Here is a 125,292-nt window from a genome sequence, read left to right as displayed (position 1 = left end):
CGGGACAGGACAGGACAGCACGGACAGCAGACACAGAGTTAGCCATGTTACCCAGCACCACTCCTGATTCATTCTCCTTTACTAGTCCATCTTTAATGCAACATTTAATGTACTCTAGACACTGAAACCACTCTAAACCGTCTCTAAATCCCTTGTATTATGGACACTGTTAAATTGTGCTGTGAGAGACAGGAATGTATTATCAATTTTGGCTGCTAGAGCACTAGATGGTTATCACTCTCTGGCGGTTTGTAGCAGTGTTTTTTGTCCTGCACCTGCACAGGTGTTTGGGTGTGTGTGTGTGTGTGTGTGTGTGTGTGTGTGTGTGTGTATGTGTGTGTCTGTGTGTCTGTGTCTGTGTGTGTGTGTTCATGTGCGCATGCGTACGTCATATGTATGTGTGTGTGCGTCTGTGTATGTGTGTATGTGCACGCGTACATCGTGTGTGTGTGTGTGTGTGTGCGCGCGCGCGTGTGTACTCTTGTGTCTCTTGGCAACTGTGCAGGTGCTGGGAAGCCTTTCAATAATGCACAGTAAGGCTGCTTTGAAGCTTGTTGCTCCTGGTGCAAAATATTCCTCTTGTCCCTCTGGAGTGCTCTTTCTGTTTCTCTGCCTGGGGCCAAGCTTCTCTCACGTCTGTGTGCCAACGTCTCCCAAAACAAGACAGCTCAAAGGCTAAATTAAACACATCAACCCTTGATTGATATTTACTTTCAATGCAGCACAAAGCACAATAGTTGTAACACTTAAGCTTTTCACTCACACAAGTGAAATAGGAATGTTTTTACCTGAAGATAACGTAGCTAATATAAAAACATTTACATGATACTGTATGGAGTACTGTTTCAGCCACTCAAAAGTAATAATATCACAGGCTGGAACATGTCAACTATGGTTTTGTGTTTACTTTCTAACTGTTTTTGCAGTTACCTGACACAAAAGTTGACACAGTCTCCTCTTGAAAAACAAACATTCTTTTTTAAATTGTCAAGGCGCTAACTAGGTGTGGTTGGTAGTGGCGGAGGCGGAGGGGTGGGGGGGTGGAGATGCTCAGGACAGGAGGTTGAGGTGGATGTGCCTAGTAGAGCCCCCCTGTGTAAACAGAAGGCTGTATCAGGGGCAGGCCAACTGTGTCGTCTAGGAGAAGAGGGTTGTCTGACACAACGCAACCTTCCTGCCAAACAAACTGAACGGGAGGAGCAACACAGACGGCAGAATGAGTCATACACCCACGCGCTCTCTTTCTCTCTCTCTCACACACACACACACACACACACACCCTTACTCAAGTGCTTTCACCATCAATTAAAACCTGCCTTGTCTTCAAGAAGCTGCCTGCAATAATCAACAGTCATAGCTTTCAACATCAGAGACACCCGAGTTTAAAGGAAAAGATAATTATAGCCTTTTTTCTAAGACATGGCAGGAATGAAAAATGAAATGTGCTTTCCTGTTTATATTCTGAAAAATGAAGCTAGCTTGTCAGTAATGCTGTTTTGTTGTTGTTGTTGTTGTTTTTTAAACAGCAAGCAGGGAATTGACTCAACGTCGACACGGTAGTACACACACAAGACACTTGAGTCAGCCTCTTGTCTCTGTGTGTCTTGTCTGAGTGCCTGTAGCCTTGTTTCACCAAAGGGGGTTCTGTTAAAACAATAGAGGAAGATAAGCCAGGAGCGTAGAAGTATCGCATGAAAGCGAAACAGCCTTGGGGACCAGGAACACAGGAAACTTTATCCCAGCACTGACACTCTCCCACTGGGTGTTAGGGCTGATGGTCCCCCTTTCTGTCCTTTTGTTGTCACTGTCTGGGTCTTTACTTTTGTGACACTTCAACGTTTGCTCCACTAACACAGGGTATTTCAGCTCCTCCTCTGGTGGATTCAAAACTATAACTCGACACGCAGAAGAATTTAAGCCCTCAAGGTGAGATAGATGTTTATTGATCCTTGGTTATACATTCACCACCACTGGCTCTCAGAAGCACGGGTCTAACTATATCACATAATTAGTACACTTCAACCAATTTCAGTGCTTCGTTAAACAACATATATTTATTCATGCCTCTCTTTTCATGGCTATGCTGTGTGTGATCTAATAATTCCAAACTTAATTTCCCAATGGTTCTCTGTTAAGTTCGTCTGGCCTGAGGCATGTGAGAAATGAGAGAGGCGAACTCAGAGAGAGATATACGGGGCTAGTGCTCCCCTGTGGACTTGGGTGGGGGGATAGCTCTATTTGTGGAACTCTTCCTCCTCCATATGTCACAGTCCTCATTGTGGTTGACACCACCAGACCCTGTCCAAAACGAATGCGACAGAGGCAGTAATTAGGGCACTAAGAGAAGAGGAGGAGGGAAAAACAAAGTGAATGAACAAAGAAGGACAGTGGGCAGGACAGTCCACCTTCAGGGAGGGGTAAAGTTAGTCAATGAGTGTGTAATTTGAGAATTTTAGTAAAATGGAGAGAGAGAGAGAGAGAGAGAGAGAGAGAGAAAGAGACAGGGACAGAGAGAGAACAATTTCAGGAAGATGATGTTATTTATGTTGTGGCGTTCTCTTTGCACAATGAGGGCGTCATAATTACCCAGACAGTTTGGGTTAGATCTCAGGTGGCTCCTGAGGGCCGTGTGTGTGTGTGTGTGTGTGTGTCTGCTTCTGTGTGTGTGTGTGTGTGTCTGTTTCTGTGTATGTGTGTGTGTGTGTGTGTGTGTGTGTGTCTGTTTCTGAGTGTATGTGTGAGTGTGAGTGTGATGGGGAAGGGCAGATTTTATCTTATTCTCTCATTCTAAATCTTCTCTTCGTTCTGATGTAGTCCATCCTGGTTGACTGTTCACCGCTGATGTTAGTAGAACAGGAGGAAGATGTAACACAGTGAATTTGTAAACTGGCGTAGGAGGCAGAGTGCAAAGTTCACGCAACAACAAGTATACATGACGCAGGGAGAAGGAGTCCCAAAACACAGAGCAGCTTTGATCTTAGCCTTTCAGTTCTATCTCTCTCCTCCTCAAGTGCAGCCTTTTGTTTAGAGGGAGGAAGAGGTCTCTGGAATATTCATGAGACACACAGAGCCCCTTATATTGGTTTTGATAAGAGCTTCACTGACGTACTGAAAACACATCACACACATCAGGAACGTAGACTCTTCATCTTATCACTCGCTCTTTTCTAACACTAGAGGAGATCTTTGTGCTTAGAGGAGAGGGGCGTCTTTTTTCTCTATCAAGAACATGACTGTGGAGGCAAAAACACATCAGCGTTACTCACAGAGTCACACAGAGTCACTCAGCAGGGGCGAAGTTATTAGAAACTTGAGCGTTAGTGACACAGACAGCATCCCACTGTGAAACAGTGGCTCCTCCTGTGAGGTCAGCACACACCAGATGAATGTGTTTTCTTTTCTTTTTTTTCTTTTTCTTTTTTTTTTTAAGAGCCTGTAACTTAAGGCATAAGAAAATGTCTTAAAAGAAAGCTATGCTAGTGAGTCAGAAATGAGACGAGCTCATTGGAGGGCATCAGTATGCTCTCATAAACCTAGTCATGTAGTCATGTGACCTGAGGGCGGCGGGAAGCATTAAGTGAGAGGTCTCTGTGTGTGTACACACCCCTCTGGCGAGCCTTGATAAATGCTTTTTTCCATGGTGAGACTGGATGCAGCTGAGAGTCTCCCAGTGTAATGTGGAGGTAATCACCCGTTGACCCAGGAGGTTTCTGGGCTGTTTTGGTGTTGCGTCACATTTCCTAAAAAACAACTGGCTCTGACAGGAAGTGGAAAGACATAGAGAGAGAATGTGTGCCACTCTTCTGTAATCTTCATCATGACTTGACAACACTGTCTGAACTTACTGACCTTGCGGGAACCTAGAACTGATAACTGGTCCATCAGGGAAACTTTACCCAGACGCCTGAAGCACACATGGGCGTTTTCATGAAAAAGGAGTGACCTTACAGGTCAGCCAAGCCTCAGATTACAGGTTGTGTTTTGTTACATTCTGAGGCATACCCTGCGTCAAAGGTTAGGTCAAACACACACTGTGAAAATAGCCTTTGCTCACTGCCCTTCAGGCACTAACTGGGGTAAATGAACAAGCTTGCGCCTTGAGGACAGCACTTGTAGCAGTTGAAGTGATTTACCAAAGCTGACGTCCAGAATGACTTGTTCTTTAAAAGCTCTCTGGGATGAAGGAGGACACTCCATCACAGCCTTGTCTGATTAAAGGTCCACTCAAGGTAGTTCAGCAAAGCTGTCGTTTGTATCCAAAACACAGGCGGGTTTGAAGTGTGCAAATAGTCAACCTGCCAGAGGGGGAGAGTGAAAGAGAGAGAGACAGACAGATGGTAGGAGAGAGAGAGACAGACAGACAGAGAGAGAGAGAGAGAGAGAGAGAGAGAGAGATACAAAGAGGGATGTGAATTTGATTCCGTGAAAGACACCAGTGTGAATCTTTAACTGTCCACAATACCACTGCACATACCTCTTTAGTATTTCAAAGATTAATACACTATTTAATAATTTTATAAAGTCTTTTAAACAACCAAAAATTAAAACAGTTAAAGATTCGGATAAGGTGTCACCTGTTTTCTTTTTTTTAAATCATTTTTACGAGCTTCTTCTGGCAGACAAGAGCTTTTTTTCACAGACGTAGCTTTGTGGAGGCCTCATATTTATCTTAGATGTGCCAGAACTTGCACCTTGTAATTTGACCTTTCACCGTGACTTACACGGGTCACAAGACTGCAGGCGATCGCCCCGTAGCTCTAAATGGGATTCTTTCTCAGAAGTGCCATGTGCATTTCATTCAGTTTCCCAGGGCATGGACATATTAGTAAAACCAATTTGTTGTTATTTAATTATGTACATTAACAAAACGCGAGATGAATCAGTCCCTCAGATGACAGTACAGGTTTTATCTTCACACTATCAGACAGTTATAAGACATTTCCTTAGGAAACAAAATATAGAGATAAGAAACATAAGTCGACTCACCAAAATTTTGCAAAAGCTTTCCACCATCTATGGTATTTCATAACTACAATCACATGGCTCAAAATTTCTAGAGTCTATCCTAGAATCTATTGTAGCGGCATAAACCGTATTAAATTGATTTTCATCTTCTAGGCATACGTGGTTATTAATCATCTTGTCAGATCATTGAAGGCTTTAAAATGGATCGGCATGGATGGATATCAATGTTGGATTTTATGTCTATGTCTTCACAGCAGTTCCCCGAAGATCTATTTGAAAGGAAAGTAACATTCCCATAGCATCTCCTGTCATGTGAGATTTTACTGGGGACAGAAAAAAAGAGATTTGTTTTTGTATGGCTATTGTGTTGTATTGTGGTTGTGCTTATGGTTGAAGCATTCACATTACAAAGGCTTCAACCTCACTCCCCTTCCTCATAATACACACACACACACACACATAAACACACACAAAAAATATACACACTCTTGGCATGGACCCACTGACCTCAGGAAACTCTGTTCCCCTCTCCACTCGGCTAGTCACCATTTCTTCCAAAGCAATGCAGGCTATTCAGCCCCTTAGCAGGCTTCATCCATGGCCTTAGGCACTGCAGCGAACCCACTGACCCTGCAGAGACCAGCCCCTACAATTAGGCTAAAGCAACTACCCCCACCACTCAATAGAGTATCGGCTGACAGAGTCAGAGGGTTCAGGGCACTTCTGCTATGATTTCACACACTTCTACCCTCCCTCCACTGCACATGCCTAAAGACAGACGAATAAACCTGTCTTTTTTTTTTTTTTTCGAAAGCTTTGTTCACAGTTGTCTCCAAAATTCTTCTGTGTGGTTATTTGTTGTCGGCCTGAAGCCAGCCTGTAAAATGTAGATTGCACAAACAACTCTGAACAGTGATAACTCAGCATTATTTCTGTGTGTTAAAAGAGAACTGAGATAGAGAGATAAACTGTGTGAGTGAGTGAGTGATAGAGAGAGAGAGAGAGAGAGAGAGAGAGAGAGAGAGAGAGAGAGAGAGAGAGATCATTTAGGGTGAAATAGTACATTTCATACTAAACTCCCATAGTTCTTCAGTCAAGGAGAATCACACTTTCCAGATTAAATACACAAATGAACAGACCACAGAAGGGCGGGAATGTCCCAGGATCCAAGTGAACGCCAAACCCTGTCATCATCCTCTCCACTGAGCTAAAACCCTCAATATGTCACAGAGACGGACAGGGAAACGTATACAGACTTAAGTAGAATACCAGACAGATTCCTATATTTCGAGGCTGTTTTTCTTGTTTTTTGTCTTTTGTTTTTTTTGTAAAAAGGCTAGCTTGGTTAAAGATTAAAAGGCTTTGTGATTTAGTAGAACGTACCTCAGATGGCATAAATGCCTTAAATGTTCTGGTAGAGTGAGGTTGGTGGTGGTGGGGGGTGGGGGTTCTAATTGGCTGTCTTTAACCAGCCGCTAAACTTCAGTGAACAACTGTGGAATGCAGCACTCTGGAGAAGGTTAATAAGAAAGTGGGGGTAGGGTGGAGTTTTTTTTTTTTTTTGGCTTTGGAGTAGGGTGTGTGTGTGTGTTGGGAGAGGGGGGTTAAATTTGGAAGAAACAGTTCCAATTCCACCTTGGACTTTCTGCTCAGGAGTCCAAAAAACCCCAGACAGCTGCATTCTCCACCCCTCCCCCCATATGTCCTTACACTTTATTGGCAAAGCCGTTTGTGCTTGACCTAGTTAGATAGTGTTTTGGGGAAGAGAAGAGTGGTAAACACGAGAGGGTGCCCTCCCATTCCCTCCCCTCCCCCACCCTCTTAACAGGATCTGGAATTTTCCACAGATAACAGAGCCATTCATGGCTTCTGTTCTGGCTATAGAATTGTGAGTAATTGTACAGTTTGGATTCCACCTCAACCAAAACATAGGAGGTCAACCCAGAAATGCACAAGACAAGAATTTTCCCATCCATACTGATTATGTTCTAAATGGATAGTTTGGGCTCCAAAGTAATATGGAAGAGTAACGAAAGCATCTTTTACAACCTACTGTGTATAAGAGAACTGTTGCTTGGGAGACAGTGAAAATTGCAGGTACTTTTATTTCTTGTATAGAGTCCTCAGCAAATGAGTCAAAACTAAGGAGTCCAAGAAAAGTTTTAGTGATGGAACAAATTAGGAAAGCTCATGAGAGACATCAAGGCAGCTGCATTTAGATGGACATTTTCACATTTTACAAGATCTGTAATAGTAAGGCGGCCGTCATTGCAGCGTATAGGACATATGGAACATATCATCAGAACAAAATAAAAAAAAACCCTCTAAGCTGTAAAACCATAACATTCCCAGTCTTCAGTCATGCTTCATATCCAGTAAAGGGTGGAGCATCTCTGTGTGGGCGTGTGTGTGGGTTTGTGCATGTGAAAATGTGCATGTACATGCATGTGTAGAAGTGCATATGTGCATGTGTGTGTCTGTGTATGTCAAAGCAGGGACTTAGAGGAAGAGACAGAGACAGAACAAGAGTGTGAGAGTGAGAGTGCGAGAGAGAGAGAGAGAGAGAGAGAGAGGGAGAGAGAGTCAGTCACGTGTATGCTGGAAGAAGCACAGAGCCCCAGCAGGGCAGAGTCTCTGGACAGCAGCAGCAGCAGCGGCAACAGCAGACCCTCACGTCCCCCGGGTCCCTCATGTTCCCTCCACATGCACCCCAGTCTCACACTGCTCTGGCACCTGTTTCTCTCTCCCTCTCTGTCTCTCTCTCTCTCTCTCTCTCTCACACACACACACACACACACACACTCTTTCTCTCTGTTTCTTATCTAACCAGCTCCCCTAGGCTCCACTTTCACATATCGCAGCACTCTCTCTCTCTCTCTCTCTCTCTCTCAGGTCCACCATGTATCTGACTTCCCTATAGCTCACATATAAGCCATGCAAAGCAAGCCTAAAATAATATACTGCAGTTCCACGTCCCGCAGGGTATTTCTATAAATGTTGTAAAAAGCCCTGAGTGCGCAGCTCTGTAATGTGCTGGCTGTTTGAATGCTTCAGGCTATTGATAGGAACATAAAACACGGTAGGTATGTGCAGCAAGGCCAGTCAAGGTCTGCTTAATCCTGAAGGCATCTTAAATGGTGTGGACCTCTTGTCCTTTTAAGAGGTGTCTGAACTATTCCATTTCAAAAAAAAAAAAAAACCTGGTGCAGGAACGATGAAAACTCGGGTTTGGCTCTGTCTTTGCCGAGTCTCAAGGCTAACCCACAGAAACAGAGCTGGCACTCTGCCAGGTGCTTTTTAACTTCTGAAGACTGGGATGAGTTCCAAACAAAAGAATTATGGCCCTAATGTAGGCCTCTCTAAGTTATGCAAGTGTATGAGTGTAACAGCCCAATAAAAAGAAGAGAAAGAAAAAAAAACTTATGTAAAGGCCACGTTTTTACTCGTTTGCCCAGTGGGGAGGAGACTAAAAAGTCTCACACCTGGAGCAGAGTGGGAGGCTGTGCTTTACCCACTGTGACCTCTCCTTACTTCTTCAGCATCGTCTCCCAGGCCAGGACATATGTCTCTTCCCTGCGGTTCATAATTTTATGGAGCCTTGGAAAGTTCTGGAGGAGTATACATATGCTCTCTCTTTCTCTCTCTCTCTCTCTCTCTCTCTCTCTCTCTCTCTCACTCTCTCTCTTTTCTTCCCACTGCTAAAAAAATTCAAAAAAGCAGCTTGACTATGGTGTCTAAATGGCTGCTTTGTGTCATGTGTTTGCACTGCTGAGGGAGTGATGTGCCATTTCCGATCAGTACTTGGGGCAGCTCAGTTCCTGTCCACATTTTGTGAACTCTGCCCACTTGGCACAGGAACAAATGTGGCATTTCCCCACTCTGCCCTGTACATCTCAGCTGGTGACAAGGACCCTGTGTTCAACAATAGCCATTAAGGCTGTGTTTTGCCCTGATATCTCAGCGAATCAGAACTCAGTTCTTTTGACTGTTCTGATAACAGGGTTGAACAGGGCAGAACAGGACAAACAAAATTATACATGTGAAGGGTTTTTTTTTTTTTTTTTGTGGGATATCTTACTGGAGGTTGACCAACCAAAACGCCTCTACATTCCTTTCCTGATGTTAAAGACACACACACACACACACACACACACACAGGTTTGTTTGTTTTTTTTTTTTTGCAGGCTCCCATTGTCATAGTCCTCTGTGAATTGTTTTTGTGCAGCATTGTCTCCTTGTCCTCATTTTAAAAGTTCAAGATATGAAATACACAGCTCCTTTGCTACTGTATCCTTTAAAATATTGTGGGAACATACCAGTTATACGTAGATATGTCAATCATAATGTCTATCTCGACCCACAGCTGGGTCAGGGTAATCTTAAGGGTGTGTCATTAGAAGTGGAGCTGTAGGATGGTATCAGACTGATTCAATTAGCGGAGAGAGCGAGGGAATGCGGATGATCTTGCTCTGGGCGTTTGATGTGTTGCGCTGTCAGCAGCTCGCTCATCTTTTCACCATGACTAGACAGGAAGAATCAGGTGGTAGTCAGGGACAAACAGGCTTAATTGAGCCGGCCTCGTTTCGCACGTCGCAGCTCTTTTCACAAAGACATCAATCCAACAACCAGACAGCCCCCCACCCCCTCACCCCTCACCGCACGCACGCTCGCACGCACGCACGCACGCACACACACCTCATTATCACAGGCAGTCAATGAACGCTGAACTCCTTTTCAGACGCTGTCAAGAAAAAAATGACCCAGTGTTGAAAATCTCTTTAAGTTTCTCAGTGTCAGCTCACTTTTATTTGTTCCCACAAAAAGCAACGGCACAATTGACCAAAGAAATACGATTCAGCCTGATGTGTCTAAGAATTTATCGTTCTGTCTTCAGGTGTAATCACTTTGCTTGTGTATACATTTGATCTGTGCTTTTTAAGGTAAAAATATACATTTCCTTTAGAAGTAAGTAACATGTAAAAACATTTTTTTTTCATGTAGTTTGTGTGTTTATAAATGCATTTCCGTGTTTTCTTATCTTCCAGATTAATGATCCAGTTCCACTTTGTTCCTCATTTTAACAATCTATTCACCAAACCCGCAATTTTAATTGAAAGCCTGCCATTTATCTGGCTTTTATCACATGTCATGACAGCAGCAGGTGTGTCTGGTTCCACCATTGTTACCAACGCTACAGTCCCGTCATTCAGTTAATCTGTAGGCTTATCAACGTCTGTACGGATAAAAACTTGTCCTGCTGCCAATTTAAGACCTTTTTTATTATAGTTGTTTGAAGCCAAGTTTTAAATCCACCTTTAACAATAAAGTGACTTTCGTCATTAAGGTCAAAGATCATGACCTCCCTGTTGCCAGTGCTTAAAATGCAAAAGTGTCAACGCAGGGTGAACGGAGAGGGAACACAGGTGCTGTGTGTCATAGATACAGATCAGTCAAGCGCAGCTGATAGCCCAGTGTTGGAATTATTCAATCTATGTTGGATGCGAGTCTCATGGAGAGCTCACAGTACTCTGCATCATGTGTAGCCCTTCTCATCTTAACGCAGAGCACAGGGCTTGAGCAGTTACATAACCCAGTTAAAATATGCCCCCAGTCACATGTAGCATTCAGCCTCTCAGATAGATATCCCACTGGCGCTGGAACTGTGCTGGCAGCCATTCAGATATTTGTGTACACACACACACACACACACACACACACACACACACACACACACACACACTCATATACACAAACATAGAGCCATTAAAGAATCGATTGTGATTCGCTGCCAGACATCCAGCGCCCTGCCTCCATGTGTACTGTCTGTGGAAAAACGAGCCGAGAGCTTTCCCTACTGAAGCACAACACATGTGACTGACTGGAGTCTTCACTGAGAAATGCTGTGAGAAGAGGGAAAAAAAAAAAAAAAAACATGTTGAGAGGAGGAGGAGGGAGAGAAGACATGACGGATGAAGGGGAGGGAGAGGGACAGAAGGACCAGCCCTTTAAAGTCGCAGCAGAGGATTATTGGCAGAGATTTCACTTCTGCTGGGTCTGCATAACCTTACACACACCCACAGTCACACGCCCACACCCACACACACACACACATACACACACACACACACACACACACACACATACACACAGATATATGCCTGCTCAGCACTAAAAAAAAAGAAAAAAAACAGACATGGTTGAAACTCTTCAGACATGGCTGGCACATAAACAGATACTGGCGTGTTTGATTGTTTTTTTCCCCCTCTTACTCCTCTGCCAGCAGTGATAAGTGAGATCAGAGAGTGCCTCTCCAACTGACACCCCAACTGGAGGAGGAACAGCCAGCAGGCTAAATCAGGGAGAAATAATCGTGACTGATCCTCAGGAAGAACCTGGACAGACAAACAGAAGCACATGGAAAGCATCAGGACAATATGATCTAAAGAGAGACAGTAATACCATCTGGGACGAAAACACTGTAAAAAACATAGAGAGAGAGAGAGAGAGAGAGAGAAAGAGGCTGCTTGTTCAATCAAACGTGTTATAACAAACCTCATTTGACCACCTGGCATGGCTCTAGTCAGAGTCGTGAATTATGTAGTTGCTTTACTAATTGATTCAGTGTTGATGAGATGGCCAGAACAGTGGAGGAGAAGGGAGTGTTTCTAATTTTTTTTTCTTTCTTTCTTTTTTTTTTTTTTTTACAGCTGACCAGGGAATGATTATATAATCAATAATAAACAGTGCTGTCTTTTGTTATTTACTGCATGGTTAAGAAAAAGACAGAAAAAAAGGATAATTTAAGAAAAAATGTATTTGCCCTAGTATATTATTATAAGCTTTTATGGTTATACTTATGAAGGTAGACTTGAGGTGTCTTTTTAAGGGTCTTTGCATTTAAGACCAGCAAAGAGAGAAACTAAAGGTTTTTGCTTTTTGTCTTTCAGTTCTCAGTACATTATGTCTACTGAGAGCGCTTCTGCTTTGTGGCCAGATCTCTAGAGAAAATATTAGCCCTTAGCTGACCACAGAATTACCCAAGAGACTGTGGCATTTGTCTGAACACGAACATTTTTCCTACAGATCCGAAGAGGCCACAGAGACATTTTAAGCCGTCTTAATTGCGGTCCTCTCTCCTCTTGTAACCCCTGTATATGAAAGAAAGAGTGTTGATGGGTAATAATGCACTCGAAAGAAGGAACAGGTAGTCCATACGTGACCTATAAGGGCTTCTAGTCTCATCTGCATGTACACAGCATGGACTCACTGACCTCAAAAGACACACATACATATATGCACATACACGCACGCACGCACGCACGCACACACACACACATACACACACACACACACACACAAACACACACACACACAAAACACAAACACAGCATAGAGCAAGTGAGGTCAATAAAGCTGAGTGGACATTCTGTGGTGGACATTCTTAGCAAACAAGCCTGAGCCAGGGAGTACAAACAGACACACACACACACACACACACACACACACACACACACACACACACACACACGCAAACGTTCATATCTTCGTCTGGAAATAAACACAGTATCTTAACAATTTGTTTTCATAATCATACAGTCCTGTCCATCCATATAAATACATATCTGTTTAAAGGTTATGGCCATTATATTCAGGTCCCCTCAAACATGGTCAACGTGAGTCTCACCAGCCAGAGATCTCTCCACACACACCTTTTGGTTCCATCCATCTGATCATGTACCCCCCACACCCCCTATCCCCTTTGCAGACAGTAGGGATATTGGGCCAAAATTGCTTTTCATGAATGAATCCAAAAGGAAGAGACAGCAATCCCCTGTTCATGGTCCACAAAAGGCTGTGAATCATTCTGACTGTCTGACAGTGCTCGTAAATCACTGTGCCAATTTTTGTCAATGACTCACCACACTTCTCATACAAGGACAGAGAGGTGAGGTGAATTCTCTGTCTTTGTGTACGTATATGGGCTGATAAAAAAAAGTGGAACAATAACATGGTAGAATACAATACTAAGAAAAGGCATTTATAATTTGTTCTTTGCACGTGAGCACAGCAGTCCCCTGTGACGTCATTCACGACTGTGATTCACTCTTAAAGAATGCAGCCTGAACAATTGAGATTTCAAACCCCCAATGAAACACGTGTGTGAATATCTGACTTAAGTGAAGCAACGCTGAGCTGAAGTTTGAGGTGATCTGATGTCTGAAAGCATAACTCTAAATAAATAAGTATGATCATTCAAACATATTTACCTAAAACCGTTCACAGAAACTCTCATATGGCAAGATTACATGACTCAGGGTGATGTTATAGAAAACTCTCATTAAATAAGACAAACTTAACTGTTGTCTCAAACTAACACTTAATTAAAATGACTCTAATCTGTCTCCACTGATTTTTTTTGTCTTTTCTAAAAATGTTCAACATGATTTGTCACTTTCTTTGTGCTTTAAACAAAGCCATATCTAGAGTAGATTGTACTTTTATGGGTTTACCAGAGTAGTTATAAATAAAATAAATTTCCTCTCAGTTTAATGAATTGCTCCTTGAGCATTTTTATATGAACAACAATAACATAAAGTTCATTTGGCGTCATGTTTACTTTTATTGTCAGCTCTCCACAGTCAATAGAGCACAGAGATGTTTCTGCTTTGCTCTGTCATGTGATACGTATCCTGACCACGGGGTGCTGGGACAAAACAAATGGGAAATAAGTGGTGCCAAATCCAGAGCCAAACCCACTGCCACTGGAAACTGAAATCAGACCTAAGGAGTTACAGCAGGAAGAAACCCACGGGTGAATAAGACTGACTGCTAAATCGGCCAATGGCAGTGTGTTGATCTCTCCTGAACTGTACCCGATAGATGTGTACCTTTGCCATTTTTAGTCGCACGTTTTGGTGTGCAGAGTATCTTTCTTTTGTGGTGTTAGAGGTGGTGTCAGAGGTGGTGTGGGGAGAGTGGGTGGAGTGGAAGGTGTTGTGGAGAGATATAAACCAATCCTTCTCACTGTTCCATTCTGGAAATAGCACAGCTGTGCCCACGCCTCCCCTCCGATCTGCCTGCGCTGCTCCCATTGACAGGGACACATAAAACAAACGCCGGGGCACATTATGTACCTTGTGATCTCCAGACCACACAATGTCCTTCACATTTTACCTACAGAAGAATCTGACTAGGGCTTAAGACCAGGTCATAGATATCGGATAGATCTTCTCACCTCCCCCTCAAGATAAAAAAGATTGTAAAAGGACATTTCCAACTGATCATCCATGTTTAAAAACACATGGGGTTTTGCACCCAGTTGTTAAAGTGAATTGCAAATGGGTGGTTTTTTTGGTTCAGTCCCACAGGATTCTACCCATTCCCCATTTCCTCCTTTCTCATACTCTCTGAGTAGGGAGAGAGAGAGAGAGATAGAGAGAGAGAGAGAGAGAGAGAGAGAGAGAGAGAGAGACAGAGACAGAGACAGAGACAGAGAGAGAGAGAACAGGAAGCACTGGGGGACATTGGGAAAGAGAAAAGAAAAAAAACCCTTAAGTCCTTGAACCCATTTGAATTAATTATGGTTTTCATTGGAGGGAGGAGAGAGAGAGTGTGGGCGGGTGTCTCCCACATATGATCACGTTTTTCTGTGAAGGGGTTTGTGACTCACTGGCTCTGGGCACAGAATCCTCGCCTGGCTTCTTCCCAGAGAGAGAGAGAGAGAGCGAGAGAGAGAGAGAGAGAGAGAGAGAGAGAGAGAGAGAGAGAGAGAGAGAGAGACGATATGAGTCATCTATTGCGTCCCCCTCACTAAGACTGCCAACATTTACTTCAACTCACCCTCTTTTAAACGTGCCAGGCAGGTACACACACGCATGCACACAAACACACACACACACACACACACACACAAACACACACACACACAAACAAACACAAACAAACACACAAAACCACACAAAGACATCTGGCATGTCTCTTTTTCTCAGAAATATGTTGTATTCAGAGCTCTGAATGTGACACTTGCCTGTAACGGTGAAAAGAGTGAAGCTGGACAACCTGTTGAGCATAATTAAAGCGGGTGCAACATTCCTGACTCAGAAGCTGTGTCCAGCACTAAAATGTGATAGTGTCTGCACTGATGTTTGAGGATATATTTACAGCGAAACGTGAAAGTTTATGTTTTGTATTGCTGCGATGCATCCATGGCAGGGACAGCTCTACAAATTCTTAGTCATTTTAGTACTCAAGTGGGATAAAGACAAACCTTGTAAAGAAGCCTTATCTCATCAAATACCTTCCATTCTTGGAAGAAAAACAAACTTAACGTCTAAAGCACGCTTGTACTGTTGGTTTAAGTACCCCAAATAAACCTTAAAAGTCCTTTTGCTGCGTAATTAGGAACTGTGCGAGGGTGCCTAAGGGTAGGGTGCGTGGGGCAGTCAGCCCTCAGCTACACGAACCATGACTGTGTACAAGCAAGAGTATAAATTTATCACGTGTGCTGCTTAGAGGCAAAATACACATACTGGCGTGTCACGTTCAGCTTCATTCATACATTCTACTTGGTCTACATAGGACCACCTCCGCACATTGCACTGAGCCGGGAGCAGATAAGGATAACGGAGGGGAAGAGGAGCTCACACGTATCCAGAAAAATAGCAAACAGTCCGGGCGATACGCTCACATTGGATTACCTCTGAGATACATGTGTCGTTCGTTTGTGGTTTATGCAAATGTTGCAAATGTCTATTTGCAGTTGAGAAGGAAGAAAAGTTATGCCAATCACAAATCGGCCCTAACACCGGCAAGAAGTTCAAATGCTGTAAAAATGTATTAAACTGTCCATGTTTTGATTTCAAACACTTTCAGCGCGAATATTTTAAGGTACACAAGTTATTTTCTGACAATTATACTACTTGAATCCTCTCCATCTACAGTTTTAATTTGCAAATGAATAGTGATTAGACCAAGCACACAATATATAATAGCCTAAACACAGTACAGCGTAATCCTGGAAAAAGCGAGGGACCAAGTTACTGCATGAACTGAAACCTCTAGAACCAGCCCAATGATTTAATGAGGCAAAAAGTCAGTTACGGTGAACAATAACAGTTCTGAGTTCACATTCTGTCCGGCTGTTGAAATGAAACCGATCCGCGTGTCCACGTGTTTGTGCAATTTCCATCTAATTTGAATATGTAAGCCTGTCTCGCCTATCGGCCGAAGCTGGCTTCAAACGCAAACTCTATTTGTCAGATATGGGTCTGGAAGCACAAATCGGAAAGCCCGGCCTCTTAGCACCCGCCCTCCCAGACACGTTGCCTTGGGAGAAGTAACACGGGGCTCACTGTTGCAGGTCTACATCACTGAAACCACGTATCTCACATCAGCAACTCGCTACCCAAGTGTCCTGGATTTACTGTTGAACAAAGGAAAGTACACGATCAACTCCATCCTGGTAAGGTAAGATCACCTGAGAAATGGCTCCATGACTCGTTTTCATCAGATATAGGAATGTGTGATTTGAGAGAACTCATATTTTCAGCGTTCGTTCCGTTACACTAGAACAGATAGAGTTAGTTGGATTTAGAATGTCTGGATACGGTAAGGTTCGGGTAACCTGAAAAGACGCATCCATTCGCTCGAGAAGAGAAGGTAATTTATTTTCTATGCCAGCATTTGATGCCATCATTGGTACCTTAGGGAATTTCAGGCAAATATTGGGTTGGGTCGTGGGTGTAATTTCTGAAAGATTGGAACTCCTGGGTATTTTAAGAAAGCGCCGGTTTGGTTTTGTTTTCTCGTTACTTTGTTTTAGCCAGTGTAAAACTGAGAAAAGTGCGATTTTGACAGTAGTAAATCTACATGTTCTGTGCTGCGAAGCCTGTACTTTATTTGAATAATCTCGTTATTATTATAAAATGGTGTTATCCATTGTTGCCCCACCCCTCAGTATAACCACAGGTAATAAATGATCGCAAATACGTTCGTGGTTTATTTTTCGCCGTGGAGGCTTTCTGACACGTTAGCCAGGCTATGTCCTGGGTGCTTAAACGAGTCAAAGTTGAGGTGTTTACGCGTGATGAGCCACTGCTACATTTTCAAATGTGTTCGAGGATGCGTTTCTAACTATTTTAAATGTTGTACCTGTCTTTTGGTTATTCCATTTTTGGAGTACAACGGTGCCTCACAGTGTTATCTGTCTGGCATAGAGTATCACACAATTTGAAATTAACCACTGCGTATTCGTTCATTATTAGTAACGAAACTTCTGATAAGTAGTCTGTCGCTTTAGGACGATTTCTCGTGTTACCTGAGGTTGTATGAAAGGACATGAATGAAACGCTGTATGATGTTGTTATCAGTTATATCCGACCTTCACCGCTTAATAACCGCAATAGTCATCTGAACCTTTGACGATATCGCTGCATCAAATGAGCTAATGGACGCAGTTGTGTGCAACATTGGTTAAGGGTTGGCAGTTTATCGGTATCGATAAGCAAATTCACAGTCTCATCAATTTTTCGGTTGGCAGATATTAATCACCATCTTAATGTCGAGATGTTACTCGACATTATTACTGTAATATCTCTTGATTGTGAATTCAGTCATTTTGAATTTCCATCACTCACTACCGGCCTGATAAGATAACATTAGTCTGTCTTTTGATTTCATCAACTTTGTAAATCATATAGGCGTATGCAAAGCGACTTAGAGAAAGATAAACGGTTTAGCTATGTAATATCGAAATAGCAAGTGAGAGGGCAGTGGTGACATTTTTGGTTTAAGTATTGAAAGGTTATACATAAATGCTCTCAAAAAATACACAGACATGTTCATAGTTTATTTTTTATTTATTTTTTTAACATACGCCTGATAAATGAGTTGAAATCTGGACTCTCTGTGGTTTTATTCTAACCACTTGCCGACACAAAGTTAATTAAGCATGCTCTTATGAATATCTAACTAGAAATGAAAAGTGATCAATACTTTTTTGGTATAGGTTAAAGAGACCAAGTAATGGCTTCTGTTTCATAGATAGGTATTTTGTCTCTTACATTTTTATTATGTTCATGTACCATTCTCATGTGTATTCTCCTTGTGTACCCTTGGAAAGGGGGAAAAAAAACCCTCCACCCTCTCCTGTAGCGGAGACAGTCTGTGCCCAGAGACAAAGAACAGGCAGCAGTTCCACTCAGCCTATGCTCTGAAATGGGCCAATAAACAAAGAAACATGGCTGCCCCTTTACTAGTACTGTACACGTGCTCAATTACTGAAAATTGCAAAATAAGGTTTGTGTTAAATTTATCCTTCCACGCCCTGCTGGGAACAAAATGAATGAAACTGATTCTGTTGTGGAAAAAGATCCCTGCTAAAAGCTTAGACTTGTCAGACCGTTTAAAGAAAAAAAAAATTGGTTTTGGATCGATTTTCTGTGGTGCTGTAACTTCAGGACTTTTTTTTTTTTTTCTGTGTGTTGTGCTTTTAAAAGGAGCTTAGCATTCATGTTATGAAAGAGTCACAAAAGTAAGAATCCGGAGACTCTCTCTTTTCTTTCTCTCTTTCTCTCACTTCTTCAGTAGGCTGCTGTAGGGTTGGCACTTTGAGAATGGCCTGTGTCTCGGGCTATTGTTTGCGTCCCATGGTGGTCATGGACGTTGTGTTCTAGTCTCATTGAATAAGCAAGCAGCGTCCTGGAACCATGTTTCAGGCCACCTAGTTAGTGACACACAACTAACCCAATATGACATCATCGTGCACAGTTTTTTGTCATGGTTTGGGGGGGGGGGGGGTGTCTACTCAGTGTGTCCCCCCTTGAGAAAGAAATGTACATGGTATCTTTTTCTTGGAAATACATCCCAAAAAACTGCTGTTAAATCTCGACCTGCGATGAAAACGTATCATTGGTTTTTGAGAGTAGTATAGTTTAATAACAGGGATGCTTAAGTTAAAATCCAACTACTAATCATGAGAAAGCCACCAGACAGATTTCTGTAAAAACATAATTTGAAAATGGTTTCTTAGTGGTCTTGGTTGTTTCCTCTAGTTTTCCTCAGTAGTTAGTCTTCTGTTGTGGGGGTGTGTTTGTCTTCAGTCTGTGGCAAGAATCAGGTGTTTTGACTGGAAACTCTGTCTGGTTCACAGCAGTCTCACTTGAATGGGAATTTACCATGATGGCTTGCCCAGGGTGACATATTTGACCACCAGTGTTGCTGGCTGTGTCTGGGCAATACCGGTCCAAATACCTCACAGTACATGAGCAGCACATTTAAAAAATATACAGAGGCAGAATGTTTTCAACAGCAAGACCATCTTTTTTAGCAGCGTTTGAATATCCGTCGACTAGTTTTGTTTTAGAAGCTGTTTCATGGAAAGCCCTTTTAGAATGACAGTGCTTTGTTCCCGCCCCCTACAGGTCAGTGATGGTTAGGGGCGGCTAGAGCCTGCATCTGAGGATGTCAGCTTCAGATTCGGACTATTCCATTGACTGGCTGGCCAGTGACGATGAGGAAAATGACAGCGAGCTGGAGCCAGACTGTGGCAGGTTAACGGGAGAGACAACAACACTGCCCACGTCCCTGTCGCCGGGAGAGACCCGAGGGTCATGCACCCAACAGCAGCTCTCCAAGAGGAGCGGTGATGACAGCCGCGAGGCAAAGAGAGAGGAGAAGGAGCGTGTGAGCGGAATGTCTGACGGATCCAGCTGCGGTTCCCCCTCCAGTTACACGGGGTCCTGTGACAGCGAAGACCAGCGCTCCTGGGCTTCAGTAGATCCTAAAGGCAAGCAGTGGAAGGGACAGAAGAGGACTCAGAGCACAGCATTTCCAGAGCAAAGGGAAAGTGAGATCACTCTCAATCAAACGGAGAAGGACAAACTGTTTGCCTGCAAGGTGAGGCGTGCCATGCATGATCGTGACGCTCATACAGTACCCAGGCGTAACAAGGGAAGTGTCAGTATACTGAGAAAGTCCTTATCACCTGTATGATCTCAGTGTGCCCGAGCTGAGTTTCAGGCCGTGAGCCAATCTGAACCACTTCCAGGAAGGCCCCCCGCCCCTCCTCCCTCCTATTGGTGAACATTGAATGAGTCATAAGATTCCAGTTAGTCAACACAACACACAGCGTTTTCCCCTATGCTATAAAACACCAGTGACAGAACATGAAAATGTGTGAAAGGTCAGCTTTTCAGAACACTATGAACTTTTAGTGTTAAGGAACTGTGTTCTGTGTTATATTCAAACTTAAGCCTCAGAAGGACTACTGTCACGTTTCTGGGATAAATATGATATATTTGTGGTCTTGATAATTCTGAAATACAAAAGAAATTGTACTTTTATTGCCTGAAAGAGGAGAGGTCATTTATAAACAATATCCATTCTCTGACTGATTATAAGCTGATTAATTAGTGCTTATAATGTACCTGAATGAATCTTCTTTGGGTTTTTCAGTGTGTGGAACTGCAATGCTACATTCAGCCTCTGTCTTTAATATTGAATGGTCTTCGTGCTGGCAGATACCGAGAACGTGAGTAATTCTACTTCCACTATGTCTATTTTTACAGTACTCATAGTATGTGGCCCAACCCAGGCCATTTGGTGCAATTATTTAGAGTTCTATTTGGTCCCATTTTCATTTGGCTGAAACTGCTTTCCTCTAGAGAGAGAGAGAGGGAGAGGGAGAGAATGCCACTGAGAAAAGCTAAGAAAAGAGACAGGATTTGAGAGGGAGATGTCTGTGACATACATCGTTTGATGTAAAGTTATCAAGTAACCACAAGTATTTCCTTTGTGTACGCTGTCTCAGTCCCTTATAATGAAACGTGTCTGGAAAAAAACCAGAGAGACATAGACACAGTGTAGTGTAAACCACACCGTTCCCAGAATGCCCTTGGGCATTCATATACTGTAGGCATAATACAGACAATCTCAGAACTATACAAAGCGGTTGTTTACCACTAAGGTTTTTTGAGATGTGATGGGGGGAAAAGCTTGCACGTTTTCATATGTAGCTCTGAAATCGAGTTGACTCAAATAAGGTCATTTGGTAAACCTGTGGTTAGATTTGTCATAATGAGGCACTCACTAGAGTCAGACCTTACGTGACGGACGTAGTTGTGGAGCTTAGCGAATGTTCAGGGCTAAATTAACTGGACAGATTTCATCTCCACATGGGGTAAGGCAGTGCAATGCGAGGCAAAGCAGGCCTCTGTGTGAGCGTTAAGTCTGGGATCTCTGTCAAAATGAGCGGCCCTGGGCGACCCCCAAACTTCCTGGCCACAGAGACAGCGAGTCTACCCTCCCACACACTTCACAAGAAGCCATCTGTTCCGCAGACGCGCTGCCTGTCAGAGACAATGCACTGGAGCTTGTCATAAAAAAAAAAAAAAAAAACCCTGCCTTTTCCTTTCACAGGCCTCAGCAGTTTCCAGGAGAGTGTGGCCATGGACAGGATCCAGAGGATAATGGGTGTCCTGCAGAACCCCTGCATGGGGTAAGTGTCCTGATCTCTCCTCATCATCCATAGGTGGGGCCCGTGTTTATACACGCTTAGCCTTCATCATTCGTTTCATCCTTCATAACCAATCAGTCACTCTCACTCTGTCTCTCTATCAGCTCTCCAGCATAGGGGTAGTGCAGTGGTAGAGTGTCTGTGTGTGTGTGTGTGGGTCTAGAAACACTTGTTACTGTAGCGTAAAGGAGTGGTTTTCGATCATTGTGAATGAATTTACGTGCATGTGTGTACATGCGTGTGTGCACGCACGTGCGTGCGTACACGCGTGTGTACCCACGTACGTTATTTGTGTGTGCTACGGCTTCCGGTCTCTCCACACTGTTTAACAGAAGGATGTGCAGCAGTTTATCCAATAGCACTGGTGTGTGTCTTTGCTTGTGTCCCTGGGTGTGTCAGTGGCAGTCCGGTACAGCTATTCATGGCACCAAAGCCGAGACGTGACTCAGACCCATGGCTCCCAGCGTGGGCCACCGTCAGGGGGTAGCTGCAGCAACAGTAACTGTACGGCTTAAAGTGGACACGCTAGAATGGACAATTCCATCCTGGGTCGTTAAAAATGTACCGAGCACCCTTCTGGAAATAGCACCGCATCCAATTGATTTACTTCTTTAGGCCAGACGGCATAATGAGGGATGACGTCACATTCTGAAGGAAGGGACCGTTCCCTTTTTTTTTTTATAGTGTAAGAAGATTCTCCTTGACTCAACAACAGATCAGACTTCACAGTCATACTGTGTGCCCACTGGCGTAAGAGCAGAAATAGGCCCAACGGCTCCACGTAGGTGGTCTGGGTACTCTTTGTGTTTCATAGTGAAATTCGCCCTCACCTTGTGTAGGTTTGATTTTTATTATTTTTTTTTTCCCCCGTTTTCCAATCCATCAGTGTAGCTTTGTCGCAATCATACAGACACTCGATACCAGAGAACTGTTACAGTGTGTCTACCCAGCTACCGAAGACAAGGATTCATAGATACAGAGTAGTCCCCCTAAATTTAGGCCATCCAATTCAGGCACAGAGCCAAGGCGCCTCCTCCACTCCTACCAGCTGCTCCTTTACATGTGTGACACAAAGTAGGGGTGTGGCAAGCTTTCTTTCCTCCAGGAGAGTTGGGAGGGGGCACTTTAAGGTCTCTCCTCTAGGCTATTCTGCCGTGCCAGCTGGCAGAGCCCAGAGCCACAGGCACAATGGCTCGGCGAGATAAAGGTGACCCCTGTTTAGTAGTCTCTACCATTCAGGATAATCTATCACATAAATTTAACATACTCAAAATGGGGACACAGCAAGTAGACATTTGTCATGTGATGCTGGCTAATCCCCATTAACCATCTGCCAGGAGCAACTGGGAGATAATGGACACCAAAGAGACTCAACCCTAATGACTCTGTGTGTGTGTGTGTGTGTGTGTGTGTATGTGTTTAAGTCTACGTCACTTTATGTTAGCACTTCTATTTCTCTTTCTGTGTGACGTGAAGGTCTGCAGGCTTGCGTTCCTATTTTTAGAGCCGAATAGTTTAACGCTGTTCCACGTGTGGTTACAAACATGTGAATCGACATTGGAAGTGTTTTTGCTGTAAAACACGTCTGTACATGGTAAAGCGTTGTTGTTTCCCGCATAAGACATGAAGGATCCCACCGGTTTTCTCAGATATTTATGTCACTAGCCCTGGCTGGCACGCTGTGTTCTATTTGATAATACAGGGCAAATAGAGTTAATACACTTCCAATATCCGACCAGTGTAAAACCACCTCTTTTTTTTCTGCTTTGCCACGCAGTGAGAGATATGTCAACATCATCTCTTTTTTTTCTCCTTTGCCACACAGTGAGAGATATGTCAACATCATTCTTAAAATGGAGGAAATGCTGAAGAGCTGGTTCCCTCACGTAAAGCCCCGCGAGCAACCACGCGCCGTAGACCAGACGTTGGGAAGCACCCCCACAAAGAAACAAAAGGTAATTTTACAACAGCGGACTCCTCCGCCACAAAACACGTGGAGAAGGTGACCACATCCACAGACAGAGAGGCAGAGACAAAAATACCTGTTATTCAATAATCACCAGCACGGTGAGGAACTGGGCAAGCGAGAAAGGATTAAAATCTATTTTTGCTGTTGTCGGGTACGCACTTCTCATGCTCAGTAAAGAACAATGACGGAATAGAAAAGGTAATTTGGGGAAAAGAGTCCTAGTGCCATTGAAAGGTCAGCAAGACATCTGAGTGAAGATGAAATCTGCTTTTGGCCACACCTATTTTGAAATTCTGCCCCCACCCCCCTTAAATAGTTTGGTATGTTTATTTGGCAATACACTCTCTGTTGTGACTCAGTGAGCCTCTGCGAGACTTGAGTTCCGCTGAAAAAAAAAAAAAAAGATCTCACTAAGGACAGTGTGTGGATTGGCTTTCCCCTCCTGTGACTGAACCTAGGGAATAATATGTTGTCTCTATCTGCAGTTGTCCACAGCAGCCTCCAGTCCGCCCAACGGCGTGGTGACCCCTTCCACCGTTAGTGCTCCTCTCTTAGGCACCAAAGCCCTGAGGGTCAGTGACCTCACGCCCCCCGGACCCTACTCCGCAACCAACCTAAAATGGCTCCACACGTCTCCTATCTGCTCTCCCAGTGCCGAGCGGGCTCAAGGGACTATCCGGAACCTTCTCACGGCCTCGAGCGATAAGGACGTTACGCAGGACAGTGCGGTGTCCTCAAGCACCGACGACGCGCATCTAAAGACGGACTTGGCACCCAGTCGGCCTCCCCTGGGCAAGATCAGCGCCCCGTGTCTGGAGAGATTGTTGAAATCCACAGAGAGCATTATCACGCGGAAAGGGCCTGGGGACCTGGTGGGCAGCGGCTGGTCCTAGTCCTGAGAGAGAGGCTCTGAGTGCTCAGGGCCAGACCAGCGAGACACTGCCCGCCACAACCTGGAGCTAGTCAGCACACACAACCGACACCACCCCTAGTGTCAGCCTTCAGCGGAAACAAAAAGCAACAGCAGCATCCCAGAGGAAAGAGCGAATTTGTTTGGTACAAAAAAACAAACAAACAAAAAAACATAAAACAAAATACAAAAAAGTGTGTCAGTGAACATGACATGTCTGTCTATCTCTGTCCTCATCTTACAGTACAGGTTCCCAGTGGTTGTGTTTGGTCTGGTTTAACTTCAGCGTGATGGCTTGGGACGGGAGCGCGGATTAGGAAAGCTTTCAGGCAACGATAACCGTCCTCGAAAGCTATGCCTTGATAACAACTTCCCTGTGAGATTATAGGGGAGACCCCCTGTGGTCTTGGAATCCATTACTGTGGCATATTGGTATCTGTGAAAAGCAGCCATTACTTCAGAAAGGGAAGCGAATGAGGGAGTAATGGGTTTTTTGGGAACACTTCAGATATTCCAGTGTGTCAGTGATCTCCATGTAGTTGTGGTGAAACATGTGGGTTGAATGTGAATTTGCTTTTCTTTTCTTTTTTTTTAATCCACTCTAAAGAGTTGATTGATGTGACTGTTACTTAAATAGGTTTAAATTTCTAATTTTTTTTTTTTTTTTTTGGTACAACTGCACTACCTCAATTTGACACCATGGCAAGGGTAGCAGTATAAACGTTAAAATAAAAGAACACACACACACACACACACACACACACACACACAGACACAAACACACACACACACACACACACACACACACAGAAGAGGCAGAAGGAGGAAGCCTCACATGATTATAGAGACAGCCAAATCTTGCCTGTCATGCCGGCATCTTGATCACAGGCTCTTGTGCTTGTGTAAACACGGGAGGGTAGCTCCACGACACAGCTCTAAAGGTGTGACCGGTGCCATTGTAAAGAATGTGAACTGAAGATTTCTTTTTCTCAGTCTCCCAGTTAGAGGGCAAACAGTGCCTGTCAATTCAATGTCAAACTGTGCCTGTATGCTGGTTTGAAGGGAGGGAGAGAGAGAAAGAGAGAGAGAGAGAGAATCATCTAGAATACCTGAACCTCTGAAAGAGTGCACAAATCAGGAATCCTCCAGTCTCCTGCCATTTCCTGTATCAAATAAATTATTGAACTCTTGCCAATTACTTCCTGTGGTCGAGTGGGACAATAACATTTCTGTTTGCCACAGCGCGGGACAATATCAAAGAGGGATAAGGTATTAGTTTTTGTGTAAATATTTGAAGAGGTTGTGAATTTACCCCTGAAAAAAGTGGCCTTTATAGTGTGATATTTTATACTTTCAAAATAAATGTGGTTATATTTGTTTGGCGTACATTTTGTCATTTCAAGTCTTTTTGTTTTAATTGTTCCTCCCACATCCTCTCCTCAGTCCTTTTAATTTCTCAGGTTTTAAAATAACCAGTAATTGTTGTTCTGTTACCAGGGACACAAAAGCCATTCTTGATGTTTTGCAGTACGTTTGGTGAATTCAAGCAAGAATTATTGACACACAGCAGTAACTTTAATGTGATTATTATTCCTTTAATTTGTCGACTTGTACATCAAGAGACAGCAACTACTGTTGGCATCTATATTCCTCCGTTCTCATTCTGAAATTTATAAATGATATTTTTAAATCAAATGTCCTCACTGGGGTCATTATTTCATCACACTCAAGGTGGAAAATAAGTCCACAAAGTAAGACAAGTCAGATGAAATATGGCTGATGTAATATTACAATTTGACCTTAAAACTAAATTTACTCCCTGTCAAATAATATGGTTAGTGTGGCCTCAAATGATTAACTGCTGTTGCATTCTGGGAAGGAGAGGGTCAAATGAGGGAATGCTGAAGAAAAACCACATCCTCTTAGAGGTGGAAGAGAAGAAGTTTTTTTTCTGAGCAGAGAGTAATTTAGAAAGAGGTTCTTCTCATTTTTCTGAGTGGTAGAAAATGAAAGTCTCACTGCCATAATTGGATACACTACAATGGGTTCTCATGTTTCCACTTCTCTTTTTCATTTCTCATGAAGAACATTAATTATAATCTAACGTTCATGTGATCATGCCTGAGTTAGCATTGCATGGTTATGACAACACGTGCTGGGCGGAACTCTTCTGGCACTTCAGTGTAATATCCTTTTTTTGAATGAAAACATGAGTGGAAGCTTCCTGAAACCTTTGATCTGGATGGAATTCTGACAAAATGGATCGAACATAGATGTTGGTTAAAGCGAGAAAAAAAAGGAAAACAAAAAAATGTCAGAGAACATTCATGAGAAGAGCATTTCCGAACTAGAGAAAAACATTTGCCTGATGATTTATGTCAAAGGTTGTTCTTACTGTTGCCACCTACAGGTGAAACGAGAAACAACACCCTTGGCAGATGTGCAGTCGTACCGGCGCACGGTTCCCTCTATGTGCCCTAGCCCGTTAAGTCTATTCCTAGACGACGCCGTGTACGCAATTTAAAGGATCCTTTAACCCGGGTTGGCATTTCGATCGATACTGTCAAATGTTTCATGGTAATTAATTTGTAATGGCCAAATCCCTGCACCAGTGAGAAATAGGTCTTTTTCTTGTTCCTTTTCTTTTCCATGTGACATTTCAAAAATAATTTATTTCAAAATTCATTATCAACACATTGTTAAAGGAATATGTAATCAATACAACTGTGAGAACAAATAGGAGCATTATAGAAAAAAAAATAGCTATCTGGATGGAAAATATAAAAAAGTAAATATCTTTTTTTCCCCCCACTCAAACACATACCTGTAGTAGCCACAAACATCAACCTAAGGGTTCAAATGATCCCATATGTCAGATTAAAGTTGAACTTTTTTTTCATTTACAGGTAAAGCATATGATGAAGGGGAGACACATTAGGATTAGAGAGTCACTGATATAAAACAGCGGCGTCTCTGGGGTTTGGATAGGGCTCGTGGCAATCGATTGCTTCCTGTAACACTATGTGTGAGGGATGGAGTTTCGCCCAGGGATTGAGAACATCGTCTTCCCGCAGAGCATACGTCTGGAACAAAATAAGTCAGCTCAGCCCTACATACCAAAGAACCAGCCACGTCCTCTTTGAAAAGGAACACGGAGGGGCACGGTTTTGACCCTGATGATTGCCCCCTCAATCAACACTACTCCCTGGGAAACCAGAAATTTAAGACACTAACCTGTGCAAATGTGAGGAAGAGTGTGTTTGATTCATATTAAATACTCCTGACCACCATGAGGAGATCCACTGTGTCTCTGAATGAAAAACCACCATGAGGCAGAGGCCAGAGGGGTGCTTCGAAAAGCCACACTGAGCCTCTTGATTGTCTTCATGGCACAAGTAAACATGCTATCAAATTAGGAGAGATGACTGGCGTTATGCCTGGACAGTCCTTATTCCTGTAACAGTTAACTTACGTTATCCAACTGAGTGAGTAACTCATTTGTGAAGACCTGCTCTGGTCTAACATGTTCCACTGTATTTTCTGTCAGTAGGATTGGAGAGTTACCCACTGGTTCTTAGCTATTTTCTGATTATGGACTGTTGAGTAAAGTAGAATGAATGTCGCTGCAATCAGATGTGTAATTGACTAATTTAACAGTGGGTGAGAAACGCCAAACTCTGGCAGGAGAGAATTTTTAGTTAATCTGGCATTGGTCCATTGGAGAAAGCATGAATGAATCAAATACGAACTGATGGGGCTGAATGCCCAGGTAATTCAAATGAATCAGAACTCTAAAAAATCTGTCTGTTTGACTACTAGCCCTCTTAACATCACCCAACAGTCATGCGCTCCTGGGCCCAGATTAACAGGGTTGGAAGTGGGAGGTAGAGAGATTTTGGTCTGGTCCTGACAGAAACCTTTTCTTAAAGGAGGAGATCGGTGATCATACGCAAAATGGCTTTTCCAACATGACATTCTATACCTTTGAAAACAACACAGTTATGTTTGTTTGATGTATTTTTATTCTTTGAGTTTCTTCTTAATTCATCAGCTTTTAGACTGGCAAGAAAATAGAGGTGTGAATGCTTTCTTTTGCTTTTTTTCTAAGCCTCTCTGATATGTGTGAATGTTTGCTGCTAGCAATGGGTTTCATCGGCTCAAATGGGGACAGCAGGAAGTCAATTTGAATGGAGGGCAGAAGTCGTTTTACAGTTTGCATGAGTTGAATGTTGTATGGTGTCAGTGACAGTGAACTAAGTAACAAATGAAGTTAAAAAAAACAAACAATTTCTTGAAAAAAAAAAAAAGATGTTGATTTTTTCAGCAAACAGCATTCATCAGTTTATGAATGGAAAATTAAAAATACCCTAAGCTTAGACATCTCAACCATGCAGAATAAGAACTAAATGAATAAATGAACTCACTTTTGACGTCAAGTAAGCTTTAATGTGTGGCATAAACATGGTCATTATCAGGAAAGATAGGCTGTTGGCATGGTTTACTCGCACGCCCATCATCTTCTCTCATACATACATCCAGCCAAACTACTGCCAGTCAAGACAGAAGTACTCAAAAATAACGACGTATCTCTTCCAAGAAAGTTGTTTTACTTTCAGTGCTCATTCCAGCAAAAGTACAGAAAACATGTCCCTATTTTTACACATACAGCATTAAGAGTTTGTATTTTTTCAAGAACATGGCAAATGTATTTTGAAGAATAAGGCAAATGAGTACCCTCTCCTTGGGCTTTATGAGTGGGCAGGACTACAAAGACACTGATCGTTAATGGAGAGGCCGTGGGTTGGAGTAGGGTTGTTTTTTTGTTTTGTTTTGTTTTGTTTTTTTTGCAGTTTTCAAGTCTTCTTGGTTGAGCCACAGGGAAGATGGTGAGTGCTGACCTCATGCCTTCACTCTAAGATTTCTGAGACGTACACAGGGTTGACCAAGTTGGCACGAAACACCCATTCATCTTGAAAGGCCCTTAATTTGTGCTCCTGCTGGTTCTGAAATGACCAGGCTCTGGAGCTGTGCAACTGATTGAACAGAGAGTGAAGGCCATTTCACTCCACTGTTATAGCCTTAATTGTTCAAGGCTGTGAGAGTGACATCAGTTCCTGGGAGCAACTGCCTGTATGGCAGACCGGTTTTGGCTGGATCTACCCCTGCATTCTCTCTCTGGTATCTACCCCTGCATTCTCTCTCTGGTATAACTGCAAGTGTATTTGAGGTCTTGATCTGAAAGAGGAAGTCACTACACTACATGTGACTTTTTAGCTTTTGGGGAAACAAAGCGATGCCAAACTTCTGTCAGTAAGTGCCAGGAGTTGGAGATCTGAAAAACATATTCAGAATAACAGGAGGACAGTAGAATCACCAAAAGACCAAAAAAAAACAAGCAATGTTTTCATCTAAAAATAGCTCCCAGAACAGGGAGACTGCACAAACTAATCAAAAACTCTAAACTGTCAACACGTGCAGAGGAGAAAAAAAAAGAAAAGACAAAAAGAAAGAGAGAAAATACAGTTCTAAGGCTGACTGGCCACCATTTTGTTCTGCAGTAAACTTTATGACACAGAGCGTTAACCTGGTAAATTGTTGTTTGATAGATTTCAGACCTGAGCAACAAATTTTTCCCCATATAATCACAGCTTTAGTTAGATGATGATGATGGTTAAAGCCTTCTGGCTGGCACACCCGAGCACTTTAACATCCCCATCATTTGAAAAAGCTGCAATTAAACACAATTAAGTACAATGGGTCTTTTTTCTGGTATTGTTGTACGTGCTGCACTGACGCTCCGGCGTGGGTGGACAGCGTTACTCAGTATTATTCGGATTATGGCTGTGGGCTGAAGGGAAACATAACCCGCCAGCACGAAAACGTAAACGGCATGATTCACCCTTACAAAGCGTGCGTTGTTCAATGGACTCTGCTACTAAATCCAAAGCATCTATGGAAGGGGAAAAATGCCGCCCTGCAAGGTTTTCTCCTAATCCCGTCCTGCTCCGATGCTGTTGCTTCAATGAGGCGTAATATATTTGAGACCAGTTAGGGTAATGGGTCTATGTTACCATGACATCAAAATACCAAGTGTATGATGATGTAAAAACAAGGAAAAAGCTTTGGCATGACAAAAATTCATTAGACCAACAGAAAATATATCAAATGTCTCTCGCTTGTCACTCATATCAAGAACACAACCAAAACGGCCTTTTATCATCTCTGCAATAAGGCAAAATTAGGCCCATGCTATGTATCGCTGACACAGAGACCATTGTTCATACATTTGTCACGTCTCACTTTGACTACTGCAATGTTCTGTACTCTGGTCTGCCCACCTCTACTATTAGAAGTCTTCAGCTCGTCCAGAATGTTTCTGCCAGAATCTTGACCAGAACTAGGAGGTTCGACCATATCATTCCCGTCCTGGCCTCCCTTCACTGGCTCCCGATTCACATGGGAGCTGATTTTAAGGTCCTCCTATTAACATTTAAAATTCTCCATGGGCTTGCACTGGCCTATCTGTCTGAATTAATTACACCCTAGCCAACCAACCCCCCCCCCCCCCCCCCCCCCCCCCCCCCAATAAATGTTAGTTTATTAGTTGTTCCAAGAGTGAAAAAGAAGTCTGCTGGCCACTGCGCCTTTGCCTACCACGCACCCTTTCTCTGGAACAGCCTACCTAAATAAATCAAAGAGGCAAACTCTCTTGATACCTTTAAAACCAAACTTTAGACTCATTTGTTCTCTTTATCGTCTTTGCCCAATGGGTCGGCAGCTATTGCACACCTGGCTGGCCAAGAAGGGGTCTCCTCTCTCTGTGGTTCATCTCCTATTTTTCCCTAGCATCTGGATTTTTTCAGGGGTTTTTTCTTGCCCGCTATGAGGATTAAGTCAGGGGGTGCTGCCCTGCTCTGGTTGTTGTAATCCTGTGGGCATGTAAAGGCCTTTGAGACTGTAAACAGTGATATTGGGCTTTAAATAAACTTAAACTTGAAACTTGAAACTTCAAGACATGATTAATTCAGACAGTGATAAAGTGAATTCAGAACACAGAATACCAGCAATATAGATAATTACCTGGCATAAGCTGATACATGATATTCTACATAGTGCAGCACACAGCAGTTTAAAAATAATTTGTCCTAAAGTGAGAACATTGCTAATTTTCCACACAGAGTTAGAAAATTGCTTATTAAGTAATTAGGAGATCAGAAGATTCATTATCACCATGGGGTGATAATAATCCAATTCATTAGACACAGCATCTCTTAGTGAGTGAACATACACTCATTTTATAAACACAAAAATGCCCTGAGCTGAGAGTCTTACCCATTAAAATGATCACACCTTCACCATTTGCAGACCACAAATGGGTCCCATTTAATTTGATCCCTGCTGCTCACTCCTATTCACACACTGAGTTTGATTTTTCAGTTCATTCAGCTGAGCTATTACAGTACAGTAAGACATGAACAGGTGGATGGTTAAGAGCTGGTCTGAATGTATTCAATACAGCTACGCCTATTGGTCATTAATGGATGATGTTTCAGACTGAATTGTTGCTTTTTAAGTATCATTTTCCAATGGTGTCTAAGAGCCTGGTGGGGTATTTCACCATTAATGAAAGTGGCCCCGCCATGAGTTCACCAAACACAGTACACCTCCTCACCACCCTCAGTTTTGTGCATTAATGTGCCAGTCTCTCTCTCTCTCTCTCTCTCTCTCTCTCTCTCTCTCTCTCTTTTCCTTCACATAAAAACTTGAAATGACAATCAAGATGACTGATCTTTGCTTTCAGACCTCAGAGACAGACTCCCATCCATCCAGAACTATTGATATTCTAGAGCCCAATATGTCAGCATTTAGGAACACGTGCTTTAAAAAGCATATCGGTTTTCTAAATGCCGTAGTGTCTGATACATCAAAAGAAATTTTCAATGCCACTGTTTTTCTCTTCCCTCTGCAGTCTAAGCAATACTGGGATCATTACAACGCTTCTCTTTCGGGGAGGATTCAGATGGGGACCATTAGATGCCCGAACATTTGATCTAGACAGGTAACATGATATGTCTGAGTCAACAATGCAGGAAACAAAGCTGAGAGGGCTGTTTACTAACCAGGTGCCTTTGCTGCATTGTCTGAGCATAGTGGCTTAATGTTAAACATTTATGTCGCGATGGCCATGCTTGTGTCTCACTGACGAAGGTGTTTATGTCTCAATTAATCACTTGCTTTATGTTTAGCTCTATGTTTCAATCCAAGCACTTCTCGTTCAAGGGTTTGATGGACGTTTGGGAAGTCCCACATGAACTTTTGATTTACGTCTCTCTGGAGGATGGCATCAGCTGAAAGAGCCGGGGTAAATGTCAAGGGCGAACTCTAAACGAACAACAGAACACGTGAACTAGTTTTCAAAGAGTGTTTGAACTATACACATTCACAGTCAGTCTCAATAATTTGATACAATGGTATTTTTTCTGGAGAAAAGGTCACTGAAGAACACAGAGAAAGAAACTTAAAAGTACTAAGAAGTGCTTATGTGCTCTCTTATAAAGGTCTGGCACAGATCTCACAACCATTAAAAAAAATTCCTCTAATTCTCTGCCCTTGAGTAAAATCTTCACATCAATCATCAATAGGTTCACTTACCGGGCCCACATCAAACAGAACACTACTATTAAAAGCGTAACCATCTTTAGTACCTATTGCCTCCACCCATGATTGTCCTAGAAATATGATATCACCTTAAAACCCTAATTCAAACAAGCGTTCAAATGATTAAAAAATTAACTGGTGACAGTGCCTTTTTAGGGTTATATGAGTTTGTGAAAATATGTGTGAGTGTGATCGCAGGCCACTTGAGACCAATTAACTGTGCAAATTCTCAGCAAGATGGTCCAGTGATTTAGTTTATCACCAGCTCATTACTAGACAAAACTATATAGCTACAGAGAAGAACTAGGGGTTGACAATTTGGAGAAGAAAAAAAGGCAGGTGTGAGTTTTGCATTTGTGGCTAAGAGAGTGAGGAGTCCCTTGTCACGACATTACCTTGATTAGTCCGTCCCTGATTGGACCGGTACAGTAATTCTCAAGGGCTGTTACTCTCGAGTGAGAGAGAGAGAAACAAACAAGTGCACGTGCGTGTGTAGACGTGCTGTAAATTGTGTCACTGGAATCTTGTGCCCCAGCAGATCTCATTAATACACAGGGCTACCGAATCCCAAGTTTCAAAGATCAACACAGCAGATAATTACATACGGCTGTCACTAAGGCAGTATAAGATTGCCTAAGAATGTTTGTCATTTTGTTGTGCACATGCATTTGTAGATACGAACATGTAAACTTTTAGGGCAAGATGACAATGCTCTCCAGCTGACATCTAATCTAAATTGTGCGAGCTACTGGCCACTTGAATTCCCCCATGGGGATGAATAAAGTACCTATGTAAGTATGTATGTATGTATCTATCTCTACATCTCTGCTACACTTTGCTTAATTTAACAGTGTGATTATTAACAATTTTGTCTGCAACTCTTTGTGAAACTGCTCCTTTGGGTCTGTTCTCATAGTCTGCCTGCCTTATCAGCCCCTACATAAATCACAGTACATGCCTTTAACCCACATACAGGGGAGAAGGCCCAATGGGCCTCCCGAGGCCGGATGCTCCAGATATTTTTCCCGCTCAGCTTCTCTCAGCGGATGCTTTGAAAAAAAAAATCTATACTATCAGAAACAAATTTATCTTCCCCGTGGTCGATAGTGTTATGTTATCGTCAAAAGAACAAAAGAAAATAATTAATTCTTGCACGGACTCTTTGGTATTCCAGCTGCGGACACTTACGGACATTGATGCGGCTCCCCGTCAAAAGCTTACCGGTCGGTTACCTGAGAACTGACTCAGAATCCGACAAAGGCAACTTCAACCGGAGCCATCGTGAGCAAATCAACAAAATTAGCTCTGTAGCAGTTAGCTAGCGAAGCGTGGTCAGGGGCAGGTTATGTGAAACGATGACAGATAGGGAACACAGCAGTCTGAAAAGACAAGCTCATTAAGCACCTTTTCCAAGAATAGGCAGCACACGCTGCTCTCGTTCGTATGAATAATGAACAGCGCCTCTAGGAGCTCATTTCCACTCAGCCATCAGCAGGCCAAAATATGTTCTAACGATCACACAGACAAAGTGAGAGGCGAGCATGCATGATTAATGACCAGCAGGTCTCAATTCTCCTTAACCTCAAAGGCTAAATGTTAATTTGCATCTGTCTTGCCCTCAGATGCAGAGATATCAATTTGTCATTTATTTCGTTTCATCTCTGACATTTAAACACCCTCCTTAGATGTCTATCTGATGTTCTGTTAAAGACGTACTACTGAAAGGGTCATTTCCAATACGTTCTGATGAGACTAGTACAGTTTGAAATCATTTTCATAACGCTATAATGTAATACTACTGCATTTGGCACACATACTCTCGCGTTGCTTGGCACAGACGGCTGCGTGGTATCCCAGATGGAGTAGTTAATGGCCCAGTTTCAAAATTTGGAGCACCTGAGAATTTGCCAAAAATATCCAAGATCGCACATCCAGTCTGCTCACTTTCTTTCTAGACAAATTGAAACTATTTCAAGCTATTGCTGGATCTGTTTCATTCAGACTCACTTTAGCTGGGTGAACTGATAGCGTTGCAGCATTCCAAGTTTAAATTCATGTCTTTTAGTGTCATTTGGTGTAACTCTCTCAAAGGCATCATTAAAAAAATTGCGGCTATTTTACCAAATGATGGAGAACAGTTTGTCTTGGATGGGGAAAGAACTGGCTGTGAAAGTCTTGCAATTTGCCCAGTGACTTGTGAAATCTTAATTACCATGTGCTGCTCTGTGCTGGATACATTCAGGAAAAACAGGGATAGAGGTTAGCAAAAACATTTTCACCGCTAAACTTCAAAAGCTAAAGAACTTCTAAACAGCCAGAAATTGCAACCATTGTTCTGCTAATTAAATCACTTGGCATTTTGAAATTTCTGAGCATTTGCTCATGAATATTGATGAGAGACAGAAAGAGAATGGAGAGTTCCAAATGCCTGTCAAAGTTGAAGGCCTGACAAAGTTTTAAATGTCTTGTCTTGTGATTGTCAAAAACTAAATACTTTCTTTATATGACAGATAGTGTGTTCCACTGTTATTTTGGTTGACGTTTTGGTTTGACAAAGATAGACGTGTTAGACAGGGCTACAATATAAGACAAAGTAGGCTGTGCAGAAGAACACACGTTTGAGTACCACCTTGAGTACCACAGCAAAGTCATGTGCGAAAGTTACATCTTTGCATACTGAAATCTGTGTCTATATCAAAAATCTTTCACAATATATTTCATTGTGTTTTGAATTCCGTGTGTGAAATTGTCACATTATTGTGTTCACAGAACACAATTTCATTAGCATCCCATTAAATTTTCTCAATTTTTACATAAAAAATACATGCGGTTCCACTGGTGAGATGGTGAGATTGTGCACTGAATTTAGTATGGGAAGGGGAGAGAGAGACAGAGTGAGAGAGAGAATGAGAGAGATAATTATGATGACATTACCACATAATAAAGTACCTGTGGTCCTGTCTGAGATACCTGCTGCTTTCTGGAGTCTTGAGAATGATGCAGTGCTGCTGGCAGCACGGGCTGTAACTGGGCACTGGAGCGGTGGACTAATTCTGGCACAGACGTATCCCCCAGATTCCCCCCAGAGAAACACAAAACACAGCAGATGGCATAGAGAGAGAGAGAGAGAGAGAGAGAGAGAGAGAGAGAGAGAGAGAGAGAGAGAGATTATTTTGCATTTGATGCTGTGAGAATGTAAGAATAATTTCTAATTGGTAGCACCAGATCCTCAGCACAGATTGCACTCTCAGTTAGATGAGTGGTCTTATGTAACGCAGACTACATACTTTATGCCCGTGATTTCAAAAGAACAAACAGGCTGTAGGTATAAAATGACAGCAATAACTCTATGTTAGACACTACCTATACAGACCTGTTAGTTTAGCAATGAAATATGTGTGACAAAGTCATTAGGCATGAACGTAACCTCTCATATAGTCTTCAGAACATCTCTAAATACTAGACACATCATTTAAAGCCAAGGGAACACTAGTTAGTGCCAAACTTCCTGCAAGTTTTGGTTTTGATCAATAGAGGGAGACATTTATCAACATTTCAACTACTTGAACTTTAAACCAAATATTTACTTGAACAGCCTTTTCATTAAAAAAAGGTATGTCAAGACACTTTAAGGTTAGTTTAAAATGATCAGTTCTTAAAATTAACTAAATGTCTAAGTTCTATGTAATACAGTAATACGCCATTTTTTTTAACACTAACAAGTCTCAATTTTGACCACTAGGTGGTGATGTCATGAAGGGTTGTTTTTTTTTTTTAATAAATAACGTAATGTTTCAGGATATTTATCTTCAACTGAGCGATGTAATCGCTTGATCAGCTGGGAATAGTGAAATATTATGTTCACTAACATATCTGTACATCATACAAATAGGAAAAAATACTGTGACCCTGGATAGTGCATGAAACCAAATTTAGTATCTTTCATTCCATATGAGTCTATGTGTGGTCAGCAGTCCAAGGTCAACTGTTAAACATTCACAAAACTTTCATAAAGCTCATTCTGAGTGCCTCTTGGACGCAAGGCTCAAGCGTGTCTCCCTAAAAATTTCAAAATGTGAGTGATATCATTGAGATCAAAGGAGACAACATTATACCTGTGAAGTCTTAATGTTGGTCCTGTTTTTAAATAGACATCCGCCCTCAGTCCTGTCACTCATCCAATTCAACATGTGGTTGGGTTTTGGTTGCACTCCAGGTTTAGCAATTCAACTTTGATAAGCTGATGGCTTATCCATTTCTCTTCAGCATGTCTGTGCAAGACCCTTGCTCTTTTGCTTTGGACATCATAATGCATGAAAGTCATTTGAAGGTCACTGGGTATCATCTGAGCTTAGAAGCGGTTTTTCAAAAAGCTGACAGAGTGCCATTTCTGACATTTTAACCATCTCACGGAAGGAGGGTTGGTGCGCGGTCAACAGACCTTTCTTCCGACTTCCTTTCATGTGTCTCACCACAATCAAATGACCTCATCACCAAAATGGCCAGCCCCGCATTAGGAGCTATGGAGATGGGGAGAATGACACAGGCATCGCATCTCTCTCTCTCTCTCTCTCTCTCTCTCTCTCTCTCTCTCTCTCTCTCTCTCTCTGTCTCTCTCACACTCTCTCTCTCTTGCTTTCACCCACATTTACACAATCTCCAAAATTACAACAGGCTTGTATCCTGTGTCAGTGATACAGCGTGGAGGTATTCACAGCTCATGGGATGGAAATTCAGGCAGGCTTTGAAAACCGCAGAAAACCTGTCTCTAATTCCTCTCTTCTAACTGATTGGCTGCCAGTGACTCACTGTAAAAACGCAAATGGTAGCAATACTGCTAGAAAGTACATCTCTAGAAACAGGTGACACTGTTGTCATATTTAGAAAATCAGAGCAGACTCCAGACTGACAGAATTGGTTTATGTGCGTTATGGACATCATCCTGACATTTCATATTATTCATTGTTGTAGACAGAAAAACCTAAGACATTTTTATAAATAACACTTAGTGGTTAGATTTTATTGACATAACCATAAAAAATTGGGGTTTAAACCACACCTCTAGCTTGCATCTTTCTTATGTTAACTTGTTCCTCAGCTTTGCTCTCTACTGAAATAACACATTGAATAGGAACTGGTTGTTGTTCAGGACAAACTCCATAATTACGTAGCCTAAATCAACTTCTTATGAGAAAAATGGTCATTGGGACATGCAAGAAAGGATAAAGTGGATTACTGTAAAATGTGGGGCAACGTTGGAGAACAGAACACACTATACGTTACACAATGGGCTTGATTATCAAGATTCAGCTCATTACCAAGAAGGGGAGAGAATCCAAAGCTATTAAACATTGTCCAGTTTAACGCAGTGGAGTGGGTCACGCTTTTCACACAAAATCTTTTCAACTTGCGGTGAGGACATGCTGTTACCATGGAAACTTGACAAGCTCTTTAAGATTCAGGAAAAGGATCCAGCAAAGTTCAGGCAGGCAGAACTCTACACAGTATCATTCGGTCATGTTTTTGTATATAGACCAATGAACCAGATGATTAAATGGTTAAAAATTCAAACTCCCCTCTAAGAATTAATCTGGGCAATCTTGTTTTATGTGTGTGTGAGATACATTAGGTCATCCACTCCAAACACTTCTCAATAATTTACATTCCCTCTGGACTTTATGTCCTGAATAGCATGTTGACTCAACCAAACACTTGAAAAAAATAGTTTTAGTTTGAATGAAATATATCAGAGTTTGCAAGAGTCTGACCTAAAGCAAGGATTTCCAAACTCTGGGATAGTTTGGGACCAGACAGAGAAATCCTTCTCTGTGTTACACGCTTCACACCACGTTTTCCACATTCACCATAGCAAGTACTTTCACAGATTCACAGAGTGTGAAGTTAGCCCACGTCTTCCGACGGACGCCTTTCTTGTAACATTGGCCTACATTTCTCACAGCCAACTTTTATTTAGTTCAGGTCAAGTTTTTTTTTTCCCCTCACAATCCTTTTGAGCTCCACCAGGCTTAGACAAAATAACTGTTGTGATTTCTTAATTGCCTGGTCAGAGGAGCAAAAAAAAAAAAAAAAAAAAGAAAGAAAATCATTCACAGTAATGAATCCAGAGAATTAGTGACAGTGTTTGCTTACAAATAATGCACAGCCAATCCCTGTGCGTTTTTTTTTTTTTATTCTCTCTTATAACTATTCACACAAAATCAAACAAATGTTCAGAGCTTTTAGGTTGGGTAGATATATATCACTCGTCAGCTTACTGAGGAGGATACTGAGGAGGGGGCTGAAGGACCTAGTCATTAAAACATCTCTTTTTGAGCATGTGTCAGAGGAACAAAACAATAAAGAAAACAGGCAATGTAATAAATAAGAGTTTATTTCTCTCTCTTTTGTACATTAACAATTAAAAAAAAACAGGCCAGCTTTTAAAAGCAGTTTATTGAGAAATGTAACTTAATGTATGAGATGCCTGGGGGTAATAGAATAAAAGAACAAGAAGAAATTCAGTCTACTAAGCTATAGAGGCTTTACCATCAGTTGATAGTGAAGAGACAGTTTGTAAACAATAAAAAGCTGAATGTGAGAATAAGACAACTGGGCAGACAAACATGTAAACAACACTGTGAATATAATTCATCGGAAGATAAGAAAGATGCCTCGTAAAAGCAAGATGAAATCAAGATGAGCGTATTTGACCAAATGTAATGACCAGAAACAGCATCAGCATTCAATAAACATGTATTCTTTTTCTTTAGAAATTTTTTACACAGAGTTAATCATTTTTACTTTATTTAGGACATGAAAGAAAGAAAGAAAGAAAGAAAGAAAGAAAGAAAGAAAGAAAAAAAAACATGCAAGGACGTAAGACTTTGAAGTGTTTAGGTAATCATCACAGAGTAGTTTTTCCTTGGTATATGCAAAGGAAAACTAGATTTTCCAGTTTCCCCACAGCTCTGAAACTCACTGATATTCGCACAGCTGAAGCACAAAGACTTAAAACTGAATCAGAGCTTACAGGCTACATTGAATTTTCCAGATTATGGCCATACGTCTCCTCTGGAAAACCATGAGAAGATAAATGTGTCTGTCAGAGATGTTGAAACACGCTTCTGCTTAACAGAGGTATTTTCTCTTCCTTTCTTTTTCTCAGAAAACAAGAATGAACCCTGTACAGAGAACAGAGAAACACTTCTGAGAGGAAAGAATTTATTACTGTTTTTTTTTTCTTTGCTGGCTGGATTGGCTGTTGACAGGGAGGTTATATTGGGCAGGGCCTCTCACAATACCTCAAAACCCCCCCCAAAAAACCAAACAAAAACATTTTGTTGAGTGTGCACTACAATACATTCAGGTCTAATGTTTATGGCACTTTCATGCTAATAAAACTAATAGATATGCATGAAACAGGTAGTTAGATGTGAATAAGCTGGACACAAAAATAACACACATGAGACAGAATTGTGTGGGATGTATCTGAGGAGACTGTCTGGTTTTATATGAACAGCCTAGCTGAAGACAGTCTAAGGCAGAAACCTGTTAGTTTGAAAGGCAATCAGTACATTCCAAATCACACTGAAATTGCAGTATCTGCACTGCGCCGTTTTATATACATACATACGCGTGCGTGCACACACACACACACACACACACACACACACACACTATATATATATTTATATATATATATAGTGAGGTAGCATATTATCATTATTGCCCTGCTCTTGTTTGATAAGAAATGAATGACATTTTCAGGATCCTGTATGAAAGCAATACATTTAGTTCTCAGAAGTTTTCTTGAGTAAAAATCTTGTCTTTACATGGTTCTACGAACTTCTAAATATTTTGGCAGACTAAAATCTCTCTCTCTTTACCAACCACCACTGAAGGTTATAATATTTTAAATATATTTATACTTTTTCTTAAAAAGTTATGTTGAAATGGCAAGCCCAGCTCATTTTTAAAATAAAACCGTTTGTATTACACATACAAGCAAAGCCACTGTGGCAGTTGGAGTCTGAAAAAGAAAAAAAAAACAACGACAACTATCAGTTAATATCAATATCAAATGAGAACAAATTATAAAAGTGAAATATGAAACTGAGTTTGATGTTAGATTCAGAGAATTAAGACACAACCTTACAAAGGCACAATTGAAACAAAACAAAAGGCGAAAGTTTTCCAACATAAATTACATTCAACATTGCACATAGGAAGAGTGTAAGCAGCAGACTCTGTAATACCACCACTCCCTCATAGCTCACACAGTACACTGTCATTTATACAAAGCACTGAGACAAACCCAGATTACTCAGATTTACGATGTATGTCATAATGCAATAGGATACACTGTGACATTCATGCAAGGCCAACAGGAAAATAAGGCACATTTTCATAAACCGCACAAGCATTCATCAGCCTTCCTGAATTAAAAAAACAACAAAACAAAACAAAACAAAACACTTCTCCAACTGAGTAATTCTGAAAGGCACCTTCTATCCTGTTTTCTAAAAGACGAGGTCTAAACGTAAACAAGACCTATTTCCTGAAACTGCTGGTGCCCCCAGGCCTCCTGACACAATGAAATGTTTTTTTGTCTTTTTTTTTTTTTTAAACCCTAAAAACATTCCGAATTCTCTCGCTGAAATGTCTGCTAATGGGAGGTCCATTGGAACAGTGGTGTGTTGCTATGATACCCATACTGCTGTATAACAATGAGCAGTGAGGAGGTTCAGGAAGTGCTACTCCTCTTCCTTGTTCTGGGTCTTCTGAACTTCACCTCCTCCTCCTGATCGCTCTCACATTCCCTCTCAAACATAGCCACTGTGCGCTCCACATAGCCTGGCTTGGGTTTGGCCTATACACCAGAGAAACAGTGCGAGAAAAATATACCAGCATTTAGGCTGATTTTGAAAACACTGTTTTGTGATCTACTACTGACCAAACCTTAGTGCATCAAAAAAGGTTCTCATTGACTGTACAGTACACAATATGGATGTGCTCACAGTCGCATACGTTACTTTCGTGTAGTACAGTACAGATATGCTCAAAAAACGTTACATTACTGTGGTGTAGTTACCACCACTTCCAAACACTTTTGACAAACAAAGGTGAAAACTCTCCAGCTCAAGGTCAAGGTCAAGGTGAAGAACTGCTGACAGGAAACTCTTAGCCCCATGACCTGACTTAATTACAATCTCTTCATAATTCCACTGATTTTTATGGCGCTGTCTAAACTTGCGGCACTGCTATGGCTCTTACAGCCTGCTGAACTCCTGCTAATCAGTGAGTAATCTTGGACAGAGATCGACAGCAAAGAAGAGATACACCTACCTGTGGTACAGAGTGGCCTTTCTTCATCATTCGCGTCAAGTGATTACACAAGGCTACAATTCTGAAGGAGAGCTGTTGAACCGAACAGTGAAACACAAATTCACATTACGGTCTGTGTGAAACATTCTGTCCCACTGTAGTTAAAACTGCACAGTGGTGGTTTCCCATCCCTTATGTCAGCCCTAGCACGACCAATCACAAATGAGGTCCTCAGAATTAATGCCATAAAATCTGCATAGGAAAACTGCATAGTTTAACGAACCATATATCTTTAACACCGCTGGAAAATCATTTGCAGAAAGTATGAAAAAATGATTGCTTAGTGATGTATAAATATTAGTACGTCAGTAACATTTTAATGGAGTATTGTGCATAGGCGTGATTCCCCATTTATGAGTCCAATCAGATCCTGATATTGAGAGATAATATTAGCCTTAATTACCTTCCATCTGCGCCTGGCGTATTGCCTTCTGAAGTTCTCCAGGTTGACCACTGACTGTCTGCGCACCAGGGCTTGTCTAGGGTTTGCAGGCTGAAACAGACAAAAACACATCAGGACAATGCAAGCAGCTATATTGAAACACACTGTCTCTTTTTACAGGACAAACATTGAAAGCTTCACACAGATACTCAACTTTTATGCTTTACGTATCTTTTCCAGAGAGACTGTATGTCCCACCTCCTTTAATTTGGATGCTTTTCATTTTTTTTGTCTTGTTTGTATATATACACTTATTTGTGGATAGTCAGTCAAAAAAAAAAAAAAGAAAGTAAAAAAAGACTACCATAGAGACTATAGCATAGACTCAACACTGAAAGCAAAATAATTTCGATTTTATTCAGTTTGAAGATTTGAAGTAAAGAAACAGTGCACAACTATCAACACATCCACAAAACAGCCATGTTAGAAAAAGAAAACTTATAATTTTGTGGGAATGCCACAACAAACAAATGAACCTCGTAGTTGTGTGGGAATACCACAACAAACAAATGAAAGCAAACACATGGCATGTTAAGCAACATGGATATTTACGACCATTTAGAATGATTTTTCAGTCCCATTCAAAAACATAAATATAACACTGAATGATCTATTTCCAAATAAAGAATAGTATTCACAGTCTTTGCAGATGCACCAAACAAACAATTTACAAGGTTTGAAATGACCACATTTTTCATAATCTATGATTATTATATCTGCAATCCAGAGCAACACTGAACATTCATCTAGCAAAAAACAGAACAGAATCTTAGTTCACACATCTCTCTCTCACAGTGTGCTAATCAGGCAGCAGCTGAAAGTGCTTATGAATCATCCCTGTGCATTTGACGTCCTCCTTCTGTAGTGTTATTACTCTGTGGTCTCGTGTGTACAACTAATGACACTTAATAATTCTCAAGATCAATACAATATCGTTCAAAAACAGCTTTCAGTAATGACTGAACTCATTAACCTCGAGAGAAAGAAAAAAAATGTCAGTAAAGAAAAAATAGTACCAGTGCTCCTAACAATAATAATAAAAAAAATAATAATAATCAAGTTGTACAAAAAGTCCAGCTAAAATGGCTCATTTAATAGTGCGTCATTTCAATCAGATGATCAAAACAGTGCTGACACTCAACCAGAAAACTCCTGGTTAACACAACAAAATGAACATAATGGACACACAATAAACACTGGGGTTTTTTTGTATTGTTTTTTTTTTTTCAGTGAAAGTTGTGCTATGACCTAATTCTCAGCTCTAAAGAAAGAAAAGTGACCAAGAACTCTTTGGTCTTTAAATACTGAAAAAACACCAAATTTCTCAAACAAAGTTAAACAAGTCAATTAATGATAACAATAAAACAGCTATTTTGAGACATTCAGTATATTTAAATATACATTTCAAAAGTGCTGGTGAATGCCTTTGCTGTACATCAAACAGTAGTACATTGCTTTAGTATTTGATTTACTATTAAAAACAATTGCAGTTAAAGCAAAACATATCGTATATACCTACCAACTGCATTAGCGTTTACGTTAATAGCTATGCCAAGCTACTATATCTATGAGAAATCATCATCAAAATCAACAAAAACTTGGTTTTAAGTTTGCAAAAGACATGTAGTGGTGTCTCTGTGAAATGGTGAAGAAGCATAATAATGAACTTTATATCAAAGCAACATGTTTTCAATATGTAGTACCTTCATGATCTAAACCAGGAGCCAGAATAAAGAGACTGTATAAGAGCACACTGTTTCCCTCAATTATATTGAATCATCTCAATGTCCCTATGTTAAATCCTTGCACTAACCTAACCTAGCTAGACTCTGAGACATCAGCTTTGGCTCCCGAACACAATTCCCCTCCACAGGCCCGGTTCAGCAGCTCCTTAAGGGCCTCATTCACCTCATTATTAAGGCCTGGGGTAAAGCTGTTGATGGCACTGTGTCCGTTGCCCCCCTCTCCTCGCAGGGAGCTCATGACCTCCTGCAGCCAACGCAGCTCTGCATTTAGCTCCTGTCTGAGGGAGCTGAGGTGGGTCTGCCTCTCCAGATAGCGACCACTAATGCCGGCCAAGCTGGCATCAGCCGCCCTCAGGTCCTCCTGGAGCCCTTTCCTCACAGCCTCTGCCTTACGAAACTCATAACGCAGCTGGGAGAGACTCTGCCGCACGCTCTCGTTCTCCTCCTTGTACCAGGCCTCCTTTTCATTATAAATGGAGAGGAGCGCCTCAATGTCTCCTTGGAGCGACTCCCGTGCCTCTGTCACCTCCTCCAAGCCAGTCTCCATCAAGGCAACATCCTCCACCACGCGGGCGAAGCGTTCAAAGTTGACGTAGGTGTTGTTGGGAGGCATGCTGGAGTGGGACTGGATGGTGTATTCTTTCAAACGTTTGGTCTTCAGCTGCCGAGGTTCACCGTTCCTCTGGACGGCGTGGGCTAGACCGTTCTCCTCCACCTGAAGTTCGTGAGACTTCAGACAGGAGAACCAGTGTGAGTTAATGTCGGTGGTGGAGTCTCAGCACACACAAACATACACATGGCGAGCGGTGAGTATTGGAGCAGGGATGAACACAGGAGTAGGGTTAATGCAGATCCACTGTCACTCTGGTGCAAGCGTTTAAAGGAATCAGGTCAAACCACACTGGAAACAGTTCCTCTTGAGCCACTTCTGTTAGAGCTGCTTTCGCACCAATCACATGAACACTTCCATGAGCCAAACGCACACACGCATGCAAGTGACTGCTAGTTCATCACGGCATGGTTTTTCAAAATTCTCAAGCACGCAATGAGAGACGATGAGGGGTGATGAACATGTGTAAAGGAGACTTGGTATGGGTTTTTGTTCAATATACTAGAAGAGGAACAAAGTTTGGGGTGGAAAACAGTAAATAAAACGAAAAGCTAGGTCAACGTAAGTTAGCCTTTTTTTTTTTGCAACTTTCTTTTTGGAGTAAACTCCACTTTTGGGTACAGGGTGAGTTCAGTCAAAAAAGGTTTAGTTGCAAACTAATTTTAAGATGACCCACCCTTTTTTTATTACATCAATTATTCATTCTCAAAACTCATTCACACATAGCTACTCCTATTTGCAACAGTTAATCAAATGACAATAAATACGTCTTATACACAGCCTTAATATGCAAACTTGCAGATATGCAGTTTTTTTTTCTTGACAAAGAGGTACATTTGTCAGGATTTAAAACACATTTTCACAATTACATAGTAACATTTTGGATAACTGAACCGTGGCACAGTGTGACATTTTTAAATACAGCATAATTTAAATGACGCCTGCATGTGTTTTGCGCTGTTTACAAGGTTTTTGTTGTCAGTAATTCGTATCAAACCACATCCATAAAATCACTTCATCCTGAGCACTGGGGTGGACTGAAGGACATAGAATATGAGGACTTCAATGTTTCGAAGTGTTAATCATCGACATTCCAAACCAACCACACAGGCTAGTGGGTACATGCTTTGGACACAGAGCAGAACTGTAAAAAGTACCTTTATCCATGGATGGTTGAGAGCATCTTGAATCGTAAGTCTCTTTCTGATGAGGAAGGAGAAACAATTCCATGAAAACATAATTCAGAGAAAGAGAACATAGTGGAGATTCTTACGGAAGTGAGGGCAAGTTGGATCTTGTCATGAGGCTACTTTGGAGTTACATCAAACTGAAGGATTTGCAATTTTGCTCTGTGTTATCTTGGTGTCTATGAAAACTTGAACATGTTCCAACAAACCCATAAAAACCTGAGGTTAATGCCTGAAAATACATATATATGAAGTATTTTTGCAGTTTATTTTAGAGTGCTCTTTTTGCGCAATACCCATCACGTTCAGACTTTCGCCCAGTCTCATGTCTGGGTTTTGTTTGTTGTGACCTCTCACCTCGGGTCTTTGACTAAAAGTTGCCTGATGAAACTCTTGGCCAGTTCACTGGTACTGCCAAAAAATTCCTCATCAAACTCATAGTTCATTGCTGAAATATTGGCAAGAGTCTCTTGTTTGCAATCACCCAGAAAAGGGGAAGCCCCACTCAACCTTGAAAGAAAAGAAGTGGACAAATTATACAAACAAATGCATAAAAATTCATTGGACCACATTCACAGACAGGGTTTGAGTCTAGTCCTGTACTAAACTGTATAGGTTATAGAGCTTCTCCATTCAAACCACAACACACTAAGATCAGTCTTTATCTTTGTCTTGGGGAAAACAATCTGTAGTGTCAGACCTAAAAGTGAAGATGACACATTCCTCTTTTGACACTTACAAGATGTATGTGATGACGCCGATGCTCCTTTGACGAGAAGGATGCAGGGGGAAGGGGAAAAAGAACATGTGGTTAAGCCATAGACATGCTTTGACGCTTACTGTATGCAAATCACAATGTGACAGCTAATTAGATGATCTTACCACATATCTGCTTCTAATCCCAGTGGCTCATAGTTCACTATCTCTGGAGCTGAAAATAGAGCGAGGTTTGAGCATTACTGTACAGCCAAAAACAAAAACCCCACGCAAACACACAATCTTCCCAAAGATGGATTTGGACCCGGGTCTAAAGGAACTTGAAATATTTGACTTATTAGGCCTTATCCACGGGGAAAGAGAGCCTTGAAGTGTATTGGGGACAAGGGCCAAGTATTCAAATACATGTTTTAAATACCTGCAGTTGGGTTGAAGAATTCACATCTGTTGTATAGTAGCTTACCAACAAATTCAGGGGTTCCAAAAATGTTTTTGAACTCCACATCATCCTCGATTTTATGTGCCAAGCCAAAGTCGATCAGTTTGATTCGTGGGAGGGGAACGTTGTTATCAAGCAGCATAATGTTTTCTGGCTGAAAAAATTAAATGAAAGACAGTTGTGAACAGAATCTCTGAAGGATAACTCAAGCAACCCAAGCAATAGCAATGAATACAGTTTTTAATCTTTATTCCAATGAGGAGTCAACTGAAACGCGACATAAACATCAAAGTATCATTTCAAACCCTGCAGTCCTCCCGCAGTTTCCATGCTCTAAGCCCATACGTCTCTGTTTCAAACAGATGAATTAAAATAACTAGTGAACACGTGCATCTCATATGACTATGTGGAGAATCTTGCCAAAGACATGGAAAAATTTCTCTCTGAGAAGCGATCTGGAGGGTGAGAGTAAAGTTTGTTTTAGATTAGGAGTTCTCTCAGTATTGGTGTCAAGGTCATGCTAAAATGGGTTTTGGGGCTGTCTGGCAGCTCGTGCCAAAACGAAGCGTGCATATTAAAGTGAAGAGGCGCCACCATAGAAAAACAGGATGGAGATTATCAAGGGGGTGGTGTGGGTGACATCCCTCGTCATGTGCGACTGATAACCTTGTTGTGTCGTAGCGTCTGGATACTGGCCAGGATATGAAGAAACACGTGCAGTTGTCTTCCAAACACCTCAGCACCTTCTGCTCAGTACTTGATAATACCAATCAGAGCTATAGCACCATTTACATCCATTCCAGCATAGGGTAAACTCCAAAAAAGGGCTGAGGTTTCTGAGTTAATAAAATCTCATCGGAGACCGCTCTGATTCACTCTATATTCTTCCCTCTAAAAGCTGCACACAAATTCATGAGCAAATGCAAAGCAGTGTTCTCAATCATGAAAATGACTATAGGCCATTATTTGACAGGGCAGTGTTTTTCATGCTACAGGTGTTGCTATGCAACGGCATTCACAGTAGGACAGGTTCTCAAAAAGGGCAAAGCACCTTTACTGCAGGAGAAGAGATCTGCTACCATAGCAACTACTTCTTCGACCAATTAAAAGACTATTCACAAAGAAAAAAGAATCATATGAACAGCATCACATTCTGCTGTACGACAGCAATTAGCACTTTACAGATATAAGGGCGAGAGAAAGAGGACACACCTTGAGATCAAAATGGGCAATTTTTTTGGAGTGGAGATACTGAACTCCATCGAGGATCTGTTTGATAAATTCCGTGGCTTCCTCTTCACTCAAAGATTCCTTCTGAGCCAGAAAGTCAAACAGCTCCCCTCCAGACACGCTAGAAAAAAAAAAAACACAAACACACACAAATAGTTGTACACTCACACACAATACAAATCTAGGCAGTATACTACCACTAACCACATGTTCACTTTCTTCCAGTCTGAAACCATGCTCTGAATAGGTTTTCCAATCAATTTGAGTGTCCGAATGTGACTGTGCTGACGGTTAGAGTAGATATTAAACCAACAAAGCACTTCTGTTCTGAAGATATTTCCGTAAATACCTAAAATAATAAGAGCCTCAGAGTTTGTGCATGCATGTTTTTTTGGGGGGGTTTTTTCACTTCAACCACAAGACATTTCTAGAGCTCTGTCTAAGCACTTCTATATCTCTCTTATCAAAGTCTTACAATCTGTATCACATTCAATATTTGCTCTCTTTCCCTCTTTCTTTCTTTCTTTCTTTCTTTCTCTCTCTTTCTTTGCAAGTGTCACGTGTCATGCAGTTCGGTTGAACACTGTGTCCTTAGGGGTCCAGTCTGAGACTCCAGCTGGATGTTCTTGACTTTAAGGGAGGAACAGCTGACGACCAATGACAGTCTCTGCCTTTCATAGCCAACCCTGATTGAATTGAGTTGCCAATTAGCCCTAATTGGACACCCATGCTTGTCCTTGTTCATTAGATTCAGGCCAAACCCACACTGGGCCTCAAGATATCTCCCAGGCCTGACATTTAGTTCAGTTACGCCTGCATGACTGGGACAGAAACACAGCAACAAACATAGACATGTCGCATTAGGGAGACATTCACACACACACACACACACACACACACTCACACACACACACACGTGCACGCGTACAAACTCACAATCACACACATACATACACGTGCATGCACACACAGACACTCTCACACTCACACTCGACCTCACACGCTCACATGTACACACGTACACACGTGCACACACACAACCTGCAACAGCCTGTTCCCATCAAATGAGAGCACATAATGATCTGTGATGTATAAACAGATATACAATTAACAAAGAAGCTATAGAAACTGAGCACAAATTAATGAGCAATTTTATTAGTCCTGTTGTTGCATTTCCCATTGCTTTTTCATGGTCTTCTGTAATGGAAAATTCAACAATTTATTATAATGTCATGATGAACATGCTGTTTTTAGGGGGGTGTGAAAAGTCAGAATTATAGTGTAGTGTAAGGGGCAGGGTGTAGTCTATGAGTGTAGTGAGTGGAGAGAGGGGTAGGGTGTAGTCTATGAGTAGAGTGAGTGGAGTGAGGGGTAGGGTGTAGTCTATGAGTGTAGTGAGTGGAGAGAGGGGTAGGGTGTAGTCTATGAGTGTAGTGAGTGGAGTGAGGGGTAGGGTGTAGTCTATGAGTGTAGTGAGTGGAGAGAGGGGTAGGGTGTAGTCTATGAGTGTAGTGAGTGGAGTGAGGGGTAGGGTGTAGTCTATGAGTGTAGTGAGTGGAGTGAGGGGTAGGGTGTAGTCTATGAGTGGAGTGAGTGGAGTGAGGGGTAGGGTGTAGTCTATGAGTGTAGTGAGTGGAGTGAGGGGTAGGGTGTAGTCTATGAGTGTAGTGAGTGGAGTGAGGGGTAGGGTGTAGTCTATGAGTGTAGTGAGTGGAGAGAGGGGTAGGGTGTAGTCTATGAGTGTAGTGAGTGGAGTGAGGGGTAGGGTGTAGTCTATGAGTGTAGTGAGTGGAGTGAGGGGTAGGGTGTAGTCTATGAGTGTAGTGAGTGGAGTGAGGGGTAGGGTGTAGTTTATGAGTGGAGTGAGTGGAGTGAGGGGTAGGGTGTAGTCTATGAGTGTAGTGAGTGGAGTGAGGGGTAGGGTGTAGTCTATGAGTGTAGTGAGTGGAGTGAGGGGTAGGGTGTAGTCTATGAGTGTAGTGAGTGGAGAGAGGGGTAGGGTGTAGTCTATGAGTGTAGTGAGTGGAGTGAGGGGTAGGGTGTAGTCTATGAGTGTAGTGAGTGGAGAGAGGGGTAGGGTGTAGTCTATGAGTGTAGTGAGTGGAGTGAGGGGTAGGGTGTAGTCTATGAGTGTAGTGAGTGGAGTGAGGGGTAGGGTGTAGTCTATGAGTGTAGTGAGTGGAGTGAGGGGTAGGGTGTAGTCTATGAGTGTAGTGAGTGGAGTGAGGGGTAGGGTGTAGTCTATGAGTGTAGTGAGTGGAGAGAGGGGTAGGGTGTAGTCTATGAGTGTAGTGAGTGGAGTGAGGGGTAGGGTGTAGTCTATGAGTGTAGTGAGTGGAGTGAGGGGTAGGGTGTAGTCTATGAGTGTAGTGAGTGGAGTGAGGGGTAGGGTGTAGTTTATGAGTGGAGTGAGTGGAGTGAGGGGTAGGGTGTAGTCTATGAGTGTAGTGAGTGGAGTGAGGGGTAGGGTGTAGTCTATGAGTGTAGTGAGTGGAGTGAGGGGTAGGGTGTAGTCTATGAGTGGAGTGAGGGGTAGGGTGTAGTCTATGAGTGTAGTGAGTGGAGAGAGGGGTAGGGTGTAGTCTATGAGTGTAGTGAGTGGAGTGAGGGGTAGGGTGTAGTCTATGAATGTAGTGAGTGGAGTGAGGGGTAGGGTGTAGTCTATGAGTGTAGTGAGTGGAGTGAGGGGTAGGGTGTAGTCTATGAGTGGAGTGAGTGGAGAGAGGGGTAGGGTGTAGTCTATGAATGTAGTGAGTGGAGTGAGGGGTAGGGTGTAGTCTATGAGTGTAGTGAGTGGAGTGAGGGGTAGGGTGTAGTCTATGAGTGTAGTGAGTGGAGTGAGGGGTAGGGTGTAGTCTATGAGTGTAGTGAGTGGAGTGAGGGGTAGGGTGTAGTCTATGAGTGGAGTGAGTGGAGTGAGGGGTAGGGTGTAGTCTATGAGTGGAGTGAGTGGAGTGAGGGGTAGGGTGTAGTCTATGAGTGTAGTGAGTGGAGTGAGGGGTAGGGTGTAGTCTATGAGTGTAGTGAGTGGAGTAAGGGGTAGGGTGTAGTCTATGAATGTAGTGAGTGGAGTGAGGGGTAGGGTGTAGTCTATGAGTGGAGTGAGTGGAGTGAGGGGTAGGGTGTAGTCTATGAGTGGAGTGAGTGGAGTGAGGGGTAGGGTGTAGTCTATGAGTGGAGTGAGTGGAGTGAGGGGTAGGGTGTAGTCTATGAGTGTAGTGAGTGGAGTAAGGGGTAGGGTGTAGTCTATGAATGTAGTGAGTGGAGTGAGGGGTAGGGTGTAGTCTATGAGTGGAGTGAGTGGAGAGAGGGGTAGGGTGTAGTCTATGAGTGTAGTGAGTGGAGTGAGGGGTAGGGTGTAGTCTATGAGTGTAGTGAGTGGAGTGAGGGGTAGGGTGTAGTCTATGAGTGTAGTGAGTGGAGTGAGGGGTAGGGTGTAGTCTATGAGTGGAGTGAGTGGAGTGAGGGGTAGGGTGTAGTCTATGAGTGTAGTGAGTGGAGTGAGGGGTAGGGTGTAGTCTATGAGTGGAGTGAGTGGAGTGAGGGGTAGGGTGTAGTCTATGAATGTAGTGAGTGGAGTGAGGGGTAGGGTGTAGTCTATGAGTGTAGTGAGTGGAGTGAGGGGTAGGGTGTAGTCTATGAGTGGAGTGAGTGGAGTGAGGGGTAGGGTGTAGTCTATGAGTGGAGTGAGTGGAGTGAGGGGTAGGGTGTAGTCTATGAGTGGAGTGAGTGGAGTGAGGGGTAGGGTGTAGTCTATGAGTGTAGTGAGTGGAGTGAGGGGTAGGGTGTAGTCTATGAGTGTAGTGAGTGGAGTGAGGGGTAGGGTGTAGTCTATGAGTGTAGTGAGTGGAGTGAGGGGTAGGGTGTAGTCTATGAGTGGAGTGAGTGGAGTAAGGGGTAGGGTGTAGTCTATGAGTGTAGTGAGTGGAGTGAGGGGTAGGGTGTAGTCTATGAGTGTAGTGAGTGGAGTGAGGGGTAGGGTGTAGTCTATGAGTGGAGTGAGTGGAGTGAGGGGTAGGGTGTAGTCTATGAGTGGAGTGAGTGGAGTGAGGGGTAGGGTGTAGTCTATGAGTGTAGTGAGTGGAGAGAGGGGTAGGGTGTAGTCTATGAGTGTAGTGAGTGGAGTGAGGGGTAGGGTGTAGTCTATGAGTGTAGTGAGTAGTGTAAGAGTTGGTTGTAGTGTATTAGCATAATGATCAATAGTAGTAGATCAGTTGATGTCTATATGTTTGTTGTGACCGACACAAGCTCTGGAAGAAGAGTCTGTCAGTATAGTGAGCAAAAGAAAGGATTATGGGTTACATCGATGTTCACTGCCATGAAGTGAGAGTGTACTGACCTGGCATGTGCACTGACTGCCTGATAATGCCAATCATAGTCAATCACAGAAACATAACAATTGGCCAAAATGAATGTGTGCCAGTACAGTGCTGTGAGGCAAACATTTAGGATTTTGGTCTTCATTGGATTGAACTCCGAAACACAACACTAATTTTTACCACTCTCTAAACAACCATTCTCAAAAGGAAAAAAAAAGAAAACTGAATTAAAAAGTGAGAGTGTTAAGGAAAGTTCCAGAGCCTGTGACTCACAGTTCTAGGATGAGCACCACATCTGTACGGTTCTCGTAAACATCGTGCAGGGTGACTATGTTGGGGTGTTGGATTTGCTGCAGGATGTTGACTTCTCGTTCGATCTCCTCTCGGCGAACGCCTCTGCGGCTCGCCCTGCTCTGGCGCTTCTTGATGAACTTGGCAGCATACTCTACGCCTGTACTCTTCTCTTTACAGCGCTTCACAATGGCAAACTGCCCACTGTGGACAAAAAAAAAAAACATCCACACAAAAGAAGGATGAGAACACACATATTTGAGTTGCACTCTGTAAGTCCTGAGGATACAATGTGATCTAGACCAAAGAGCAGAGACTGCACATGCTCTCAGAGTCCAGCTGCATCCCCTCAGCTCACAGCTATAACATAATCTAATTCCTGTAAAGCTGCCATACTGTGTCAGGGAGAGAGAGAGAGAGAGAGAGAGAGAGAGAGAGAGAGAGAGACTTAATCTCTTTGGACTAAAACATTATTCTGAAATTTACAAGACAGGGACAACAATTTTTTTTTCATATGCTGCATGGTATGTTTAATATTTCCATAATTTAATCAGTCTGGGAGTGTGCACTTGCCTGGAAAGACCTACTTCTACTTGAACAATGTCAGTGATGTTTTATGGAAAATTACTCCATAAAGTTTCAGACGGTAAATGTCAGACAAATTACATGAGAACCTTAATGACTTTACAAGTTCACTGGCTGAATTTACTGATGGTACAGTCTCTCTCTCTCTCTCACACACACACACACAAACACACACACACACATAAACACACACCACACACACATATACACCCACACAAAACAGTCTACACACACAAAACAGAATACACACATGCTCAAAACAGAATGAACAAAACATCTCCCACAGATGGAGAATCTGGAAGGAAGTCCTTCTGCTGGTTTGCGTGAGACGAGAGTTTGAGAGTAGGAAGAACACACACTGTCACACAAGAGGAGAAAACAAGAGGAATGCCTTGCTCCCACTCAACCTACAACTGTTGTTACTCAGAAATGTTGGCTTTACTTCTTAATGCAGTCCCCCAACAGCCCTACCAAATATTCCAGTAATTTGTCTACTGCTCTAACAAGGAAAAGTCTAGTGGTGGCTCTTCTATGCCTATGTCCATATTACAGTAGGCCGACACCTCAGAGTGTTACATGAAATTTCACTTCCTGAGTTAGCTTATTATTGTTACAGTGTTAGTCTATTAATATTGTTGTATTAAAGACCTTTTAGATGTCAATTTCAAAATAAACCGAAAAGACTACGTCAGCCATGGCTAAACTCACAGGAGGGAGGAACAGTTCAAAATAAATTCATAATGCTATTTATACCTAATCTTTATCAGCCAGACACCCAGTCAACTCACAGACTTCTCTGCTCAGGTCTGAGTGTACAAGTGGCTGTTTGAGTAAGACAAAGAAATAAATGTGGAGAAAACAGAAACAGAGAGTAAAGATTTAGAGAATGCTTTTGGGCTGTTCACCCTGTTACACCCACCATCTCTGCACTAATGTTAGATGACTACATCAGCACTGCACTCAGTCTGTGAGTGGAGAGAGGTATCAGATCAGGAGAATGATGCCACTTCTGCTGTTTCCCCTTCGTCAGAGTGCCAGTATGCCAACATGCCAGCAGCCAGCTCACTATCAGCTCTAACTGGGCCAAACAGACTCTGAGGGTCACCCGGGTCGGACGCAAAGAGATAGCACAGAGGAAGAGGGGAAGGAAAGAGGGATTACAGAAGGACAGATGGAGAGCTGGAGCAGAAGTGGGGTGGTGACTTCACTCTAAAATGTGTTGCATTCTTTGGAGGGCTTTCTACCCCGTCATCTCAGAGACCACATTGCAGCATAACACACAATGACTCGTACATATCACACAATGACTCGTACATAACACACAATGACTCATACATAACACACAATGACTCATACATAACACACAATGATATGTGGCATAACATACAATAACCTCTACAAAGCACACAGTGTATATAAGTCACTAGTATATGCCACGCAATGACTTGCAGCATAACACACAATGACTTGTACACAGTTTCAGGATCCACCTATCAGATTCAACACTTGAGATAAAACTGTAAATTGTTGAACAAAAGTCCAAGTTGTTGGATAAAAAGCAGATTTATTATATGTGTGACTAGATTGTGTAACTTGTCATCTCTAACTTCACAAAGGTAGTCTGACCAATTAAAAAAAAAAAAAAGATCAAAACACAACAAAGTAGTTTGTATTCCCTCAGATGTTTGTCTGAACGGAGTGCCGCTAGAACCTCTGAGATTTAACACATTAAGACTGGGCACAGTAGGGTCACACAGTGGAATGGATGAATATAAGTTGACTGTGGGCAGTGGTTTCCTGTGTTTCATACAGATACCCCCATAGAGAGGTACCTCAGAGCTGCTGATAGACTGTACTGCCTTGTGCATTATCAGAAGAGCTGGGACTAATTTTAACCACTGCTTCCCTGTCCCTATCCCACACACCTGCTGGCTCGGCTCTGTTGTGATGGGCCTGAGGAGTGTTTGGGCTGGGGAGGTGGGGGTGTGAGTGGAGGGTGAGGGGGGTTGTTTTCAGAGAGGGGGGTTGTTTTCAGATAAAAGTCTGTCCCCTGACGAAGTCAGACACTCAGACAGATTCCAGACGGGTTCCAGTCTGTTCCCACATTGCATTTCTCTGAGTGGCAATCAAAACAGGATTCATCTGACTTCTCTCTCTATGTGTGTGTGTGTGTGTGGTTCCCCAAACGGAACACACGCGACATAGATTTATGATTTATGATACTGTCTGCTTAATATTTTAATATTATTTGACATAAACAACTGCACTGGGTCAAAAGAACATTTGATTTCATTAAAGAAAGAACAGTACATTCTCTATTAGGACAAGTATTTTTCCAAATCAAGAGACTAAAAGAGTTTGATGCCCTGGGTTAATGCCAAGGCAACAACAGAATGGATTTTGTACCTTAACTTGATTAGCAAATCAATACGAACACTTCTATCGCAAGTATGACATATGTTTACCCACATTTGACAGAGAAAAGTTCATGTGAACCCTCCGATATCACAGCTAACTAAACACATTGAGGACTCCACCTGGAAACCTTGGGCAGGGCTATTACCCTCCTACCACACCCCAGTACATAAAGAGAGAGAGAGTGGGGGGGGGGGGGGGGGGGGGGCAGGTAACAGACAGATAAGATAAGAGCCTGTTTCTTCATGCATATGCACAAACACACAAACACACACACACACACACGCACACAAACGGGCAGGGTCTGAATGTATAGCCAGTGGCATATGATATCGTAATAATGCCAAAGAAAAAAAAAACACACACAAACACTGAGGGGGAGGGGAGGGTTGGGGGGTCACCAAGGAGGGGCTGCTCCAATGATGTTTCCATATATTAGATCAACAGTACGTTTCACAGTCAAAAGCCCTGCTACAGAGTACAAGTCAAACTCAAATGACCTGGGTACTGCCTGTCACATGTGAATCCAGACTCTGATGAGTTAGTTCCTCAGTAGAAACTGAGCTCTCAAAAGGCAGTTTGCTGCTCTAGGGAACGAGTTCTGAAGGAACACTCTGTATTGGGTAAGATTTGCCTGGGAAAAGCAACAGAGGACAGGCCAATGAATCAATAACACATTGTCTAGCCCATCATCCCTTTGAAGTGCCTCAGAAACTGCTCAGGCTGACTCAAGAGAAATGAAGCATTTCTGGAAGCTCCATGGTACTGTTTCAGTGCACACTTAGAGGCTGCATTTGGAGGTGTGGTTGACAGAGAAGGGGGGGGGACAAGGGGCCTCCTATGGTGGGTGTGCCGGCTGTCTTTGCCTTAAGCTTCGCCTGTGAGCTGAACAGGCCGGGGTCTCTGTGGACTGTCCACTCCCGACAGCTGAAGGTTATTAACCACACCAAGAGGCTGGCTGAGCGTTCGACCGGGTGGCGCCAGCCCAATATTCAAATGCATGTCTCAACACCACAGCCAAAGGCAGCGCCATGACACTGCCTGTTTCATAATTGATAAACCGCAGCTATACAGCTTTGTGTCTCCAGGCTAATTCCCTACTGGTGTGTTTGTGTGTGTGTATGTATGCTGGGGCGTGCGTGTGTGTGTGTGTGTGTGTGTGAGTGTGAAGGTGTGTGTGTGAGAGATGAAGTAAGGGTTGAACAAGGAAAGACACTGAAGCAGATAGAGGAGTTATTTCCTGTAGGCATTAAACAAGAAGATCCCTGTCATTCAAACCTGGGTGGAATACATCCCTAGCAAAGGTCATAGATATGTACAAAAAAAAAAACAACAGCCACAACAAAACTTAGTAGTGCAATACATTTTAGAATAAGGAGGTTTCCTGTCAGATTTAGACAATAAAAAACAATAAAAACTTTCCAGCGAGTAAATTTTGCGCCCACACCATAAAGGTCATCACTCAAGCCCACAGGTTTGCTTACATGTGGCCTTTAAGGTGACTAACCATAGCTCCTCCCCAAGACCCCTCCTGTGGAGGAGTCGAATCATTCTGCATCACCACCCTTCCGTGTGCATGTGCTTGTGTGTGTGTGTGTGTGTCTCTCCACACTGTGCGGGTGAGTGGGTGTGGTTGGGGTGGTACAGGTGGAACTAGTGACTTTAAATCTGACTTGTGTCAGGTAATTTGCGTCAATGCACCCACATACATTTTCTTAACAACGTTGAAGCAGAGACTGCTCATCAGACAGTGTAAAAACTCCATACAGACATGGACAACGGTACCTACATTTCTCTTGATGTTTCTGCTATAAATAGCCAACATAACACACGCATATCCCTGGATCAGCAGTGGGGAGCTTCACTCCACAGGGATCAATAGCACCTGTCTGCCACTTTTACACCTACACACTGTTTGAGAAGTGCAGCACATAAGGCTTCCAACCCGCTGCTTCAAACCACTTTTACTGTATATGGAAGTCTACAAAAATACACAGTACTCACAAACCTTTTAGCGCTGAAGTGCTTTTTCATCGACTCTTTCACCCTAATCTTGCACTGACATGCCTGCTTAAACTAATCAAAGGTTTGGTGATTAAAAGCTACATAAAAGCAGGTCATGTTAGTATTCAGCATGGATGAAAGCAAGTATCCTGAAACGGGAAAGCAGGAAAACTAGAAATTTCTGGAACTTTGGGAGAAAACTAGAAAGATCTAGAAATATCTGAACCCAGTTCATTTTTAGGTACAGCACATAGCTCTACTCTTGAATATTAGCTGGGTGACCTCTACAAAAAGAGACACCAGATGAGGAAATCCCATGTGGTGCTGACATAATGACTTCCTTTTCTCAGGCCAGCAGCTCCGGGCAGAGTGTGTACTTAAACATTCATGAATTATTGGAAGACAAGAAGAAATATCGCAGTGAATCACTCATACAGTAGCTGGGCCTCTTGTGTCATAGTACATCATATAGAGACTCAAGACTGTCACTGTTTTGAAGGAATACACAAGCACTTTTATCACTTGTGTCTATCTTTTGCTTCACTTCCCCCCAGTTGCTTAACCTCAGGTCTGCTAAGGGGAAGATGTTTTTTTTGGTTTTGTTTTTCTTCTCTCCACTGAAACAACTTTCAGCTTATTTTTGCATAACTCACATTTATGCACGAAAACTTTGTGCACTTGAATGGCTTGATGAAATATAGAAGTTCAAAACATCACACATGTCATTTCTGGCAGACGTCAGAGACGTATACATTTACTGCTACCACCACATATAGGTCTGCTTACCCCACTCGTGTGTACAGTTAAGCCGGTTCAACCCTTTGCCATGCATGTTGGCTTACCTAACATCTCTGCACCTCCCTGTACTGTTAACAGGACTGGAAACAGGTGCATTCTAACCTACAAACACATCTTTTGGCCTCATAATCTTTTCTTTTCACTGGAGCCTAAAGGAAAACCGTGTCTGGATGGTGGTTGAGTAGAGCATGTCTAACAGTTTATGATGATTATAAATGTCATTCACTCAGACGTGTGTCATTCACATGTTGTCATCGCCTCTGGTGACAAGCCTTTCTCATGAAACAGCAGATACAGGAACTTCGCCCCTTTTTACTGTTCTTGTGTAAAACAATCACGTGTTCAGCTGTAGTGCCACAGTATACAAATGGTTCTTGGCTCTGCAAACAGTTTTTTTATTTCCAAATGATTCTGGTACTACTCTCCCTTAATTGGATTCAAAATATACCATAACTGGGTTAAAGATCTAACGCAACATTTTCCATGTAAGTGGTAAAAACACCTCAAACCAACCACAGAACCAGTTCCTCTCCTTTTCAAAAAAAAAAAAAAACCTGAACAGTGAGTGCAGTTGGAAGGGCACAGATGGTTTAAGTGTGTAAAAGGGCGACACACTTCGTCAGAGGGATTCCTCCCATGTCTGTTAAAGTCCCTGGTCCCTGTCTGGACTCTGCTTCTCTCCAGGGAGCTTGGTTGTGTAAGCAGCTCCTCCTGGTTCTCACAGGCAGACTAGGTGATTCCTGAGCTGAGGTGGTCGCTGCCAGGCAAACCCCCACCTTCAGAGACCTTCCATGCACGCATGGAATGCAGTGGAGACTGTTGCATGCAATCATCCACACTATCTTTCTTTATATTGCGCTCTCTCTCTCTCTCCCCCTGATTTGGTGATGCAGCTGGTCTGGTGTCAGTGAACATCACAGACATTTCTGTGTAACCACAGAGTTTGTATTTCCTCTTTGACTGAAGAGATGAATTTGAGCGTGCATATGGGCTGGGCTGTGTGCATGTGTGTGTGTGTTTGTGTGTGTGTGTGTACATGCATATGTGTATGTCTGTTTGAAAGACTCTTTCCACCTTATCCCAACCCTATCCCATCCCAAATGTCTATGTGTTTTGTCACATGTAAAACAAACCAGAGTCTGAGACAACAAGATATCTAATCATGATTAGACAATCAGACAGCAAGTGCAGCATATGTCTACATTACTCTCATCATGGTTAATATGCAAATGTTATTGAGCCCTGTTTTTCTCAGCTGTACCCAGATGATCCACTCATGAGAGAGAGAGGGAGAGAGAGAAGAGAGAGAGAAGAGAGAGAGAGAGCGAGTCAAAGAAAAACAGTTTCTGAGTGACAAGAGGATCCAAAACAAGCTTTTAAAATTGACAAAAAGGAATAAGGAGACATATGGTGACTTTACGGGGGACTTTTTAAATTTTCAAAACATTAACGTTAAAAAAAAAAAGACACAAGACCTGACTGTGAATCCCACCCTCTGAAGTGAAATAAAAATCACACATGTTTAACTGTCTCTCTTTCCCAGACATCTGAGCAGGAATCGGGGGAGAGGTCACCTGAGGTACAGGTTACACCTTTCCTGGTAGCCTCAAGACCAATTAAATGCCAAATTGTACTTCCTCTCTCGATAGATTTGCAACTTCCTCTAGCTGAAATGATAACTTTGAGAATTTTCACAGCTTGCGTTTGTGTTAAGCTTTATTTCTGACTTTTATACGTGTTTTGGTGAGACATACGTTTGCTTGTTGGGGCAGCTTTTAGGAGGAGCGTGCTTCCCATGAAAGAACAAAACATGAGTATTGAAAACACGAAACATGAGAAAAATAATTTACAAAACTGATGACATATGTGAGACTGTCTTCAATGACGAATGCTGTTTTGGAATGTTGTTTTGAATGTAACTTTTACCAGTTTTGTTTTGACAGTTTACAGTCCATGCCCATGCTAATAATCTCTTGAGTAAAGTCATTAGGGGCCCTTAATGACTGTGAGATTTAAAACAGAACAATCACGCCGCTTTGTATATGAGCTGTAATATGTTTGTCAGTAATTCTGTACTGTAGGCCCAATTATAAACATTGTTTTCCAACTCAACATTACTTGTACATTCAAAACCAATTACACAATCGGTGATTCTTTCACTACAAGTACTTAAAGCAATGCCTCTTAATTCTAGCCCTCTGCATTTACTAGATAGCACATTTCTGCAATAGACTGCACTGTCAGACCTGATGCAACTCGTCTACTCATCATCGTGGCATCTGTTAGCTTATTCAGGCATGTTACTGCTGGGCTACAGAACAAGAGAAAACAGTGTTATCCAACAAGACTGTAAAATTGGGAAGAAACACAAACCTTGACCAGGCACTATGACCCTGTTACAGATTCCACATGGAGGTGAGATAATGAAATAATACACAATAATAATAAGGCTTTATTAAAGCAGCCCCCCATAGAGTCTATCTTCCATGTCTATTCACATCATCTCTGTCCTAGTCCAAGAGCAGATTTGGAGTGAGTCCAGTGAATCCCAACCCCATACAGACCAAAATATGGACGGTCATGGACTCTCAAATTGAAACCATTAACCCTTTGAGAGAGTTCTTTTTTCATATAATAAGAGAGGTTTAGAAAGAGCTACATCGGTTCTGAAAAGCAAAGAGTTTTGGGTTTATCAGCCAGACGTTCCGACAACAAAAACTTGACAGTGTCATACATCTGTTGACATTCCAGCTTTGACTGTGAACTCATTTCAAGCCCATCCCTGTCCTGACATTAGTGGACCACCTGTTTCCCTGTTCCTCTTAAATGGACTCAATGGGACTGTCTGCTAAGCATGTGGCTTGAAAAGTGCTCCCCTTCACAGCAAGATACACACAGACATACACACACTAACCAATACATGCAAAAACCCGCAAACACAACTTTCTGTGACACAGACGTTGTGAGAAATGACTCATGATACAGAGAGGGGGGTGGGGGGAGAGAGAGCCCCTTATAAAAATTCCAAACAAGACTCACCTCCCCAGCTCTTCACCTATCTCATAGAAATCTTCCACTCTTTGTTGTTTGAACACAGCCATGTCTAATGTCCTCATTGATGAAGGTTATGTCTTCGTTTAACAGGTTATTGTGGCGTCCGCTTCAGATAATATAGACACACAGGCACGCAGAAGCCTAGAGGTCTGCAGGATGAGAGTGGAACAGTATTGTGAGCAGTTGTACACACACACACACACACACACACACACACACACACATGTCCCTGCATGCTACACCACATTCCATTACATAAAGAGCTGTGTGGATAGATAGGAGCAGCACTGTTTGTTGTCTCAACATTCATCCATAGCGATGAATGGAAAACCACAGGGTTTCTAAGTATACCATTTTTATACAGATTTAGCTCTGTAAAATGGAGTTGACAATAATGACATAAGGTCATAAGCCCTACAGCCAAAAAGGGGTTTTTCTTAATGTAAAGAAAGTGTAAGCTATGCAAGCTTAACGTTAGAGGCTATAACAGCCTGTAATGTAGCAGCGTGGAGCAAGCAGGATAAAGAGCTTATTGGAATCACTGAAAGTGATCAAATAACCCCCTACGTACAAATTATTCTGCTGCGTTATTTTTGAGCACTGGGGGTTTGAGGTGAAATTGAATACAAGCAACTAAACAGACACTTCATTCTTAAAAAAAAGAAAAAAAGCCGACGGTTGGAGAGTACGCCCTGCAGTTTCTTCAAACTGAAGTACAGCGCAAATTTAATCTATTATACTATTCTTCAGAGATCAATTACATAGCCCGGCTTAATCGCTCTGAAAATGATAGTATTGTTACAAAGCTCACGTGTTTATTATTACGTGCCTAGCAGCTTCTGACCCACAGAACGCGTTTACAAACCTTAAAAAAAGCAGCAAAGACTCTTTATAACCACACTCAAGAAGATGAACGTGAACGCCACAAATATATAGTGTTGTTAGCACATTTCCCTTGTGTTTAACAGCATCATCTCATTGTAGCCGAAAACAGTAAAGTTATCACTTAATAAATTAAACTTCACGTACATAAAAACTGAAAACTGCTCGCATTAATTTGAAACGGTCCTTTACCTCACCATGAATGTAAACAGGTAGTCGTCCCTCGATCTCACCGCATTCCGGTATTAGTTATGACTGAAGTTACACATCATAGTCCAAAGTGGTAAATTTCCTCTGATGACTCTACTTGCATCGTGGGCGTTCTGGACTCTAATATCCCCTGTGTATGTTCTTATGTTTTCAATTGAAGCTTCACTCATGCGCCACCTGTTGAATATAAATGGACTTTATGTTCTCATATCGTTAACCTATGACAGAAATTCTGAATGACGAACGCCGATAGCTAAGTAGCTCTTTATAAAACGGACAGTGTATCTACAGATTATTAATCGAAGCAATTTGAAATGAGATGTTTGTAACAATTACTTTGTCCCGCTGGTTACGTCTAAACGTAATGACTGAAGTCCTCCAGTGTCATCACCCGCTGGATGATGACCCAAAGGGTCTCGTCGCCCAAATGAAAAATAAATAAACAAATACATGAATAATTAAAAGCAAGACGAGCATATGTTTTACGGAACAATTCCCGAAGAGATGACAATATCGGTGTCATTAAAGAAAATGTTGCCACCTACAGGATAAAAAACGGCAAAGTAACATTTAAGAGGAAGTTACCGTTAAAGATAACTGCTCCCGGAACACAAGACCGGGAATCATACATTGTGTATCGCTCCGTCATGGCGTAAAGTATTGCTTATGTTTTAAGCTCGTGACACTCTGAGTCTATTCACAATCAGCTGCTAATTCACTGGCAACTGTAAATGAATCTTTATCAAAACGAGGTGAAATCATTTATCTTGTTTTAAGGGCAATTCATGTAGTATTTCTGTATCGTGTACATGGCAGTGTGACTGCAATATTTCGAGGTCAAGAAAAGCAACTAATTGAACACAGCATATCAAAGCTTACTTTGAATAAATGTGTTATTTTTTTACTTCAGTCAAGGGGGCAAAAGAAACTCGAAACAGGAAAGTCTTATTTCTTTGAACTAACAGGCACTGTTTCTCGTGAAGTATAACCTTTAATTTGCTGTGCTGTGAAACTCCATGTTTTAATACAGCATTTCCTGTCCAACTCTCAGAGGGAAGCCTTAAGATAAAAGAACTTCACTAGAAATATGATTCACTTCCAGGTCAGTCCTGCAGGCCTCTCATTCTTCGTGGTAACCCTATTGTTCACACTGATGTCTCCCATATTATATCATAACAATGGAGTCTGAATGCTGTGATCTCATTTCCAGCACGAAAAACAGATGTGTCCTTCATTGCCCAACAGTGACCCAAAGTACATTCACTATAACATACTTTACGGTCAACAACTGATATAGGAGGAACACTTACAAAACCCACACCAATCCCTCAGTGAAGTATTCCTCAAACAGGCAGGCTGAATGTGACAAATACATACACACACACACACACACAAATCTGTAATGATAATGCATAAGACTTTAACTAATTGCTATAACAATGTTTAATGAAAAATCATGCCACTGATATAAAACATCAATATAAGGTGATTAAACTGTGATAGTAATACAGCATTTCTGTAACTTTTAAAATGATTGACACATGATTTCACACACACAGAACAATGAGGTGCTTTCCTCAAATGAAGCATTGTAAAGTTGGATGTGCAGGCGTGTGCAATGACACAGCATTGCCAGGAAGAAACAAAAGGTAATACAAATCATAGCTTATTTCAGTTGAAAAATGCAAACCACGACATAACGCTGAGATAGGCTTGAGATGGAACAGATGGACAAATTAAGACATAAGGATAACTACAATCATATAGCATGTTTTTAAAAAACCTTCACTGAATGAAAGAAAACCAAATAAGGATCTGATAACAAATATTTAGTCTTGTCAAGTCATGTCAAGTTTTGCCTGGTTTGTAGTATGGAGCTGTGGCTACTTTGAGAACGGGGGGGGGGGGGTGTCTTGGAAATTGAAACAAATAAACAAACAAAAAAAAAATTTGGGGGTGAAACACAATCTTTACGGTATTCAAAATCACAACGATTCCTATTTATAGGAAAATCTGATATTACGGTCAAAAAAATTCAGATTTTGTGTAAACGTTAAGAAATACGTGTGAACGATTGAGAGACCTGCTCTCAGTTGAACTTTTCACAGTTTAAAATCATATTTCATCCACTTCCCAATATCTCTAGATTTCAATTTGCTCAAATTCTAAAGCAGTGAAGAAACAGCCATGGAAACTGGTGAACACAACAGAAAGTTAGCAACATTAATAAACAACAGTAACTGAGGAACATCGACCAAGAGAAAAAAATGGAATTATTGTATGAATCAATTTATAGAAATAAAAACAATACACAACATGGCTATAGCATGTTAACAGATGAACATACTTCATGTCATAACTGATGGCTAAAGCAGATGCAACTTAAACGTTATCAAGTTGAGCAACATAACTGAATAAAAAGTGCATATAAATATTTTAAGCCTAAAACATTCCCTCATCATATAGGCCCTTCATTTCCAATTCCATTTTCAATTTGATTCAGGATTAGATATGAGATTTCAAAATTACAAGATGCTGCTGAGAGAGAGAGAGAGAGAGAGAGAGAAAGAGAGAGAGAGAGAGAGAGAGAGAGAGAGAAAGAGAGAGAGAGAGAGAAAGAGAGAGAGAGAGAGAAAGAGAGAGAGAGAGAGATTATACTCTTCAGCATGGTAATCCTCATTTAACACAGAAAGGCTGGATGACATGAATGATATGCCATGAGTCACGTACCATAAATGTGGTTTAAAGCTTCATAACACAAAACCACACCATTACAACTAGTTTGATAGGGAAGAGTAGTGAGGAATGATACATCTCAGAGCACGACCAAAAACTGCCACACAATAACCATAATACGGCTGTAATGGGAGCTAAGCCACAGAGTTTAAAAAAGCAAGAGGGAGTGCCTCTTGTTGTTTGTTCTGATTGGCTCCAGGCAACTCTAGTGTAAACCAACAGTGTAGAAAGTAATAGCAGTGTCATTATTCTACCTTGCCACGTGCAATACAGGATTTTTTCCCCATTCTACTAGGATACACAACAGCGCCACCACATGGTGGAATCTATGTTAAAGTTCATTTGAATTCACAAATAATACCATATGAAAACATCATACACTTTCCTTTCTCTTTGCCAGCTCAAAACTACCTCAAAACCACCTACCCCATCAGTATTGTTTTTTATTCCATTATCTAAGTTCTGATGACATTAGTATTTTCAGTACTGTGACAGAACAGAAAATTTGAAGAAACAAACTGAACCAAAGAGCAGTGCTGAGAGTGAATGAACGAAGAAAAAACAGCTGAGTCATTACATATTCAGACCACCTGTGTGCACACACCATACAAGACTGAATACAAAGAGACATCCTGAGAAAGAGACAAAAAAACTCAAGCTCAACCAACCGAAGCAAATTGATAACACAAGACTTTTTTTTTTAATAGACTGAATAGTACACATTGTTAAAGAGACTTCTTCTCTCAGCAGCCTTTGTCTTTCTTTCCCATCTCATGACCAATGACAGAATTCCTCCACGTTCCTGAGCAGTTCCTCTCTGAATTCCCTATATCTGGATTCATCCTGGAATATCTCTAAATATCCCACAAGTCACTGTCTGCTGCTAATGTATGTCCCTTGAATAAAGTGATTCAAGTACAGACAAAGGTATGTAACACTCTACAAAACATGGGAGGAAAATTGCTAAGAATCCCAAAGTATGTGCAAGTTTACAGGTATGAATTAAGTCAATACTACCAGTATATTTAAAAAAAAAAATGCTGGATTTAACTTCACACCAGTACAAATACATTGTCTGATCAGATCAGATTCTTTGAAAGAAGGCACTACAGATAGGTTTGTGTTGAAGAAAGTCTGAGATATTGAAGACTGAGCCTTGGTGATTTCATGAAAACACTTAAGAAATACTGATTTGGATTTTGACAAACAAACATGGCGCACCACCATTGGCGGACGGAAGAATTGCAAGCACAAAGTGAAAAAAAAAAAATAAAAAGAGGTTGTCCATCATGCGTGATTGGCTGGAACATTAGCAAACAAATCTGACTCCATTATGTTCTTTGGTCCTTTCTCACAATGCTCACAACAAGCATCTCAGAAACTGTTCCAACCCAGACAAATATGTGAACTTAATACTACATGAATCCAGCAGAGATTGGTCTCCTATACAGAACATGTGGTGAGTAACACATGGAATTTGCTCATATTTGATTGGCTGATCACCCTAGCAGGTCTGAACCATGACTGGTTGTAGTCTAACCATCTTCCTCATCATCGCTGATGAGTGTCCGTCCATCCGGGGTCGTGTCTCTTTCGCGCAGCAGGGTCTGTCGAATGGCCTCCAGTTCGGTCAGCTCCAGTCTGACCTTCTCCAGGTGGAAGGTTCGACGGTTTTGGATCTGTCTCAGAGGGAATGGGTTCATGTCCACAAACGCCATGCTCATCAGCTTCCTGTGAGAGAGGAGTGTAAACAAGTCACAAACTGCCAAAGCCTGACGTATGTCACCGATGAGTTTGTCATTAGCAAAGAAATAGCTTATGGATGATTACTTCATATGCTCAGATAACTTTTCCCTGATATAACTTTCAATTATATATTATTTAATTTGATCTCAGTATAATGTTGCTATCCCAAAAAAGCCTTATACCTTTCATTATTTTCATTTTTACCTTCGATTACATTTCTGAGGTGTAATATATGTCAAAATTCACTGTTTATAAGCCCACACTTAAAAACACAATTATTACCTTGCGTTGAGGATGGTGTGTGTAAAATAGCGAAGATACTTAAAGATAGCCATGGAGTCCTGCAGTTTCAAAAACTCCTCCTCTTTATACTTGAAAAGCGCAAGAGCGAAGCGAAATATGATCTGAGAAGCAAGAAAGAGGGAGAGAGAGAGAGAGAAAGTCAGTAAAAAAATGTCAGTAAAAGTAAATTGTCCCTATTTCCCTCTACACGTGAAACAGTATCGTGCTGTAACAAAACAGATGCTTTTCAGAATCATTATGGTTTTGAGAGAATGTCTCTAAAAAGAATTGTGTATCAGCCTATCAGCCCATTTATGGAGGATTTCAGTGTTGAACACTGAGCTGAGAGCTTCAGAGTTCATGTTTCAGATGGCATTCAACTGCCAGAGTTCTCTTTTGTTATGAAAGATGAGCTGAGTTAAAATATGATGACAGTTTCACCAGAAATTAACTTGACCACGTCAACAAGATGCAAGAAAGCTCCTTGTTGAAGGGGAAAGTATGTTTACTACAAGCTTAAAGAGGAGTAAGAAAACCTTGAAAAACCTAGAATCAGATTTGTTCTGGCTCCCTCTTCTAAGTCCTAGCATGCTAAATTTAAATCCTTGTGTTCTAAGGCGTTGTTTCACAACCCCAGACCTGAAGAGTCGTGGAGCAGTCTATTGTAAAATTTAGGCTTTGCAAGTGGGTTTGTGACAGAAAACCTTACACTCCATTCTTTGTCATGCGTACCTTGGGTCCCTCATAGAGAAAAGCGTCCCATATCTTGAATAATATGTCGCTCACCACGCTGTCCACAAACACCACCAAGAACCAGTTGAAGGTGATGAGAGAGAAATCCACCTTGTACTGCTCAAAGTGAGCATGAAGCCGTGGCAGTTTCTCACTCATCAGATCCTTAAACACACGCTGGTCCACCTACACATGCAGACAACAATTATTCAGAGAGAAATTCTTCTGTGTTACATCAAATGCTCTCAGACATGATCATGCTCTAAAACATGTACTGAATTCTGTCTCCTGAACCCTAAATCCCACTGGTTACTGCATTCATTTTCAATTTAAGGACTAATTTCTATCTAGGAAACAAGACTGTGCTTCAGTCTATTCAATGACATGTAGGAACTTGTAAAAATCAAAACCAAGACTTGAGAATTCATGGGGCAGTCTTAAATAGATCTGGTCTGAAGAGAGCAGACAATTACAGAGAGAGAGAGAGAGAGAGAGAGAGAGAGAGGGACAGAGAGTTTTTCTGCCAGCGAAGAACATGGCAAAAATAAGATAAGCCCTTTTTGAGTCATGTTTCCAGCTCCATTCCTTCCACAGACACAGTGTGACAGACAAGCGTTGAGAACACCATCGAAAACAGAGTGTACTGTTTGACCCTGACTCATCATCAGCACACTCATTCACATGGCTGTGGTTTCATCTTCACAAGACTAAAGCTATCTATCCTGGCTGGCATTTTTCACAGTCCTGAAAACTGCAAAGGCCCTCGTATTGCAAGACAGAGAGTTTTAACCAGTACCTGTGAGCCAAGCAGTGTTTTCGTGTAATAATCTCTGGGCATGAAGACCTCCACGATAGCAATGAGACACCAGAAAGCATCCTTCTCATCCAGATAGAGCAGGGCTATGGCTGCCAGCCTGATAGAGAAAACAGGATTTAAAGAGACTATGAAAATCCTTATGGATCTGACAAATTCAATTTTACTTAATCAAATAAAACCTGGCAAGTTAACAGAGCCAAGGCACAAGTCTCCGTCTCTGTTTGGTTATGTCGCTTTAGGATTAAACAAGCCTATTGTATTAAAGAACCACCAAACTTAAATCCGCAAGCAAACACGACTTAGTGCTTACTGACTACATTCAACTAATCAAGGGGCTTAATAATGAATTAATTGGCTGGATTACATGTGTTGGTCCTAAAGCAGAACAAAACAAAATGTGTAGTACTGTCTTTAGGTAAGAAACAATGTAACAGCAGAAGAAATATTAGCCTAGCTAAAGTCTGTTACCTGTTGAGGCCTTGGCAGTAACCAATGTCAGGGTTTCTCCAGGAGAAAGCCAGCAGTACATTCCTGAGTTTCTGGATACCATCTGCAGTGGGCGAGGCATAGTGCTTGTTATTGGGAAGTGTTCGTAGCAGGTCCAGTTCGATCTGCTTAGAGGCCGGGTTGGGCTTCTCTTGGGCCAGAAGCAAGAGGTTTTCGTAGTATTCCGCCGGCAAGTTATCGCGGAACTTTTTCACGTGGAAACCGACACAGGAGCTCCAGACCTTAGGCCGATGGGCGTGGGGAACTCCGCAGCGAATCAAGGACTTGAGCTCTGGAGAACGGACCATCTCACGGTTCATAGTGCCTGCCAGGTAGTTCTCCCACTTCACCTCCACAGACACCTCCTGGTCGGTCAAAGCCAGGGTCTTCAAGTCTAAAGCCCTCACCTTGGCAACCAGCTTCTCCTCCTCATCCTCCTCCTCTGGTACGGTCTTAAACCCATAAATGTCATACTCGCTGACGGGGAGACAAAGGAAGACACGTTTGGTGAACAAATACAGGGAAAAAAAAAAGACAAGAAAAAACGTATTGTCTGCTTCTGCTGGGAGGGCTCTGAAATCAAAGGGTCTATTGTTCTATTGATTCCCTTGTCTTCCAACTGAAGATTGACTTGTGAGTGGGAAATGGGTGTTTACTATCCAGACAACTGCAGTGACTAATAAAAGAAATCTGGATTTTTATTGTCAGAGTTCAGTAGTCTAAGCTAGGTTTTGTATCTAGTTCAGTGGGTGTGGTAAGCAGCCTAGTGGTTAGAGAAACAACCCAGTTACCAGAATGATGTGGGTTTTAATTTTGATTTTGTTCCCTCCGCAAATGTGCCTTTAAACCCAGCGTTTAACCCCAACTGTGCTTTAGAGAAAAACATAATGTTTATTTGGATAAGAATAAATATGCATAAATGACTTTATTCTTCTGGATGAGAGTAAATACATATAAGTGTCTGAATGTGAAACAGACATAACTCAATATGTGAGAACAGTAAGTAGGGTGTTCTCATGCCTGGCCAGGTGACTCTGGGTTGTAAAGTGGAGTTAACAGGGCATTGCAGTTACTGGTGGGAGGTCATAGTACCTAACAGGGTGTGGTTTGAGGACTGTTTGCTCCTGTTGATCTGTGTTGTCCACTTGTAGAGCGTCCTCCAGGAGCCTGGAGATGACCTCGCTACCTGGACTCTGATCTGATGAGGAGCAGACTGGAGATTTCACCTCCTGCAGGAGAACCAGGAATTTACTCTCCACCTGGCACAGCTTGGCCTCCAGAGCAGTATACTAGACACACGCACACACACATACACAGGGAATAAATACATATGTGTGAATCAGACGCAACCTCAGATACATATTTGCATTCACACAGAGGATCACAGACACATCCACCCCAAAATGTTCTCGCAAGGAAAGGGAAAAAAATGAATCAGTACAAAACCAGTGCATAATTAGGGCAAAATAGCAGATAGAAGAGCACTTCCCCTCTTGCACACACACACACACACACACACACTCACACACACATGTACGTACACACACACACACACACACACTCACTCACTCACACATGTACGTACACACACACACACACACACACTCACTCACTCACTCACACATGTACGTACACACACACACACACACACACTCACTCACTCACACATGTACACACACACACACACACAAAAGCCACCAGTCTAGCGAAATTTTTAGTACAAACTTCCCTTTCTAATGCAAAACTGACCACTCTATGCCATTTTAGAGTTTCAAAACATCACAACAACACTAACAGCTGAGAGCTTTACTGTACTTCCCTTATCAGTCCTGTTCACTTCCTGTTTCTAGCACCACACACACACACACACACACACACTCGTACAGATGCACAGACGCGCGCACATAAACACACACATGCATGCATGCACATACAAAAACAGGCCTACACACACATATGTATGCACACACGTGTGCGCGCGCACACACACACACACACACACACACACATACACACACACACACACACACACATGCATGCATATACAAAAACAGGCCTACAAACAGTCACAGTACCTTTGCTTCAAGGGCCTTTTCTCTGGCCTCAGCGTTCCTTCGTAAAACTGTCAACTCCAGAATCTCTTTATTCAGGAAATTGTTTTGGGATTTGTAGCCGTGTAGACTGTCCTTGAAACACAAGGACATGCAGCGTGTCAGATGAGATTGAATAAGGGATTGAAAAAGCCCCAGCATAGACCTAACAGATCTCTACATACAAATCTCAGAATCACATTACAAATATACACCATATAGTATATACAGAATACATACAATATACAAAATACTCTCTCTACAATGTACACACCACACAAATACCAAACCATTAAAACTTATCTATAATACCAGGGGTGTACAAATTTGGGAAAAGAATGTAACATAGTGCTTCTTTTTCTGCTTATTTGCAGCTAGAATATGTTGATTTATTCTTAACTCTATTTATTAGTTTCATTATTTATGTGGATATGAAGAGCTATCTTATAAGTGCTTAATACATATGAGTGGGTTTTGTACGCAGTATAAAAACAAAACTGCTGTAGACTGTATCTTAACATTTAAAAAAGAAACACACAGCGGTGATAGCTCACATCCTTGTCTGTAATGTAAATAATAAACCTTAACATAATGACATGAAATCTCAGCTTTAGTTCAACATGTTTACCTTTAGTCTGTCCAGCTCCTCTTTCTCCTTGCTGGCAACTGGGGAGCTGCAGTCCGACGTCTGGGCACTGGTCTCGCTGCCTTGCTGGGAGAGTTTGATGATGACCTCATCTTTGGCCTGGATGGTCTCCATCAGCATGGCCAGCTGTTCGTTAATCTCGCCTACCTTCAGTTTGAGGGTCTTCAGCTCCTGCTGTAAGCTCTCCTTCTCCAGAGCCAGTCTCTCCATGTGACCACACAGCGCTTGGATCTGACTGTCCCTCTCCTCCAGCAGGGACTGGGTCTGGCCATTTTCGGGCCCTTGGGGCCCCGCAGGGCCGCTGGCGCTGAACTGGGAGCTGCGCAGTGTTTGTTGAAGTAGCCTGACTAACTCCTGATAGAGGAGGGAAATCAGCTGTATTAGACGACATCTCCTCACGAATGCTGGCAGAAACGGCTTACCCATTATCTTACACACACGTGCACTCACACAAATACATTCATCTAATGAATCTCACTGCCTTACTCTCTCCAACTCTCTGTGAGTGCATATGTGCGCGCACCAATGAGACCGGGCCTGAGTTTAATTTTAGACCAAAAGGAAACTCAATCTCTCTCTTTTTTGATCAGTGGCATTTACTTAAACTAATCACTCCACTGTACTGTGTTTGGGGATAGTGAGCAACGTGATAACCCAGGTCACATGATTGTTCATGGCTCCTGCAGACACACTGAGTTAGAGTGGTCACATGACTCAGATCAGAACTAAACAAACAAGACATAAATAACCAAAGAGTAGCATACTAGTTACAAAAAAATTCTGATAAGTGGATACAAAAATAGTACATTTAAATGTCTGAATAAGAATAGGGAAGATGGTCTAACTCTGCTATTTATTAGATCAAAATTTACATTAAAGTCTTATCTGTAAGAAAAAAAAAAACCCCTAAAGCCAAAACTGACAAGAAATCAAAACTAAACACAGAATGTAACGTCATTTAGACATCCTAAAATAACCTGAGACTCAGACTTTGATTTGACCTCAAATAGAACAACTTTTAATGGCAAAATGCTTGACTGACATGAGTACACAACTCACAAAATGGCCAACTCGTTAACTGTCAAAAGCCACGCGCTTGAACTTAAACTCTCGTACCGCCATGCATGCTGTGTTTATTACTTTAAGTCATTCATTACACAGAAACTGCCACTTATAGAAAACTTTATTCAGAAATTTCATAATATTGTCGTAAATAGACTGCTGCTGAAGTTGCCATGAAGCATGATTGAAACTGGGTTGTAGCTAATGTAACCAAATGGTTACAACATATCTGACGTCATAATTCAGATTACGTCTATGTTTTGGATTCTGTATACTTTTCAGGGGTTGAGATGAATCGTATTACAGTGGCTGTGGCTGTGGGCAGGATGAATGTGTGTTTTGCTGGTTCAGGTCCAACTCTGTGGGGAATGATTACGGCAAGGGCAAGGCAAGAGGGATTGGCTAACACACTCACAATTCATCACGTCTTTCTCCCTTGGCTTCAATTATGTAAAATTTAATTTTGGAAGCATGAAACGAAATTATAATACATTCCAAACAAGGTAAAGTGAAATATTCATCAAACTGAGGTCGCATAACAGGGTGTCCACAGTGTTCCAGTGCAGAACTCATTAGACAGCATATTTTTCTTTTTACTCAACACTAACAAAACTAACTGAACTTGACAACCAAAGTTGATTGTCTGAATCAGCTGTGTGAACATTGTGCAGGGATAAAAAGGCTTCCTAAGGGTTCCAAGTGTGGGAAAAACATGGTTCTGCAGTATGATTGCAACTTTAAGAGTGAACATGTGCCCCATAGCTATTGTCATGATGAAGTATTAATATTATAGGGCTTTCTTAATTACTATATGCTGCCAAATGTATCTGTGTGTTAGAACAATGAGCATTTATTTTGTAGAAGATAAGGCCTCTGTGTGTCTGCAACGCCTGGGGGCAAACACCAAGTATCTTGTGCTCCATTAGAAAAGTTATCTTGTAACACTCCACACATGTCCTCTGACTTGTTTGTCTTACTGTACGAAAAGCTCTGCACGCCTTAACCTCAGTGAGAACTACACTTCCATCTCTGAGGTGAGTTTCTCCCATGACTGTGTAATAAAATAGAATTGATTCATCACATCTGAAGTTTGTTGTCTCTGAGAATTAGCAACTCTCATTACAGGGAATTCCAAATTTCCCTTAAACAAGGAGCTTAAAAAAAAATAGCAACATGAATAAGAGTGTATAAATGTGTGGAAACATAACACCCTTCAGTTATGTAATCCAAAGAGTCAACTGTGAGCTTCATCGTTCGGTCTAAAAATATTCATGTGACACTTTCAGCAGTGTAAGAGACAGTCCAGTGGAGCTCATTTTTGACAGCTCAGAGGCTGTTCTCTCAGTTGAAGTGTCAATCAAACACTTGAGCTTTAACACTCTGTCAACAGTTTTAACACATCAGAAATGCAAAGCTACATAGCAACACTTGCATTCAAATTTAACCTTCTTCAACCCACTGTCTTTACATCTCTACGTTTGGTCCGTTAAGGGCACAACAGAAACCAAAATCTAGCTAAATGTGGCATGCGTATGTCCTTCTATCTAGTGATACATTAACCATAACTGAAACCTCAGTAAGACATAGGTTGATTTAGTGTTAACTGAGTCTCTACTGCATTATGGGTATGCTTTTTGTAGTAATAATTCTTTAGCTCTTTGGCTTTATGGAAAAACAATGCCACAGCTAAACTGAACAATGCATCATCAATAGTACTGTTCTTAAAGCAGTACACAGTGACCTCACGGAGGTCACTCTTCACAAAACACAAACACACACACACACACACACACACACACACACAAACATGCACACACACACCCCAACATTCAACTATACACATGCACTTCCTCTGACAAGAATTAGTAACCACACAACAAAACACCCTTAAAATTCACACACAGTCACACTTACATTCTCTCACAGGAAGTCAGGGTCTTGGGCTGGTGGAAAACAAATGGCGGACTTGTCAACATGGTGCTCTCGGAGGACATCTTAACATCTCCACAGACACATTTTAACTGTGTGTCTCAGTGTGGATGGCTTAACGCTGCACTGCCATACATCTCAGGGCTAACACTTCTCCATCTGCAAACTGAGCTTATAGCGGCCCCTGCCTGACAAAACACTAGGGGTGTAACGATACGGTACATACCTCGGTTTTGAAGTCACGGTTCGGTACAGTTTTGATACAGTGAAAAAAGACATGCAAAACATGAAATTTCCTTTCATTTAATAATGAATTTACTTGTAAGCTTATAAACTTGCACAAACTTGTAAACAATAGCAAACTGGCCGTAATTTCCAGTTTGCTCTCCACTCTTTTTTCCTTGTACCGGTAATATTCACATTTGGTTGATGCCATCTCAAATGAGTAATCATATTCGATATTCACATTTGGATGATGCCGTCTCAAATGAGATCATGTTCGACGCACTGCCAGCTACATACCCAATTTCAGTTTCACAATGCTGGCACGCTGCCTTCGTCTTACCACTTGTCTTTGCCCATTGCTACTGTAGTTCACCGGAAAACCGAAATGTTCCCAACGAGAGGACTTGAAGGATATGCGAGGGTCCTAAAGCTCTGGCTTTGCGGTCACAATACTTATGAGGCTGTGTCACTGAACATATGCTACTTCAGTTGCAAAGCTACGGCTCAGTTATGGAATCGGAGAGGAAACTGAGTTTTTAAGTTCTGCATACAGAAATGTAGAAGAGAGGGCACACTGTATCTTGTCAAGTATCACTTTATTCGCTGACATTTCGGTCGACTGACCATCAGAGCATAAAAAAGTTAGGGTTAGGGTTATAGCTAGACAATGTTTTCACTTGGATCACAACGCGCATCGAACCGTGCATCCTGTACCAAACATGTGTACCGTTACACCCCTGAAAAACACGCAGCTTGACGTAACTTTAAATAGAATAACAATTTCATGATTTACATGTGTTATAGTGTTAACTGTGAGATGAAAAATGAGTATTGTTACATTAACGTAATGAGAGCTCATCAGGCAGCACCTGCAGCGGTTGGCAGTGAGTTGGGGTTGGGGGGGTGGAGGGGACGGGGGATCGCAGTTCCGTATTCCGGAACCGCGACATGAGACTGTGGACGTTTGTATCGTGGTTTCAGTCTCGGTTTCAGAACCATTACACCCTTACAAAACACCCCCACCCAATTCACCAGTCACAACAGGCCATGGGCATCACACACTTATGTCATATATATATATATGGGCTCTGAAGAATGTAACACATTCGATACAACAAGCCAAATTTGTATAAAAGTCCAAGTGTGAACTGCATCTGCACTGCAATCTGTAGTGGGGTAAAGCAAATCTTAAAACTGGCTGCACTGACAGCTTCCTCAAATTAACAGTGATGGTGGTGTAGATTTAACAGCTATATCAAACTTTTGGAACAATTGGAACGATTGGAGCATGCGTTACACGAAGCAGAATCTGACCCATAGTCATTTACTGATTTACTGTAAATATTCAGTATTCAGTGAGTAATGATACACTGATTTTTTTCCCTCCCATTAGCCCCCCCCCTCTCTTTCTTTCTCTCCCTCTCTCTCTGTGTGTATGTGTGTGTCAGTTTACCTTCTGACTGGCCAGCTCCTCTCGGAGGCGGTTCTGTTCCTCCTGCATGTGGTTGAGCTCCTCCTGCTGGCTCTGCAGACGCAGCTGTAGCTCAGACGTCTTACTGTCACCACCATCCACCGGCGAGACCTCAGGACTGCGCATCGTCTTACTACCAATCATGTCCCGTAGCAGTGGCCTCCTCAGTCGAGAGTTGTTCCGCCCAAAATCAAACGTGAACGCAGAGCCGATAGAATCTGTGGAACAAAAGGCCAGCAAGTTACAAGAGACTTAAAATATGTTTCAGCGTTCTGTATGTTAACACAGCATTGCAAACATGCCTGTCTTAAATATCACAACTGAAAAACTACCGATTACCAACTAACAGGATTATTGGTTACTGGACTCCATCAATCTGAAGGCACTACAGGTAGACAAAAATAAACGAGATTCTTCACACGTATTCAAGCATGAGTGCACATGACAAGAAGAAGAGGGCAAAACAAGGCAAGTTAACTCATTTAAAAAAAAAGAAGGGTTATAAAAAGTCTGACCCTGTCTGTCTGGGTTTTTTTTTTCCTTTTTTTTTCTGCTCATCAGTACACAGGGTTTAAATTAACCCACAGGTCCATGACTCTTGTGTTAGCAGGGCAGAGGATATGATTAGACAGTGAGGGCTGACTCACGTCGGTGATAGTGTGAGGGGCTCTCGCGTCGATGGCTGTCTGCTTGGGGTTTGTGTTCGGGCATGTCCTTGGTGGGGTGCTCAAGCATTTCCCACTCATCATTACTGTTTGTGTAAAACACACTGCGCCTGTTCTCGCCACCTCTCCCTGACCGAAGGTGGGACATGCTGTTCCTGAAAGAGAGACAAAGAAAGAAAGAGGGAAGGAAAGAAGGAAATCGCCTAAATTAGAGCACCTGTCAATGACAAGTGACTTCCAACACAGAAAATGCAACTGATGAAAATCATAAAGATATTAATTGTCTAGATGTATAAAGGGATTAAAAAGGCTGTGCAGTACTGAAGGTAATTTCATTTCTTTCTGTGCAACGCAAAATCCAACCACAGCACAATTCCAGAAAAAGCTCTGGTATTTGTCCTGTTTTTGTGGTCAAAAGGCACGTTTTTCAGGAAATTTGTCATTACACCTTTTCTTCGCATCCATTTCAACGGCAAGGATAACATCTAAACAGAGAAGCTAAAAAATAAAAAAACAGAGGGAACACCTTCGGTTGGCCTTGAACTGTTAATGCAAGTTAAACAATAGAATACTGCGTTCATCCGTTCATCTGTTCTCACCCCATGTGTGACTGGACACATTCTGCTGGTGAAGAAACGCCAGTAAGGGAAACTTTAATATTGGCTAAAGGGAAGCATTTGACCTGTCACCTCTAACGGCACTTCTACCACATTATAAGTGCAGGAATAAAGTTTTGCAGATCTCTTTAACATGCTTGAGCAGTTTTTCACTCCCACAAATAGTGATTTCCTCTTTGGTTAACACCAATGTATGTGTCACATCTGCCTTCCACAAGTTCTGCTTTTACCCTGGTCTCAACAGTCTCAACGGTGTACTGCTTTCATACTATTTCATTACTAGGACACAAAGACATGAATCTTCTACTTCCCATAATTCCTCAGTAGATCAATTCTGAGAGATATCTGTAAGGTCCAGAAGTATGTGACACAGTTGCCCAATTTGAAGTCCAGTTTATAGCATTTACATTTAGGTCCAAATTATTTATCTTTTTTGAGATGATGCTAGGGTGCATATCAACTCAGGTTGGCTGAAGAACCATCTGCTATCAGCTGCCTCTGTGGAGCATATTAACACTTTTTGAGTGTTGATTGAAATCAGCACTCTCACATTGCAATCAACACTAGGCAGAGTAAATGCTTTTTTTTTCCTTTATTTTTTCAACAAAAAAAAACAACAATGAAAAACAGCACACTCTTCTGGGTACCTGTAACACTGTGGGTGTTAATGGAGGGAATGGAATTCTGCAAAGCTTTATGAAATTTTGGACCTCTAAACACTAGTATATCTGCTGTACAACAACCACAGAGATGTTCAAAAGCATCCGAAAATATCCAAAGTATCCAAAAACAAAATATTAACGAAATTTGCTTCTATGCTTCCCCACGAACCTCCTTACCTGAGCTCTGTACCCCAGTTTTTGATTGAGCTGAGCGCGGCTGTGGAATGGGCCGTAGAATTTCGTGCAGACGGAATCCCAACTAGTCCGTCACCGTCCATCTCTACAGCAAAGTCATTGCGGACACTTTCCATGGTCTCATTGGGTTTCTCAAATGCAAAGACATCTGAGGACCAACACAAACAGAGAGAGAGATAGTCATATTCAATGGTGTCTTTCATATTTAATGGTGCCAAATCTTTTTCTAGAACATCCCTCTCTTCATTCTCTCAGTTTATTGAGTTGGCACCAAACCCAAACACTAGTGCATGGACAATCAAAAGGCGCAAATAATTCACCTGCCAAACACTTAGCAGGAATGTTATGAGGAAATATGAGACAGTGCAAACGAAGCCTCTGTTAGTATTTACATGGCAGACTGATATATGTCAAGTTCCTGAAACTCCCAGGAGACAGGCTTCACCTCAAACAACTCCCATTTCCTGAGAATAGAAATACCCAAGTGTGGAGTAATACCCATGTGAACTGAGAGTTTATGGAGGGGAAAATCCTACACTGAAACCACTGTATCCACAGTCATGGAAAACATGCTCAGAGGGCACTGAGAACAGAATATATGTTTTCGTATGAATCAGTCTATCTATTTATTTTTTCATTTTTTCCATGGTGCAGATAGGAAATATGACCAAACTATAGGCTGTAAACGACCATTTTATTGCATTTAGATGCTATTGTCCACTGTATTCATCAGCTGCAATAGATTTGAACTTAAACAAGATAGCTAGAAAACATTATTTTAGAGAAGGTTTTAAATTATATTGCAGTGGGAGGTGACAAATAGCATGTTTTTGTTCTCTGGATAGTTCTCCCATTTCTCAGTTGGTGAACACCGGAAGTAGAAACGATGTCTTTCATCTGGCTAATCTCAAGCCCAAGGTTACCTCTGAAACCAAAACGAGAGTTCACTCCTTGAGTCTCACACAGAAAAAGATATTAGAAAATGTGTCTCCCATCAGCCACTGCTGACGCTTAGCAACCATCTGCCAGAGTTTAAATTAGAAACAAATGTGACCTAGGGGGAGTACAGGCTCTTTTAGCAAGGAAACAATGGGAAAAAAAGTTTCTGCACTAGCACCCAGACATTTACAAAAGCCCTCCCTGACTAAGAGACTGACTTCAAAAAAAGGGGAAAAAAACCCCACCTTGAATACTGTTAAGAGTAGTTAACTTTTTAAAAATCTGGTGGGACGAGAAAAACAGATGGGATCTGTTTAGCTTTGTCAGACCTGTAACAGAGCAGGTTTACAGACAACTAAGCCTTTCAGATGCTAACTTAGCACAAACAGCTGTCTAGCAACTTCCTGCACTGGATAACAACGTAGGAACAGGAACATGGCCACCACTCCTTGCATGGAGGAATGCTGGGAAGTAGGGAGCACTCCAAAACTTTTGGAAATCACTGTGGAACTGACTAGACAATTTATAAACCTAAGGATAATGATAGAGGGGGTGAAAAAAGAAGTCATTCTGAGACAACGAAGCAGAAGCAGTCACATCTCGTCCATTATAAGGACTGTTACAAAATGCTTGTTTACAGAAACAGAATACCAGAGCGCTCAGAGTGTACACACTGGTCTTTTGGTCATTGTAGCTAGGGCTTCGCAAATATGTGCAATAACACTATTAGGAGTAACATCACTGCAATGACACTCAAGTGACAGACTTCTACTAAAGTGAAGACTGATCCAGACATCAACCGTATACAGTTACAGTTCAATGTGAAAAGAAACATGGAAGGTCTAGAGAGTTAGAAATCACAAAGTATGACTCAACATCATGCTGCAATCAGAAAGTCAACATAATTGTTGCTCAGCTCTATCGTGGCACAGATGTTTACTAAAGGAGTGCAGGACTGCAGGCATGTATTGGACATTAGACTACATCTGTACAGCCCTCTATTTTCATCATTAAATGTGAATGAACTTAATGTTTCCTAAGGGTAAAACAGCGTCTGTGGCCTGAGAAACACCGTGTATGAGTATTCCGATCTGTCATCACCTGACTATAAACAACATCTGGATCTCCTCTCCCTTCTGTTGCTTTTTTTTTTTTTTTTTTTGCGTTTGTATTTATGCTGCCACTGAACTGCTGACTGAATATGAAAAAAGTAGTATACTGAACTGCTGACTGAATATGAAAAAAGTAGTATGTATATTAGGGTATCTTTGAAATAAACCACAACCAAGACATGAAGTATGTGCATAGGTTAAAACCTAAGCTTGTCTTCGGCCTTTGCATTTCCCTGTATATGTCTGTTTCTTCTCACCTACTCATCCACAACTTATTACTTTACCCAACAATATTAAAACCGACAGCAATATTCACCTGCGTGATAGGCAAAATGTGGTGATGTTTGATGACTGATCCTCACCTCACCTGTACTTATGGGCTGAATTGCTGTATTGATTTGTCAGTCTTTACCTGTGTCTTTGGCCACCAGTCCAGTATGAGGGTACAGCTGAATTGGGGAGCACCAGCTGTCTCGGTGGCCAGATCCTCGGGTATTACTGAATTCCCAACGTTTCTGCTGCAGCTGCTGAAGCCAGTACTGCATGGCCTGCTTGTTGGGTGCCTACAGAGAACAAAGAAAAAAAAAACAACAAAAAAAACCCCAATTACTTAATGTTACTAAGAAATTTCTGTCAATGATGAAATCAGCTGTCATTTTTTTCTTAAGCGACTTGTTATCACCAAGGGTTTGTTCTTGCAGTTGAATTTCCTACATGTGTACCATCCTTAAACCTCATAAGCACATGCTTTGTAATATGGACAAACATATCTTTGATGTGTTTCTTCTTTCATACCAACTTCTACAGCTGTTGTTCACAGAACTATACACGTACACTACTTTTTTTTTTCTCTTTTCCTTTAGAGGAAGAAGGTCAGGTGCGCCAGTCTCCTGGGAGAATGCTAACACTGGTTTCATTCTCAGTTCCAGTTTGGGTTTTTTTCTGGGTGACATTCACAGTTATACATGCACAAAGACATACCTGAACCAGAGAGGGTTCACTCAAGAACTACGGGAAATCTTTTGACTCGTTCAGTTAAGAAACACACTTTCCACTTCTTCCAGTTATACACTAATGATGGAATGTAAACAAACGAAGGTGGGTGGACCAATTCACTACTGGATATGTCAGATTACAACCTCACTAAGAAGGGTTTTGTCACCATTTAAAACATGTATCAGAATGATAAAACTGGTAGAATTCTTTAGTATCAGACTGTACCGTGCAGACCTCTGCATCAAGTTTGACAAACTAATAAATTGCATTGTCATTGCAACAAATAGTCGGAGGGACTACCTAACCTAGATCTCAAACACACAGCACAGCATCTTTCCCTGGCAAACAAAGCGTCGACAGTGTACTTTATTGTCTTAAACCTTGCTCCTGTGATGAGACAAAGTCTGGAAGGACAGCAAGTGGTATGACTCTGACACTGTGTTTTACAACTCAGAAATATTTTATAAGTTTGTTGACATTATTGTTACAAGAGGCAAAATGTCTATCAGGTGAACTTTAATTTGAAGCATGTAATGTAAGCGATGACGTATATATCGTAAGCTAAAGATTTACAAAGGGCAAATACGCTGTCATTCTAAAACAACGAACGGCTATAAAAAAAAATAATCAACCTATAACTTAAGAAATGACCGCAACCTAAAAAGACAAAATAACGCGATAAAGGTATTAACGCATAAGCAGGACCTTGATTCTGCACATCAAAGCCAAATCCAGCCAGTATACATATCTGGGGATGATAACGAAAAAAAGTGTTTTGTTTTTGGTCATTAACTAGAACTGGGATCGGGAAATTCATTAGCTAAACCTTAACGACTGTGCAACACGACAGAGTGACTGAACTTGGATTCCGAGTCGTTGGTTACCTTAAGAAAGAACTCCTTCCCAGCAGTACGAATCTCGAACTGTCCTTCCTCTCCCTCCACATCATAGCTGAAGCATGCATCTGCAATCTCAATATGTCCAAGTGGAAGAGCGTCTTGCGGAGACTTGAAGTAATACAAATAACATTTCCTCGGATCGTAGACGAACCAGCGGGTTTTGAACCCCCTAAGGGGACCCTTTCCGACAAGTTTATTTAGGTAGCCGCATAATTTCGGGGGTTGCTCCTTTGTGCCTTCATAATCCGCCGAATCCACAGATTTGGCGACCAAAATCCGAGAATTCCTGCTCGGAGTAGAGGTACTGTCATCCTCTTCGTGCATCTTTCTTGGAACTTTCGACTCTTGCCTCAGCGGATACAGAGTTTCCTATTTCCAGCCGCATGACTTGTCACTCATTCTCGTGGTGTTACAAACGACGATGGGAAATGTAGTTTTTGTGCTCGGCACTCCATACTTCAACGCATGAGCTCTGTTACCTCCTTGATTAAATTTGTCCAGTTGAGAATAAAGTATTCTATTGTCTGTTATTTGATTCATGGCAATGAGTAATATAGGCACAAATACGCTCTGTGAAATTGGCCACCGTGACATTTCATTTTGTTATTTTGTTTTTGATAGACATTGAAAACACTAGAGACATTCATATATTTACTAGGATCTTTCAGAAGTTTTACTCGTATACATTAAAAGTGTGTAAATTATCAGCTTGACGTTGCGCTGAATAATTTCACACTTCGGTTTTTCTTTCTAAGACCTACTTTGATCCACCGCTAGAGGGAGAGAGAGCACTACACAAATTTGACACCGTTCAGTTGTCGAGGCGGGACAGTGGGGGAGTGATGGGACACATTTCAGGGCATCGGTTTTTCGTTTTCCTCCCACAGCACCTAGTTTTTCTTAGCTGGACTGCCCTACCGAACTAACTGTCACGAATACCACACGACAAGTCTACCATTAAGCTTGTTGTTTTGTCCCCTAGTTTGTACGCCCTTTTGCATATTTCTGGTGCAATTAGGGGCCAAGCAACGAAGGTGCAAGGCACTTATTGTAATTGTCAGAATTCTATGGCAGCCCATAGAACCCCTTGGTGGATTTTCATGAAATTTAGCTCATTGATAGAGCACAGTCCAAAATATCCAAGCACCAAATTTGGGGTCAATTCATCCACCTCTGTAGTGCCACCAACAGGCCCAACTTCAAGGTACATTTTTGCATATCACTTTTGAACCGTTTGTCCTAGGACTTTTTCCCCCTGAATCACTGGGTCATCTCAATTCGAATGCACCCTGTAAGCGCACAATTTGTCCCCGGAAGCACGATCCATTCTGCACATGCACGCACTGACAATTAGAGTTAGGGTTAGAGTTAGGGATAGGGTTAGTTGACTTTTGCGCAAACACTCGCATGTGCAGAATGGGCAGCCGGGACGAATTGTGTTCTTACTCACCCATTGCCGTTAAAGTCTGCCATGTTGGATTTTCCACAATTTTGAATTTTCGAAAAAACCTGCTTTTGTGAACTAGTCTTAGATCATTGATCCTATCGCCACCAAATTCAGAATGCATCATCTACAGAGGGTTCTGACCAAAAGTTATACAAAGAATTTTGCTAGCGCAAATGATATGGCTGCTGTCGTCCAATGAAATTTGATGGCGAATACACCAAAAGAGGAAGTGAGCTATATGTCAGTGATGCTTGGTTGGAGTCACGCCAAACTTGAACCGTTTCGCAATACAGAATACGTCAAGTATGAACTCCCATTCTTGGGAGTTTGGACTTACTAAGTTCAGCTCACGAGTCCAAACTTTGTGTGAAATGCATTCTGGGAAACTTGACTACCCAAGTCCACACAAGTCACCTCCTGATGCATCCTTGATAAGACCCACGAATCGAGGACACATCCGGGTATTTGATCTGTACCTGGCTAGATGTGAGCTTTAAATTGGAATCTAGCTGGGAAATTATGAGCCCTCTGTGTTGGCCATTTTGTTTTTCTGCCATCTTGGTATTATCGTTTTTTTCAATGGTTTTCTATGGCAGGCCGTAGAAGCCCTATGTGTACTTCATTGGAATCTGGCACCCTCATAGAGCACAGTGGGTTTCAGTGTGTCTGTTCACCCTGTGATGGACTGGTGTCTTTTCCAGAGGCTGTCCTTATTAGTTGTCTAGCTGCTGGACCTGTGGTGCTAGGCCCCTTCACTGCTGCTTGCAGCTATATTTATCTATGTAACTGTGGTATATGTTAGCAAGATAATAGTGTGTGATTCACAATTGAAGCCACACCATTTTAATGTAGTGTGACAGACCAATCTAACACAGTATTCAAGTGCTTCTGTTGGACCACAACCAAGTGTTGCCTTCGGCCTAATACTGTTCTAGATAGGGCAAGCTGCAGTCACGTACATGACATTTCTCAAAAAAAAAAAAAAAAAGTCAGAAGACAGATCTAAAATTTACTGTCTATGCAAATCAGTTAATCTGTGGATATCTCTAAGGTCCAGACATGGAAAATCCTTTGACTGCTGCAGATGAGTTTTAAGATACAGGATATCAAAGGTAATGCTCTTGATTTCAGAAGCCTACCGTGCAGCTTTCAGTGAACAAAACTGGCTGTCAGACATAGCAAACTAGAAACAGACCTGAACCTGGACATATTCAAGCACATGTATTTAGACACCTGTCGGATTACATTAGCCCTACACATACAGTAGGGGACCTGCCCGTGGTTCAGTATTCCAGTAGGCAGATGTAATGACTTCCAGAAAAATGTAAGTCATTTCTCCCAAGTGAGCCGTAAACTGATTTTTTTCCCCTGGTTGTCATAGCTCCTGGAGGTTTTTGTTTGTATGAGACGAACTGCTCAGGAGGTAAAGGAAAACACATTGGTTTCCTGTACCACACAGATCAAACCAGATGCGTCATTTGTTTGATGTCATGAGAGGTCCCAAGCTTTCTATAAGCAGAATTTGAAGCAAACAAAACAAGTGACAAATTTAACCACTGGAGAACATTTCACTGGTGTTTGAAGAGCAAGTGTGATATCTTGACAAGCTTTTAAAGTGACATTATTTATTCATTTGGTTCTAACTGAATCATTATTTTTCATAGGACATATGGCCACCAGTTGACTCCTATATCAGTTTAAAAATGCCTGTGGCCAAAAATACAAATGTCTGTCACCTTGACATTCTCTATCATCTCAACATGTCTTGGTTGACCTTTCTGAAATGTCAGTATCTGAAAGCCAGACAGTTCTCTCCCCCACATGGTGAGAGGCTACTCTGCTCTCTCCAAGCCTCCACACTCCACACACATAAACATAGAATCACACACTGACTTCATTTGCAATAAAGTTAAACTTCAATGCTCACTTCAACTTGATGAAAATGATGGTCTATTTCATATACTTTCTTTTTCCTGCAGAAGAGACTCCAGATAAATACATATATGAGTAATAATCACTGAATACAGCCACAAAAAATGCAGTCGTCAAAAAAACTATGACTGAAATAAAGGCTCTCAAATTTTTTTTTTTACTACAAATGCACTATGGTCTGTAAAACTCCACAGCTAAAAGCTTAAAGGGTAAAGTTTTACATGTAAAACAAAACATCTCAATGTAATGTATATTATACATTTTTAAAAATAACAGAGTACTCCAGCTTCGGTGTCTTTAATTCTACTTATTTAAACATATTCGCAAGGACAATTGAGTAAATAATTATTTCTAAGAGATATGACTAACAGATAGATGCAACGGCTGTATATAAATGTTAAAAGGGATCCGGTTTAAATTTTACAGCTGTTCGTAGTACGCCACACCAAACTGTGTGACTATTCAAATGTGTTTTACGTGTGGGAAAAAAAATAAGGGTTAGAGCATGGTTGAAAGAACTGATGACAATGTTTCATATGTACCGAACACTTCTTGTAAACATACATGGAATATGTTGCCACGCAGCAAAATTGTGCAAGAAGACTCCTCCACGGCGGATCTAATTAGCATGGTACAAAGTGTGGTACATTAGTCACATAGTGTTCTTTGAGTTCCAGTGCAGAGCAGCTCCTTTTGTATCAACAGATCTAAAAGAGTCTGAAACTAGGTCATGCCTATCAGATCTTTGAAAAAAATAAACTTTTAATTTACTCTGCGTCCATTTTAAAAATATTTTTGGTCATGTTTGAGGGATCTGTATGGTTTGACTGTCTAGAGGTCTGTAACGTGGCACTATGGGATTCATGACAGTGACTCATTATGGGTACAGTTATTGAGAAAGTAAAGCCCCCACCTTAAATCTGAGGTAAAATGTACAGTGGTCCCCCTTTATGCCGTGATACATTAAATCTGAGTGGTAAAAATTCACACATTTAAAGCACACACACACACACAACCACATACACACAGAGGAGTTGATGAAGCATGAAATCCTATTCTCCACTGTGACACACACACACACACACACACACACTCACACAAGGAAGTTGTCCCATTCACAGAGGAAAAGGCGTGTCACATTCTGTATCACCAAGCCTCCAGTGTGATGACTAATCTAGGTTATAATCTCATCTGTACCCACAAAACAAACAGGCAGTCATTTCAGAAGAATATGTAAACATCTCCATAATTACAGTACATGATAGAACAGTTATACTGATCATCAGACTGATCATCACACACACACACACAAAAAATACTCCACTGATGAATTGAAAGTTGTCAACATCACATGGAGTGAATCTGCTTTTTGAAAGGCTTTCTACAAGAAAGTAATTTTTTCCAAGTAACACTCAAAAAATGCTTTTAATTTCAAGTGGATTAAGGACATACAGAATTATGCAAGATTTAAAAAAAAAAAAAGGAGATTATGAAATAAACCTGTGTTTATTTTTGGAATCCAACCCCACTAAATGTAATTTTCTATTACAGACCAATAATGCTTACTCATTATGAAAATTAATTCTGTGGAGAACAAAGAGATTGAAATGTAAATCGATAAATGCAGAATTATGTGGTACAGTACTGTCTTCCCCGCCTGTAATCTAACGTCAGACGTTCTTCAGTTAAACCATCCACCACTCTGAGCAGACGTACAGTCTGCAGAGACCACATTTTCCTCTGTCTTCTGGGTTCCACTCAACTTCAGGAAACTCTTGCACGATGAAAAACCTTGTATTCTCTGCGCTACTTTCCCCTCCTCTCTCTCTCTCTCTCTCTCTCTCTCTCTCTCGCAGTCTCAGCGTGTGTCTGACGTGACCTCTGTGATACACCTTTGCTCAACACCCTCAACTTTCCGAGGGACCGTGGAACAATGCGTAATGTAAATGTCACATGTCTATATGAGCCAAGTCAGAATTCATCCTCCCTCAAAACATCTTTCAGTTATTCAGAGGCAGCCACCGTCTGAGCAGGTGAACAGAAAGCTTCTTTAGCTTTGAGGAAGATGAGACTCAAATCAAATCGCATGCAGCCAAGTTCGCTTCCAGGTATGTCATCAGCCTCCATTATGATGGTACCCTTCAGATCTCTCAGGTCACGCTCTCATCATACTCCTGAGGGCAACAGAGACAATTTTGTCACACTGTAGAAAATTAGGTATTTTCTGGTGTGATTTTTAAAATATATTTAATGCTAAAACATTTCGCCTATACAAGTGATTTTTTTTTACATTAATATGAATATTAGTTTATATTAAATTTAATACCATGCCTAAATCTGTGTTCTTTTAAATGTGGTAAATTAGTGTCAGCTGACATTGGTGGTCTGTAAACAGTGTTAACAGGAAGGTGGAGTGTGTGATATACTGATATGCTTGCATGTGCTTTTTTGGCTGTGAAAATTCATGAATACGTTTTTTGTTGTGTGAATGTCTCTCTCTGTGTGTGTGTGTGTGTGTGTGTGTGTGTGTGTGTGTGTGTGTGTGAACACAGTAACTCCTTGGCACAGCTCTCTCTGCTGTAGACGCCTTAGCTCTAAAAATCAACTCTCCTGCCTTGCTGTTTCGAGGTCGATGGATCAGAAGAGGCCAAAATCACACATATTTCAGGCTTGCCTGATGTTTCGCCTGAAAGTAAGTCACCTATGTCTCCTCTTAATCTTTTTTAAAAAAAAAATGACAGAAATGCAATTTCAATAAGTTGTTTCATTCATGACTCACCGTATTTCTCAACTCATAACTCAGATAAATGTAAAACAACTTAAAATCCATGAAGTTCGAGTCTTAGAAACGTTTTGTTCTATTACATTAAATATCTGCTTTTGCACCAAAAAGCAACAGTGCGTTTTCTGTAGGGTGGTCTCTGTGGCTTTGTATGAGTAAAATAAATAAACTGGCTTTGCATGACTATAAATAAATAAAATAAATAACGCACACACAAACACACACATTCACACACACATACACACACAAAAACATGCACTCAAAAACAAAAATATGCCTCTAAAAACTCATGCCTCTAAAATGCAAAAGGACACTTAGATACCTCACAGCCTTGAGTGCCTGTGTAAAATAGTAAAATGTGACTGCTGCACAGGCCAGCCCCAGCAAGATAAACAAGAACAAAAGTCATGTTGAGCAGGCCACAGTTACTCAGTGACATTCGCTGGAAAATAGGCAAATGAGGCTAAGAGCGTCGATGGGCTCCTAGTCCAGGCTCTGATGCCGTCAGTCACTGGAGCAGAACAGACATGTTATAACCTTCTCCTGTGTTTTTCCATCGGATCAGGAGCGCGTCAGGATGGATCAGAACCAGGCGACAGCTCTGGAGACCCAAGCCAACAGCACAGAGAGCAGACTGAGAGAACTTGCTCTAAAGTGGTTCACAGAGACACAAGCCCCTCTCATTCTTCACAATGGCAACTTTCCTGCCTGGTTCCAAGGCTTCATCAGCAGAAAGTAAGCAACTTTAAAAAGACCTTAGTAATTATTACAATAATGATACATTTTAATATTTAATGGAGCGGATATTGTTCTGACACAAGTTTAACTTAAAGTCTAATCCCAAACCTAATGCAAAGTACCACTTGGTTGTCAGAACAGCTTTTGTTCAGTAAAACTTCAGCATAACTGAGGTACACAATGTAACTATGGCAACTGATGGAAATAAACTCTGTTGATGAAATTATATATTCCTGTTTGAATTATCGTCACATGAACTGCATATACAGCATAACACATTTAATTTTTAGGGGGAAATTATTAAGATTATTAATTTTAGAAAACATAATTTCTTTTCAAGTACTTTGTAACAAATTATATTCATTTTTAGATGCTTAGTTCTTTTAAGTGTTGGACATAAATTCACCATCTTTATTTCTGAAAGATTAGTTCATTTCACACTAATAAAACCACGCTGACACACAGACATCCTGTTTATGGGTACATTCGTGTCACTTACCAGGTATCTTTTTTTGTTTTGCTACAACAAAAGGGTTTATAGAGTCCAACATAAACAAATAGATGAATTTTTGTGGAAGTGTAAATTTCCATGTGACTTTTTTTTTTCCGCAGGGACGCTGAAGATCATCTCAGAGATAAAGAGCTGGGCTGTTTCCTCATTCGTCTCAGCGACAAAGCGGCCGGTTACATCCTCTCATACAAGTGAGTTAATCTGTCTCCCCGTTTAACATCCAACTCACTCTCTCCGGTGCTGGATTACACCACCACACAGGCAACCGTTGTCCCCAACAAAACGCCCAACCAAGAGTAACTTCCTGAAAGGGAGAAAAATTCTCCAAACTATTTGCATTTCCTTGAAGGTGTGGAGATTGAATCATTTTTAGTGTGTAGATGAATTCTATGCAGTTTGGGAAGGAAAATCAAACTCTCGTTAATTTCCGTTTCAGAGGACGTGATCGATGCCGACATTTTGTCATCAATCAGAACAAAGCGGGACAGTTCATCGTCACGGGAGATACGGAGATGCACGATACTCTCACCAGTCTAATCGAGCATTATAAAACCAGACCCATCGAGCCGTTTGGGGAGTACCTGACACTATCTTGCTTTGAGGTGAAAACTGATTCTGTGATCAATTTGATGATTAACATGCAGTTTTGGCATTAATACGACCTTTGAATTTAAGTATTTGATATTTGAATATTGCTTTAATTAAGTTTCGAAAGTGGGGCTTGTCTGACTTAATGTGTGTCTTTGTGTGTGTTCTAGTCTGCCACCAACGAGCTCTATGATGTGGTGCAGATTGATCCAAAAGGAAGACCAGGTGGGAATGTCAAAGCTGCCAGGGTCATCCGGGATCATCCAGGGTCATCCAGGAGTGGCCAGCCTGATGAAGGCCCACCTCTGCCTGTGTTACCACGCAAAACCAACAGAAGCCCACCGGTACGTCACTTAATGTTAGGCCTACACACAAACACACAGTCACTGAAACAACCTAATGTTAAATTTCCAATAATTATTACAGTATTTTGTTTTATATTTGTATTATTCTGATATTGCTCAATATTGATATTGCTATTATTACTTAAGATCTGGGTCTAATGACCCTAACAACTTCCTTACAAAATGTTTCTTCTTTTTTTCTTTGTACATGAACTGTGCTTGAAACTCATGAAGAATGGAGGTAAACATTTCTAAATGATTTTATATTCATACAGGCTGTGCCGCCCGTGCCAAAACGTGTCAGCCCCGTGAAGACAGCTTCTCTTGAGGATTACAGTGACCCTACGAGTGGACTAGTCTACGCCCGGCTGGAACAGCCTAGAACCAGAGTCCCCGACAACCAGATCAGGGTGTTCAAACCAGAGCCTGTGAGCACAAGCACAGTTTATTCTGAACTCAGCCTCATCGACTGCAGGAGCAAATCACTGCCCCTTCTGGACGACGACAAAGAGGCAAATCAGTCCTATAGGCTAGACACCCCCAAATATTGCCAGTTGCATCGGGTAACAGGGCAAACTCTCTCTCTCCAGGAGCCAAGGCAACCCTTCAGGAGGTCGCCTAGCCCTGAAATGTCCCCCCACAGCCACAGCCTGGACAAGCTGTGCGACACGCAGCTCTATCATTTGTCCGGACCGCCCAGCAACCGCAGGGACAAAGCACAGTACATCTCCACGGTAACAGAGTCAAACGACAACACCTACGCAGAAGTGCCCTGCAACCCTACGCCAAACCGTTTCGTCACAGAGAACACTTACGAGCAGATACCCAAACATCTGCCCACTGCTGGAACGCAGAGCCACAACCCTGCCCACAGCAGTACCTATACAACACAGCAGGAATACAGACCAAAGCAACCAGAGTCAACCAGCCGCAACAAGGTGAGAGACCAATACAGACATATATGATTCTTACACAAACAAACACTAACACCCGCACACCCACACACACACACACACACACACATACACACACACACTGTCTTTATCAGCTTATTATTCCATATTCATTCTATTACTGTTCACTTGATTCATGACTTGTGTCATAGTTCCCTGACTATTCTGTTCATTCCTCTCTGGTTGACAAATACTGTTTGAAGCTAGGTAATGACTGACTCTGTTACTTCCTGCAGCATGACAAGTGGAGACGACTCTTCCCAGAAAACTGGAAAAAACAATGAGACTGTGACAAACCCAGCCACACTGAATTCTCTATTACAGACGAATATCCTGGGAACCTACACTTTCTCCTTTCCAGGGGGGTTGAGCAATTTACACTAATGGAATCCAACAGTCATGCTACAAAACTGAGAATATTTCAGCTGTCTTTTTGTCTTTGTTTGTTTGTATGTATTTGTTCCAAACTCTGTGAAATATCTGTGGTTATTAAATATATTCTTAATTTATTAATTAAATAAAATCAATATGTTTAATTAAGTTGTTTTCTTGGTTTATTTTGGATGTAAGCATTTTACATACACTGAGGAGAATTCTGGCAGTAAAAATCCAATTTCAAGAGCAACAGTCTTTTGAAACTGATAGAGACTGAAAGAGCTGCAATATTTTATTATAACAACATAAGTTAAAATTCTTTTTCTTTCCATAGCGTAAGAATTATTGAAAATTATCATACCAAACTAATGTATTTTCACTATTAAAACATTGCATTGACTACACATCTGCACATAAAACACATTTAACACACTATACATTAATTACGTGCAGTGCTCTGTTGATATCTATAGCTACTAGGGTTGACATTTAAGACGCATTAAGTGATTGAGGTTGCTGGTACAGTAATTAGAGAGAGAGAGAGAGAAAGAGAAAGAGAGTGGGTACAGCATGCATACAGAGCTTTGGCTGAGCCAATTGTGAGTGGAGTGGGTGAGATTTATGGTTTTTAGGGGGGGGGGGGGTTCCACTGCTGCCCACTAACTCAGCGACTCTCGTGACCATTAGCCGTGTTGCTGAGAGGCAGCTATGGGGTAACTGCATGGTAAAGACGTTGTACACTTAACGGAATATAATTGTACTGGTTTAACATCAGAGGACTTTGTGGGGTTGGAGGAAAGAAAGTAAGAAAGAAAGAAAGACCACTTAGACCACCAAAAATCACAGAGGTCCAAGCCTCTGTGCACTCAGTGCACCAATCAACAGAGCCTTTCCTATGTGGGTGTTTGCTTGACCTCTATTTTTGTTTGTTTGTTTGTGTGTGTGTGTGTGTGTGTGTGTGTGTGTGTGTGTGTATGGGCGTGTACAAGTGTGTTAAAGGAGAAAATTTCCATTTGCTACTTTTTTTTTTTGCAATACTCCTTAGTTCGGTTCATCAGATACACCAGTAGTCAGAGTTATCACATGGAAATAGTGAACCAATCATAGTGGAACTTCTTGTGTAACTGTAAGGTGAAATCCTCCAAGATTTCACACAGTTAGCACGCACAGGTTACTTAAAATATCTTTACATCTGACTGTTAAGATAAAACTATACTAAGCCCTGACAGCTGTAAGTCTCTACTTAAAGGTCTTCATCTAGAGAGTCATATCATTGAGATAGGTGAAACCAAGTTTAAAGTTTATCTTCAAAATTTATCACTAAACAAAGAATGACTGTTGAAAACCAGAGATGAGCCATCATACATTACTATACCGTGTGTTCTTTTTTTACTGGTTCATCAGCATAGTTATTAATCCTTTGAGTGGGTATTGCAAGCTGTTAAAGTTTACAGTCTTCTAAATTACCCCACCTGCCCATTACAGACACCATCTGCAGTGGTGGAGTATGGAGAGGAAAGGCCCACATCTGTCTTCCAGAGACCGGTTAGGACCATGAAGACCTTCACTGTGACCTCACCCAGTTCTGGATTCCACCATGAAAAAAATAATAGGAGGACATTTTTCTGCTTATAGCCATATTACCAAGTTTCCTTGAACAATGTCTTTTTCTTTAATTTCAAAAGTAGCTGTTTGTATACCATCCCGGAAAGCGTTCTTCAATAAATAATATTTTATTTGATTTAGAAAATTAGCGACATACTTGGAACTGAACAGCATCTATTGCCCCTTAAACTGTATATGAATAATACAGCAAACTGAACTTGGGCATGATACATTCATAAATGACATCTCTGCTCCACACTCGGTCCTCTAAAAGACTCAGAGGTCTGAGTTGGGCTACTGCTCCAATCAAGACTTTGATTTTGACTTGTCAAGACAAGATGATTCAGAAATGCTTTAATTCGCGCTGTCAGCAAATATTCTGTTGTCGTAGTGAATGAGGAGCTGTCCGCAACAGAGGAAGTCTAAGATTTAGATGACAACAGGTGACCATAAATAAGGCCACAGTGACAAGAAAAGGGGAGGCAGATCAACAAAAGTGTCTTTACGTACAGAAAAGAAACTTTGGGTTGACAAGCAACGATAACGTCAGACCAGATGTGCAGGAGAGTTCTGAGAGTACAGCTCCCTCTACAGGAACATCAAAGCATCAAAAAGCTGTTTGACCACCCTCCTCACATACCTTAATGAAATAAGACTTGTGACAAATCTGAGTCTTAGGAAAACAAGAATAGAAAAGAAAAGAAAAGAAAAGAAAGATTTTTTTTTTTTGTTCAGGTCTGAAGACATTCAAGTCAGTTCTTAAGACATTTAAAGAAACCTTTTCTATCCAGTTTGGATATGTCTGGCCCTGTTGGTCCAGTTCTGGGAGAATTACTCATGGATCGGACAGGTCTTGTGGAATTCTGTGTTTTAACTGCCTGTTTTAGCAGCAATATTTAACAGCCTAAAAAAAGGAAACAAGGACTTGAAAATTTCATAGGGAAAAAAATCATTTGTGAGTTGAAAGACAAGGCCAAACACCACACAACAAACACATATTTAATCAGATGCACACGCTTGGCGCCTTTAAAGAATTCAAAAGCAAAAAAAAAAAAAAATCACTCGGTTGGAAAGGCTGATACATTCATTTGTGATTTAGAACCATGAGGGAAATTTATGGTGTCTGTTCTGTCTTCTTCCACAGGAAACGGTATATAATTTGCACACTTATGCACAAACTCAAGAGCGGAAATGGTGTCGGACAAGATCTTCATGTAAAGGAGGACAATAAAGCTGTCATCCCTGACTGATTCTCTATTTGTGGGAAGAGACATGCATAAACAAGACACTAGCGCTGGAGCTGGCAGGTGTAAACAAACAGGAAGGCTACAGCAGCAACAGCAGTGTCCTTCTTTTCTCTCTCTAACCTTTTGACCTTCAGAGAGAGAGGGGGGGGGGAGAGGGAGACAGAGACAGAGAGAGAGAGAGAGAGAGAGAGAGAGAGAAAGAGCAGAAAACATACGGATTCAAGTCATTTCAATACGAGTACAGTGCGAGCCATTTAGAGCAGGTTTATATCAGTTTACAGATCAATTTATGGCGTTTTACCACCAGTAGTAGTAACGCACGACTGAAATACTTATGTGCAAACGGAAGGACACACATGCCACAGGGCATGTTCTTTATAAAGACATTCTGTGTTGACCACTCATTTCCCTCTGATAGCTTTGAATGCCTGACCCCTATACACAGAATTCTATTCAAACGATTTTCCCAGAAGCCAACAGACATAATAATAGAACCATAACTAAATAATGCGTGTAATGTTTGTCTGAAGTGCGCGTATCAGATGCCACGTCTGAAAGTGTTATCGAACCAGATCTAAAAATGCTCCGCGCAAAGTAAAGGTGTTACGCAATCCTGCTGAGGCCACCGTGTGAGAGCGTGTCGGTGGGTAAACGAGATTACAGGGCAGTCAAGGCCAACATACATTGGCTTGTGTTGGAGTCAGAGAGAGCAAGAGTCGCTGACAGCCCGTTTTCCTCATTCGGTCGGGAATCAATGCCCTAATGGCTACTTTACAACCCCGCCAGGCTTACTGACTGTATCAGAGTCAAACAGAAGCCGTCCTGCCGGAATCTAAGTCAGCAGCTGCTCTCTCCGAGGGCTGTAATTAATGAAGCCGCATCATCAGCGGTGCATTCCGACGGATTTTTAAATACAGCACTCATAAAGGGACCTGGGGGTAACAGGATGAGGAATTAACTGCATATTAGCTTGGTCTTCGTTCCCTAATGACTGCACACAGCCACACAGTTTTAAAATGCTCTCTCTCTCTCCTTTTCATGTCCGATAACCGGTTACGTAACACAGAAAATTTGATCTTTTTCGATTAGATGAGTAGCACCATGGGCTGAAATTCTGTTACATTTGTAAATCAAAATTAATTTCTTTGCTTTTGGGAAGTGAAGGTATTTTATTACTCAGGAGATGATTATCTCTATGTGTCATTACAGGTTCCAGAAAATGGAAATGCTGCCAGCCGAGTTTCTCATTTCTGCACTCGCTAATGGAACACCATTTTAATGGGTTTTAAACCAAGTTGGGGGGAGGAGGCGTCCGCTTAGCAATTTGTGCTTTAATATATGGCAAAATCCTTAGGGTCTTATATTCTGAAGACTGACACTCTAAAGAACATGTACGCAGAGCATACGGCCCCAAAGTGCTTCTGATTACAACGGAGTGTGATTATGAATGACCTAGCAAAAGAACAGCAATCTGTTACATAGAGTATCATCCGAATTTACACACACACACACACACACACACACACACACACAATTTCTAACAGAAAATAGCACCCTTCGCACAAACGAAGCACCGCGTTCGTGTTTCAGAACAATACAGGTCCTTGGTTCGGATCTGTTTCCACCTTGTTCTTTAAAGCGGAAAAGGAAAGTGACTCATAAATCATCACCCAACTAATATGACTAAGGACAGTTCCCTTAGCATCCGCCTGCGAGATTTACCGCGCCCGACGCGTGCTCAGTGTAATCACACCGCTGAACGCTGAGGCAGCGAGCTTCTAACGATCTCATTCTGCTTAAAAAGTCATTACACGTTATACGACAGGATAGACACACACATAATCACTTTCCCATCTTTATTGTGGAGACTGCTCAGCTGTAGTCGCCGAAGGAGGTCAAGCAGAGTTAGACTGAACCAAATGGAGGAGTCTACTGTATTGGACCTCTCATATACCACCCATGGCTACGATTTCGGATCGCTTACATGGCTGTATAATAATGATTTTGTACACTTTGGTGTATATTCTGAACTCCCATTGCAGATGTGGCCATAAAGTATTTAGCTTAGTCATTTACACTATAGGGTTGTGTACTGTTTTTGACAGGCCACTGCATAAGTATGTTATGTTTGACAGGCCATTACAGTTGGACTATTCTGTGAGTAACGATTGTCCTTAATTTCCTATTTTGAACCAATTCAATACATTAAATGTTGATGAAAATAGCTGAAAACAGACATGCATTCACTCAGTCAACAAACCACAGAAAATTATTTATTCAAAGTGAAGTCAAATGCCCTCTATTACATCAAATACTGGAAAAAAATATTGAGTTAAGAGATAGTTGACGCTAACATATCCAGTTAAAACAGGGAACCAGGGTTCAGAGCAAAGTAAAAATATAGAAGGGGTGAATGGCTGACTATAAGATAATGCATTTGAGGGAGCCCTTCATTCAACTGGAGAAGAGTTTGATATGATTGTCGCCAAGCTCCAGTTCTTTTAGCAATAACAGAGTGAGATATGAAAAAGCAATTTGCAGCGGGAAAGGGAATCCAACTTAATCCAACTCATGCATTTCATGGACAAAGATTGCATAGCTATATAAAACAAACAAAAAACAAAACTGTCTTTGTGACCTTGATGAGAATGCTGTGCTTTTAGCCCTCTCGATCATTTTTTAATTTCTCTCCTTAAGAGATGCTTTCGTTCTTTCCATCTGGATTCCTTTCTGCATACCAAAGAGACGTGTTTGTGTCCTCCTCAATCCCAGAGAAAAAGGGAGAGCATTCATCAGAGGAGCAGTCCATTATTTGTATGTCCAGTGTGCCTCAGTTACAGTAAAGGTGAAAAGGAGAGAAAAACAAGCTTTTCATCGGCAGTCTTGATCTTTGCTGCAGATATCCGCTCAGACCAGAAAGGTGCGCGTGTGGAAAAGAGTAGAATGAGCGCACACCACCCTGGCATTCTTCGGAACCAGGAAAAAATAAGTCATGCATTTTTAATAATCCTCTGTGTAAAATGTGCTTCCTTGGAAAAAAAAGAAAAACAAAAACAAAGAGAGACAGTGAAACAGTGATAAATCCAGAAATCCTGCTACCCGCATCTGTCTCTCTTTTTTTCACATCAATGAATCTCGTGTGTCAGAGTGAAGGAGTAAAAACCTCTTCAGAGCTGTCTGGGACAGGCACTATGTCATAGTCACTATGTCTCCAAGGTTTTTGTCTTCGTGATGGATTCAAGTTGAGGTCAGGGACTCTGCCAAGTGTCTTTAGCCCATGGGTTTCTCTCAGATTCGTATATGGAAGGTGCTGCAATTACAATGAAATGACATTGACATTGTTAGTACATATTTCACTACATTAGGAAAGACAGACTTGTCAAGTTATTGATATCAAGTTGATTTAGTGTCTGCACAGGCAAGGAATGTTTTGGAACAACAGTTATGGTTCTCACAAGAAGTAATATAACTAAATAGCTAACTTTACGTTCCAACAGTGCAGCAGGCGTTAAATGAAAGATTAATCTAAGTTTGCATAACTTAAAAAACGTCCAGTTTGCCAGTCTGCAGGAACATTGGAATGAGAGTATGTAAAAAATGAGTAAAAGTATTTGAAAGTAATCTGAGAGAAGACCAGATGGCTTTTGATTGCATTTTCACATAATTAATGTTAAATTTATGTTGAAATGACCTGGAAAAGCCATCAGGAAAGATCGTGAAGATGTGTGACACACTAAACAGTCTGTCACAGAGCCTTAAGCCCATTAGGCACCTGTGCCTGGTTTGCTGGTCAAAATCCAATTGTGTATCATTTCAAAGTAAAAGTCATCATTTGTCCTATCCCATAAATTTGAAACATGTTTAACATGAAACCAACATATCATAAACATGCACAGACACTGAGGGTGATGATCAATTTAAAAAAAAAAAAAAAGTTTGGAACAGAAATAGGAGTGAGAGCCTTTTCAGTTTCTTTCAGCATCTGGCAATGTATAATTTAAACATCATTCTCAAAGCCCATTACCCACAATGGATGTGTCTGAATGGTTTGATTCATGGGTAGGAGTTGGGCTCATTCAGCCTATCCCATTCTCCAAACTCTTTATTGTGCTCCGTTTAGTTGGACTGTGGCAGATTGAGTTTAGAACATTCCATGCATGCATAGTTCTCTCCTTCCGAGAGCCACTTTGTTAGAAACATAGACGACTTCTCTTTGGTAAGAGTTAGCAAAGTGATTTGCTATGAGAAATCCATCACAGACAGCCTAAAAGCAGATTATTTCTAAAGCAAAGGGACTTTGTGTTGGCAAGTAGCAGGCTCAGTAGCCTATATGAGGTAAACAACAAATTCACCAGTGTTAAATGAACTCTGCATGTGTCTGCACGGTCCCACACATGACCAGTGTAAACACTCTCACAGCCCATTCAATGTATCATAATCTGAACACAACATCAGAGTTTGAGTATTCTAGATTAATTATGAAAAATGGAATCGAAAGCCATTTAATCTCACCTTTGATTACTTTCAAATTCCTACTTAGGAACAAATGCAGACGTTATTAAACGAACAAGCTGATGATTTAACCCTGAAAGTCTATTGGTGTCAAAATGACTCCAGGTGAAATTGTCACTGGAACCACTGTGCTTGGTGCAGACTTCTGTGCCACATGGACCAGTAAAGAAAAGAGTTTGCTGCAAATAGAGCTTGCTGCAGGACAAAAGGACGAAAAGAGCAGCATCAAGTGTACTGGCTGTGATGTGCAGAGAACAGTCAAAGAACATTCGAATTAACTGCTAAAATGCATTATGAAGTCTGCTGGACTGCTGAATTACTTTCATTGGCTATGACTGCCAACAATCTGACACAACTGACCTTTATATAGTGTTTTATATGTGTGCACAAAGTTAATATACACTAAATTGGACAACAAAGTAAATATTATATATAAATAAATAAATATTGGTTTTTATGTTAAAAATTGCAAGCATTAACACAGTTTTAGATCTGGGGTCATTTTGGCCCTACTGGTTCTTAGCAGTTAACACATTTAGGGCCTTTTGAGAATTAAAACTGATATAACCACAACAAGCTGGCTAAAAGACACTGATGTTTACTGACATTATGGTTTCCACTCTGGAAGGAGACAGAGAGAGAAAAAGAGAGAGATTAAAGATTGTTAGCCCAGCCGCAGTGTGACGTCATAGCAGCCCTCCTGTCACACTCTCATTTCCTCCCACTGAGCGAGGCACAGCTGTGCAGTCCAAACAGACGGTAAAACTGGAGCTGAGGAACGTCTGCTCCATAAACACTGCTGGACTAGCCTGCAGCCAAAAGTGCAGAAGCAGACACACAAAGAGCATAGCCCCCAGTGTTCACTACAGTCTCGTCACACTGTGTACAGATGGTGAAGTCATTCACACACACACTGCCCTGCACCACAAAGTTCCAATGCTAGTTATATACTGCTGGGGTAACGCTTTTTTTTTAATGGATATAGTCATAAATCCGTTATTTTGAAGTTTACACGGTTACAGAATAAGGTGTTTTATGGCTTTAGAGGGGAAAAAGACTACGGAAGTCTGTTTTTTGCCCTTTTGTTCTGACATATAATAGCATTAGAGGTATATAATGTCCATTCCCAGGCTGGTCTTCACTGTCTTTATTGACCATGTTTTAAGGTTGTGAAAAATGGTTCAATAGCCATTAGAAACCATAGTACATTTACATTCTCTCTCTCTCTCTCTCTCTCTCTCTCTCTCCAATTTCCAGTTTATCGTTTGACCTTGTGTCCTTACTGCTTCAATGTCAAACGTCCTTTCTTTGTTACACACAAATCTGACATTGGTAGCACCGATAAATGATGTAAAGGGCTATATTTTTAAGCAGTTTTAGCATTTGTCAACTTATTTGTGCATGCTAAGTGATAGCATTAACAGTGATTGGTAGATGACAAGTACTTTGACCAATCAGGAACTACGTTACTGATTAATTTGCACACACATGCTAAACTGAACATGCTGAACACTTAAATAAATTAGGTCTTTAGTGTTAACATTATTTTCAGTGACTAAACAATGACTAACTGACTGACTGTGCCTGGCTTTTTTGTGCCTGAGATAAGAAAATGCACACTTTTTAAAGCCTATGAAATAGACTACAGTGTGTACTGCCCTGGGATTTATGGGCAGGTAGTCCTGAGTAATAATGATGGGAGGCACTTCAGAACTGTTGACCAGATCAGTGCACAGGGCCACTATAATGATTTAATGTTCATAAAGACAATCCATTCATAATTCAACTCATAAATTTTGGTGCATCGACCAAATTAATTAAGAATTGAGGCTGTAATATGGAGATGGATGCTCAAGACAAGGAAAAAATCCAATTTTAAGAATATTTTTGGTTTTACTTTCACATTAGCATTCTTTTTTTTGGAGTGGAAGTGCAGTTGTTTGGATTGCTCTGCCTTGTCTTAAAAGCAAACTTTGATGGAATGTGAGGATGAAGAACTGGGTCATGCCTTGGGCCACTTACACTGATAAATTCAGGTAGTTACATTGATACTAATTGGCCAAAGTGAATGACGGTTATAAGAGGAGGATCTCTGTTCCTCTAACTGAACCCAATGAAAGAATCATCTCTCTCCCTTTGTTTCTACCTCTCTTTCTTTCTTTTTTCTCTCTCCTTCCACTCCTCTAATTTCCTCTGATTTGTAGTATCTCCAGTGGCTGATCAGTACCTGGGGGAAAATGCTCCCTTTCAAAGAAGGGAAGAAAGAGAGATCAAACTGAAACTGAGAGAACATGCAGTATGTAGAGTATGGTGACCTTAAAAAGTCAGGAGCCCTGGAGATCATGTTCTCAAAATCAGCAAAGGAGAGCTTGTTGTCCCCATCCAGGTCAGCCTCCTCGATGGCCTTCTCACACACTAGGTTCACCTCCTCAGGGGTCAGCTCTTCTCTCGTTAGCTTGTTCAGTGTCTTCTCCAAGTCCTCCTTACAGATGTAGTTGTCCACATTAAAATCTGAGAATGAAGCATTTAAAGACTGAAGGTTAATGACTTATCCCTTTTTCTGTCTCTTTACATCTGTGTCCATTTGTCTTATGAGGAGTGTGGTACACTCTCTTAATAAAGGTCAGTTAATCAAAGAGACTAACAACTCTGACTGAGGCATTTATGCACTTGTGTAAAGAGAGTGAAGAGAAACAGCTTCATCAAATTTGTACAGACTAATAAGAGAAGGTTTAGTTACCATATATTTTGAAAGCATAAATGGCTTTGAGTTCTCTGGGAGCCATCTCACTGAGGACTGAAAACATGTCCACAAAATCATTGAAGCTCAGGTTCCCCAAGCCATCCTCTGAGAAGGACTCGACAATTCGATTCCTGAATGGGTTTTCCTGTGAGACGAGGGAAGAGGATGGAGGGAAAAATGATTTAAAGCAATTTTCCAAATACTAGGGAGCAGTGTCAAATCGCTGTCTTGGTTCTTCCAAAACACTGTGACAGGAACGCTCCAAGAACTTCTCATTAAAACAATAGAACAGAACATAACCCGATAAAGTTTACAATATAGTGGTAACCTCAGGAATACAAGGCAGAATTTTGCTTTCTGACCACTGACAGATTTTTGTTTACTTGGAATACCTGGAATATTTCAGAACCTAAAATTGTCAAGCTCAACAAACACTGAAGGAAGAACAAAAACTTGACGAGGTTCCACTGGCCCGAGTACCTCAAGAACTGCTGTAATGAAACACGAATGGCCTGCACTATAGAAGAATCAAACAGTAAGGCTTAAATAGAGCATTCACTGTGCATTTGAGTGTACGCAAAACCCAGCCTGTTCTGCTGACTGAGAAACATATAAAACTGAGAAAGGCTGACTCTCCATGCTTAAGCCAATATATTTCTCCCTGAGTGAACTCCTCATTGGCTGCAAAGGATTTTTATGCCCGGCTCAATCGGCTGACTCCGCATCTCTGTAGAGCACTATGAACACAAAGCAGGGAGGTCAAGTAGGAGGTGCCAGCTCTGACGCAAAAGCTGCCTATGGTGCTGTGTTTAACCCTTTGAGCACAGAAGAGCGTCCATTCTCAATCATCGCTCATTCAGTTTCTCAGCTCTTCCATTCAGATTTTCTTCGCCTCACTCAGGCCTCTGTCCAGCTGACTCACACATCAGCTGTCTCTAGTTCATGACAAAAAGTCTGTGGACACGATTTCCGTGTTCCTGCTGCACAACAGAGAACATCCACAATCATCCCCCCTCACATTAATGACCGCTCAGAGCAAGACAATGTGTCCATGTCAGTAGCAGTCAGATAAACTGCTCCTGACACTTCGCTGTGCTGTGAATCAAATCCCTTTAGCTCCAAATGGCTAATTAACACTGGGGCCTGGCCTGGAAAGGGACAGAGATTTATGTTTATGAAGCCTTGAAAGACTTTTGGGAATCTGTGCGTTGTCACAGGCTCGTCAATCTCCATTTGAGTGGTCTCCATCGGAGTGAGTGACTGAGGGTGTGTAGGGGTTTATGGTCTCTCTAACCATAGGACATTTTTAGAGGCAGGTGCAATTACGTCTCCTGCTAGTCCACATTAGGAGAGCACGTCCCCCAGACTGTTACTCTGAGTGGAGAACTGGGTGTGATTGAGTTCTGATCTGATTAGCTTCGAAATGTTAGGTTGGCCAAGCTGTGGATATTTATCTATCTATCTATCTATCTATCTATCTATCTATCTATCTATCTATCTATCTATCTATCTATCTATCTATACTATATTTAATATGTAATAATATCATAAATGCATGAACGTGTGTGTGTGTGTGTGTGTGTGTGTTAAGTAACGCTAACTTACTAGGGACTGCGACCTGACTGCACACTCACGGTGTGGGGCTCAAAGTCAAAATGGGGCACAAAATGCTGTTCCCCACTAAGTGAACAATATGTTTTTCTAAAGTATATTGTTGTTATTGGTAAGCCAAAAGTGTCAAAACATTTCTTTGGTTTGGGTTAGGGTTAGGGTTAGGGATAGGTTAGTATTCTTTAGTTACAGGAAAATGGGAGTCAATGGGAATTCCAAACTTAGATATGAATTCAAACTTATGTGTGTTTGTGTGTGAGTGTGCGTGAGCATGTGCATGTATGTGTGTATGTGTGTGTGTGTGTGTGTGTGTGTGTGTGTGTGTATGTCTGTGCGTGTGTGAAACGCCATTTTGTTCTGAATGAATGCACCTAGTCATTCAGACGGTACAGTATAATAGTCTGTATTAAACAGAGAAATGAAATCTTGGCCGTCAGCAGTCTTCCGCACTACTGGTTTTGATGAAGACATTGTAATAGCCAAGCTTTTAATGATCAGATTAAGAACTTGCCTGGCTAAAAGCTTCTTTAATAATGTGATGTAATTATGACTTTAGCGTCAGCACACTATGCTGAGTAATCCTATTACTGAAAATGTAAACCATCCCTCAACAAATAAAAGAAGCTTTTCTTCACTATTCCAACACTCAGAGAGAAACCGTATGCCTCTTTATAACCGTGGAAACTCTACAGAGCCAAAATAATTTGCTGAAACGGAATCATATCATGGAGCGTTAACTTTCATACCCTCAGAGTGTAATATACGCTTAAACCATGGGCTATGTTTCGTCATATAAACACCACAGCTATTGCACCCATTAAAAACCCATTTCAATCAATAAAAGACAGTGTCTTTTAGATTAGATATAAAATCCACAAGTGCGATTAAGGTCACATACAAGAGTCTCGAACATTATTTTAAAGAGGACAGCGGTGTTGCGTTGTGCGTAGCCTGGTATGCAGATGTAGTTTTGAAAAAAGTTTCACCAAACACTGAAATTAAAAGGTCACACAGATGTGAAAGTACAAGATAAAAAAGGAAAAAAAAACACAAGCGAAGTACGTGAACGTGCGAAAGCTTTGTAAATGTACACTGACTCAACTTTTATTTTTACTGACACCAGTCTGTCCCTACCATTCATATGATTCTACGTGGGCCCAAAACCCAATGACTCAGAAAATATCTCTGATTAGTGTGAGTGGTGAGACGTCATGTTTATAAGACAGAGGATACGATCATGGCCGTCCTCTCACAGACATACAGAAGAAGCCTTACCTTTAATTCTGGCATGTTGACTATAAGAGCTAGCGGAAGTTTGACGTCAGGGTCATTGGTGTAGTCCATCGGAACCAAGTGTGGAGCCAATTCATGGAATCTTCCATGCAACCTACAATACAGAGACAGGAAACACATGGTTTATGTTGCCAGATGACATGCACTCATATGTATTCCTTTTTGGTCAGGTTCTCTGTCTCTTCCTCATCTTTCTCTTTCTCTCTCTCTCTCTCTCTCTCTCTCTCTCATTGCTCAGAGTGGAGCATTTTCTGTGTATCAAATAGAACAAAGATGTAATTAGCCCTTTTTATCCACTTATATCTGCCTATCTGTGTTATTTAAAGTCTGTCCAGAAAGATGTAATGTAAGACATTTCCAACATAATAAATACTTGTGTTTAGCAAAAATACATGATCCATTCAGTGGAGAGGACACTGTGAGAACAAGAGAAATGAAACAGAAACATTTTTATAGGTCTGTCATTCCATAGAGGGACATGAGTTGGGCCTGGGTTGACTGGGATCCCTTCATCTGCTCACTTTCCTTATCTTCACACACAACCAGTCCTCATGTTCACTACATATGTGGTTATCAGTGCATCAGTGAGAACAACGTGCATGTTGGCAATAGTCTATTGATTTATGATGCCATTTTCTGTCTCTCCATGAAATGTGACAGTTTTGTTTTGAGTAATCTGCATTAAAGCAAATATTGTCTAATGCTTTGCATTTTGCATTTTAACAATAAATCTCATTGTTAAAATGCATCCAGTTGTTTCACATATGCACAGGTCAATTCAGACATGTTTTTGTGAGCTGCTCATGAGAGAGAGAGGGAGAGAGAGAGAAGCAAAGATGTAAAACATCACTATCAAGCTATGATTGTGGGAAATGTAAATAGCAGATAGTAAAGAATAAAACTATTTGTGTGGAACATGAACATGCCAACACAGACACAGAGAATTACCATTCACACCTCAGCCCAGGAAATGCCTCAGACCTTTGAGAAATTCAGGTATTAATAACTCTACTGTAATAACCCACTTGTCAGGATGGAGAGAGAGAGAGAGAGAGAGAGAGTGAGAGAGAGAGAGAGAGAGAGAGAGAGAAAGAGAGATGCTGAATGAAGGAGCGGATTTCACACATGGCTACATTTTCCATCTCCACACCAAGAGGCTGGAGTCATGCCAGAACCTGGGGAAACGATGACTCATTCTGAGCATGGCAACTAGACACAGCTCACACTGGACCAAATGCTATCAGCTTTTATATGTGCATTCTCTTTCTTACACACACACACACACACACACACACACACACACACACACACACACACACACACACACACATCACTAACCAGAAAAAAAGAACATCATCAAAATGTCCTTTGAATGTGACCATAAAGAATCCCTTTATCATTCCCTTACTGAAGATCACTGTGCAGAATATGCTAGCTGCCAGACACAAAGGAGATTTGTACTATATATATACACACACACACACACACATATATATATATATATACACACACACACACACACACATACATACATACATACATACATACATACATACATACATACATACATATATATATATATATATATATATATATATATATATATATATATATATATATATATATATATATATATATATATATATATCATATATATCATGTGTCATAATGTTATGGTATCATAATGTTTCTTCTTCAAACCTACAAGTCATATAAACTCTTCTGTTAAACTAAAAATTAATCAGTTCATAAATGTCAACCAGAGCAAGGTGTGTTTTCCCAGAACATCTAGAAATCTAGAAATTCGAAAAACAAATTAATTCATGAGCATCAAACCATGATGCAAGGCAAGAAATGACACACTTTGTGTTCAGGTTCAATGACCTTATGATGATTGGTGATAACCTTTTGCTGACCTTACAGAATGGTGTCAGAGAACGTGGCTACACAGGCATGGGCAACAGAAACCCAATGTTTTATGAAGGTCATAAAGCGAAGGACTCCATTAGGGCTCTGCTGATTGTCCATTTTGTTTCCTGTGCTTCACTGGCCCTGTTATCAAAGCCAATCTCAATGTCATTGCGAGTGGACATCTCACATTTATTACATGACAGAACACCATAACAGAGACAAATGACTGCCCACACATTAGGAGACAGATTAAAATGCTACATTTTTCCAAACAGCTATACTTAAACAACAACAACAAAAATAACAGAACATTTTATTTTTGTATCACTTTTCAGTCCAAGGTGATATGAGAGTATAAGCTAGCCGTAGTTGAATTATCAATTAAACTGTATTTGTGCGAAAACTACATTAACCACGATTCCATGCACAGACATGCCTCAGCACATATCCAGCATTTTTGAACTGAGTCTCACAATCACAAACAGTGAAGGAGAGATTCTGTGGAACATTTTTTCCTGAATAACAGAGTATGTAGGAGACCAAGCCCAGCTGTACAGGAAACTGTAGGGGGGAGGGGGCTTCAGGCCATGGAAGCCAATGCCCATTGGACGAGCCCATTTATAACGTAATGAGAACATTGGGTGACACAGTGCTCTGAAGACACAGAGATAAAGGTCTGGAATGCCTAACTGCTGACAGATAAGCTCAGGCTTTAGCAGCCATTAGAAGCTAATACATTCAGCATGTCATTAAGCCCTTCCTCTGGAGAGACATGCTAACTATCTCAACAGTAGGACTGCAGTCACGGTAATCTCTGTGTAAAGTATATTAAAGTAAATATTAGCATCGGGATTATGTATTTAAACTCAAATACCCAGCAGAATTTACCTATTATAGGCTACACTGAGTAAAGCAAGTGGAGGACCTGTTCCAAACAATGTGTAGGAGGAAGTGTTGAGTCTCCCTCTATGAGAATTTGACATTTGATTTTGATGTGCTGTCTAAAGTGTTTCCGCTGTATTCTCAAAGGCACACAAACACAAATTCATGCATAAATTAAATACTTGAACTGTTTTTTCATCTTAAAATCATATAGGTTTTTCTTGACAGCAATGAGTCTTTTTGAAGCTCCACAAATATCAACACTACTAAAGTCATTATATCAAGAGGTTAAAAGTATTATCATGTGTGTGTGTGTGTGTGTGTGTGTGTTAAATATTTGTTTTTGAGGATGAGGTTAAAATATGCAGGTAGTGAAACTGCAGGGCAAACTGTCACCATGCCACTGTAGGCCTGGTCACAGAGACATGAGTCTGAGAAGGGATTTTAATGTTGTGTCAGTGGATGATTTTTTTAATACAGTTTCGAAAGAGTAATCAATTACTATTATTACTTTTTAATATATACAACTACCAGTCTCTTCTTGAGTCAAATTGATTAAGCCTTTTGTTTGTCTGGGTCTGTACACATTTTAAGACGTAGAGCCAGTGAGGAAGTTGCGCATACGGCCCAACAGTGTGTCGCACAAGATTGTTTTAGCGGCATGGGCTGCACTGACTACCTCTGTTCCCATGGGCTCTGAGTATTTCAAAACCTACAGCATAAAGCAAGCTCTATATAAATGTCAATCATCACACTCATAAAAGGCCACTTAACAGCAGCTGTATACAAACTCAGCTCCCACAGGGACCCTACCCAGATAAAAAGCACTCTGTGTGTGTGTATGTGTGTGTGTGTGTGTGAAATCGCCTCCTGTATCCCATTCTCTCGACTAACATTCAAATGTTCGGTCGTCATTCATGACAATCTATCACGATCTGTTTATCACACATGGTATTAAGAAAAATGCATCGTATGGAATTCAATACACAGCGGAGTGTATACACTGTCAACAATGCTGGCCTGATGAGGGGACAGGTAGTCTGATACTATAATAGTACGGGGTGTTACCGAAATCTGAGTGAGGTATAATAATGACCCCATTAGGTGAATGATATGGCTAAAATATCAAACATCTTACTGTTACCGAGGCACTGAAAGAAAGAAAGACAGAAAGAGAGAGAGAGAGAGAGAGAGAGAGAGAGAGAGAGAGAAGAAAGTGAAAGATGAAAAATAAAGGTGAGAAATGAAAGCTATAGAAGAATTTCCAACTTTAAAGCTAAAGAGAATTTCCCCACCAAACACAATGTTCCATAAGCTTCTCCATTAGAATGGGAGGTAAAACATTGTGGAGAGAAAGATGTGGCAGATATCAGGGCACCAAGATAGATGGTGCGAGAATACAAAGGTCATGCTGAATGCCAGCTCAACAGTGCAGCCCACATAAAAAACTAAAACATACACAGATACACAGACACACACACATACACACACGTTTACAGTTAAATGTTACTGGTCATAAAAAGTCACCATATCACATTGTGATTGAATTTTCTATACAGGGACTCATTCATACCTCTTCCCTGCAGTCATACATTCATTTATAACTTTTTTCTCTTACAAACCTGCCACACTGACAAGACGCAAAGTCCAAAAAACCTGTTTAGCAGTTTAATAGTAGCAAATGATTTTCATTTTTGCAATATCTTTCAGCAGAGAAACTGTGCACCTTACAACAAAAAACAGAACAGTGTGAGTGTGCCGGTTTCCTGTAAAATGATGTACATTCAGAATATATGATTGGCATGCGTTGCCATGGAAAGTTTCAGTCTGTGACTCAGACGAGGGGGAGTAGAGTATCTACAGGTCAGCAAATCAGAGCCCGGTGTTGGCTTGGTTTATTACCGTAATTGGGTCATTTGACTGTAACTCAATGCTGGGCTTCATTCTCCTGTATCTGCTTTTAATTTCTTAAAGTAGTCACTTGATCTTCGAACAACGGCGATTAACAGCATATCCTGAAACTCGAGAACGTCATGTTAATCCCATTAGAACAGAAAGCAAGCAATTTGTTTTATTTATGTCTCCTCTGTGCATCTAGGTTAGGAGATGGACCACAGCCAAGCGAGAGAGACACCACAGAAACTACAGGTCCTCTGTTGTCTCTACCAGCCACAAAAAGAGGTGCAAAAAGAATGCCTTTTACCTCAAGCCACTTAGGGAAGGAGAGAATGGCCAGCGTGCAGCAGAATGCAGTGCTACCAGGAGTTTGGGGTTTCATTAGTGGCAGGTGTCTACCTTTAAGCAGATTATACAATGACAGGTTTCTCAGGACACTTGGAAAGTGATCCTTCCCCAGGTGAGAAGAAGACCAGTGCAAATGTGAAAGAGGGAAAATGAGCTGCCCAAACAACAGAGACGAGAACTTTCTAGAAAATTCCAGAGCACAGACATGTGCTACAACAGGTTATTCAAAACTGAATTGGGAATCATGTTCCCACCACATTGTGTTGGGACCAAAAAACCCTCCCAAACAAACAGACACAACAAACAAAAAAATACAGCAAAACAGACTATCTCTGCTCTGAGGGGGCCTTCATTAACCTCTGACTCATTTATGTCAAGATGCCAAGACAAACCGTTTGAATCAATAGTCATGACGCAGTCTGTTTACAAAAGGCAAGGAGAGGAGCTTAGAACAAAACCATGCCATAGAGGATTTTTGGCCTTTTTAATGCTATTTTAAATTTTGATGCTTGATGATGAAGCATTTCAATGCTATTTCAAAATGCCAGGTCCTACGTTAATCTTGCTGGTGTAATAAAGTGGCATGAACGGTCAGTTACATAGTGACAAATGTTGACACAAGAGGTGAGTTGTCTTTTCTCTGACAAAACGATCTAATCGTCTCAAGCTGTAATGAAACAAACTTACCTAATACATATTTTACTGTTGTGTCAAATATACTACACACTTTATCTGTATTTCTTGACAATGTCTCGAGGGATTGCATTTCCTGGAGATTAACGTCAGCTTAGTCTAGTCATTGCATTGAGTTTAGTCATTGCTACAGGATGTCTAAACAGGAATATCCATCCCTTTGAATTTTAAGATTCCTGTGCCATAATTTACTTTTGTGATGCAGCCCAATGTCATGAGAAAAAAAAAAAGCATGTTTCAGAACAAACGATATCAAATTTTCAACAAATCCGCACTCTCCAGGTTATGCACCTGACCTTAATAATGAATCATAAATTACCTGCAATTATTAAATGTTCTTTAAGCTATTCATGCAAGTAATGTCAGTTAATAAGATCAGGGTATTTCACATAAGGAAACCACTGCACATATCTTTTGGTTTTGCTTAGTCTGGGTTGTGTAACAGTGCATAATGTTTCAGAATATCTGAGCACTCTGAGTTATCACACACAAAAAAAAACAACAGCATAAATAAACTTGTTTTTATTATTTTCACCCTCTGACCGCGATGCTGTTGACGAACGCGAGACCTTGTCACGTTTTACGACCCATAATTCCATTAGAGGCAACTGCGGAAGCAGAGATAAGATAAAACTGGCCTAATAAAGAGTCTGATTACAACACATTAGAAATTCAGGAATATGTATCTATTGCACCGTATATCTCGACAAGCTATAGTGAATATGTCACATTGCTCCCAATTGCTTCCGTTGATCTGTGTTGTTCATTCATTGTGAGTTTGTTCGATGTCCTTATATTGTCTTTGATCTAGCATGACTCTGAATTCAATCAGTGGCCTTTGATTAATGCTAGCCAAGACTAATAGCATTCTCAGACAAACTACTTAGTCACCCTGTTGAGATCTCGGTACTAGCTGTCTCTTTTTATATTTTTTCAAGGACATTTTTAAAAACCAGCAAAAAAGGCAAAATATTCAAAATACCCTGTTTAAAAAAGAACAAAAAAAGAAAACAGGAATACTAATATACCTATAGAATAAAAAGTACCAATGTATCACTATTTGTGAAAATGAACTGCTTGTGAAATTAGCAAATTAACAATAAAGTCCACTTGTCATTTTAAACTAATAAATGCAATACAGCAAATTATTTCTCTTCTTGATAACAGACACTGACGACAGCTTCAGTGATGTTAGACATTTCACACAAAGTGTCGTGAAAGATGTCAACCTGCACCAAACTCCACTGCTGGAGTGAAGCCACTGAATCTGGGTGGAGCTGGCAGAGTTATTTAACAACTGGCTCCAGTTTCAGCTGTAGATTCCATTGTTGGAGGGCACACTGTTAAATCAGAGTTGAAGACATTTCTGAGGGGAAGGCCATCTGTAGAGCAGAACTGGCTCTGCTTCAGAAACACTGACAAAGGCTTTCCCACCCACTCACAGAGCCCTGGCGGCGGGCGGAGAACAGAGGCCTGAGAACAGAGCAGTGGGTATTTGTGTATTTGCAGCGACACTGTCACTTGTAAGTAAAGCAATGTCATCTTGGCTGCTCAGCCAATTACACGCTTTGCTGCCTGCTGCTGGCCTGCTCAGAGACAGGAAGGGGGGGCGGGGGGAGTTGGGGGTGGATTTTGATGGAGCCACATGAAAAGAAAAAAAAAAATAGAAATCTCACTCTTGCAGAAAGAGCAGGGCTATAAATCGTGTCTGGCTAGGATGTAATCTCTGTCTCCCCTCTGGACACCCATCTCCCAGCCCAAAGTGATCTCCAGGACTTCTTATATGCTAAGTCTGTCCGTCGGGAGCAGAGAGCAGTTACCCAGCCTGCCTTGGGCCGCTATCCGTTCCGATCAATGGGGTCAATATGACAAATTCTGCACATGGCAAAAGGCAATTTAGCTGGTTGATTATTAAGACCCTAATGATCATGAGGAAAACTGATAGAGGCAGCGATTCTGTGCAGATTGAATAAATTTACATGACATTACACATCTTAGATTGTATCCATCAAGAAACACATGAGACACACACACATACCGTGAGATAACAACTCACTTGGGGAACTTATTGGTTCAGAGATCAATGTCATCAAACTCATTTCCTTTCAAAGATCAGTGAAACAGTGTGTTTGAAAGAGTGGAAATCTCATATAACATAATGTGTTCCAGGCACTACCAGTCCAGAGTTACATCTCACGGTATATTAAGATGTTTTCAATAATATGCTGTGATATTGTCTTGTAAAAGATGTTCTATCAACAGATATGTACTTTTTATAAGTGCTGTGCTACCCGTCGGCTGTATTAAAGTAGAGCAAGTGGTGCTATAAGAATGAGTCGAATGGTAAAGGCTTTACAGCCTTTAATTACACACTGAATGAGCGCATCTGAAAAAGAACATACGAGCACAGATTGAACTTAAAGACTTAAGGAAGAGAGAACAGTACAAAGAGGACCAAGAAGGAGGGTGTGTACAGGCTCTGGATGTGCAGTAGTGGGCTAGGTGATATAATAACAGTTGCGTACCAATGTAAATGAGTCTGTACTGGCGGCGTAAACAAATGTCCTAACAGTCTAACTAAAATGCTACGCAGGGCTTGCTTTGTGCAGTGTTTTATATAATACCAACAAACACCACCATAACAAACATGCAAATAATCAGACATCCATGCAGAACAATATGAATCTTTATGATATCGTTTCTGTAGTTTTGTAGTTCTCCATATTTAGAGTGCTGTAATCAACATCTATGCAATATGCCAAAGCAGCATTTAATTTTTAATAGATATTACAGAGTCAATTCATCCACCAGTCCCAGCAGACTATATATCAATGACTTACACAAATATTAGTTCACAAGATTACATCTGTGTTTCATTACATTACACTAGATTAAATTACATTTATCTGGCTGATGCTTTCATCCGAAGTGACTTACAAGGGAGGAAACAATGTTTCTGTACAACAGTGTATTTAACTCAACCAGTGGTTCCAAATAACCCTTAAATTTGCAAGTACGATATAAGGCAGAGTGAACATACTAAAAAATGTAGAAAAAACAGACATTTGGAAATGGAAGATTGTGTATGCCTTTTGAGCACATGTCCCTTTCCGCAAAGATCAACACATCATCAATACCCCATGGAGTCAAATGAGTCTGAAGTCTTACAGCATGTATATTTGTACTTGTATGAAAAATAAACCTTTCATCTCCAACCAGGTACAAAGTGCACAGAAATGTCACTTACCTAAGGATTTCCTTGCGTGTGAAGAAGGTGCAGTCCTGGAAAAAGAGAGACATAACTATGAGTTCAGGCATCTTAGATAGGACTACCTGCATAACATATTGTCATTCTCAAACACACACTCTTCCATTCTCAGTGCAAATGACTTTCTTACATATAACCAAATATGCTGGTTGTAAAGGTTTATGTACAGAGCCTTTTAAGGGAGAAAATGCATGATTTGTCAGGTAATCTTACTAAAAAATGCAATGTCTAAGTATGAAGTAAACTATCCTTATTTCTGCTGTATTGTCCATTACACAGAGAGAAAAGAACCCAATGAATACAACACTAAATCTGCAAAATCAGGTCTTTTAATTTAGTAATGCTGACATACTACACAAAGCTTAGATGCTGATTATCATAAAATAATTCTGTATTTAATAGACCAAATCAATTACTGACTGGACATCAGAGCACGTATGGGCTGAATATGTGTTCAGTTTTTACATTGGCCAGATGGATGAAAACGTGAGGCTTTTGTTTCTTACGATCGCCTCTTTTTTCAGGACACAATGGCTGTCAGGTTTCTCAAAGCCTAGAGTAATCTGTCGGAGAACTGTAGCTCGTCACTAACTACACTGCACGTGAGACAGGGCCAGGCAATGTGATCAGAACACATTCACTGACTGTCTGCTCCTCGTTGGCTGAGGATCCAGACGTAGATGATTGATTCCAGACCTGGGAATCCAGGTTTAACCCATACGCTCTCCACCCCACAGTCAATGCAGCAGTGCCAGCCTATGCCGACAGCTTTATTAGCCAGAAATTTACGATTTCTTTACGATGTTTACCCAAACAGTTCCTCTGCCAGCTTAGACAAAAAAAAAAGAAGACATCCTAGAAACCACAGGAAAAGTATGAGAGTTCCTGTGACAATTTATGAGCCTTAGCTTTTGATTACTGTTAATTGCTCATTAATTTGAAATATTAGGGGTGTTTGAGTCAGTACGTGAAGGAAGGCCACATTGCGGAGAGTTATTAATGTTGCTCAAAGATGACCTAGCCTTGAATTATTGCCAGAGCAAACGCTGAGCACACATACCTAATGACGACATTACATGCTCTAAGAAAAGAGAAATGGCTGCTTGGCAAAAAAATAAAAATCATAGACTCCCATTTGTGGTTCATGTTTGAGAAATACAAAGCTGTTGTGCTGTTGATTTACTAAGAAGCAAAAGCACCCTCTTGAAGAACACAATGTATTCTGAATTCTCACCAAATCTTTTTCTCTGTTCCAACCTTATGTAGATGACTGTGACATTAGAATCACATTATCAGCTCAAAAGATGACACAAATTGTTGGTGCCATGTAAATAACAGTCACCGTGATCTATCATTTAACAAAATATGACTCTCTTTTCATTATGCAGGGACATAAAATCCCAATTTAAGTTATATTACACAAAACATTTTTTTCTCTTAAACCTCTAAACACTATACAGGGAGTCAAGAGGCACCTTAAGCCCCAGAGCATGGCTGCATGTGTAAGAAAGCCTCCGGTGATGTGAGAAACGCTTGTATCAGCCAAATGGTCTAGCTCCACTGATCCAAGAACTGCTTACTGTTGATTACAGAGCATTCAGAGCAAGTGTGGCTGCTGTTGGCACAAACCACCGTGCCACATTATCATGAACAGGTGAACAAAAGGATCTACAGTGTTTCACACCAAACAAAGTGTTTACCATTATCATTAAATGGTGTTTAAAGTCTTCAACCATCAACTCTTTTCTTTCTCATGTTCAGCTTACAGCATGTTCAAAAAGATACAAAAGTCTTAGTTGCTCCCACTGTCATGTGAATGCTATTTAGAGGGTAAAAGTCTTACATAAGTCTTGCAGGACTTTCCAGAAAGAATATATGAGTCACATCATGCATTTGCAGAGGGTAAAGTTTCACCGTAAACTATCAGACAATCTCAGTATGAATTATTAAGTTTCACTGAATCGCTTGAAAAACTACCACAGAATAAGATGATATTCCCCTGAAGCACAAGACAACAGACTACTGTTTCAGAGAACAAAAGAAGGTCTTCTCACGTGCTCACTCATAAGGAAGACAAGCTCCTTGACTCTGTAAAACCAAACCAAGCCTTAGTGCTCACCAGCCACACACAGATTGTGGATTAAAAAATAAATAAAAACCATAGAGTGATAGCATTTGTGTCATGGAAAGATAACCGAAGTCCAAAACAAAACAGTTTAGCTCCTTTTTATATTAAGTTTGTCCCATATCGTTGTACATTTTCATATTAGTGATGGTGACTTACTGTGGATTCATGTGTTGTAATAGAGCTGTTATATAACACATACGAATTTTCAGCATGTCATTTTCAATGAAAATTTAAAATTATAGTGAATAGCATTATAATTCCCTAAGCACTGTGTAATTCCCTAAGCAATATGACTACATGCATCCACTGAAGTGAGACTAAAGCTGGGCACATGAAAAATGTGACAATTAGAGGATGTGTGTGCGTGTATATGTATATTGGTTTTATCATAATAGCTTAGAGGACATAAAAGATTGCCTCGAAAATAATTTAGCTTCAAGTTTTCTCATCTGCTATGATGCATTTTTCTCGCTTTCATAGATACAGCAATATTGGGAAATTGTCTTGGAAACTTGGTTGAGTGCAAACCAACCTAAGAAGCTTAGCCTATCCTTTTTGGAGTGTTAGGTTGATCAACAGTTGTTGTAAACATACAATAAATAAGCAAACCATTTCCCCTGTATTTGACAGGTATGCGGCAGCTTACATTTTAGAACCTAAGCTCTGAGATAGATGCTTCTCTTCACCCATCCTGTTTCTGGGAACGGCATGCAAAATCTAACGTCTTCAGAGGCTGAAGAATTGCGTACTCTTGAATAAAATCTACCAAGTGAGGAGCTATGAGGTGCTGTTTGTCGCAGACACTGTCGGGCATTACCCAATAAGATTAAAAAACATGAAATCTCTTATATAATGGTTTAAGGTGGACCATTTGAACGCTGAGCGGAAGGACAGAGTTGGCTTACACCCCAGCCTACTCGTTACCATTTCTCCTGCTTCAATGAGATGTTCGCTTCAAACAAACGGAAGACTGTCGTTCCTACAACTAGCCAGGTGAGAAATTACTGTATGAAATCATTAAAATTGTAGACGCCAGGGTTTGGTGAACTATTTCCACAGTTGGAAAACAGAGCGTGTTTCTGCAGCGCACAAACTCGAGATATTCAATACTGGTAAGTGGCCCAACTTAAACTGCCCTGCAATTCGGCAATGCAATGCTCAACGAGTAAAAAATGAAGAGATTAAAAGAAGTTGTGCCAAGAAGACAAGCTGCGAGAAATCGAATTCTTAATTTCCATCTCTGTCGAGCGTCATTTTAAAGGATATGCAAAGATCTAGATAGGTTTTAAACACACACTGAGACAGCTGTGTCGAGCTGGTTCATTTCTGCTGGAGGAGAGCAAGCCTCATTGAAAGAAAACATGCGCTAGTTACACTACAACAGCGTGGACACCATAATTTAGTTTAAATTTATTGTGAAAAAAAATATTTATACATTTTGGAAGTCTAATATTCATTCAACCAGTATTTCCTTTGATGATCAGCCATCTACTAAATTCTAAACACACTTTGTACAGATTCAAAGGCACGATTCTCTCCTTGCGCGACACAGAAAACGAGCAAGTGAAGGAATCTTATGAAATGTGCTTACCTGGTAGGCGTCTAGCTGTTCATCAGTAAATATCGTTTGCTTATTACCCATCTTAGTCGAGTAATTTTCTTCTCGTACAGATGCATCACATTTGAAGTTCGAGTCGCTCTCTCTGTTCTAGGCATTTAGGGCATGTATACGACGTGGCCGGGCGAGAAAAAATAAGACCAAGCATGGAATTCCAGTCCTTTTCGACTTTTGTCTATTGTATATGTTGACGACACTCTCCATAAATATTTAAGAATGTTGCAAAATTATGAAATGCCCGTGATGCTAGATGTTTCTTCCACCACACGACATGGGTTGACACAAAGCGCAAAACAGTCAAAGAGTCCTGTTTCAGCACCGACTGCTGTCCAACACTGGCTTTGCCAAGCTGCACACTGACACTGGCACGTCAGGCAACTAGTTCAGTGACACTAGAGGGCGCGTTGTCACAATCTTAATTTAGAGGTCTAGGGTCTCAGAATGACCAACATCCTGCATTTTGTTTTGAATCAAAGAAGTGATTTGCTTTCTGTCACCAAATGGAAATAATATGTATTTTAAGTAGCCGCTGTAACAATTCATGTTCATACATTTATTAAGAAAATATAGAGGTAGAAAAAAAAGATAGTCTTAAACACAGACTGTGGCAAGAAATTTGACAAGGCATTCATTCAAAGTTAAAATGCCAACCCTCATTATAACGTAGCTCTGAAATTTGTTATAGGTTGGCCGAAATTATCAACTTTCGTCCCCATTCAGATTCAAGAACAAGATCGGGCCTCATTAAAAAGCATGCGGTTTGTCGTACTTCTGTTTTCCCAGTCACCAAAACAGCATTTACAAATACAGCTTTTCAGCTGCTCTTAAACTGCAGCTTTCGGCTGTTTCTCTTAACCCTTCAGGAGTACTTCAACAACGCCGTCTTGTACTATACTTTAGGAACAAGTTTGAGAACACATGTTGCCGTGTGTTGAGTACATGTGCTGAAAAACAATTTCCGTTAAATGCTTTCCGTTAAACTGACTTGTATCCTTGGCAATACCCTAGTAACGAATGAGAGTACACAAAAGGTGCTTACAGGATGACTTCCGGGTGTCCTGTACTTGAAATAAACCGAACTCATTGTTAAGATGTGTCTGTATAATCCACGTGAAATAAACTTTTATTATGGGTGACTGCTTGGCTGCAAGATACCACCCGTAACAAAAACGGGGTCTCAGAAAAGTGTTCAGGCGAATATTAGTGCGAATGCAGCACAGAGCATTAAGTCGTACCTGCAAGACTAGTTGTTCGTGGCTTGGTAGTGTGTCTGTGTCTGGAATATGACAGTTCATGGGAAAATCGGTTGATCCCCCATATGTGAATGTTTTGTTCATCGAACGACCAGACTAAATAGCATAAGAATGGAAGCAAAGAAAGATAAAGACCACGGTAAGCGTGTAGCTAGTATTAGCCTTTCAAATAACTCATTGAAGCTAACGTCAACTGTGTAGCTTTGCTAGCTTTGTTTTCTAATGCTAATACAATAGGATACCAATCCACCCGTTGCTTTTCGATATCACAGGATTGATTTTTTTAAGACATGTGTCAGAGCAGATTGAGACGTTGTAAATTTATGAATTTTTAGAAACTCGGTTTCTCCCATTATAAGATGTCCGTAATTGTGTGATAGGTAGGGTGATGGAGTATCAAGGAATGCAGCAGGTGATGTGCTAGCAGGAATTTTCACTAAATGCCAGTGTGCTAATTTAAACAACCACGGTTTTTCCCCCGTGGAAGTCACGTTACTAGCGGCCCGTTTGTAATACGATTCGCGCTGCAAAAGGCATTATCACAAGGGCTTAACTACTTACTGCCAATCATTTCGCTGGTGTAAATAATCATTTGACAATCAGTAATTCTTCTGTGAATCACCTATCGCTTGAGCAACTTTGCTTGCATTCTACGCCAGAGGCTCTGCATTGTGCGAATCATCTGTTGATTTTCTATAAATTCTTGTCGCTTGCATGTTACAAAATAAACACTGCAACAGGTCGAGGATTTCTAGAACGTTTAATGTGTGGTGTGAAATATTATATCACGTTATGTCTAGCTTGATCTGATCACATTATGTCTAGCTTGATCTGTTGATCTGTGCATTATACATGTGAATTATGTTTTATGTGAAACAAAACGTCGTTATTATTTATACGTTGTAGGCCATGCAAGCATGTGGTATGTGGTTTGAGAAAAGCATCCTATGTCGAAGAACTGTTAAGATCTAAACTTTAGAGAGCTTAGATCTTACATAAGCATCTGCAATCTGTGGGGCACAGTTTTGTTCACACTAAAACAATGCTTTGCAACAGAGAACACATGTATTATTACTTACCCTTCAGCCGCCCGCTGTAGTCAGCCACAACAGTCTCATGGTTTAAAGTGTTTTCATTCAGTTTACATACATAACACAGAGCTGCATATCTGCTTCTGGTTGCGTGTATGAAAGGCTTCAGAGTCTCTGAAAACCAAGAGCTTAATCTATCCTCAACACCTGTGTGATATAAGCATTATTAATGTTGTCATTCCTGGAGACAAAAATCATGTCAAATCAGTATTTCCATCTCACAGTTTGATGATATGAAGAGGCAAATAAAGAATTGCATTTCCTGACTCACTGCTAGAAAACATGCTGCTGTGAAGTTGTGAATAACAGAACTGAGAGATGGGCGTTTTTGTCTTTCTCATGCCATAGATATTGTCCTCACAATCCTTCTTCTTCCCCTAGAAACAGAATATGCAAGGATCACCCCTGTGCTTCTGAAGTCTCGAACAGGGGAATTTGATCTAGAATCCATATTGTTTCTCAAACTGAGGAGTCTAGGTAAGGGGTTCTTGATAAATGCATTGCCAGTGTCTAATGAGCTTTGGCTCAGTGAATTGCATGGATTTTAACATGTAAGGTCAATCTGTGTTTGATTTCCAGGGATATATGATCTGGGCTGCATAGGGGAATGTGTAAACCTGGAGAGACTAGACCTCTCTGGGAATAACATCACAAATCTAGCCCCGCTGGCATCACTCCGGCTTCTGCTTGTTCTTAATTTGTCGGCCAATCGAATTTCTAATCTAGGTAAGTGAATGTAAATTCTGTGTTACTCCAGCATCACACGTGAGTGGATGTGGATGTATTGGGGGGGGGATCAAAGACTAATTATTTTAGTGCAGTGTAACTATACAGCTGCTATAGCTGCATCTGTCTAAGCTAGATTTTCATTCTAATCACTTTTTGTTTGTTTGTTTCAACAGAACCCATTTCAGGCTGTGAAAACTTACAAAGTTTGAATGTGGCGGGGAACCTTATTGCTAGGTATTTTTGGATTTTCTGTTTTACAACCAGTTTTGCTTCAATGTTATATTAACAGTTATTACAGCAGCAACAGCTATTAACAGCAGCAGTCTTTGCCTTTCGTACTAGTTGCATCAGACATACATTCTTTCTATATATTATTTAATATATATGAATATTTCAAAATATATTCTATTTATATCTGCAGTGTAGACAATCTCCATGCTCTCAAACCTTTAAAAAAACTGGAGAATATCAGACTGAAGGACAACACATATAACTATACAAATCCAGGTCAGTTTTTATTTTTTATAGTTTTCTTTATAGCCTTAATATCTCCATACTGTAAACCTCAAATAAATATTCATTTGCATTCTCCAGTCTGCAAGAATTCTTCATACAGAAACGTACTGCTTGAAATGTTCCCAAACATCAAAGTCTTAGATGGTAAGAGGTTCTTTTTTGTTATGTACTAACTGGGTTGACATGAGAAATAAGTCTAAGATTTTGTCATTAAATATGAAACTATCTGCAGTGGGCTCCGGTTCCATTTTAAAAGCATGTTTGACATTTTCTCTTGCTTTAGGTGAAAGGGTAGTGGGACGTGGGAGTGACTTATACCAACTATGCAAGGACATCGATGACACAATTAAAGGTACTTTTACGGGTTGGGCACACCATATGAGTGTCTCATTATAACTGTGTGAGGTTTTCTGAAGGTGACTAGTATCTGTGTAATTGACTGATTTCTGTATTATATGTGCTTGTAGAATCTCAAAATGCTTTATGTTTCTTAAAATGCTCAAATGATTCACAATGAATCTCACAATGTCTTTAGTCAAATTAAACAGCTGATCCGTTTACATTTACACATGACTCTCCCATGAAGGGTTTGCCTCGGTCCGGAGAATATGCGACAGAAGTTTGTAGGGTTTATTTTGAAATCACAGTGTTAATAGGACTGTGCACAAAGAGCCACCTGGCATGTGTTAAAAGAGTTAATACCAGAGTTTATATTCAAGGCTCATAAGAGATGTGGGCTCTAAGCTTCATCTACACATCATTAATAGGAACCCCAAGGTTAATCAAAAGCAGTTGTATGTTTTAAACTCACCTCTCTTGTGAAAGTACGGGGACTCGGGACACCTAGAACAAGATGCAAACACTTGAAGGACCAAGAAATCATAGGAATGATGTTTATTTCATTTTGTACATATATACAGTTTATTAGTTAGTTCATTTTCATCTCTGTATCATTTTCTGGTATATATCGATGGGGCTGCCGAAAGCATTCTAATGCCCGTGTGAACAATGGCTGTAGCTGACATGTTAAATGAGTGAATGCTTATCAGTAATGAAACATTCTGAAATCGATAATTCCCCCTCTGAAATTCACAGCAGGCTTATATAAGAATGGCCAGCTTCCAGAACTGCCGGAATGCAAGCCTTGGGTCGAAGATGGATTTTGGGAGATTAAAAGATCTAACAATGCTATTGTTGAGGAAGCCTATAAACAGTTCAGTGGTTAGTACCAAATACCTCTTTTAAACATCAGTTATGCCATCAATATTGTCTGCACCCTCATTTTATCTCATGTAATAACTGCATATGAATAATTTACTTTTATGAATTTTTATGGAAAATGTGAGGGTTTTTTTTTTTCATTGTGTTCACTGTTTGAATCCCAAATGCTGTGAAATTCTTGCAACACAGAAACCTATTTTTTATGGATTTCCTTTTCTTTTGACAGATGTCCTTCATGAATGCAGGCTGCTTAACAGCAGAGCAGCTCATGCCATTGCCCAAACAGAGAGGAACCTTAGCCTCAAGAACCAACCAAAGCAGTACACTGTTTGAAATGGCCACCTCAGCTGCACACTATTACTTTTTACACAAAATTGTTGTTTTCCCTAAAAACACAGCTTTTCTGTGTTTTAATTTATTTAGTTGTTTTGAAAAATCCATATGCTTGACATGACACCAGTGCCAGAAAACCCGATTTGCTTATTGTTGCCTGCAGAGTGAAGATTTAGCTTTAGAAACTGCTCCTGGATCCTTTTCCGATTCAAAGCCTCAGTGAAATATTCTTTATACAAACCTGAATCCATTTTTACCACCATCTCAGGATGCTGTTTTGAAATCTTTTTTGCACTCATAACACAAAATTTTGACAATATTATGCTTTAAATGATGCTGCTATTTGTATGGAATTTGGATTTGTAGTGAGATTTTGCTTCATTTTTAATTTACACAATTGCAAATTTTTTGCACTGCTGAAAAATTAATGGGGGGCTTAGGGGTGGGGTTGGGTTTTTTCTTCCTCTCTGTCTTTCTGTCTGTAGTATTGTCAGCATTGAGAAGTGAGGTTCTTGGTTTTGCTTAATGTTTTGTCATTTTGGATTTTCATCATGACTGGTTTAGAAGTGCAAAGTAAACATTAGTACATCTAACACCCATGGAAGGATGGATACTTTAAATAAAATGCACCTTTTACATCAGTAAACCTGATTATTTTCTCCACAAAACACTCTGATATGAAGGAGATTTAACATTTCTCTCTCTTAGTAAGAAGGGATGCACAGGCGAGGTTAGGATAGGTACATAAATTACACGCGAAGGAAGTTTTGTTTGATGGACCGCTGGCTACTGTCGAGTACGATATTGAGTCGCCATCTCGTGGCCATTCAAAAAACACAGTCTATGTGTATCACCGGTAAAACACATATGCACTACATACTACATCCCATCTCTTCTGCTACTGTCTTTACTGTTGAAGTTTCCTCCTTAGTTTCTACATTTGTCCCATTTTATTTATTTATTTATTTATTTATTTAATTGGTAATGTTTATTTTAACAGCTGATTTGCCGTTATTGATTGGTTTGTTTAATTTCGTTCCCCTCTGTGCTCCATATTAGGTGAAAGCTTTGTATTTTGTCCAGTTTCTTG

General features: G+C 41.1%; 6 protein-coding genes across 10 annotated transcripts; 3 read left to right on the top strand and 3 right to left on the bottom strand.

Moving 5' to 3' along the window:
• Positions 1–16,341: 16,341 nt before the first annotated feature.
• Positions 16,342–24,627, top strand: ciartb (circadian associated repressor of transcription b). Of its 2 annotated transcripts, none has more exons than XM_030794334.1 (7): positions 16,342–16,426; positions 19,386–19,860; positions 20,419–20,494; positions 21,382–21,460; positions 23,304–23,433; positions 23,933–24,503; positions 24,607–24,627. In XM_030794334.1, exons 2-6 carry the CDS (start codon positions 19,426–19,428, stop codon positions 24,338–24,340), a joined length of 1,128 nt encoding a protein of 375 aa, XP_030650194.1. In that variant the 5' UTR covers positions 16,342–16,426; positions 19,386–19,425; the 3' UTR covers positions 24,341–24,503; positions 24,607–24,627. The 2 variants fall into 2 exon arrangements, with proteins under 2 accessions (XP_030650194.1, XP_030650193.1); XM_030794333.1 differs by having other exon boundaries at positions 16,342–16,431.
• Positions 24,628–41,625: 16,998 nt separating this feature from the next.
• On the bottom strand, positions 41,626–63,377 carry dapk2b (death-associated protein kinase 2b). 4 transcript variants are annotated; one of them, XM_030765968.1, is made up of 12 exons: positions 63,310–63,377; positions 62,221–62,384; positions 53,362–53,583; positions 48,752–48,890; positions 47,564–47,693; positions 47,266–47,314; positions 47,123–47,149; positions 46,741–46,893; positions 46,354–46,399; positions 42,803–42,892; positions 42,361–42,432; positions 41,626–41,884 (listed from the first exon to the last, which is right to left on the bottom strand). In XM_030765968.1, the coding sequence occupies exons 2-12, from the start codon at positions 62,295–62,297 to the stop codon at positions 41,759–41,761; spliced, it is 1,131 nt and encodes a 376-aa protein (XP_030621828.1). In that variant the 5' UTR covers positions 62,298–62,384; positions 63,310–63,377; the 3' UTR covers positions 41,626–41,758. The 4 variants fall into 4 exon arrangements, with proteins under 4 accessions (XP_030621828.1, XP_030621826.1, XP_030621827.1 ...); XM_030765966.1 differs by lacking the exons at positions 41,626–41,884; positions 42,361–42,432; positions 42,803–42,892 and adding an exon at positions 44,639–45,316; XM_030765967.1 differs by lacking the exons at positions 41,626–41,884; positions 42,361–42,432; positions 42,803–42,892 and adding an exon at positions 44,639–45,316 and having other exon boundaries at positions 63,315–63,343.
• A 4,037-nt stretch (positions 63,378–67,414) lies between these two features.
• Positions 67,415–83,958, bottom strand: tbc1d2b (TBC1 domain family, member 2B). The gene is made up of 13 exons (XM_030765727.1): positions 83,620–83,958; positions 82,152–82,302; positions 79,671–79,836; positions 78,197–78,369; positions 77,532–77,767; positions 72,845–73,216; positions 72,202–72,312; positions 71,219–71,415; positions 70,109–70,603; positions 69,620–69,737; positions 68,824–69,009; positions 68,092–68,213; positions 67,415–67,794 (listed from the first exon to the last, which is right to left on the bottom strand). Exons 1-13 carry the CDS (start codon positions 83,956–83,958, stop codon positions 67,599–67,601), a joined length of 2,862 nt encoding a protein of 953 aa, XP_030621587.1. The 3' UTR covers positions 67,415–67,598.
• A 5,186-nt stretch (positions 83,959–89,144) lies between these two features.
• LOC115804816 (uncharacterized) lies at positions 89,145–97,419 on the top strand. Its single transcript, XM_030765310.1, has 8 exons — positions 89,145–89,218; positions 89,597–89,705; positions 90,361–90,530; positions 91,146–91,235; positions 91,481–91,646; positions 91,803–91,976; positions 92,252–92,914; positions 97,366–97,419. The coding sequence occupies exons 1-8, from the start codon at positions 89,145–89,147 to the stop codon at positions 97,417–97,419; spliced, it is 1,500 nt and encodes a 499-aa protein (XP_030621170.1).
• Positions 97,420–99,444: 2,025 nt separating this feature from the next.
• Positions 99,445–119,083, bottom strand: cib2 (calcium and integrin binding family member 2). The gene is made up of 6 exons (XM_030766732.1): positions 119,033–119,083; positions 115,293–115,327; positions 106,298–106,409; positions 103,409–103,556; positions 102,984–103,179; positions 99,445–99,466 (listed from the first exon to the last, which is right to left on the bottom strand). The coding sequence occupies exons 1-6, from the start codon at positions 119,081–119,083 to the stop codon at positions 99,445–99,447; spliced, it is 564 nt and encodes a 187-aa protein (XP_030622592.1).
• A 1,340-nt stretch (positions 119,084–120,423) lies between these two features.
• On the top strand, positions 120,424–124,202 carry lrrc61 (leucine rich repeat containing 61). Its single transcript, XM_030766842.1, has 9 exons — positions 120,424–120,451; positions 121,785–121,880; positions 121,983–122,129; positions 122,306–122,366; positions 122,554–122,639; positions 122,727–122,792; positions 122,932–123,000; positions 123,744–123,869; positions 124,096–124,202. Exons 1-9 carry the CDS (start codon positions 120,424–120,426, stop codon positions 124,200–124,202), a joined length of 786 nt encoding a protein of 261 aa, XP_030622702.1.
• The last annotated feature ends 1,090 nt before the right edge of the window (positions 124,203–125,292 follow it).

This window comes from Chanos chanos, chromosome 2 (assembly GCF_902362185.1).
Source record: "Chanos chanos chromosome 2, fChaCha1.1, whole genome shotgun sequence".
NCBI classification, from domain to species: domain Eukaryota; kingdom Metazoa; phylum Chordata; class Actinopteri; order Gonorynchiformes; family Chanidae; genus Chanos; species Chanos chanos.
Note: the sequence above shows the minus strand (reverse complement) of the source record. Positions and strands in the feature narration are given on the sequence as shown.

Coding starts and splice junctions, on each gene's coding strand:
- ciartb (XM_030794334.1), top strand. CDS start 19,426: ATGTCAGCTTCAGATTCGGACTATTCCATTGACTGGCTGGCCAGTGAC. Junction 21,461..23,303: donor CTGCAGAACCCCTGCATGGG/GTAAGTGTCCTG, acceptor TTTGCCACACAG/TGAGAGATATGTCAACATCA. Junction 23,434..23,932: donor CCCCCACAAAGAAACAAAAG/GTAATTTTACAA, acceptor CTCTATCTGCAG/TTGTCCACAGCAGCCTCCAG.
- dapk2b (XM_030765966.1), bottom strand. CDS start 62,297: ATGAGGACATTAGACATGGCTGTGTTCAAACAACAAAGAGTGGAAGAT. Junction 47,150..47,265: donor GGATTAGAAGCAGATATGTG/GTAAGATCATCT, acceptor TTCTCGTCAAAG/GAGCATCGGCGTCATCACAT. Junction 46,400..46,740: donor CTTTTAGTCAAAGACCCGAG/GTGAGAGGTCAC, acceptor CTTCCTCATCAG/AAAGAGACTTACGATTCAAG.
- tbc1d2b (XM_030765727.1), bottom strand. CDS start 83,958: ATGCACGAAGAGGATGACAGTACCTCTACTCCGAGCAGGAATTCTCGG. Junction 82,303..83,619: donor GGAAGGAGTTCTTTCTTAAG/GTAACCAACGAC, acceptor TGTTCTCTGTAG/GCACCCAACAAGCAGGCCAT. Junction 79,837..82,151: donor ACTGGTGGCCAAAGACACAG/GTAAAGACTGAC, acceptor GTTGGTCCTCAG/ATGTCTTTGCATTTGAGAAA.
- LOC115804816 (XM_030765310.1), top strand. CDS start 89,145: ATGGTACCCTTCAGATCTCTCAGGTCACGCTCTCATCATACTCCTGAG. Junction 89,219..89,596: donor AGAGACAATTTTGTCACACT/GTAGAAAATTAG, acceptor TCTCTGCTGTAG/ACGCCTTAGCTCTAAAAATC. Junction 92,915..97,365: donor AGTCAACCAGCCGCAACAAG/GTGAGAGACCAA, acceptor GTGTCATTACAG/GTTCCAGAAAATGGAAATGC.
- cib2 (XM_030766732.1), bottom strand. CDS start 119,083: ATGGGTAATAAGCAAACGATATTTACTGATGAACAGCTAGACGCCTAC. Junction 106,410..115,292: donor ACACGCAAGGAAATCCTTAG/GTAAGTGACATT, acceptor TCTGTATTGTAG/GTTGCATGGAAGATTCCATG. Junction 103,557..106,297: donor TCAACATGCCAGAATTAAAG/GTAAGGCTTCTT, acceptor CTCGTCTCACAG/GAAAACCCATTCAGGAATCG.
- lrrc61 (XM_030766842.1), top strand. CDS start 120,424: ATGGAAGCAAAGAAAGATAAAGACCACG. Junction 121,881..121,982: donor TCTCAAACTGAGGAGTCTAG/GTAAGGGGTTCT, acceptor TTTGATTTCCAG/GGATATATGATCTGGGCTGC. Junction 122,640..122,726: donor ATATAACTATACAAATCCAG/GTCAGTTTTTAT, acceptor TGCATTCTCCAG/TCTGCAAGAATTCTTCATAC.